This window comes from Salmo salar, chromosome ssa24, assembly GCF_905237065.1.
Source record: "Salmo salar chromosome ssa24, Ssal_v3.1, whole genome shotgun sequence".
NCBI classification, from domain to species: Eukaryota; Metazoa; Chordata; class Actinopteri; order Salmoniformes; family Salmonidae; genus Salmo; species Salmo salar.
The window spans coordinates 2,867,571-2,969,315 of NC_059465.1; the positions used below are offsets into that span (position 1 = coordinate 2,867,571).

Below are 101,745 nucleotides of genomic sequence, written 5' to 3' on the forward strand. Positions count from 1 at the left end.
CCCACAAGAAGAACCACCGCAACACCTTCCTGTTCATGTGAGCACAGCACAACAAGGTATGTCCAAAATTGTCTTGTATGCTGCTGCATAAATTATGTAATATACCATGGAGATACTGTAGCTAAGAAAGTAACACTAAGTGTATGTTGTGTAGTAAGCTGGTCCCGTTCCCCCTCATAACTTAGCCTACTGTTCTGACTTGGTGGTGCACATGTAACCTATAGCCTGTATTAGAGAAATGTAATCATCTAATATTGTAAGAGCTTTCATTGTCTGCTTATAGGCCCCCTTTATTTATCCTACGGTTCTGACTTGGTGTACAGGGAGAATACTGTAAGAACGGCCCATGTTCTGAATTTTGTCGCTGTACATTTCAAAAGTGCTGAACAAATAGTTATATTGACTACGTCCATCCTAGCTCACTTATTGTCTTAATCGAAATTACGGATTGCCTCTTCTCCGCTCATCATTCCCTTATGCCATAGTTAGTACATCTCAATTGTCAGTAGAAACCACATTTGTTTAAGCAAGTCAGCCATATGAGCAATGTTTTTTGAAAAGGCAGTAAATTAGGCTGAATTAACTGTTTCGCTGCCAGACAAGGCTCCGTTGATAGCCAAGTGTAGCAGTGGTAAGGATTCACTCCATGGTGCTGAAAAGAAAGCTCTGCTGTTGGGACAGCTTTATGTAGGCCCTAACAGTTTGTGGGCACCATTTGTCACCGTTATAGTGCAATTAATGTACAGTCGTGGCCAAAAGTTTTGAGAATGACACAAATATTAATTTCCACAAAGTTTGCTGCTTCAGTGTCTTTAGACATTTTTGTCAGATGTTACTATGGAATACTGAAGTATAATTACAAGTGTCAAAAGCTTTTATTGACAATTACATGAAGTTGATGCAATAAGTCAATATTTGCAGTGTTGACCCTTCTTTTACAAGACCTCTGCAATCCGCCCTGGCATGCTGTCAATTAACTTCTGGGCCACATCCTGACTGATGGCACCCCATTCTTGCATAATCAATGCTTGGAGTTTGTCAGAATTTGTGGGTTTTTGTTTGTCCACCCGCCTCTTGAGGATTGACCACAAGTTCTCAATGGGATTAAGGTCTGGGGAGTTTCCTAGCCATGGACCCAAAATATCGATGTTTTGTTCCCTGAGCCACTTAGTTATCACCTTTCGGCAAGGTGCTCCATCATGCTGGAAAAGGCATTGTTCGTCACCAAACTGTTCCTGGATGGTTGGGAGAAGATGCTCTCGGAGGATGTGTTGGTACCATTCTTTATTCATGGCTGTGTTCTTAGGCAAAATTGTGAGTGAGCCCACTCCCTTGGCTGAGAAGCAACCCCACACATGATTGGTCTCAGGATGCTTTACTGTTGGCATGACACAGGACTGACTGATGGTAGTGCTCACGTTGTCTTCTCCGGACAAACTTTTTTCCGGATGCCCCAAACAATCAGAAAGGGGATTCATCAGAGAAAATGACTTTACCCCAGTCCTCAGCAGTCCAATCCCTGTACCTTTTGCAGAATATCAGTCCAATTTGTAAGTCGGTCTGGATAAGAGCGTCTGCTAAATGACTTAAATGTAAATGTAAAATCAGTCTGTCCCTGATGTTTTTCCTGGAGAGAAGTGGCTTCTTTGCTGCCCTTCTTGACACCAGGCCATCCTCCAAAAGTCTTCGCCTCTCTGTGTGTGCAGATGCACTCACACCTGCCTGCTGCCATTCTTGAGCAAGCTCTGTACTGGTGGTGCCCCGATCCCGGAGCTGAATTAACTTTAGGAGACGGTCCTGGCGCTTGCTGGACTTTCTTGGGCGCCCTGAAGCCTTCTTCACAACAATTGAACCGCTCTCCTTGAAGTTCTTGATGATCCGATAAATGGTTGATTTAAGTGCAATCTTACTGGCAGCAATATCCTTGCCTGTGAAGCCCTTTTTGTGCAAAGCGATGATGACGGCACGTGTTTCCTTGCAGGTAACCATGGTTGACAGAGGAAGAACAATGATTCCAAGCACCACCCTCCTTTTGAAGCTTCCAGTCTGCTATTCAAACTCAATCAGCATGACAGAGTGATCTCCAGCCTTGTCCTCGTCAACACTCACACCTATGTTAATGAGAGAATCACTGACATGATGTCAGCTGGTCCTTTTATGGCAGGGCTGAAATGCAGTAGAAATGTTTTTGGGGGATTCAGTTCATTTGCATGGCAAAGAGGGACTTTGCAATTAATTGCAATTCATCTGATCACTCTTTATAACATTCTGGAGTATATGCAAATTGCCATCATACAAACTGAGGCAGCAGACTTTGTGAAACTTAATATTTGTCTCATTCTGAAAACTTTTGGCCACGACTGTAGTGTTGTGTAGAGGCTTTGCTGGCATGCATCAACCCCCCCAAAAATTGGGAGTTTACCCCACCAAGATTTACATGGTAAAATCGGCACTGTCCCTATCCCCCCTCGGGTTTTTGGCAATGGGCACATTTCCGAAGGGAGCTTGCTGATCGGCATCTCGGAGCCCTCGATGAGCCAATGTCTTGAATGCAATAATCAGAAAAACTAACAGTAACATACTGGGCTCCCGAGTGGTGCAGCGGTCTAAGGCACTGCATCTCAGTGCTAGACGCGTCACTACAGACACCCTGGTTTGAATCCAGTCTGTATCACAACCGTCCGTAATTGGGAGTCCCATAGGGCGGCGCATAGCTGGCCCAGAGTCATCCAGGTTTGGCCGGTGTAGGCCGAATTTGTTCTTAACTGACTTGCCTGGTTTAAAAAAATATCATCACACAACTGGGTGAAGTCAAGAGGGGTGTCTGCCATGCCGCCATTAATGGGTTCCCAAATATAAACAGAGCAATAGACAGCATCCACATTGCCATGAAATCATTTTGCTATGGTGATTTTAACTATGCATGTGAACAGAAAAAGCTTCCACTCTTTATGTGCATTTGATAGGTTATGTGATGCTCAAAAGACGCTGCTGAATAAGGTGGCCAGGTGGAACGCACGACTCGTTAATTCTGCAGAACAGCAATGTTGGCCTATACGTCTACAAGATGGATGGCTAATTGACGAGTGTTGTTTACTCATTTGTAGTATTTTTGCCATTGCTAAAGCAACTTGAATTGTCCTAATGGTCCTCTTTTTGTAGCTATGCTTTTATTTTTACTGGTTAAGCCACAACTGAATGAGCGAAATACAACATTTTGGTTGAACTCAATCGCAGACATTAGCACCTCTATTTCAGTCTCAGAATTTTTTTAATATATTTTTTTTGTAGCTTTTTTGGTTTCGCCGTTGTATTTCATGGTAGGGTGTGAGCACTGAGACGTTGAGAACAATATTGGTATTTATCTATGGTTATCTCCTACCAGTGTGTGCATGACGCTCGTAGGATTGTTTGATAAATCACACCTTTTCTATGCTAACACACATTCTAAATTCTGTTCCTAAGTAGTATTTTCAAATCAAATTTTATTTGTCACATTCCGAATACAACAGGTATACAACCTTACCATGAAATACTTACTTACAAGCCCTTGACCAACAATGCAGTTCAAGAAAGAGTTAAGAAAATATTGCCTAACTAAACTAAAGTAAGAAATAAAAAGTAACACAAAATAATAACAAGTCTATATACAGGTTAGTCGAGGTAATTTGTACATGTAGGTAGGGGTAAAGTGACTATGCATCGATAATAATCAGCAAGTAGCAGCAGTGTAAAAACAAAGGGGGTCAATGTAAATAGACCGGGTGGCCATTTGATTAATTGTTCAGCAGTCTTTTGGCTTGGAGGTAGAAGCTGTTAAGGAGCCTTTTGGACCTAGACTTGGCACTCCGGTACCGCTTGCCATACGGTAGCAGAGAGAACAGCCTATGGCTTGTGTGACTAGAGTCTTGGACAATTTTCTGGGCCTTCCTCTGACACCGCCTAGTATATAGGTCCTGGATGTCAGGAAGCTTGGCCCCAGTAATGTACTGGGCAGTACGCACTACCCTCTTTAGCACCTTACAGTTGGAGGCAGAGCAGTTGCCATACCAGGCAGTGATGCAAACCGTCAGGATGCTCTCGATGGTACAGCTGTAAAACCTGTTGAGCATCTGAGAACCCATGTCAAATCTTTTCAGTCTCCTGAGGGGGAAAAGGTTTTGTCGTGCCCTTTTCACGACTGTCTTGGTATGTTTGGACCATGATAGTTTGTTGGTGATGTGGACACCAAGGAAGATGCAATTCTCGACCTGCTCCATGACAGCCCCGTGGATGTGAATGGGGGCGTGTTCGGCCCTCCTTTTCCTGTAGTCCATGATCAGCTCCTTAGTCTTGCTCACGTTGTGGGAGAGGTTGTTGTCCTGGCACTACACTGCCAGGTCTCTGACCTCCTCCCTATAGGCTGTCTCATCGTTGATCAGGCTTAACACTATTGTGTTGTCAGCAAACTTAATGATGGTGTTGGAGTCATGCTTGGCCACGCAGTCGTGGGTGAACAGGGAGTACAGGAGGGGACCCCGTGTTGAGGATCAGCGTGGCAGATGTGTTGTTGCCTACCCTTACCACCTGGGGGCGGTTCGTCAGGAAGTCCAGGATCCAGTTGCAGATGGAGGTGTTTAGTCCCAGGGTCCTTAGTTTAGTGATGAGCTTTGTGGGCACTGAAGTGTTGAACACTGAGCTGTAGTCAATGAACAGCGTTCTCACATAGGTGTTCCTTTTGTCCAGGTGGGAAAGGGCAGTGTGGAGTGCGATTGAGATTGCATCATCTGTGGATCTGTTGGGGTGGTATGCCAATTGGAGTGGGTCTAGGGTTTCCAGGATTATGGTATTGATGTGAGCCATGACCAGCCTTTGAAAGCACTTCATGGCTACCGACGTGAGTGCTATGGGGCAGTAGTCATTTAGGCAGGTTACCTTTGCTTTCTTGGGAACAGGGACTATGGTGGTCTGCTTATAACATGTAGGTATTACAGACTCAGTCAGGGAGAGGTTTAAAATATTAGTGAAGACACTTGCCAGTTGGTCCGCGCATACTCTGAGTACATGTCCTGGTAATCCGTCTGGCCCCGCGGCCTTGTGAATGTTGACCTGTTTAAAGGTCTTGCTCACACCAGCTACAGAGAGCGTGATCACACAGTCGTCTGGAACAGCTGGTGCTCTCATGCATGCTTCAGTGTTGCTTGCCTTGAAGCGAGCATAAAAGGCATTTAGCTCGTCTGGTCGGCTTTCTTTACTGGGCAGCTCGTGGCTGGGTTTTCCCTTTGTAGTCCGTAATAGTTTGCAAGTCCTGCCATATCCGACGAGCTTCAGAGCCGCTGTAGTAGGATTCAATCTTAGTCCTGTATTGATGATTTGCCTGTTCTATGGTTCGTCTGAGGGCATAGCTTGATTTCTTATAAGCGTCCGGATTAGTGTCCCGCTCCTTGAAAGTGGCTGCTCTAGCCTTTAGCTCGGTGTGGATGTTGCCTGTAATCCATGGATTCTGGTTGGGATACGTACGTTCGGTCACTGTGGGGGATGACGTCGTCGATGCACTTATTGATAAAGCCGGTGACTGAGGTGGTATATTCACCAATGCCACTAGATGAATCCCAGAACATATTCCAGTCTGTGCTAGCAAAACAGCCCTGTAGTGTAGCATCGCGTCATCTGACCACTTCCGTATTGAGTGGGTCACTGGTACTTCCTGCTTTAGTTTTTGCTTATAAGCAGGAATCAGGAGGATACAATTATGGTCAGATTTCCCAAATGGAGGGCGATGGAGAGCTTTGTATGCGTCTCTGTGTGTGGAGTAAAGGTGGTTTAGAATTTTTTTTCCCTCTGGTTGCACGTGACATGCTGCTATAAATTAGGTAAAACAGATTTAAGTTTGCCTGCATTAAAGTCCCCAGCCACTAGGACCGCTGCTTCTGGATGAGCATTTTTCTTGTTTGCTTATGGCCTTATACAGCTCGTTGAGTGCGGCCTTAGTGCCAGCATCAATTTGTGATCCTAAATAGACTGCTCTTGGTAGTTAGTGTGGTCTACAGCTATTCATTAGGTACTCTACCTCAAGCTAGCTATACCTCAAGACTTCCTTAATAATACACATTGCACACCAGCTGTTATTGACAAATAGACACACACCCCCACCCCTCGTCTTACCAGACGTAGCTGTTCTGTCCTGCCGATGCACGGGAAACCCAGCCAACTGTATATTATCTGTGTCGTTGTTCAGCCACAACTCGGTAAAACATAAGATATTACAATTTTAATGTCCCGTTGGTAGGATAGTCTCAACGGAGATCCTCCAGTTTATTCTCCAGTGATTGTACGTTGGCCAATTTTTTAAATATTTTTTTCATATTGCATAGAAACTGAGGCCCCTGGTGTCCAAGCATTGTATTCCAGGGTGTATAGCATTTGCCTGAAGACTCAAACTGAATTATTCCACTGCTCTATGTTCGCTAAATACTTCAGACTGAGACTGCCATCCTTAAAGTCGTTTGTGGTGATGTAAAATCAGGGGGGGTTGTACAAAACAAAGTCATCAGCTATTGGCTCATCACTACCAACCAGCAGAGTGTGAAAAACACTGCTTTACCCATGTGTTCTGGCTATGGCCCAAACCATCAGTTTCTGGGACTGATCCGAACAGTTAGAATGTGTTTGATTCTAGACATCGTCAGGGAGGTACTCAAATCAGATCCAGACTCACTGCAAAGATGAACTTCCATGGGTGTGGCGTAGCATTTGACTGCAGCAAGGACTTTGCGTAGCCAGGAAATTATAGCATAGGCAGGTGGACAGAGCATGGTAAAGCAGATCAAGCTGTCAAACCCATGTCAAAATGATAGGTAACAATAGCACAGCAGAAAGAAAATGTATATTGACAATGAAAAAAAACAATGTTGAAAAAGTTATTTTGTCATATATTCAATCAAAATATGCCAATTCTACATGTTGATACAGCTCTCTGACCCCAGATAAACTATAGGGTCTTTAGTCATCATAATATAGAATTCTTTCATAGTGTAAAATAGATACAATTTCTATACAAAATGCAATACTGATAATTATTCTGAAAGGATCTGAAAAATAGACATTGCAACGTAAACCGTGAGCCGATTACTTTCAGTCACGTTATTAAATAGCCATCAGTCAATATGCATGCACAACTACACACAAGTGATGACACATTCTTTGTAGTATGTTTCTCAACAATGAAGACTTAACCAATACCATCCTTCAGTACATTGATCAGGCTTGAAATAAAAACCTTTATAACATGGGTCATGTTCATTTAGCACCAAATGGAAGAAAACAACTTAAACAGGGAGGGACTTAACCAATAAGAAACCCACATTTTAGTTATGTTGCGAAACGTTTTAAAACACTTTCAGTTGCATGCCCTAATGAACACGCCCATGATGTTAAACAATGGGCAGCATGAGGCGAATCCCAACTGGTGAGTGAATGAGACCTGATGATCATCACTGATGAAGTTATGAAGCTATGCACTTATGAAGTGTAAATAATATAGAAAAATCACAAAGTATTTGTCCATAGTTGTGAGGTTACGATAGTGTTCTTCAGAGCCATATGTAGAGACGATTACTCACATTATTACTTCAAAAGGTTCAACATGGTGTCCGTTATTGTCAGTCAAAGTTTGCCAAACTCCCTCTATACAGTATATTGCTCTGGTGTTCTTGAAGGCACTGTATGGTATCAGACTGTTCAAGGCCAGTATGGGGCACAAGATGAAGCCTGTCTTCTCAAGGAGCATCAAGGTGTGTCCCTTGGCTCTTAGTTGGACTATTATTAGTTTCTTTACAGTCTCATAGGTCCCAGAGGATCGAACAATCAAATAGGCCGGAGTTCAGGTGGATTTTCTCCATAACAGTATTTTGCTTGTGGATTTCTGTAGGTATTTTCATGTTGGACACTCTGCATTAGCAAAATGAGAAGGTAAGCACAACCATTAGAATGTTTTTCTTACCATCTCTGCATGAAAGCATATGGGTAGGGTCAGGGAGGTATGCATTTGTTTCATGTACACAACTCAACATACCTGCGATGAAGTCCGACACTTAGCTAAACACAGCTCAAAGTGGTCCTCCACGGCGGTGAAGAGGTTCTGAAAGCCGTCTGCAGCTCTGTTCAGGAAATGCTCTAGTAGACGTTGCTGAGAGAGAGAGAAAGAGAGAGGGCGAGTGAGTGATGGAGAGAGAGAGAACATCAAAAAGAAAGGGAAAGTTGGGTGAAGAGATCAGAGAGAGGTGTAAAGGTCAGATCAAAATCTGGTATTTCTAACATGGGTTAGTTATAACTCAACCACTGCAAAAGGTTAAGATGAAAACAATGTAGAGTTGAAGGGTCAAAGGTAAGATAGAGATATAATACCATTGACTGAAAAGTCATGCATCCAACAGATGTGCATACAAAAGTAGCAAATTCTCATTTGGAACAAAAAAAAATAGCTATTGGGTGCAGCACAACAAGAGTGTCACAGTTTGAATACCTTATCAGGCTGGAGGCAGCAGGACACACAGTACTCGTAGATGTTACAGCAGCCGTTGGCCAGACAACTTTTACAGATGTACCGTCTGGAGCTCAGAGCGTTGACATTACAGCAACCGTTCACCAGCAGATCCTTCCTCTCACACACATAACCTGGTGGACCATTACATACAATGGATTAGTCAGTGACTTGAATATTGAAGTGGTCTTTCATAATACCTCAATGATAGGGGCTTTTCTTAATTCATCTTTCCTTGAATCCTCTCTCATCAAAACACATTGGAGAAGAAGGTCCGGTGGGAGGAGACAGGATGTAAGGAATCGTGGAAACACAGATTGAGATAAAGCCATTATTTCCTAAGGGATTACAAGTGAGTGAATGAGTCCAGTTAGGTTAATAACTTACCCAGTTCATCTGTGAGCAGCGTCTTGCCCTGAATGGAGTTCCGGCACTGAGTGATCGGCCTGCTACTGTTGCCCAGGTTAAACCTGACCTTCCATGGGATCCGGTGGTCCGGGTCCCTGGCCTCCAACAGGGTGCGATCCCTTAGGGTTCTCTCCTCCTGCATAACAGAACACAATTCATCTCACACGTCTTGTATAGCCAAAGGGTGGGTATAATTTGTGGAATGTTCCAACAGGAATCTGTTTCAAAAACTTCGTAAATAACATGGTTGTCAACAAACAACGCATACTAAGTTGTATAGCGGCAGAATAAGATACCAGGTAGGGAGCGGGCTATTTAATTAAGTTTTTCACTCACCACGTTTATTCCGTAAAATGTCTGTCCTCACTCTGGTAGCCTATGGACAAACATTAAGAATAAGCTACGTGGTGAGTTGATGCCTATTTGTCAGCTAGCTGAATTGATCATGCTACTTTGTATGCGTTTGTTGGCAACCTTGTACTTTACGAAGTTTTTGCTACAGATTACTGTTAGAACGTTCCACAAATTATACCCACCCGAGCTGGACCTCAGACTCTCTGTCTAGGCTAACGTAGGCCTGTACAGACAAAGATAATATCTGTTTCCCAGTTCTTTGAGCTAGACATAAATCTGAGATGTCAAAAGTTTAAATACCTGTTTCAGGGTGTTGGTTAAGAAGTAGATCAAAGAAAGTCCAAACACCACACCTAGCACCCAACGTTTTCTCAGTAATTTTCGTAGCACCATGGCATGACTTTAGGAGATCCCAGCGACCACCTTGTCCAGCCAGAGGAATTGAATTGCAGGAATGCTCCAATAACAAGCAAGCTGAATAAACTGTTCAGTAGAGACTTGCAGTTCAACTGGGGTGTCTGGCTATGACAGAGTAACTGTTTGGTCAACACCATAACCGCAAACTAACCCATTTTGCTGGCTAGCTAGCAATGCTAGGCTAGAAAACGTGGTCGCTGTAAAAACTATTTACGTAGTGCTAGGTAGCTAGCTACAAAGTAAATATTAGCAAGCCGTTTTGGATAAAGACTGCTTTGTTCGCATGTGAACACGCTAACGACACTGGGCTAGCTATTGTACTCATCCAACTGCTAGAGTTAGCATTAGCTAGCTAACGTTAGTAACCTGCTGTAAGAATTAATCACTAACTGGCTATAACTCTACAAGACACCTGTTGCTGACATTCACTTCAGAGAAATGACAGAGAAAGCCTCGGAAATAAAAAAAATACAAAAATCATTCTGACGTCCACCATCAAAACATTTTCCAAAATCGGATGTGGTGTGGTGGGAAAGTGAACGCTAGTTGGTCGATTTATAATTTCACTTACGACATAGTTGGTGTGTGCAACAAGGGAATTATAATTATAAATAAAACGATGATTCAGGTGAGCTCAACAATTTCCTTCAAAACTATGAATTTAGGAAGCAACCATATAAATCTGAAAAATCAGTAAACCATTTACATGTACAATCTATCTGCGGCTAGCTATAATGTCGCAATAGAAGGCTAGCCAACCATCGATACCACCCCTGCTGCTTTTTACCGTATTCACTCGTTGCCATCTGTGTCTGTCTGCACCCCACCACAGACCTGGATCAAATGGGGATGGACTGGATGTGCCACGCAGAGGAGGCATAGCAGTATCACCGATGGCATGCCCTCAGAAAGGTTCGAGTCTACATTCTAGGACACGGGCCTCTCTGCAGGTTAATTATAACCTGACATTTCCCACTAACGAGGAAGGTAGATAAAACATGTTAACTTCAGGAACCCAAATTCATTGAAAGGCAATGCAGGAAATAGACTAGACAACAGTCTTTGAACCGTCAAAAGATGTAGCTGATCCTCTCTCTGCTCTCCAGGACCCGTAGCCAAACCCTGGGATCATAAAGCAGCCTGGACTAAGGCGTGTTTGACTGCCTGAAGCCTGACTCGCCTACCTCTCCCAGCAGCTCTTCTCCAGCCTGGTTGGGGTCGGGGTTCCCTCTGGGTCCGGCGTGCCCTCAGCTAACTTCCAGGCGGTTGGTCTGGTTCTGGGGACTACCCAAGACGTCTTCATCCAGATGACCGTCTCCTCCAGGGAGGAAAAGGGTCCTAACCACACTGAGGGTGGGCTCTACCACCCCCGCCCGCGCTACTTCATCACCACCAGTCACTCCAGCACCGTACCTCCCTCCTGCACTCGGTAGGGCCCAGGTAGGGTGGGCCCTACCTCCCTCCTGCACTCGGCTGCATGGGAACAGGAAGGTGGTCTCGGAGGAGCCCTCTACACTAGCACCAGCCATATCAGAGCTGAAGTCCATAGTCACCTGGCTGCAGAGGGAATTCCCATTCCTCCTGATCCTCCTAGATAAAGTTTGTTTTCAGCACAAGCTGGGTAAGACTGGTTTTAGATTACAAATAAATTAAAGGGACTCTTATACCAATGTAGAAACACAAATTACTACTCTGATTTATAATGTTTTTGTTGCCTAGTCACAGAGTTTTCATACTAAACCATCTTCTTGGCCTAATACTTTAGTAGTTGCTTTGTAATTGTAAAGTAATGGAGTTGGTTGTTTTGTGGAATAAGGAACATTTGGGAACTTGGGAAGTGTCAGATAGTGTGTGTGACTGACTGATAACTCTTTTGTATCTCTCTGGTAGGTATTGCTGTGTGCTGGGACGGCCAGCACGTTTCCTTCGCCAATTCAACATTCAAGCACCTGGTGTCGCTATGGGTAATCCTCACATTTTATACAACTTCGATCTGAGACCATAATTCTTATAGTTTTTAGGTTTTTACATTTATAAACATTTGAGCATATTTCTTGAGTGTTATCTAGTCTACATAAATAGCTAGCTTGAGAATTGGTTCTGGCTCAGCTCGTGAGAATATATGTACATTACTGATTAATAATGCATTTGATTATTTACTAATTGTCTGCCTGCATATCAGGATTCTGTGGTTGTAGCACTGTGGATGATCATGCTCCTATCTAGAAAAATATTGTATCTCTACTACACATTCAGTGCTGCGGAGTTGTACAACAGGTATGGTAAAACCATGTTTCTTTGGTTGTCTCTTCATATGGCACTATAAAAATGTGACATTGTCAACCACTGAATGTTTAGGCCTATACATTAGGTTAACCGTTTGCTTTTGTTTGACATTGTTGTCTTTGATTTGGTTTTCTTTCTTATCTGTGTGTGTACAGAATGCGTGTGGTAATTTATTCATTCATTTTTGTCCTTTATGCTCTGTTATTTTCATTGTCTTTAGGCATATGTCACCATGTGACTACGTGTCCTGTGAGTATTGATTTTGTTTATTTATAATTTCACCTGTTATCACATTTAGTTTTGTTTTATGAAATGTGTGTTACGTTGTTCATTTTTGTTACTAAATCTTCTGTTGATCAATGTGAAAGTTTCCCTTGTAACCAATAGAGACTAGACATAATGTATCACGTCTATCCATGATCAAACCTCAACCTGTACAGAACTGAAGTTTCATGTCTCATCGCTGCTGTTTTTTTCCCACCTCAGCCTGATGTTTGCAAAGCCCAACATCAACAGCTTTGACTTCTTTGATCTGGGCGATGGGGATCACTGACTTTGTTCTCAAGTACTTCACCATGGGCCTGAAAGACTTCACCCTGTTTCTGCCCAAGATCCTCCGGGCCTTTACATCCATGGTAAGAGCCTGTGTGTGAGTGTGTTATATTCATAATGTATTTTCTGGTGTCCTGAGGGTCACAGCTTGTGTGTGTTTTATATTCATTAAAGTTTCACTTATGTCCTGGGGGTCACAATGTGGGAGCGTGTGCGTATGCGTGTGTGTGTGTTGATTTTGGTGTCTTATCCACGCGAAGGTGTTGTTTATAACAAGGTGTGGTGACAGAAAGAGTGTGTATTTGTCAGTGTCTGTCTATCTGTTGGTGTTCTATCTGCGTGCAGGTTTTGCCTGTTGGGGTCACAGAGTGTATTTTGACTCGGCTGATAAACAGGCCAATCAGAGAGTGAGGCTGCTGCCACTGAGCTCATTTCTCCCTGGGGGGGGGTGCAGAGGTGAGGTCATCCTTCCCTGGGACTGAACCATTACTGCTGTGTGTGCTCCCACTCCTCCTCGGCTGCTGGGGTACCCGCGCCACGCTACCACTAAACCAACCGACCAACCAACCCCCACCTTTCCTACCACCCTCTGCCCCAACCAAACCTTGTCCTGAAACAGGCCCAAGTGGCCCACTTTCAGCCGATGAAGTCATGGCCACACATCAGCCAATCATTCTGCTTCGTGCTTTTTCTTCCATCCACGGAAGGACTGATTTAATGATCTCACAAGCACAAACAGGCAAGTCGGCACAAGTGGAGGCCTACAGAAAAAGACAGGCCAGACTCTTGTGCATTGATTAACTGTATACTGTGGTGGGTTGTAAATGTATTTGATTTACTTTGCTCTACTGTTATTTTAACATGGCTTGTTGGCTACATTTTTGGCACTGTCGGTGCACTCCCACTTCAGGGAAATGTATTTTCTAATTACCATGCAGCCACCTGAAGCAAGATTGAATGAAACATGCTTTTAGCAGCTGATAGGAATTACTTATAACGGTGGCGTACCCAACTGCTGGGTAGGCTTTGATTGGTAGGTTGAGAGGTCAGCATCACTAATGAAACAAAACAAGCTGGAGTCCAGTTTTAGTTTGACATATCAAGTGGTTGTGTGTGTGTGTGTGTGTGTGTGTGTGTGTGTGTGTGTGTGTGTGTGTGTGTGTGTGTGTGTGTGTGTGTGTGTGTGTGTGTGTGTGTGTGTGTGTGTGTGTGTGTGTGTGTGTGTGTGTGTGTGTGTGTGTGTGTGTGTGTAGTCAGGACTAGGGGCAGGAAGGGACAATGGGGAAAGAAGCTGTGGCCTGTGAAGCCTAGGCCAGGGGCCATGCTTAGTCTGGAGCGTGCTGCTTTAAAACTCTTACAGTGTGCTGCTCTTAACCCATAAAAGTCTAAGCCCTGTCAAAGCTGGGGGATGATCATTTAGCTATTTGATTTTGAATTTTAAGACCCCTTGAAGTATCAAAAAAAATATATTTAAAAAAATGAATTGAATAACAAATTCACTACATGGAATAACAGATTTGATATGTATTTAACCCTTTATTTTTGCTGCTGTGTGCAAAAACATCCTAGTAAATGGGTGCGTGCAGCTGTCAAAGTATTATGGATTGAGATCATGAGAACTTGGAGAAATTGAGTCAGAGCTGTTCACAGAGGTGTGTCCTCGGAATATTGCAAAATGGGACAGGACACTGCCCATCACTGAGTGGTTAAAGAATAGAACATTTGAGAAAGTGGGGGTGGGTTTGAGTCATTAAGTCGAGCAGAAAGGGAATCATAAAAAAGGAATCACTAGGGCACTGTATTCGGAGAAGAATTTGTAATGTTTCAGAGTGAGAATTTGTCATGTTTTAAGGATATTATACAGTGGTCACCAACCTGGTCCGGAGGCAGGCTTTTGTTCCAGGGCTGCACTAATGCACCCGATTCTAGTGCCTTGACTGTGTAATGTGATAATCTTTCAGTCGTTTGACCTCTGTGTTAACGAGTATCAGCCATATGCAAGGCCATGGAAATTCTCTGCAGTTCTCAGGTGAGAAATGATTACTTTCTGTAAAGAAAAGTATCAGGGCCAAATACCAGCCCACATCACTGCCCTATAACATTACTAGCTACAGTTGTAAACCTTCAACTGTCAATTGGTTTTGCTTGATCTTGCACTCTGAATCATCTTACTACATATAGCGTATTAAAGTGCAACATCAGAATGAAGATATTGTATACAGTGAGTTGACCCTGTATGGCATGGTTCCCCAACTGGTGGCCTGAGGGTGTTTTATTTGGCCCCCCAAGTTTTCAGAGCAAAACAAATTGAGAATTATTATTATTATTACATTTTGGGGGGCATAAAAAACGGTAAAAACACCAGGAAATCAGCTCCCAGTTATTTTAATTTGGAACTCTGTTCCCAAGTATTTCCATAATAAGGAGACACGTGATCATAAACAAATGATCGCAAGGTTTGAAATGATTATGTTTTAGTCAAATATTATATCTGTTTGGGCTTCTTGTGGTCAATTTGCAGTCTTCAAATTATTTGTATTTACTGTATGTTCCGGTGCCCCGACCATCCGCTCAAGAAATATTTGGGCCGCGGCTGAATCTAGTTGATAATCCCTGCTGTATGGTATGGGAATGTAAACACAAGCTTTGTCTCTTTGTGACCGCCTACCTGATGCTCTATCACCCATAGAGTTATGGTGTGAGGGCCAGCAGTGCAGTGAGGCCGGAGATGTGCGTGCTATTTGTCAGGGTGACTTCAGAAACCCCATAGCTCTTCTCTGGCATGTGAGAGTACATACATCAAACCATAAGCTCTGCTACTACATACTTTACTCTAACACCATTCGCTGGTGTTAACCATGGTAACCACAAGCCGACTGTAACAGTATGGGATGTATCACAACCGGCCATGATCGGGTGTCCCATAGGGTGGCACACAATTGGCCCAGCGTCCGAGTTAGGGGAGGGTTTGGCCAGGGTAGGCCGTCATTGTAAATAAGAATTTGTTCTTAACTGACTTGCCTAGTTAAATAAAGGTGAAATAAATAAAAAAATGATGACCCTTAGTGTGGTGTAGCTTGATGCTAAAGTCAATGTCAATGACTCTTTTGTTTCTTTCTGTGGCCTTACTGATCAATACTGTATTGAATAACTGACCAATACTCAATGCATACTCCTTGTGGTAAACCAAAGTGAATGTGAGGGTAAAGCCCATGTGTTTGTCTCTCCCCCCTAGCATGTGTTCTGTGAGGAGTGCCTGTATTTCTGGTTAGACCGTGAGCAAACATGCCCACCCTGTGGTCATAGGCCCCACCTCTGCCCACTTCCAGATGTACTAGCTGGGATTGACAGCCATTGGCCTCCAGGAGACTGGAGGACATTACAGAGGAATAAGTCATTTTAGTATGCCCTTACTGTGTTGCCCGTTAGACTCCACACTGAGTCTAAACTCTACAGTCTATACAGTTGTCTCATCCATCCTTGCAAAGAAATAGAATGTGAACGTATCTCCGTGCAGCACAGCACAGTGTGGTATTGGTCAGTATTCTTGTACAGGGTAGCTTATGTCAGCACATCAATTGCTCATTTGCTGATGTATTTCGTAGATCTTTCACTAATGTTACCATTCTTGCAACAATTTACATGTTATACATTTCACCTGATTTCTAGTAAAGATACAGCTTATGTTTGATGAAATCAGACCTACCAAAACATTTTTGAGAAACTCGAACACAAGTGTGTTTTCAGTATGTATCAAATTTTTCAATGAAACCATGATTGAAGCAGTATTGTTCAGCATTTGTTGAATGTTTTATGTTGTCATTACTTTTTGCATAACAATGAAAGCATTTTTACTTTGAAACTTTTATTATCCAGAGTGAGCACAGAATTCACAATGTAATACAAATTTAAATAGCATGTAAAGAACACATTCTTTATAAAAGACACAGATTCAGCACTGCAATTGAAAACTACAGTTTTTGCGATATATAAAAACAGCTTATGTACTGTAAACATGAATAGCATGCCCTTATTTTTGCACACAAGATTTCTTGCATGGTTTCATAAACATTATCTGCCTTAACAATGCTGAGCCCCCAGCCAATTTCAAAAGTTCAAAAAATAGAACAGTTGATTTTACTTATTTTTTTAGTTATCAATATTTGATACAACTAACATCATTATTCACCTAATAAAAATTACTGCAGAAAAAAACCTTTACAAATTGATTTTCATATTTAGTAAGCATAGAATCCAGACTTTGCATGGTCTCTAAATTACAGAACCTTATGTAAAAAGTACAGTGCTATTTCTCCACAGAGCACCATTTCAAGATTGCTCAAAGGGGACGGGGCGCCTAAAAAGTAGAAACATGTATTTTTTTTTAATACAAATAAGCTTTTTCAGTTAGGTAATTGACATCGTATATTAGTGCATCGATAATTCAAGTTTAAGGTCGTCCACGTATGACAGTCGCGTGGGCAATTATAGTACGTTTTTCCTTTGGTAACGGCCAAGGGAGGATGACGTCACCGTTCTATTCTCGGAAAAACCGCCAGAAAGTGAGTGATGATACTAACACAATTTATGTCTGTTAAATCCTACTGAATTCCAAGCAGTGAGTCAAACAATAAAATAAACTGGGAAATGACGTAATTAAAAATAATTTAAAAAAAACACACAGTACTACATCTTATATCCATAAAACAAGAACTGAAAATGTTACTTAATCTCTGTGACATAATTCACATGAATTCCGAAGCACAACATTTTCCTTAGCCAACAAAGTACAAAAAATGTACCCTGTTCCTAACTGTCTCGCCGATTTTGGGGCATGGTCATTACACTAGCGGTTCTGGGGGGGGTGGGCAGTGCCCCTGTGACAACAATTTTGGACCCCCTAAATGTGGAGTATGAAATAATTTTTACATAACTAATTTTTGCTATCGTTCTTTTTACACCCGTTAATAGACAGTGGCAACGCGGAACACTAATTTAACCCACACATATTCTAGAGGGGCGGCTTTAGGCGGAACACAACAGTATCGTACCATATGCAAAACGTTATGACAACAATAACGTCTAATGTAACTGGCCCCTCTAACAGTACAACTGGCCCCAGCTTGGCCCCCCCAGTTGAAATGGTCTAGAACCGCCACTGGGTCATTATGACCTCGGTGCACACTGAACCTCGGCTGGCTGTGGCTGGCTGGCATCCTTTTTCTCAGTGCAAATATTCTGACAGCTCTCTCTCCTCAGGATCCTGAAGGCACCATCTACAGTGGATAAATATGAATTGTTTTGAGCGTATAATAAAACATTTAGATCATATTTAGAAGAAGTTAATAGCCCAGCACAGTTGTTCTTATGAATAACTCCATGATACACACTCATTGAGATACATACCCAATTGTATAAATAAATTATCAGCAATGATAAATACTCAATTGTAAATAAACTAAATCTCACACCAACTATAATTAAATATCTATAACCACAATCATATGCTGAACATTGTTGGGAAGGTCGACAATAAAGCGTCTTTACTCGCAACCAAGTTTGTTTGCATTACTCATAGCCAAACCAACATATGATGTGTACCTGTGAAGCTTACCTGTTGCTGGTTTTGCCGTTGCAGTGACTTACATCTACAGGTGTCGCTTTCTAAGAAAGAGTATGAGGACGGTGATTTGTATTGCTGTGCATACAAAGCCTTTAAAGTGGGCTTCTCTTTTCAACCCAAGTTTCTCATTATATCTGTTATCTCGAGATCCAACCGTCCAGTTTTTATCCATCTCATCCCCGATCCACCTGAGGCGAGAGGCGAGTGACTGGGTCCCGGAGCATTGTGAGGTTCCTTGGGCACAGACCATCACGTCGCCGGGTAGAGGCAGAGGCTCGTCTATCGGGAGCCAGCACATCTTCTCTAAAAATCGCTCAATCTTCTTTATATGTCCCCTCCTCTGATCCGCTCTTATATAAAATTATCCTCTTTACTGTCCGGATCAGATCTGGAATGTGTCTCTCTCTCTCTCTCTCTCTCTCTCTCTCTCTCTCTCTCTCTCTCCCCTCGCGTTATTCATGATTAAAGAGTCACATGGTGTGAGGGGTTTACATCATCTTTTCCCAAAAGAGAGAGGTAATCATTAACTCTTAAAAAACGTCGTCTCATCTTATCTGACGAGCCTTTTGTTTGATAGGATGGACGAATAGCGATGTCTAATTGGATAATCATAGGATTGAAAATAATAAGTACAATACAGGCTACTGCCCCTAGAAATTTTACACAATCGGAATTTTATGCTATTTGATAATTATGTATTTTCATGTCAATCTTATTAATTGTACCAGTTATCCTATTTTTAAATGAAATATTGTAATAATCCACCACAGTTCGCAACGCCTAAAATAAACAATGAGGAATTAAACATCGCGGAACTCTAAGACCGCAAAGTCTCTCTAGTCGGACAGTTTTTGTTCCAGGACTTCAGTGTTTGTTTTAGTTTTAGCCTAAGTTACCTAGCCAGCTACTAACAATTTAACCCTACCAATTTGTAATTTTGTCTAAAAATAACAAGTCAACTATATGTATGTTGTTGTAACTATGTTAGAAAAACATGGCAGAAGACGAGCTTCTGGCGTTCAGAGAGCATTGGAAGCAAGAACTGACGATTAAAAACGAGGCGCATTCGAACTGTAACGTTACTCTTCAACCAAGTCGGGAAGACTCTAAATTAAAACGGTATTTTGAAGATTTTGGTCAGGACAGAAGTGAACCAGAAAAAAGACAGGATTCAACATCACAGGGGAGCAGTAAGGGAGGACAGGATGCATTTTTGTCTGCAGCAAAAACGCCAAAGGAGGACCAACCCGAGTATGTGTCGATAGCCGAGGGCTTGCTAGATGGAAGGACCAGTCCCTTGTTGGAGAGGATTCAGGAAGAGAGGACTCGAAGGAAGAGACAATACTACAGTCTGACAAGCGCCTGTAACACCTCCTCCCAACAACAACCCCAGAGGAAAATTAACAAGAGTCACAAATTAGTGGATCAATTCATTCAAGACCTGGTAAGATGAGGGTGATAGTCTTTGTGAGGTAGCCTACCACTAGACATTGTGTGGATCTCGATTTCATTGGTATTTTCCTATTTTTGCAGAATGAGACAAATGACATTCCCTTCTTTGACATTGAGTTGCCCTACGAGTTAGCTCTGAAGATCTTCCAGTACCTCAGTCAGACAGAGCTGGGGCGATGTGCTCAGGTAAACTATGATTATCAATCACATACAAATCATAATGACTCTGTTGTCACTTGAAACATAGGTCTGAATATTGACTTTACATTGTTTTGTTCAATCTACTCTTATGTACAGTATATGATGATCAATGAGTATTCATTATACCCTCTCCGATACTTTCACAGGTGAGCAAGGCGTGGGGGGTCCTGGCAGAGGATGAGGTGCTGTGGTTTAGGATGTGTCAGACAGAGGGTTATCACCACGGGGCCTCTGTCTCTGACTCCCCCTGCTGGAAGAGCATGTTACGAGACTGCAAGAACTCTGAAAACACTGTGCGCTCCAACTGGAAGGTAGGGGTTCAGTTAACTAAATGCTTTTCTGAGATGACACTTTGGCAACACTTCACCTGAAGTTGCCCTTACACCCATCAAACTGTAAAATATTAACTATAGTAACAACATTGTAATTACATAGGGATGTCTAGAAATAACATGTTTTGTGTCTCTCTTCCTACTCCTAGAATCGTGTTGGATCAATCAGCCAACTGCAGTACGAGCTGGGAAAAGTGTTGTGTGATGTCAGTTCCTGTGACAGCTATGTTGTTGCTGGGTAAGATATAAAATAACCTGTTTTTAGTAGGGATGGGCACGGTTAATCAAATATCTGGATATCCGAATGGACGTTAGTATTCCAACACTTTTTTTTAATGCTTATTTTAACAATGAAAAGCTTTGTCTGAATTAAATTGCCCATGTTAATTTGTTACACACAAGGATATATCATAAACACTTTAGAATGTAGTATTTATGTATGGCACATTGAGCTACTACGGCTTCAGACGTCACATGGCTTTGACAGAACATTGTTTACAGTTGCACACAGTAAATGTAGATTACAGTTCAGAGGACATACAATGGGATTGTTTTCTTTTCAAGCTAATTTTCTCTCATGCTCTATGGGTTGCATTTTACATGAAAGGGCATTTTACTATCATAGCACATTTATCCCTCCGGTCAGCCCTGACAACCGTATGGTATTTTTCCCACTTCAAATAACGATTAGCCTACAGGCACGCACCAACGCAGGGTCCACAAGACCTGACACAGATCAATGCAAAATACTCACCAGAAAACACAACATTATATGATGGAGAACATCAGACTTCTCTTTCACTGTTGCTATTAGCCTAGGCTACTGTTAGCCAAAAACTAGCGATATAGTACCCTGAAAACAATTGCGCACTGTCTGCTGTTGTGGCATGTTGCATCATTCTGATTGATCAAGAGAGTAGAGCAAAATATGTATTTTCTTATTTAGACTATCCGGATTCCGAAAAAAAACATTATATTATTTGAATAGTGAAATCATTTAAAATGCCCATCCTTAGTTTTTAATGTCAGGAGGGGCAAGCAGCTGTGGTGATCAGCACGGTTTCAGCCCAATAAACAGTGATCGATAGAAATTGAGCTGCTGCACTGACTTTGTACTAAAATAGACCCACCACTTGTCTTTGAACTGTTTTTTTCTCAAACTCTTTTAATTCAACCTGTTGTAAAAAAATGTTTGCTGCAAGTAAGCTACTTAAACTGACTGGGCCCATTACTGTAGGATGATAGCGTGACTTGAGTACTCAGCTGCTGAAATGAATCTGGTAAACGTTGTATCAGGAGGCTAGTGCCCAGGGGGTGGTCTGATTAAATTCTCCCCTGGCCCCGGTGAACTCTCAGCCTGTGTCCCAAATGGCATCCTATTCCCTACATAGATATTACACTGCTTTTGACCAGAGCCCCTACGGGCCCTAGTCAAAACTAGTGAACTATATAGGGAATAGGGTTCCATTTTGAGACACAGCCTCAGAGTACACAGACTCAGAGTACACAGACAATAGAGGCCTGCCTGCTGCTGCTGCAATTTTTTTTTTTTTACCTACATCTATTCACATCTAGAGATTTGGATGACTGATTTTTTAAAGATACTCATTGTAGATTTGAGCAATCCTTTGAAATTAGGATCCTTGTTTAACCAAGGTCGTGTTTTTGTGGACATTTTGTAATGACACATAAGGTAATATTTCTCTCACTTTTATGTAGTATCTTGTAGATGCACTGATGAAGCAGAACTGTAGGTTGTTATCTTCCTTGGAATTGATATGTCAGAAGTTTCCAGAGATTATTTGGATGAAGAAAAGTGCCAGCTGAGGCATACATTTCTCCTGTTGATTCTTGGCTGAAAGATAATGCAGTAATTATGTAGAGTGTGTGCCTGTTGTTACCTTCCTTACAAACCCCGAGATGTCAGATGGAGTGTTTTAGCCCCCTTTCCCCCTCTCTGTCTCTCTCTGTCTCTTGTTTCCTCATGTTGGGATACGGATGCTGATTGAAGTAGGTGGTACAGTAGCTAGCTGATGTGGTTTAAGTTAATGAGGGGATGGAAGCTAGCTATCATACCGTGTTGTTTGTGCCACAGTGTTGTTAGTAGCTAAATAGCTGAAAGGTTTTATCCAGCAGCCCTTTGGTGCCACTCTCTGTGGTTGTCAGCCTGCAGCTTTCTCCAGCTGCCCAGCTCAGCACGAATCCTGAACCACTTCCAGGCTCCAGCACCAGAGAGGGGCTCTGTCTGTCTGAGGCAGCCCAGGGCAGCTGGTGCTGGGGTATATGGCTGGGCCTGGGGTGGCGTGGCTCGTCCCAGGCCGTCTGTGAAGGACTCAGCTGCCACCATACCCACCCCCTGGAAAGGCTGTGTTATCTCTGCCATGCCTCCAATTGACTGATACTCTCAGATACTCACACATTTCAACCACATCACCACCCACCCATTTACTGTCATGTCGCCCATAAGCACACAGACATCCACTCATATTCACATAATAATGCACGGATGGTTACCATGGTTCACAGTTAGCATATCTAATGGGAAAAATGAGGATGCATCCTCATGCTTTTTAGGTTGTGTTTAGACATGCACCTCAGTTCTTATCTTTTTTCCACTAATTGGTCTTTTGACCAATTACATAAGATATTTTAACATCCAATGTTTTTCAGAAGACCAATTAGTGAAAAAAAATATCAGAATTGGTCTGCTTGTTTAAACTGAGCCTTAGACATGCTGGTCATTTCAAAATAAAATTTTGCATCCCTTACATTGTTTTTTGTCTCCTCAGGTACACATCAGGGGACGTGAGACTGTGGGACACCCTCCACTGGGACTCTGCAGCCTCCTTCCTAAAGCCAAGCCCCCTGACGGCAGACGTCACCCCCAGACCTCACGTCAGTCACATCCGGGTCAACAACACTGTGGCTGTGGCTGCCTATGACGATGGTGAGTGAAGGTCCTCAACTCTGCAGTCAACTTAGTGGCTATTCTACTGGTTTGCCTTCCAGTTTAGGGCATTGAAAAGGAGCGCCACCTGTTGGTTGGTGGTCTTCGAAAGAAGTGCCGGTTTTGATAGGTATAACCACCCTGGTGCCTCTGGTAGAAGGCATGATAATGACTGGCAGGAGGCAGATGTACAGTTCACACTTTATTACCAAGTTCCACTAAGGTGTATGGACACATGGATGGCCACACTGAGAAGTCTTTGGGTACATGTTAACTGTATATTCTTCTCCTGTGTAGGATGTGTGGATGTGTGGAGCACAGAGACGGGACAGGAGCCCGTCCACCACTTCCAGATCCCTGGGAGGGTCCACGCCCTGGCTCTGAGCCAGGAGAGCCCCACCTTGGCTACTGCTGCTGGGCTAGACGTCCGGCTGGACCAGCCTGATGAGAGGGGCTACTGGAGGACCCTCTGCCAGGCCACGCTACCCAAACCTGTGAGTCTACCTCACTCTCTTTCTCTCTGTCTGTTTGTCTGTCTGTCTGTCTGTCTCTGTTTTGTCTGGAAAAGCACCATCAGCTTCATAATTTTAATGAGGATTATGATACAATTCCCTGTAGCAATGATGGGGTGTCTACATTGATCCAGTGTGCTGTTGTGATTTCAATTTCAACCTTATGTCACAGTCAATCCATTATACCATAATAGTTTGTTCATTAACAGTGCAACTGGACTTTTCATATGGGAGCTACTTTAGACGTCTCACTCCCTGTGACAGTAGTCAGCAGGCTGAATACATTTGTTATAATTTGTTCTAACAGAGGCTCTGGTCCCAGGTGGAGTCTATAGTTGTGGTGCCAGGGGCCGGGGGGCGAGGAGGGGACAATGTCCCCCTGGTGGCCCTGTCTGCTGGGGAGACGGTGTACCTTCTGGCCCCTGAGGACTTGGAACCGCGGGTGCTCCACACCGTCTACGGCCACCCCATCACCTGTCTGGATGCCTCGGCCTCTCACGCTGCCCTGGGGGTCAAGAGCTGTGGCTGGGCCATGAACGATGGAGGCAACAAGGTGGGTGCATCAACAGTGTACTAAAGTAGTCTTTTTACATGGTCCTATTCATCAGGGCACAACTTTGTTCCAGGCCGTTTTCCACAATTTTTATTTTGATGCCTAATAAATACAACCCAGCTGTGGCTTTTGTTCTACTGTCCTTGGAGTTGGGAACAGGGTTAAATTGAGGTAGGTATGCCAAAGCTATGCGCAAAGCCAAAACTGAAGCCCACACCATTATGTTTCTAAGCACTCAACACATTTGGACGGCTACAAATTGGCCAACCTTGAATTAGGCTTTTATTGATGTTAGTATAGGGTTGAATTTAAGCCCTAAATGAATTGCAACCCTATTATGTCACCCCAAACCTGCGTCTCTCTGAGTCTGAGTAGCAATGCACCAATCTGAGTGTATTTAGTCTCTGGAACCCCAATGGGGTGGTGCACCCCAACTTGGGGAACCTGGGACAGAAATGGGGCCACCCGCTGGGGATTGTGGGCATAGAAATAGCTGAACTACTCCTACTGGGTATTGTTCCTAATTACTGTAGTATTTAGTTTACTCTCTTAACGCACAAACTCTCTCACACACACGCACACTAAACAAGTTTAGTCTCTTGTTCCCAAAGAAGTTGCTGTTTGCGTCTATTAATGTCTTGTATCTAAGGACCCTGCTCCTAACGGAGGCTCATACCTTTATTTATCCCTCTGCAGATTACATACCCAGGAGACAAAAGAGTTGCTCAGGGATCAGGTTTGGGTTTCAATACGAAATCATTGTCATGCTTTCCAGTGTATTTCAAGACAAATCTTTGCAAGGAGATATTTTTTTCTGTGTTTTGTGACAAAAATAAATATCTCACTGTTTCAAAAACCCACTTAGATAAAAACCTCAGTCTGTCTCTCTCCTCTTAAAAGTTGTATGTTTTGTTTAGGCACCGATACTGGTACTTAAGTAATTAGTCAAGTGACTAGGGACCGGTCCCAAATGGAGCCTCTCTCTGTTGGTTCGACAGGTCTTTGGCAGACTCTCCCCCTGACATCATTACAATGTTCTCATTGCTGATGTTGTTATATTAGCCCGACAGCACCACATAGTGGACCTTAGAGAAAGTTTGAGGGATAACTTTACTCCTTCCTCTCAAGGTTACAGCTAAACTGATCTCCCGTGGGCAGATTCTGCATGTAGACCAAAGAATCTACCGGGACTGAATGGAATGCGTGAGATAACGAAGGGCATTCGTTCCATTTTTTGGGGTATCGTCACTGGTTATTTGGACGTATCAGGATTGGGCGAAGGCGGTGCTTCTACTGCTTTGCCTCGAGTGCTTTGCATGTGTGCCCACACAGATCGGAAGGGGGGGGACTTTTGCCTGAGCTATCAATTTCTAACTTCTCGATTTCTAAGTATGAACACAGAAGTTGATCATGCATCGGACCAAATTTCACTCGATTTTACTGCTGGGTTAACAAGAGATTACAGCTAAACTAAATCATATTATGAACTGGAGTTCTGCTTCTACAATCAAGAGAGAAGTCATATAGGCTGCCAGCTCCATAGATCTTGGTACACTTTTTGTTGGTGTGTCTTTCCGTCCACAATTGTGTCGGCTACTTGAATAGTTTCACTATCCAATCAAATATTCTAAGGCAACATCTCTAAGTTTGTATATTTGATATGGTATTGGTCATGTATTAGATTGAGCATTGAGTTTCTTTTGTTTTCTTTCTCCACTATAGACCTAGCTAGCTCATCTTCACAAAATTATGCCAATTCATGATTGTCACATTTTCCCTTCACTAATTAAACTTAAAAATTACAACTTTTAATCCGCTTTAACAAGTCTATCGGTTTCATAGTGTTTCTGACAGCATTTTCCTACTGCGAAGAGGGAAGTAAGAATTGCCAACAGACTCTGGCGAGGCAGAATGTGTTATATGCTATTTAATGAGAAGACATATGCCTAATTAAAAGCTGTCAAAGAAATGGTGGTAGCATCCAGACATGTTATCTCTCTCTTTTCACACTGAAAAGTGAGTCATCACTATGATTGGTTGCTTTTCTACTAGCTAAATGTTTTGGATGTATTATGACATGAATTATCTTTGTTATCCAGGTCAAACGATGTGCCACTCTTCTCTTGTCTGTCTGTCCGTTTGCCTTTCCTGTCTCTTACATGTGTCTGTCTGTGTCTTATGTCGATATCTGTGTCTTGTTCATGACTGTGTCTATTGGCCGGTCTATGTCTGTCTGGTGTCTGCGAGAGTCAGCCAGTCAGCTAGCAGTCAGTCTCCAGGTCCTCATTACTACTCCCTCTCCCCTGCCAGGGGACCTACACCCCCAACTCCCCAATCCTTCCCTTTCTAGTGGACCTGGGGGTCTGGACATCTGCTCAGCTGCTCTCTACTGGGCTCCTGTTACCCTGTACCCTCCGGCCACCCAGAATAGAGCTGGTAAAACCACAGGCTTGTAGACCTAACACAGAACACAACCATTACATAGATTACACAGAACAGAACCATTTGGTACGGAGTGTACATAACCTTCCTAATATTGAGTTTCACCACCTTTTGCCCTCAGAACAGCCTCAGTTAATCTGGGCATGGACTCTACAAGGTGTCGAAAGTGTTCGACAGGGATGCTAGCACATGTCGACTCCAATGCTTCCCACAGTTGTGTGAAGTTGGCTGGATGTCCTTCGGGTGGTGGAGCATTCGTGATACATAGGGAGAAACTGTTGTTTGTGAAAAACCCAGCAGCGTTGTAGTTCTTGACCCACTCAAACCGTTGCGCCTGGCACCTACTACCATATCCCGTTCAAAGGCACTTACTGTAAATCTTTGTCTTGCCCATTCAGCCTCTGAATGGCACGCATACACAATCCATGTCTCAATTGTCTCGAGGTTTCAACATCCTCCTTTAACCTGTTAAATATAAAGGAGAGATTACAAATTCAACAAATTCTCATCTATACTGATTGAAGTGGATTTAACAGGTGACATCAATAAGGGATCATAGCTTTCATCAGGATTTACCTTGTCAGTCTATATCATGGAAAAAGCAGGTGTTCCTACTGTTTTGTACACTCAGTGTATATTTGTTCAGGGGAAAGTGTGACCTGTTCCGTTTTGTCCTTTAGATAAATGCTCTTGATTCACTTCTGACCGGTTGCTTTGTAGGCATATCTTCAAACTCTTTGAGCGTAATTTATGTCCATGTCAGTCTATGTTCTGTAGATCAACTTGTTTAAAAGCATTAGCTTAAAGCCCCCATGCAGTCTTTGTAATTATGTTTTTAAATCACCAATGTTTGTCTAACAAATCACTGTGTGTGTTTATTTCATGAAACTAACTCCAGAATATATTTGTAGTAATTTATTTCCCTGAGCCTCCTTTGGCCCTTGAAATGCTCAGTCTGTGTGGGCGTTCGGAAAGAAATGTGAAGATATTTACATATACAGCCCTGATTGGCTGATAGCATGGTCCAGGGCCCACCCCCTTACCCAGATGAACAGTCATTGGTCTATTATAATCAGATCACCTTGTGACGTCATGATGTGGGCCAAAAGTTCCATCCCATCTGATAAGGCTGAAATTCCAGGATTTTTTTTTCTTCTAACAGCTCTTAATCAAAAAGGCATTTATTGTAATTTTCACAATTTCAGAGTGTTATTTCGACCTCATAGTGTGGAAATATGAGGAAAAAAACAGCAAAATCACATTTAACTGCACTGCCTTTTTAAACAATGCACCTGAAAGTCTAATGCAACATGAACTCATCAACTCATTGCATTATTTGACAATAGATAAGGGACATATGTGTTTGTTTACCAAACAAAGGGACTGGTGAAGGGAGTGAGTTAGGACAAATTATAGATTAGAGGTTCCTTTTTCCCCCCTAACTATCCCACTAGGAATCTATCAGGCACGTTAACCCGATGACTGCTGTAGCCAAGCCATGATTCCTTTCATCAACACATGCTGAAGTGCCCACTTAACTGGTTGGACATTAGCTTTTAAACTGCCCTGATGGCTCCTCCACATAATAGCTGGTTTGGGATGCTTTTTAATCAAACCTCCTCCCCAAAAAGGTGATGATTAATCGAAAGAAAGACATGCAGGCAGACAGCCCCCTTACCTCTCCTTCCCTTTCATCCTACCCCCCAGTCCAAGCTGTCATTTCAAAGTCTTGTGTGTGTGTCTGTACGTCCGTCTGTGTGTGATTTTGGCATGCTCCGCTCAGGGCCATCTCACAATTAAGGCTATGTGGCCAAAATAGGAAACACAAAACAGCTGGCACTTTCTCAAGCCTTACATCATGCTGCCTGCTCTCTTTCATCTCTATCTCTCTCCCTCTTTTGGTTCCTCTGCCTTTCTCTTACATACTCTCTTTCCTCTCCCCACTCTCTTTCCTCTCCCCACTCTCTCTCTTATCCACCTTTCTCTCTCTCTGACTGGAGGGAACACAATTAATTGTATCTGTTACAAAGCATCGTCTTCTGCCTGGTAACAGCACAGAGATGAATTCCTTTGTAAATGTGAGTCGAAGGAAAGGGTTGTGAGAAGTCTATTAGCTCAGACAGACAGACAAGTGTGAGTGATTCTCAGTGGGCTTTTAACTCGGCACACTTCTGAAAGGCATCTTGGGAGATTCAGATGCATAATTCAGTAGCTCTCAGACTTTGCCAATAGTGCTGTGTGTGTATTAGGGCGTGTTGGTGATAGAGCTGGGACGATAAACCGAAAATGAGCGACACCGACTGAACCAACCACCTATCGTGGACATTTTGCTGATATTGTTCCTTACGATAAGAAGCCTATACTGGAGAAATGTGAAGTTTGAAATGAAATAAGTCTCCTAATATGGGTGATTGTTAATGGGACAATTGATAGCCACAACATTCAAAGTAATAATAGTAGCCTAGTTTTAAGGTGATATAAAAAAAAGAATGTAGAACTGGTTCACATTAATGTTATAAACATATCTTGCTATTTATCGTTATTGTGATAATTCAGTCAATTTATCGTGATATGGATTTTGTCCATATCGTCCAGTCCAGTGTGTGCATGACTAGAAAGTTGTCTTTACTGCCTTAAGTCTGACGCTGTTGCTGGATTTAGAGTACATTGTGACTATTTACTCTGCTGTATCCACTACTGAATGACTCCCTCAACAGCATTTTATCTGCTCATATGCAGGTGCTGTCTAATTCTTGCTGCAGTGTTCAGGGATGAATAAATATGTCTGTAGCAACAGAAGCCATTGTCAAATAACCTCTATGTGTTGCCTCTGGTGCTAACTTTTGCAACAGTAGTGAATGAGTCTTAACTGTGTTGGTATGTGTGTTCAGATCCAGGTGTACAGCCTAGAGACAGGCCAGTCGGAGATGTCTGTGGGGAACTCAGCGGGAGACTTCTCCTGTGTCAACCTGAGAGACAGCCCTCCTCACATGCTCGTCTGTGGAAACAAAGATAGGAGGTATGGGACTGCCGTATGTGTCACCACACCAGCTGGGTACACACACACACACACATATAGGCACTATGGTGTTAAAATCTGTCTCACATACTTTTGTCTGACAAGTTTGAACACCACCGTAGTGCCTGTGGCTCCCTTGGGTATACCTTCCAGGTTCAAGTCAGATGCAATAACTGTTTATCACAACACAATATTCCTCAACACACAATTACAACTGATTAGAAATATTGGAACGTGGAGGTGCAAATCACAGCGTACTTCTAGGGAGGGGATCAGGTGTTTGCAAAGTTGTGAAAAGAAAAGCAATTTTTCACACCTCCACTGGCATACCTTGAAAAACAAAGCATCAAAATTGGTTATGAGAGAGAGAGAGAGAGAGAGAGAGAGAGAGAGAGAGGGGACCTAATTAATGATTGGAAGTGAAATACTGGACTCTTTGTGGAGAGGGAGGCAACGAGTGTCGGTCGGGGAGGATGGTGTGCTATCTGCAGCCAGCCCATCACCTGGGGGTATTTGTGAAGGAAACAGCGGGGTGGCAGACGATGGCAGTCTCCACATTGCTGTCCAGTGGCCTCGCCATTCAGCCGCTGTGCACACACACACACACGCCGCATCTGCAACCTGGCTGTCAGTATGGGGAAAGAAAGACACAAAAGAGAGCCATCCTCATCTGCACTTGTCCCTGACAGCGGGACAGGAGTTGGCAGGTGAAAGCATAGCACTTTTGGCAGAATCCTTACAAATCAAACTCCTTCACCAAATTCATCAGGCCTTAAGTAGACAGCCAAAAGCGAGGAAAGCATGTGCAGCACTATGTCTCGTTGGGCACAGCCGTTCTTGTAAGGTACGACCCCCATCTGTAAGAATAACAGACAAAGTAGGAGACTCTTACCTATGTCCCTCTCTGATTAAGTAGTCTTGTATGTAGTCAGTCGGAGGCCAACTTGGCTGTGACCATTTGGCCTTGTCTGATGTGCCAGGGACAAAGGGGCACGAGGGAGATGAAGGCAGGCAGCGGGTCTGCTCTTGCTGTCCATTAGGATGGCCAAAGGCCAGGGCCTAATGCGTCTCTTCCTCCTCTCCATCTCTCTTCTCTCCAAATTAGTAGCTCTCTCACGCTCGTTCTGAAGTTTCTAGGGAGCAAACGAGGGTCCTGATAAGGCCGGGGCTGTCTGGAATATTGCCTTGATCATAATTGCCTGGGCCACATCTGAACAAACAGGAAAGATTTTGGGGACTGGGGAGGGAGAGAGGAAGGGATGAGGGGTGGAATGGATGGCGAGCCATGGTCGTGCCCGGTGGTCCTGTACCCATAGGAAATAACAAACCACAACCCTAAAACAAAGAAAAATATACTGTCTGCTTTGTCTCCTCTATTAGCCTTTCCATTTCATTGAATCAAGTGTAATCTCATGCATTCTGTGGTAAAACGTTCAATAGTTGCCAGTCTAGTTTTAAACGTACCTTTATTGAGCTCAACTGATGTTAAAGGTCCAATGCAGCCATTTTTATCTCAATATCAACTCATTTCTGTGTAACAATGAAGCAACAATGAAGTACCTTACTATTTTCAAATAAAATGTTCAGAAAGAAACAAAAATTGCTTCTTAGCAACGGGCAATTGACCCTTCGCTAAGCCCTGCCCCCTTTGGTTACTGTTGCAACCTCAGACAACATTTTCCTGGGAAGCTCTGTTCCCAATTCAAACTACTGAAGAAAAAAAACCTCACAACGATCTCAAACTGTGTTTTTAATACACAATCAAGTGAACACAGACTACACCTTGCTAGTCAGGAGACTATCAGGTATGTTGTGGTGGAATGTCATTACAATTGCTTCAGGGGAACCTGGTACAGTGGCTAGCCACTGGATGGCTGAATGCACTCAAAGCTACTTTTGGAGCTAACTAGTTCTCTCAAGTCGTATCCTGATGTCGACAGCAGATGATAGTTGGATTCATAATATAGCAAACTTAGCTAGCTAACATACATTTCGAGAAAACCAAGTTACATTAACTGGCTGGCTAGCTAGCGTTAACGTTTGGTGGTCAAAGAGACTGATAGCTAACTAACCAGCTGAGCTAGCAAACAATGTAACAAAAGTATAATTTCAGATGAGAAAAATACTCCAATAGGCTTTGCATTTCAGGAATCACATTAGCAAGTACCCCAGGTGCACTGTTTAAACAATTTAGCAATTTTTTTTATTAACTCAGTTTTGCCATAGCTCTCATTGGCTTTCATGCATTTGAAACGTGAGCTTGTCCGAGGTGTCGGACTCGACGACAGTTGCTATCCATTGGTTGGCCAAAATTCTGGGGCAGGGCTTAGAGAAGGGTCTATTTCTCAAGCAATCATTTTGTTAGGACTGTCTGGAAGTGGTCTGAGTGGAGAGGGAAAACCGAAAATGTGTTATTGTCAGAGAGGCTATTAACTAATTTACCGCCTGGTGATGTCACCATGGAAGGCCAAAACTCTGACTCTTTTTAAACAGCTCTTACACTAAAAGGATATAATCATTTTCACAGTATTATTCCAACCTCAAAGTGTGGAAATATATGTAAAACACTGGAAAATCATGTTTTTGACTGCACTGGGCCTTTAAGATGACAGACACTCAAATACTTCAATGTCATTCCTAATCTGGTTTACAGCTCCACTCTCACATTACTGTGTTGTCTAGCCTCTTAGATGTTACGTCCCCTATTTGGGGGACTTTGAGCAGTTTTGGACCGGTTGCAACTGACATTTATGTGTACAAAGTGCTCTGTGAACCAATGGAGGCTGCTGAGGGGAGGACGGCTCATAATAATGGCTGGAATGGAGTCAATGGAATGCTATCAAACATATGGTTTCCATATGGTTGTATTCAGCGCACGTGACAAATAAACTTTGATTTGATTTGACTGGGGTTGGAGTCATTAAAACTCGGTTTTCAACCACTCCACAAATTTATTGATGACAAACTATAGTTTTGGCAATTCGGTTAGGACATCTACTTTGTGCATGACACAAGTAATTTTTCCAACAATTGTTTACAGACAGATTATTTCACTTATAATTCACTGTATCACAATTCCAGTGGGTCAGAAGTTTACATACACGGAGTTGACTGTGCCTTTAAACAGCTTGGAAAATTCCAGAAAATGATGTCATGGCTTTAGAAGCTTCTGATTTATTTTACCTTTATTTATTTAACTAGGCAAGTCAGTTAAGAACAAATTCTTATTTTCAATGACGGCCTAGGAACAGTGGGTTAACTGCCTTGTTCAGGGGCAGAACGACAGATTTGTACCTTGTCAGCTCGGGGATTCGATCTTGCAACCTTTTGGTTACTAGTCCAACGCTCTAACCACTAGGCTACGCTGCCGCTGATAGGCTAATTGACATCATTTGAGTCAATTGGAGGTGTACCTGTGGATGTATTTCAAGGCCTACCTTCAAACTCAGTGTCTCTTTGCTTGATATCATGGGAAAATCAAAATAAATCAGCCAAGACCTCAGAAAAACGATTGTAGACCTCCACATGTCTGGTTCATCCTTAGGAGCAATTTCCAAATGCATGAAGGTACCACGTTCATCAGTACAAACAATAGTATGCAAGTATAAACACCATGGGACCACGCAGCCGTCATACCACTCGGGAAGGAGATGCGTTCTGTCTCCTAGAGATGAACGTACTTTGGTGCGAAAACTGCAAATCAATCCCAGAACAACAGCAAAGGACCTTGCGAAGATGCTGGAGGAAACAGGTAGAAAGGTATCTATATTTACAGTAAAACGAGTCCTATATCGACATAACCTGAAAGGCCACTCAGCAAGGAAGAAGCCACTGCTCCAAAACCACCATTAAAAAAAACATACTACGGTTTGCAACTGCACATGGGGACAAATATCGTACTTTTTAATTCATTTTATAAATCATTCTTTCATTTGAAGCTGTTTCTGCCAAGGCCACATACCATTCCTTATAATACGGATAGTCCTTCTCCCTCCAGTATCTCTGTATGACTCTTTTGGCTGTGGTTAGAGCTACTTTTAGCCAGTTTAAACATGAGCTTCTCAGTCCATCAATATCCTTAGTGATATTCAGTAATAGCAAAGCAGGATTTACAAGTATTGTGGTACCCAGAATATCCTCAATCTTTTCCATTACCTTCCGCCAAAAGGTATGTAAGCTTGGACAGTCACATAACATATGGATCATGTCACCTTTACTTAACTGACATCTTCAGCATAGTCTGGATTCTATCAAACCTATTCTGTTCAACCTCAGAGGAGTCCAATAAATCCTATTGAACACTTTAAATTGAATCAGCTTGGACCGGGCATCTCTCATAGGGAGGAGCATCTGTTGTACTATTATATTCCATTCCTCCTCTCCAAATGTTACCTCCAGGTCTTTTTCCCATACATCCTTTAGACCCTTACAAGTTCCATTTAATGCACCTATAAGGTGGCTGTATATAAGCCCTGCGGTATGTGGTAATTTGCATAGGATTTCTATCTTAACGCTTATATCGTAATGTACTAGGAATTTGTTGTTTTGTCCTACCTAAGCTGGAGATCCCTCCAAAAGTCCTGTTTCTGTATTATACTTGGACCTCAGCTCTTCAAAAGAGGTGAAAGTGTTTTCTTGATACAGACAACAAATGTTCTTTATCCCCTTTCTATACCAACCTTTCCAAATAACCATGTGTCCCCTATTTTCAATTTAGGGTTGTTCCATAACGAAGCATAGCTTATCAAGAAAGGTGAAGATCTCTCTCTCTCTTATGAATCTGGCTCCATATAATTTTAGTATGGGACAGTATTGGATTCTGGAGTCCCACCTTTTGTTGACTCAAATAATCTGATGCTCCAAATGGGGCATTAAATTCTTCCTCCATGTCCACCCAGATTGGCCTAGTCGAGTTCTCAATAAAGAGAGAGCCTATTTGGGAAGCTACAAAGACTTCTTAATACAATTGCATGTTAGGGAGCTTTATTCCTCCCTTCTCAGTCTTTGCCTATAATCGCGCTAGTTTCATCCTGGCCTTTTTACCGGCCCAAACAAACTCAGTAATAATTTTGTCCATGGATTTAAAAGTATAGACAGGTATGGATAGTGGTAACATGCTGATGACGTAGTTCAGTGTAGGAGCTATGACCATCTTTATAACCTGTATCCTACCCCATAATGAGATTTATACATTATCCCAGCTCTTAAACTGGAGTTGAATTTTGTTCAATAGTGGGTCAAGATTTTCAGAAATCTTGTTCTCTAGACCAGGAATTAACACGATCCCCAGGTACCTCAAGTTTTTAGGGACCCATTGAAACCTCCAGCTGAGGAGGTCATTTCTCAGACAATGTTTTGATAGAGGCATTACTTCGGATTTGGTCCAGTTTTACTTTATAGCCCGATATCTCTGAGAATGCATTTACAAGGTCCAGTAAAGGCAGTATGGAGAGTTGGGGGTCTGATATTAATAGTAATATGTCGTCTGCATAAAGCAGTAGTTTATTCTCCCTACCTCCCATATTAGTCCTTTTTGATTGACTGATGCAGCCTAATAGCTTTTGCTAATGGTTCTAATGCTATAATAAATAGGATGGGCGAGAGACAGTCACCTTGTTTCGTGCCTCGTCCTACAGAAAGTGCTTGTCTTATAGTTTCGGTCAATTCCTCCAAAGTAATAGAGCGGTCGTGCCAATTCCTGTCTTCCTCTGTTAATTTAGGAAGGTTCAGATTCTGAAAGAATGCCTCTGCTTTCTGCATATCTAAAGGACCGTCTGAGGTATAAAGTTCCTGAAAGAAGTCTTGAAATATTGTTTATTTCTTTATGATTGGTAATCAGCTTGCCTGTCTTATTTCTGATTCCACCTATTTGCCGAGCTGTTTCTCTAGATTTCAATTGACTGGCCAACAGTTTTCCTGCCTTTTCACTAGATTCGTACCATCTCTGTTTCAGCCTGTACAGGGAATATTCCGCTTTTTTACTGAATAAAATATTCAGCTCGTATTTGGTGTTTGTCAGATTTACCAGAGAAATGTTGCTAGGATTGGAGAAATATTCCCTCTCCAGCATTTTAAGCTCTGTTTCAAGTTTATCAATTTTCTGTTTATCTAATTTCTTAATCGTAGCTGATCTTTGTATCATTACTCCACGTATGTAAGCTTTAAAAGCTTCCCAGACATGTACCAGTTTCGCACTATTGTTGTTTGTTTCAAAGAATATCGTAAAGTGTGTTTTAAGGTAAAGTGTGCTTCCCCGTAGCTCAGTTGGTAGAGCATGGTGTTTGCAACGCCAGGGTTGTGGGTTCGATTCCCACGGGGGGCCAAGTACAAAAATAAGAAAAAAATAAAAATAAAAAAATTGTATGAAATGAAAATGAAATGTATGCATTCACTACTGTAAGTCGCTCTGGATAAGAGCGTCTGCTAAATGACTAAAATGTAAAAATGTAAATGTAAGGAATTCACAAAACGCCTTGTCCTGTAAGAGGCTGGTGTTCATCCGCCAATATTTAAAATGTTATCTTTCTTCTCCTATTCCAACAGTCAGATCAATGGGTGCATGATCTGTCATAGCTACCGTGCCCACATTGTAAGCACCCACTTTATCTATGAGAGTGTGTGAGATCAGAAATTAGTCGATGCATGAATAAACAGTGTGCCTATTTGAAAAGAATGTGTAATTGCGAGCGGTTGGATTGATCAATCTCCGTATATCATAAAGACCAACATCTTTACACAGTATTTTAATTGCTTCTTGAGTTTGAGGTCCTGGTTAGACCAGTTTTGGATCTATCTAAAAAAGCATCAGGGACCTGATTTTTATAATCCCCCCCAGTACCAGAGGAAAACCACCTAAATCCAGCATTATTTTGTTAAGTTGAAGGAAGAAGTCTGGGTCCTCTTCATTTGGAGCATAAATATTTCCCAATATTATATTTTGTCCTGAAATCTTTACAAGTAAAATCAAGATTCATCCCTCTTTGTCCTTAAACTCTTTTTCCACTTGAACATGTATACCTTTGGAAAATAGAATAGAGACACCTCTTTTTTTTGTTGGTTGAATGTATTATGGTAAGCACTCCCCACCCATCTGTCACCCACCCTAGGAGCATCCTTTTCCAGTAGGTGGGTCTCTTGGAGCATAATCGCGTCTGAGTGTTTTCGTTTAAGATAATTCAATATGAACCTTGTCCGTTCCCATTCCAAGACGTAACTTGAATCACATTGGTCATTATCTGAAAGGTTGTAAATATATTATTACCACAACATGACGAGTGTTAGAATATTTTAAATCGATGCGTTTCTGGTAGCCACTGCTTAGCGAATCAATGAAAGTGAAGAACTGGTAGTATAGTACCTCCCACCTAGAACACTAAACTTTCCATAGAACAAATATGTCATAAACATCCCCCAACCCCACAAGGTTCAAAAAAAGGAACATACAAAATAAAAATCTCCCTCCCCCCTAAACCAGGCCTTCATTCGTGTGAAGTGTCCTGAGGTCTTCCGAGCGCTGATGCTCCAACTAGAATTAGCACGTTTTACCAACGCCAAATATAGGCATGACCATATACATTTTGAAATGACAAATATGACATGTCATAGAGATGACATAAATCAATAAAAACATCAAACATAAAGACAGGCTGATCGTTATTCTCGCAAAGAGAAGAGATTACCTTTCTCGTGGAGACTGATACATGAACTGTATAGATCCAAAAGACAGGAATGTAAACTGAGGTCAGCCACAAAAGAGAAACCGGTATAAGTCATAATAATGATAAAATAAAATAAGCTGACTAACACTTTGGCTTGTGCCCATCACTCATGGCACGAACACACCTGTTGTGGTCTATATTGACCCACTATTGCTGTTATTAGACCCACTATAGCCATAATACAGAATGATATGCTTGGACTATAGTCCTGCTTAATCTAGTACTATAATGATGTCAGCTGTAAACCAGAAAGATAAATAAATTATAGGCAGCATTCGTAGAATAAACACTCGATGAGACTGTTACTCACAACATGGGAAGTTATATCGCCTTAGAGAAAAATGTTAGTCCATCCGTGATGAACCATTGCCACCATGCGGAACTTCCATAGCCTCCCACGCTACTCAATTTGTTTGGCCTCATTGACGTCCATGACACAATTCTTTGCCTCTTGGGTCTGTGAAACGACGTAATGATCCTCTCAAAGTAACCCAGAACACGGCGGGATATTGCAACGAGTATTTCAGTCACCATTTCATGCACATATGCCTCAAAAAGTCAGGGAAAAACTCCACTTTTGTCTCCTTCCATTGAAAGTCCTACGCTCTTTGGCTCTGAGCCGGAACTTCTCCCTGTCAGTGTATCGTAAGAATTTCACCAGGATAGGCAGGGGGTTGCGTGGGGCTGGTCCTAGGCGCAGTGTCGTCGGTTTCCGATGTGTTCTCTCGATGGGCATGTTGTTAACTTAACATCCTCCGGTGTGTTATCAAATAGGTTGCGTAAAATGTCTTTCACACAATCAATCACAATCGACTTTTGAATCAAGGGTACCTATGGTAACAGCTAAACACGAATTTAAAAAAGGAGCGCAAGCCTTTATCGTTCGTTGACCTAATTTATGGATTTCTCATGACTGGGCAAGGGCCCACCCACCTCATGACTGGGCCTTGGAGGGTATAGGCCCACCCACTTGGCAGCCAGGCCCACCCAGTAGGGAACCCAGCCAATCAGAATGATTTCCCCCACTAAACAGGCTTTTTTACAGACAGAAATACTCCTCAACACCCCACGGTGTTGAGGTCCTGGGCTGGCAGGGTACACGTGGTCTGTGGTTGTGAGGCCGGTTGAACGTACTGCCAAATTCGCTAAAACGATGTTGGAGGTGGCTTATGGTAGAGACATGAACATAAAATTATCTGGCAACAGCTGGTGGACATTCCTGCATGCCAATTGCATGCTCCCTCAAAGCTTGAGGCATCTGTGACATTGTGTTGTGTGACACAACTGCACATTTTAATGGCCTTTTATTGTCCCCAGCACAAGGTGCACCTATGTAATGATCATTAATCAGCTTCTTGATATGCCACACCTGTCAGGTGGATGGATTATTTTGGCAAAGGAGAAATGCTCACTAACAGTGATGTAAACATTTTAGAGAAATAAGCTTTTTGTGCGTATGGAAAGTTTCTGGGATTTTTTATTTCAGCTCATGAAACATGGGACCAACACTTTACATGTTGCGTTTATATTTTTGTTCATTGTAGTTTCATCTCAATGTCATATTGTCAGCCGGATTTAGCTCTCTCAACATTAAAAAAATACTAAATCATTTCATAGAATTGAAATGACCATTCTTATATGATTTTCATATTCTCATAATATCTGTACCATATACTAGAGTTTGTCCTCAAAAGTGAGTATTATTATTTTTTTATTACCAGAAGGGTGAGTTCCTGACCTTCCTAAAACTATGCAACGTTACCAGTTATTGGTTATGGCCATCTCATGGGGGAAAAAATGTGTTTGGGTATGTTTATTTCGGTGGAATATATATATATATATATATATATATCTCCCTATCATTCAACTGGCTAGTAGAAAACAAGGATCATGCTGATTAATGTGAAATAGCTTGTCCACTGGCAGCTCAGTGAAGACCAGGGCTCGCTCCAAACATTAGATTTATGACTGTCGGAGACTGCCAGACAGTAACTTTTAAACCCCTTTGCTGAAGCGTGAGCGCCCATGAAATAACACTACTCAGCAGCCATGTCAGTGTCTCAAATGTCACCCTATCCCCTATATAGTGCACTACTTTTGACCAGGACCCATAGGGCTCTGGTCAGATGTAGTGCACTATATAGGGTGCCATTTGGGATGCAACCCCTGTCTTACCATACGTCTTAGTTACAATGCTAATGCCCATTTAGCTATGCAACCCTGATTCGTTTAATTTATTGAAGCGGAAATTAAATCTGCTCACCCCCAAATAAATTAAATTTGGGTAATGAACTTTTGGAAAGCTTTTTGCATGAAGTCATCCTCTGGCTGCTGTGCGGTGGGACCCAATAAACTAAAGCATTGATGGCAACAGATGGAGCTGGAGGTCCGTGGGGCATGTTTGGCTCGTCAAACCAGACCCAAGAATCCTCCTCTTAGTTCTATTAATGCTACAACAGCACCGTGTTTAATCAGTTCAAAACATCTTCAATATTTGTAGCTTTGGTTCTGTGAGTGAATGAGTGTTATTGGTGGCTAAAGTAATTAAACATATGTTTATAAGTGGTCTAAAGTAGATGAAGCAGATGAAATCCCCCCCAATGTCACCTGGTGGTGGTGTTTATTCCTGTCTTTGTTGGCCTGTCTTTTCTGATCATCGCTTATAGGTTTTCTGTTGTTGTTTTTGTAATGCATTGTTCTGAGGCACCAAGTTTCCTCTGGTAACCTAGTTAAGATGTGGCCTGAGTGCCGGTCTGTTGGTTCTATAATGGCAACTCCTTGTTGGCACTCATTGTCATGCCATGGCTTGAAAATAACAGCAATAGAGGTGGCAAGAGCACAAACAGATCTGGGACCAGCCTAGTAAAGATGCATCCTTTCATATCTTCAGTAGTGGAGTGAATCGACCACCTTTGTCTGATCTACTTCCTGCAACATCACTTCTTGAGATGAAATGACTACTTGATTTTGCTGTGTTCTGTTTCAGGGTGAGGGTGTTTGACCTGCGCACCGGCTCCTCTGTGACATCACTTTATGCCCACCACATGGGCGTGACCTCCGTGCAGGCAGACGATTGGAAGATTGTGAGCGGCGGAGGTGAGGGATTGGTCTGCGTCTGGGAGATGAGGATGGGAGCTAAACTGTGGGAGATGCACAACAGGTGGGACAGCAGAGTTCTTTCTATTGGTTGCTCATACATCTATTTGTTTGTGCCACAAAAGGCAGGTAGAATTCTTACATGTGCTATTCAGTACTTGAAATATAAAAATGTAAGTCTTGCCATTTCTGTCGCTTGCAAGTATGCATTGCTAAAATATTCAGCAATACGCAACATTTACCTATCAGGCTGACATTGGCAGCAAACCAAACAGCAGGCGCATCAGTATTGATTGATCCCCTTTCAGCTCGTTAGTGAATGTGTGTGTGTGAAATCAAATTGTTAATAATAAAAAATGGTGTTTGTTGTTTCTCCCTTCTGTCTGTTTGCAGGCACCCAGTCAGACACTTGAGATTCAACACTAGCACTCTGGTGACCGCCAACATCCCAGACGAGAAGTCTCCACGAGGGGCCTGCATCACAGATGACGACCTCACAGCCCACCGCAGGTCCCTAATAACACCACCCAAAATTCTAATTTATACATTTAGATTTGACTAAGATACTTGTTTATTCTACTGAAGATTCCATATTACACAGAGATCAGTGTCTGCATAGATGTGCCTTCAGAAAGTATTCGCACCCCTTTACTTTTTCCACATTTGTGTTACAAGGTGGAATTAAACTGTTTGCATTTTTTTTAAATGGTCAACAATCTACACAAAATACTCTGTCAACATTTGTAAAACAATGAAAAATAAAATACTAATATATCTTGACTACATAAGTATTCAACCCATTCAATACATGTTAGAATCACCTTTGACATCGATTACAACTGTAAGTCTTTCTGGGTACGTCTCTAAGAGCTTTGCACACCTGGATTGTACAGTATTTGCACATTATTCTTTTTAAAATTCTTCAAGCTCTGTCAAGTTGGTTGTTGATCATTGCTAGACAGCCATTTTCAAGTCTTGCCATACATTTAATGCCGATTTAAGTCAAAACTTTAACTAGGCCACTCAGGAACATTCAATGCCGATTTGGTAAGACACTCCTGTGTATATTTGGCCTTGTGTTTTAGGTTATTGTCCTGCTGAAAGGTGAATTTGTCTCCCAGTGTCTGTTGAAAAGCAGACTGAACCAGGTTTTCCTCTAGGATTTTGCCTGTGCTGAGCTCTATTCTGTTTATTTTTATCCCAAAAAACTCCCTAGTTCTTGCCGATAACAAACATACCCATGACATGATGCAGCCATCACCAGGCTTGAAAATATGAAGAGTGGTACTCAGTGATATGTTTTGTTGGATTTGTCCCAAACATAAAGCTTTGTATTCAGGATGTAAAGTTAATTTCTTTGCCACATTTTCTGCAGTATTACTTTAGTGCCTAATTGCAAACAGGGTGCATGTTTTGGAATATTTTAATTCTGTACAGGCTTCCTTCTTTACAGGCTTCCTTCATTTAAGTTAGTATTGTGGAGTAACTGCAATGTTGTTGATCCATCCTCCATCACAGTCGTTAAACTCTGTAACTGTTTTAAAGTCACCGTTGGCCTCATGGTGAAATCCCTGAGCGTTTTCCTTTTCTCCGGCAACTGAGTTAGGAAGGACACCTGTATCTTTGTAGTGACTGGGTGTATTGATACACCATCCAAAGTGTAATTAATAGCTTCACCATTGGAAAACCACCCTGGTCTTTGGGGTTGAATCTGTGTTTGAAATTCACTGCTTGACTGAGGGACCTTACAGATAACTGTATGTGTGGGGTACAGAAATTAGGTAGTCATTCAACTCACTTGGGGTCCCGAGTGGCGCAGGGGTCTAAGGCACTCAGTGCTAGAGGCGTCACTACAGACCCTGGTTCGATTCCAGGCTGTATCACAACTTGCCGTGATTGAGAGTCCCATAGGGCGGCGCACAATTGGCCCAGCGTCGTTAGGATTTAGCCGGGGTAGGCCGACATTGTAAATAATATTTGTTTCTTAACTGACTTGCCTAGTTAAATAAAGGTTAAATAAAATGATTAAAAATTAATTATGTGAGTAGTTAACCACATTTTTACTTTAGGCTTACCGTAGGGGTTGAATACTTATTGACTGAAGAAATTTCAGCTTTTCATTTTTAATTCAAACTTTGACATTATGTGGTATTGTGTGTAGGCCAGTGAGACAAAATCTTAATTTAATAAATTTTAAATTCAGGCTGTAACACAACAACATGTGTAAAAAGTCCAGGGATGTGAGTACTTTCTGAAGGCACTGTACATTCAATGAGAGTCTGTTTGTTGTCTTGTTTTGTTATTTAACTGCCCCAATTCTTATGTGTCCACATTATAGACATAGGGGAGTGATTTGCCACTATGACTTCTCAGAGGACTCCACCTCCCAGGACCATGTTCTGCCCATCTGCAGGTCTAACTATGTGGAGTCATCTGGCTACAACTACAACATTGGCCTGGCCGTGCCCTATGACATCCTGTCTGGCTCTCACTCCTCCCACTGACTCCTACCATCAGCCCTTTAGACCCCTACTACTAGTACCATCAGCCCTGCACTCCTTCCACCAGCCCTTCAGACCCCTACCACCAGCCCTTCAGACCTTTACAACCAGCCCTTCAGACCCCTACCACCAGCCCTGCATACCCCTACCACCACCAGCCCTGTAGACAGTATGTACAAAGCAAATCAGCTTTTATTTGATTTTTCAAACTGAATCTAATTTTTAATTAGTAGCTGTCCTTATTTTTAGAAGAAGCTCATGTTTCCTTGGACTGTTAAGGAGTTTGTTTTAATCTTGCTAATTCTTTCTAGAGCAATAAATTCTGAATGGATTTCATCTTATGATGGGATCATGTTTTGTTAGAGATCCAGTGCAGTCAAACACGTTATTTCTATGTGTTTTATATGTATTTCCGCATTGAGGTTGTGAAATTTGAACATGATGATATTGCCCTTTTAGTGTAAGAGCTGTTTGATTAGCCTGTTTTGGTGGCATAGATGTTTGGCCTTCCATGGTGAAATCACCATGCTGTAAATTAGTTAATAGAGCAATGAGAAAGATGGTTTCAAACCCCTGCCAATAATAGCTAATTATTCAGGTTTCTCCTTACCACTCCCAGATATTCCTAGCAAAATTCTTGCTTGAGAAATTGCTCTTTGCTAAGAAGCTACTTTTGTTTTACCGTTAAATGGTAAAAGATTAACAATCACAGTAAGGTACTTAATTTTTACCCAGAAATGATTTGGTGTTGAGATAGAAACTGCTGCATTGGACCTTTAACTAGACATTTAAGTTGATACTGACATCCTCCATAAATTGATGGGCAACAACAGTCACATGGTCCTTTCACTTAATTTACTTCAGTGGAATTGCAGATGGCAGTCTTATCTATCTTCACAAGAAGATGGAAGCAAAACACAAGTAACTCCAAATTTTTCATCTCATAATTTCTTTATTTTTAATTAATGACTAAAACATGTGTATACATTAGTGCAAAGGCTATTACAGGTTCTTTGGATATAAAGAACAATATTCATCTAATGTATTTAAACATTTATTTTAAGGATCAATATTTTCAGCATGAGTAATACATAAAAGTGGTTATTTGTAAGTGGTCTTTGATTTAGAGGGTAGAATGGTGAGACTCCACTGAAAGGACACAGGAATAATGAAGCTTGGTGAACCTAGATAAATGAGTCTTCCGTGTATTCTGAAGCCCTGTCGGAATGCACTGTGTCCCACAGAGCCAGAATAAAAGTGACCCTGGATGCCAACACCGATCCTCTCAGTGATCCACATGGCGGGTCGTGTGAACCTCTAGGCATTCAAAATGTCTGTACTGTGATGTATACATAACGTTGACATGAGAGAGTGTGGAGGGTGGTATGAAGGGATTCATCTGGAGCACTGGAGGTGTATGTGTTTACTTTTAGCTGAAAGCATGTTAGTATTCAGTCACAGGCAAGCACTAAATACTGCAAGGACATTGCACGGCACTGAAATGGATGCAAATGTATAACCCAAACCTTAAAATATAGTTCAGCGTAGTTTGTCATTTTAAAAATGTACAACATACGGTATGTAGACAATATTGTACACTTACAGTGCCTTCAGAAAGTGTTTACACACCTTGACTTTTTCCATATTTTGTTGTGTTACAGCCTGAATTTAAAACGGATTGTTGACATTTTTGTCACTGGCCTAAACACAATACCCCATAATGTCAAAGTCTAAAGCTTGCCGCCATTGGACTCTGGAGCAGTGGAAAAGTCAAGGGGTATGAATACTTTCTGAAGACACTATATCACAGTGGATTAGGATCTCCCATCAATCATTCATAAGTTAAAAAAGGTATTTGGCTTCATCTCAGAGGAAGCCTGGAGAGATTCATTCTGTAAAAACAGCAGTACCAGATGTATTTTAAAGGAGACAGGGACTCATTTTCCACATCGCATGGTTGCAGTGTCCATGTTTAAAAAGCGAACGTGCATCCTCGTCTCAATATCGAAGGTTTTAAGAATCTGTGGGGAGAAAATGTAGGGGAATATAAGACTGATATGGCAGTATTCAATATATAAAGTATAGCAATATATTAAGACACCAAATGTCACTGTTTTAATAGCATTCTTTTGCATAACTCAAAAGTGAAATGGCACTTCCTTTTTTCAACCAATGTAACAATAGCCAATTTGAATAGCTTGTGAAATGGGGAAGTGGCAAAGAGGTTGTACACAGTGTACAAAACATTAGGAATACCTTCCTAATATTGAGTTGCACCTCCTCCTCCCCCCCCCAACCCCTCCCTTTTTCCCTCAGAACAGGCTCAATTTGTCAGGGCATGAACCCTACTTGGTGTCGAAAGCATTCCACAGGGATGCTGGCCAATGTTGACAATGCTTCCCACAGTTGTGTCAAGTTGGATGGATGTTTTTTGGGTGGTGGACCATTCTTGATACACATGGGAAACTGAGCGTGAAAAACCAAGCAGCGTTACACTTCTGGCACCTACTACCATACCCTTTTCAAAGGCACTTAAATATTTTGTCTCGCCCATTCGCCCTCTGAATGGCACACATACACTATATATACAAGAGTATGTGGACACCCCTTCAAATTAGTGGATTACGATATTTCAGCCACACCCGTTGCTGACAGGTGTATAAAATCGAGCACACTCCATAGACAAACATTGGCATTACAATGGCCTTACTGAAGAGCTCAGTGACTTTCAACATAACACCGTCAACACCGTTATAAATTTCTGCCCTGCTTGAGCTGCCCCTGTCAACTGTAAATGCTGTTGTTGTGAAATGGAAACATCTAGGAGCAACAACAGCTCAGCCGCGAAGTGGTAGGCCACACAAACTCACAGAACGGGACTGCAATGTGTGCCATTCAGAGTGCCGAAGCGCGTAGTGAGCAAAAATCGTCTGTCGTCTGTTGCAACACTCACTACCGAGTTTCAAACTGTCTCTCGAAGCAACGTCCACACAATAATTGTTTGTCGGGAACTTCGTGAAATCGGATTCCATGGCCAGTCATCCGCACAAAAGCCTAAGATTACCATACGCAATGTCAAGCGTCAGCTGGAGTGGTGTAAAGCTCGCCGCCATTGGACTCTGGAGCAGTGGAAAAGCGTTCTCTGGAGTGATGAATCACACTTCACCATCTGGCAGTCTGACGGACTGGGTTTGGCGGATGCCAGGAGAACGCTATCTGCCCCAATGCTTAGTGTCAACTGTAAAGTTTGTTGGAGGAGGAATAGTTAGTTCCAGCGAAGGGAAATCTTAACGCTACAGCATACAATGCCATTCTAGACGATTCTGTGCTTCCAACTTTGTGGCAACAGTTTGGGGAAGGCCCTTTTCAGCAGGACAATGCCCCTGTGCACAAAGCAAGGTCTATACAGACACGGTTTGTCGAGATCGGTGTGGAAGAACTTGACTGGCCTGCACAGAGCCCTGTGCAGCCCTGTGACCTCAACCCCAACCCCATCGAACACCTTTGGGATGAATTAGAACGCTGACTGCGAGCCGGGCCTAATCGCCTAACATCAGTGCCCAACCTCATTAATGCTCTTGTTCCTGAATGGAAGCAAGTCTCTGCAGCAATGTTCCAACATCTAGTGGAAAGCCTTCCCAGAAGAGTAGAGGCTGTTATAGCAGCAAAGGGGGGTACCAACTCCATATTAATGCCCATGATTTTGGAATGAGATGTTCGATGAGCAGGTGTCCACATACTTTTGGTCATGTTGTGTACACAATCCACGTCTCAAGGCTTAAAAATCCTTATTTAACCTGTCTCCTCCCCTTCATCTACACTGATTGAAGCGGATTTATCAAGTGACATCCAATAAGGGATCATACTTTTCACCTGGATTCACCTGGTTAGTCTGTCATGGTAATGTTTTGTACACTCACTGTATACTGTACTGTATACACAACCATACCTGAAGAAAGTTTTCAAAAGTGATTCCTTCATAGAATTCATCAGGTTCCTGAAAAACAAAGTAACCCAATTTAAAGGGGAAATCTACAGTTGCTACATACATTTTTACATAGGGTTACTGGAGCTTTTCAAATGTACCAGTAAACTACCAGAATTTAGGTAACTTTCAAGGTTTCTTTGGAATTGTATAAAATGACATCTAGGGCCTTTTGGGTACTTCAGATTATCACGGGTGTCTAATAATATCTGTCCCTCTGTGTGGCCTTATCACGTGTAAAATATATGAAATAATCAAATTAGATGATTTAAAATAAATATATATATATATTAGTGACAAAGCTGTACAAATTATCCGAAATACAAATCAACTTGGTGAAAATCATTGGTGTTTAATATTAATGTTTCAGCATGAAATATCCTTTTGTATTTTATTGTTCACACGTTATTGTTTGAACTGCAGTTTGCCACTTTAAGCAATAAGGCATGAGGTCCTGTGGACTATCATGAATATCAGACGGCTAAGGGTTGTTCTTAGGCACGGCACAAAGCAGTACAAAGTAGAACAGTTCTTTGCACTTAAAAATAAGGTGTGATTCACTGTAATCAATTGTGTTATCATTTTATCTTACTCGCGCACTTTATTAACACTTTGGTCTTAAGGGTACGAACATTGGTGATTAAGTGATAACCCCGTTACCATTTTGCCCCTTGTGGTGCTTGCAACTTCCAGCATGGCGGCGTCTGCAATTGCCTTTGCGGTCTCCTGCCCGATTGTGCCAGCCTTAGACAGGAGCTCTTCTACCGCCTAGAGGAAGAAAAGAGCACACCGGTCCATTCAACGTCAATGCTAAACAGACCTTCACAAAATGTACCGGGATAGGTGTGCTGACATAGGATCAGTTTTGCCTTTTTGATCATAATGAATAATATTACATGGACAAGGGGGAACCTGATTTTAGTACAGCACTCCTACTCTCAGATGCTTTGTGAATACACGCCCTGGGCCTGGAGGATTATGGTGAGGAGAGAGTAGAAAAGGGAGGCCTTACCCGTCTGTACTCCTCCAGAGTGATGGTGCCGTCACTGTCTGTGTCATGCATGTTGAACACAACTGAAGAGACACAATGAAGACGAACAAGCAAAATAGGGCATTTTTACTAACTATTTTATCCCCAAAGATAGTGTAACAGGTCTCTACTATGATTTCTATTCTATTCATCATTGAATGGGAAGGGTTCCAGGGACAGGATAGGGACCTAATGGCTCATTTCACATCATCAGGGTGGATGAGGAAGTCATGATTATGAGAATGTTTGGCTTTCTGAGCTGCATCCATGATAAGTAGGAGCAAGACAGACTGGCTGGTCTACTCCAGACCCAATCTAGACTCTACACTAGAGTATGATTAGAGAACTGAAACTATGTTATGTTTCTATCTAGAATAGCCCTTATATAAAACATGTTGCCTGCATGACTCAGTCAAGACCACATTAGCCCACTGAGCTAAAGCCTAGGCATTAGCTCTGGGCACAAACACAAGTCTCAGCAAAGTTACTCTACTCATCACCAAACCATACAGCGTAGTTTTTCCCGCCTCAGTTTCTCCCTCTCCTCCTCTGTGATGTGCATAGGTGCCGGGCGAAAGTGAGACATGACCATAAGGAACTCCTCAAAGCCAATCACCTGGACCGTACCCGCCTCATTCTGACGGAGGTTTCTAAATCAAGTAAACACAGAGAGGCATTAGCCTGGTTGAACCAGACTAACCAGTGAGGTTACCAAGGCTAGAGGTATAGAGTTACATGTATATGTGAATTCACTCAGACTGCCCTGCGTTGAACATGCTTCAAAACTAAGGCCTTTACAGCATCACTGATTACCTCATGAACAAAACTGTCCTCTGTGTAAAAACATTGTTTTAACAGTTAATGACAGTAAATACAGTATGTATTAAATGAGAGATTTCAATATTGTACTTTGGCTATATATTCACCTTTTGTCAAAGAAGGCATTAATAATTTGAGCCCGGAGTGGATTGTTATCTAGAGCAGAGATGCTCGCCAAATCCTGTCGACTGCAAAAGAAAACATGACATGAAAATATGTTAGTAACAACTATATTATCATGTGAGATGTTTACCGCCTTTTGCTAAAGGCCAAGGTTACTGTTAACAAGTATTATATTAAGGTTACTGTCAAAAAGTATCAATTACATTGGTACATCCCTCTCACTAACAGGTAGGACAAATATAGCCTCTTACAAGGCACGCCTCATATGTTAATGTACCAGAAACAACAATACCATATTAGAAATACTTGTTTAATTACAAATTTCTCCAGTAGATTCTCCAGTATTCTTATCGTAATGAACGGTATCAAGAAAATGTCCAGGATAAGTGGTCTTTGCAAGCAGGTTGGCTGCTAGGTAATGTGTTTACATATTACAGCATATCAATGACTGCCAATTTTGAAGCCTGTGTTAAGGCCTCCAGAAGTGTAAGTGTTATAAAATACCAAATGTTGCACTTACACTTCTAGAGGCCTTAACAAAGGCTACCATACAGTGACTACAGGGCAAAGGCAAATACTCAACCATTAAAGGTTTAAGACTTACTTCCACTCCACTCTGTCCCCTGTAGACATTTAATTGATGGGGTACTACTACTACATATCAATTAAATTGGTACATCACAAATGTAGCCAGAAACAACAATACCATGCACCCACTAGTGGTCAAAAGGATTTTGGCACTCCAAAAATACAGTACGGTAACGTATTCTTTGGGGTGGAATTACGAGCCATTTGAAATACAACAAAACCTTTTTTACTTTAGAGGATGTGCTTTGATTTTGTTCGACCTTGTACTCTGTGTTATTCTATTTTGTACATTCACAAATACAGTAAGTGAACTGCTACTATATTTTACGTAACATATTTTAAGGTAAATTCCAAAATACATAAAATATTTCCCGAATGCTTTTACAGTATATGAATAGATGAGATGGGTGACAGCCGATGATGTACTGTAAATATATGGTGTTGGTGACACTACCTTAGTGTCTCCTCATTCTTGCTCAGCTGTCTGAATCTCTTGTTGAGGTTGCCAATCTGCTCCAGGGAAACTGAATGGAAACAATCACAGTAGTTTGGAGGAGTAAATTAGCATTAGCAAGTTAAGACTTATTAAAGGCATAATAACTTGAGGGTATTCCATTTCTAGATACCCCACCCTTCTAGACTAGCTGGATATCTTTACCAAATATTTTTTTTTTTTTTTGCCTTTCCTTCTGGTATGTATTGGTTTTGAAACATGTAAATGACCTGTATCAATTATGAACTTAGGATTCCGGTGCAAAAGGGTACAGAACAGATAAACCTCTTCAGAAATGGGCAGAATTGTGACAACAATAGGCCTACAACACAATCAGCATAATGATAAAAAACACAATCGGCCTAATAGAAAAACAAACATACTCTAGTGAGATTATATTTGCTTTCAAAGGAAACTTTGAATTATTGACTTCTTTGTGGGCTAATGTCCGAAATAAAGGATCACAGGGGGTTATATTTCCACAACATTTGAATGTTATGGTTGCAAGATACAGTTAAAGTACCACAGATTGTGATATTTTACTTTGCGTGCAAACTTTGTGTACAATAGTGTTTATTTTGACTTCTCCTCAAAGGTGGAACGTGCTTTGCCCTCACAGTGCTTGTTGAAAGCACATAAGGGTCATTTCATGGTAACAGAATGACGGTGAGACTATTTTTCACTTTAAAAGTATGCCAAACAAAAACCATTGATTGAAAAGTTAAACAAACCATACAACCATATGCACAAGGACTACTTTTATCAATTTCTACTGCCATTTTTACAGAAACACATTTACTCAAATGACAGTGCAGATTTGCTAACATACTTAAGGTAAAATCTCCCTCAGTTTTTTATGTGACCACATTTTCTAAACATTCTGTTAAATATCTACTCCAAATTAAGACTTTTTCTGTTTGCCAAGACCCCTTTTCTATCTGTTTGACCAGAAATCAGTGCCTTATTCTACATTTTTTGTAAAATAGTTAAAATAGTTAAAGAATTTATATATGCCTTAATAAAAATAAAATGTGTGTATATATATATATATAGACTCTTAGCTTTTATTTGACACCAAATTTGATGTGCTACTATAAACTTCACATGTTAGTGCTTATGGGGCTTTTTACATGGAAATGCCCTTAACAAAATGAATGTTTGTAGTAGCAACAACGACTGAAGGTGAATGCTTCAGCAACCACACAAAACAATGCCACACACTAAACTCTTGCACAGGCATGTTTATAGACTTATGTGGGTGGTGTGTGCATGCAGCAATACAGCAATATTGCGTATTGCATTTCAGACTCTTCTGTTTTCCCTCTCAACCCTTTGAGTTGCATCTGTACTCAGCTAACCTTGACTTTGCACCGCAAGCTCATGGCTCAACTCTTAATCCATGTTTGTGAACAGAGGTATCAGTGCAACTGTTGCAACAATGTAATCACAGGAAGGATAACAGATTTGTTAGTCATGTTTTCAAGCAGATAATAGAAATCCCTGAATTGCTAAATCCTCAAGCCTCTCAGACATGGGCTTGTGTGTGGAATGACTTTAGCAAGAGACATGTTGCTATAGTAGTATCAGTATTTATCACACAAGGCCTAGACCTATATCAAATCAAATTTATTTATATAGCCCTTCATACATCAGCTGATATCTCAAAGTGCTGTACAGAAACCCAGCCTAAAACCCCAAACAGCAAGCAATGCATATGAAAGAAGCACGGTGGCTAGGAAAAACTCCCTAGGAAAAACTCCCTAGAAAGGCCAAAAACCTAGTAAGAATCCTAGAGAGCAACCATGCTATGAGGGGTGGCCAGTCCTCTTCTGGCTGTGCCGGGTGGATATTATAACAGAACATGGTCAAGATGTTAAAATGTTCATAAATGACCAGCATGGTCAAATAATACTAATGATAGTAGTTGTCGAGGGTGCAACAAGCACGTCCGGTGAACAGGTCAGGGTTCCATAGCCGCAGGCTTTTGTACATTTGCCCACTTTCAAAGAAATGATCAGTCTATAATTTTAATGGTAGGTTTATTTGAACAGTGAGAGACAGAATAACAACAACAAAAATCCAGAAAAACGCATGTCAAAAATGTTATAAAATTATTTGCATTTTAATGAGGGAAATAAGTATTTGACCCCTCTGCAAAACATGACTTACTACTTGGTGGCAAAACCCTTGTTGGCAATCACAGAGGTCAGACATTTCTTGTAGTTGGCCACCAGGTTTGCACACATCTCAGGAGGGATTTTGTCCCACTCCTCTTTGCAGATCTTCTCCAAGTCATTAAGGTTTCGAGGCTGACGTTTGGCAACTCGAACCTTCAGCTCCCTCCACAGATTTTCTATGGGATTAAGGTCTGGAGACTGGCTAGGCCACTCCAGGACCTTAATGTGCTTCTTCTTGAGCCACTCCTTTGTTGCCTTGGCCGTGTGTTTTGGGTCATTGTCATGCTGGAATACCCATCCACGACCCATTTTCAATGCCCTGGCTGAGGGAAGGAGGTTCTCACCCAAGATTTGACGGTACATGGCCCGCCCATCGTCCCTTTGATGCGGTGAAGTTGTCCTGTCCCCTTAGCAGAAAAACACCCCCAAAGCATAATGTTTCCACCTCCATGTTTGACGGTGGGGATGGTGTTCTTGGGGTCATAGGCAGCATTCCTCCTCCTCCAAACACGGCGAGTTGAGTTGATGCCAAAGAGCTCCATTTTGGTCTCATCTGACCACAACACTTTCACCCAGTTGTCCTCTGAATCATTCAGATGTTCATTGGCAAACTTCAGACGGGCATGTATATGTGCTTTCTTGAGCAGGGGGACCTTGCGGGCGCTGCAGGATTTCAGTCCTTCACGGCATAGTGTGTTACCAATTGTTTTCTTGGTGACTATGGTCCCAGCTGCCTTGAGATCATTGACAAGATCCTCCCGTGTAGTTCTGGGCTGATTCCTCACCGTTCTCATGATCATTGCAACTCCACGAGGTGAGATCTTGCATGGAGCCCCAGGCCGAGGGAGATTGACAGTTCTTTTGTGTTTCTTCCATTTGCGAATAATCGCACCAACTGTTGTCACCTTCTCACCAAGCTGCTTGGCGATGGTCTTGTAGCCCATTCCAGCCTTGTGTAGGTCTACAATCTTGTCCCTGACATCCTTGGAGAGCTCTTTGGTCTTGGCCATGGTGGAGAGTTTGGAATCTGATTGATTGATTGCTTCTGTGGACAGCTGTCTTTTATACAGGTAACAAACTGAGATTAGGAGCACTCCCTTTAAGAGTGTGCTCCTAATCTCAGCTCGTTACCTGTATAAAAGACACCTGGGAGCCAGAAATCTTTCTGATTGAGAGGGGTCAAATACTTATTTCCCTCATTAAAATGCAAATCAATTTATAACATTTTTGACATTTTTGTTGTTATTCTGTCTCTCACTGTTCAAATAAACCTACCATTAAAATTAGACTGATCATTTCTTTGTCAGTGGGCAAATGTACAAAATCAGCAGGGGATCAAATACTTTTTTCCCTCACCGTATGAGACATATGAGTGTGTCGCTCAGGTAGCAGAGAGAAACAGGGTCAGTTATTGCAGAAATTGACCCACTATGCTATTCACTTTCTGCATCTACGTCACACTGCTGAGTCTACCTTTAACGTATCATCTCTGCACTAACATCACAAGAAAGATAACTTTATTTTGATGGGTGTTTGTTTTGTTGAATTGAAAAAAGGAATCATTTAATAGAGTTGAAATGTTTACAAATTTGATGCTCTGAAATGAAAGCAACTTCCAAAAATTAACACTGATTATAGTGATATTATGTCTGATCTCACAAACAATGTGAAGTATGTATAGATAGGTGTAATGTAGCTATTGACACACAGTCATTAATGAAGCAGTTGAGACAGGCCTAGACAGAGCAAGTTTTTGGTGGTTTCAGCCCAGTTCCACTCATTTATGTTAATGTAGAATACAGTGCATTCGGAAAGAATTCAAACCCCTTTAATCATCTACACACAATACCCCATAATGACAAAGCAAAAAAAGGGATTTAGAATTTTTTGCTAACTTATAAAAAACTGAAATATCACATTTACATAAGTATTCAGACCCTTTACTCAATACTTTGTTGAAGAACCTTTGGCAGCGATTACAGCCTCGAGTCTTCTTGGGTATGACGCTACAAGCTTGGCACACCTGTATTTGGGGAGTTTCTCCCGTTCTTCTCTGCAGATCCTCTCAAGCTTTGTCAGGTTGGATGGGGAGCGTCGCTGCACAGCTATTTTCAGGTCTCTCCAGAGATGTTCGATCGGGTTCAAGTCCGAGCTCTGGCTGGGCCACTCAAGGACATTCAGAGACTTGTCCCGATGCTACTCCTGCATTGTCTTGGCTGTGTGCCTAGGGTCGTTGTCCTGTTGGAAGGTGAACCTTCGCCCCAGTCTGCGGTCCTGAGCACTCTGGAGCAGGTTTTCATCAAGGATCTCTCTGTACTTTGCTCCATTCATCTTTACCTCGATCCTGACTGGTCTCCCAGTTCCTGCCACTGAAAAACATCCCCACAGCATGATGCTGCCACCACCATCCAGGTTTCCTCCAGACGTCACGCTTGGCATTCAGGCCAAAGAGTTCAATCTTGTTTCATCAGACCAGAGAATCTTGTTTCTCATGGTCTGAGAGTCCTTTAGGTGCCTTTTGGCAAACTCCAAGAGGGCTGTCATTTGCCTTTTACTGAAGAGTGGCTTCCGTCTGGCCACTCTGCCATAAAGGCCTGATTGGTGGAGTGCTGCAGAGATGGTTGTCCTTCAGGAAGGTTCTCCCATCTCCACAGAGGAACTCTGTCACCTCTCTGACCAAGGCCCTTCTCCTCCGATTGCTCAGTTTGGCCGAGCGGCCAGCTCTAGGAAGAGTTTTGGTGGTTCCGAACTTCTTCCATTTAAGAATGATGGAAGCTACTGTGTTCTTGGGGACCTTCAATGCTGCAGACATTTTGGTACCCTTCCCCAGATCTGTGCCTCGACACAATCATGTCTCAGAGCTCTACGGACAATTCCTTCGACCTCATGGCTTGTTTGTTCTCTTACATGCACTGTCAACTGTGGGACCTTATATAGACAGGTGTGTTCCTTTCTAAATCATTTCCAATCAATTTAATTTACCACAAGTAGACCCCAATCAAGTTGAAAAAACTCAAGGATGATAAATGGAAACCGGATGCACCCTATTTCCCGAGCATTTCGATTCTCATAGCAAGGGGTCTGAATACTTATGTAAATAATAAATACATTTGCAAAAAAATTCTAAAAACCAAATTTTTATTTGTCATTATGAGGTATTGTGTGTCGATTGCTGAGGAAAATGTTTTATTTAATCAATTTTAGAATAAAGCTGTAACGTAACAAAATGTGGGAAAAGGGAAGGGGTTTGACTACTTTCTGAATGAACTGTATATGCGAATACTGTACACCCAGTGTATTTATGCAAATGAGGCACGTATAATTGTATTTATTTTAACAAACAATATTTACAAAATACCTGATTACCATTTGAAAATGTTTATATGAGTTTATTCTAAGAAAGAAAAGGAGACATTTGACAATAAATTGAATACCTGAATTCCCACCAAAATCCTTCAATCCTGATTCATTATTTGTCCGTGCCAGTAAAATGTTTTATGTGCTATAATACAGTCAATATCAAACATTATATTTTGGAGTATCTTCATCCATTGCTCAACTGTTGCATTTATTAAAATTGTTTGTAGAACATTAACAATTTTGATGACCGTTGCTACTGTGCTTGCTCAATCAGCCTAGGTGATTTTGCATTCAACAATTTTACGTTGGCCAGCCGTAGAAAGCAAAACTTAGGTATGAGTTTTTGGTTGTTGAGTCAAATAGACAATACCCATTTCAAGCTTATCTTTCTAAAAAATAAAAAGTTATTTCAGAAAATTTAGTTGGCTAACTTATTGATCCTGCTTTGTAGTATACCCCTCAGAAATTCAATAGTTATTTCTGGTTGTTTATCAAGTTAGCAGGCTAACTAGTTGATCCTGCTTTGTACAGATGTAGGATCTTAATTCGATCACCCTGTTGCAGGATGACTTTCGTGCAATGCAGGACATTTTTAAATTGTTATTGTATTTGAGGTTTAAAAAGGCTGCTGAAGTTAGAAATGTCTAATTGTAAATTACAAAAGTGATTTTCCCTCATGAATGTATATAAAAAAAATGTATCAACCCCTACAAAAATGTCCATTAATTATAATCCACATAATAATTCACATTTCCTTTTGGTGCAGGATTATTTTCCTGCTGTAGCAAACTGGATCAAATTTAAGATCCTACATCTGTAGTATACCCCTCTGGTCTTCATCTTCTGCTTTGGCTAATGAACTGAAGCAATGTCTTAGCTCGATGGTAAAGGCTTTCTTTATCTCAGGCAAGGTGTTGCTTGTTGATGTTGAATATTTTCCACCCTTGTTTTACAGCATGCGTGGCTCACAGCTTCCACCAGGTAGTGGTTGCTGTTGACATCTGCCACATGGTGGACCTTGACATCCTATAGAGACCTTTGGCAAGTCTCGTTGACAATGATGTGGTCGATTTGGTTGACAGTGTTACCATCTGGGGTTCTTCATGTTAATTTATGGATGTATTTGTGAGGGAAGAGTGTGCCACCAATCACACAGCTGTTATTGAGGAAGAAGTCGGCAAGCCTTTCACCGTTGTTATTGACGGTCCCACAGCCGTGTTGCCCCATGGCCTGTTCATAGTCTGTGTTATCGGCTCCAACCTTCGCATTCATATCTCCAGTTATCAGGAATACATTGTAATGTGGGACATTGGATACTGCTTGCAGTAGATGCTCATACCAGTCATCCTTGTCCTCTTCCTCTGTCTCGTTGGTGGGGGCATAGCACTGCAGGATGGTGACCTTGCAGTTGAATATTGCTCTGATAAGCTGGTCACTGATGGGTTCCCATTCCAAGAGAGATTTGGCAGTTGTTTTGCTAACAATGAGAGCTAAACCACTGGAGTGGGCATTGTCCTTTCCTGAGAAGAGAATTGTTGAGCCATCACTTGTCACCTTGCGTCTTTAACCATTCCATCCTTAACCGAAACCACACCTGTATAGCTTTCAGGATCACGGAAAAACACAAGCTTTCCCACAAATGCCAAGAAAACAGCACTCAGGGAAGACACGGTTATAAACTTCAGTTCAAATACTTGCATACCATTCAGCTGCATAATGCGCGTCACGTTTCTTCACCATTATCTTACTTTAGGAGTTATCTCACACTGGATAACCAACCAACCAAGTTATTACAATCTAAACATTTTGTGTTTAACATTGGAAATCAGAGTATTGTTTTATGTCTTGATTGACCTCTCTCACCCTTCTACAGAGGGAGGAGGAAGCACAGTTCTCCCATTTATAACAGAAGCCAGCTGATGAGAATGAACAGATCAATGTTCCAAGCACAACAAATGTTGCTGCAACAGACCAAATCTGCACAATATCATCCTATCACAAAAGACTAATTATCCCACTTTTTAAAAACATATATATTTTTTTTACCCTTGTCACTTCCAAAATAGTGTGATATTAGACTTTCAATGTATTTGAGTTACATAATTTACAGTAATACTGCACCCTGAATCTTCACAAATTCTACTTTTCTTATTTTCCCTATCAATAGGTTATTCACCATACATGGCACCATATTGGCAAGTAGCATGACATTCTATTCAACTTGTTAAATAAACAGTTGTCCATCTGTCCTTTTAAGCTTTTTGGAAGGAGTAGCCTACCACTCTTAGATTTTCAATGGAATGACAGTAGGACAATCCAACTATTGTCTATTCATGTGAAAACAGCTGGTATACAGTGTCTTATTCTATGCTCTTCAGAAGACTCACTACAAAGTAATGTGACAAAGCAATTCTTAATTCCAGTTTGAACTATGAAATTGAGGCATTTATGCTATTTGTCCCTTCATCTAAGGGTAGGCTATTTATTTTCCTGACACAAGATCGAATGAGTTTTTTTGTGTGCATTTGATAATAATCCAATAGAAACAGTGTAATCAATAAGTGCATCGAGGACGTCGTCCCCACTGTGACTGTACAAACATACCCCAACCAGAGGCCATGGATTACAGGCAACATTCGCACTGAGCTAAAAGGTAGAGCTGCCGCTTTCAAGGTGCGGGACTCTAACCCGGAAGCTTATAAGAAATCCTGCTATGCCCTCCGACGAACCATCAAACAGGCAAAGCGCCAATACAGGGCTAAGATTGAATCATACTACACCGGCTCCGACGCTCGTCTTATGTGGCAGGGCTTGCAAACAATTACAGACTACAAAGGGAAGCACAGCCGCGAGCTGCCCAGTGACACGAGCCTACCAGACGAGCTAAATCACTTCTGTGCTCGCTTCGAGGCAAGCAACACTGAGGCATGCATGAGAGCATCAGCTGTTCCGGATGACTGTGTGATCACGTAGCCGATGTGAGTAAGACCTTTAAACAGGTCAACATTTACAAGGCCACAGGGCCAGACAGATTACCAGGACGTGTGCTCCGGGCATGTGCTGACCAACTGGCAGGTGTCTTCACTGACATTTTCAACATGTCCCTGATTGAGTCTGTAATACCAACATGTTTCAAGCAGACCACCATAGTCCCTGTGCCCAAGAACACTAAGGTAACCTGCCTAAATGACTACAGACCCGTAGCACTCACGTCTGTAGCCATGAAGTGCTTTGAAAGGCTGGTAATGGCTCACATCAACACCATTATCCCAGAAGCCCTAGACTCACTCCAATTTGGATAACGCCCAAACAGATCCACAGATGATGCAATCACTATTGCACTCCACACTGCCCTTTCCCACCTGGACAAAAGGAACACCTATGTGAGAATGCTATTCATTGACTAAAGCTCAGCGTTCAACACCATAGTACCCGCAAAGCTCATCACTAAGCTAAGGACCCTGGGATGAAACATCTCCCTCTGCAACTGGATCCTGGACTTCCTGATGGGCCGCCCCCAGGTGGTGAGGGTAGGTAGCAACACATCTGCCACGCTGATCCTCAACACAGGGGCCCCTCAGGGGTGCGTGCTCAGTCCCCTCCTGTACTCCCTATTCACCCACGACTGCGTGGCCAGGTACGACTCCAACACCATCATTAAGTTTGCAAACGACACAACAGTGGTAGGCCTGATCACCGACAAGACAGCCTATAGGGAGGTAGGTCAAAAATAGGTCAGAGACCTGGCTGGGTGGTGCCAGAATAACAACCTATCCCTCAACGTAACGAAGACTAAGGAGATGATAGTGGACTACAGGAAAAGGAGGACCGAGCATGCCCCCATTCTCATCAACAGGGCTGTAGTGGAGCAGGTTCAGAGTTCAAGTTCCTTAGTGTCCACATCACCAACAAACTAGAATGGTCCAAACACACCAAGACAGTCGTAAAGAGGGCATGACAAAGCCTATTCCCCCTCAGGAAACTAAAAAGATTTGGCATGGGTCCTCAGATCCTCAAAAGGTTCTTCAGCTGCAACATCGAGAGCATCCAGACTGGTTGCATCACTGCCTGGTATGGCAACTGCTTGGCCTCTGACCGCAAGGCACTACAAAGAGTAGTGCATACAGCCCAGTAAATCACTGGTGCTAAGCTGCCTGCCACCCTGGACCTCTACACCAGGCGGTGTCAGAGGACCCCACCCACCCCAGTCATAGACTGTTCTCTCTACTACTGCATGGCAAGCGGTACCGGAGCGCCAAGTCTTCGACCAAAAGGCTTCTCAAAAGCTTTTACCCCCAAGCCATAAGACTCCTGAACAGGTAATCAAACGGCTACCTGAACTATCTGCATTGTGTGTCCCCACCAACCCCTCTTTTAGGCTGCTGCTATTCTCTGTTTATCATATATGCATAGTCACTTTAGCCATACCTACATGTACATACTACCTCAATTAGCCCGACTAACCAGTGCTTTTATATAGCCTCGCTAATGTTATTCACTGTCTTTTTACTGCTGTTTTTTTTATTTCCTTCTCTATTGTTCACCTACATCCTATTTCTTACCTAAAAATTGCACTGGTTAGGGCTTGTAAGTAAGCGTTTCACTGTAAGTCTACACCTGTTGTATTCGGCGCACGTGACAAATAAAGTTTGATTTGAATAACACATTATAGTTTGAGCATAATATAGCCCAGGCTACTTACATCCAGTTCGATCAGCCAGATCTTGGAACTCATGTTCAGTGCGCGCAGACTGCGAGGCTCCCATTGCGGTTATTCCCAAAAGAGCGACACTTGCGCATTGAAATTCTTACAAGAGTGTACTACGGTCTTTGCCGCAGGTGAATCTACGAGTTATGTGGACTTTTCGCACTCCTACTGTACTGTGCTCCCTACCAACTAGCGATTCCCTCTGCTGTCATAAAGAAGTTAGTAACACATGCACTCTTTATTATGGTCTGTCGGAAGGGACGCTTTGCTGTTATCCCCAAGGTCCTAATCTCCCGTGGGCAGATTCTGCGTGTAGTTGACCAATAGATTTTACTTCTGGGATTACAAAGGTCCTGAACAAGCTTGATACACGTTTCTCCAGAAGTGAATGCAGAATGAATTCAATGAATTGTCCTTAAAGAAATTTGGAACATACATTTAGAACATGAACCAACAGTCATTAATAGCAACTGCAGCACAATTTGCATTTCATCAGAACGTTACTTTGTCTATTCTTTAGTATGCTCTTGAAGAGACAATACAACAGTTTGTTGTAAATAACATAGTAGAACGACCAAAATACACCTTGAAACATTTTATTTTTTCCTTTCATTTCATCCAGTCTCACCACTCTACTGTTTCAAGTCATTGTAGTCCTAGTGGTTTCCTTTTTACACAGCTCAACACATATGTGAGCCCTTAAAAGTCCTACAATGTTTTACTTGTAAATATACAGAAAAAAAAATGTATAACATGTTCTAGAAATTCAAAAGTCATCCTTTCGTAAGTGCATGAATCATTATTATAATGTAATGTGACGATGGAAAGAGATATTGTAACAGTAATGTTATTTTTCACATTGTTTCATACTGTAAAAGTTCATTTTGATAGTGTTTCATGTGGCGGTAAAAGAGAGAGGGTGATGGCCTAGGGGTCAGGTCTGGGAAGAACTTGACGGAAGGTGAAGAAAGTAGATTGAGATGGAGAGCGAGAGTAAAGGAGACAAGCTTGGTAAATCTTATTGAAGGTGGAGAGAAAAGGGGTTTTGGCTTTTACTGGCGTTGGTTGGCAATCGGTGGTACAGCACATGATCCAGGTACTGAAGCATTCCAGGGCACTCATTCATAAATCGCTTTAGACTAGGAGTGATGATCTAGGATCAGTTTAGCATTTTAGATCATAGTGAACAAGATTATACTGACAGCTATGACCTGATCCTAGATCAGCACTCCCTACTCTGAGATGGTTTGTGAACAGGACGTTGTCAAGTAAAGGAATTGGATGGGGAAGAGAGGGGGCTTCCCATCTAGAAACAACCCCTAGCCCAGGGTTCCCCAACTGGTGGCCCACGGGCCGAATTTGGCCCGCTGGTGGTTTTATTTGGCCCCCCAATTAAAACCTTCTGAGCAACCAAATATATATTTATGTATCTTTTTTTGCATTTTCATTGTTGGACATACAAAACTGTAAAAACACCAGGAAATCAGCTCCAAGTGATTTTAATTTGGGAAATAAGTTCCCAAGTATTCCCACACATAAGAGAGACATATGATCGTATACAAATGTAAGAAAGGGTTTGAAATTATTATGTTTTAGTCAAATATTATCTGTTTGGGCTTCTTGCGGTCAATTTGCAGTTTACAAATTATTTGTAATTGTGTTCCGGCTCCCCGACCATCCACTCCACAAAAAAAGAGAAAAACAATTGTCTCGCGGCTGAATCTATCCCTGCTGTAGGGTCTAGTAGTAGCTCCACTATGCCCTACGATAGGCTAGTTGTAATTCTGACGTATTGTTTATACCCATCCAATCCTTTCAGATCTACACAAGTGCCTAGGTGGTAGGGGCTAGGGGTTGTTTTGGAAAGGGCCGAGAAGTAGTGGACGCTAAGCTACATGGGCATGGCTTCCTTGTTCTCCTGGCTCTTCTGGTCCTGGGAGGAGCCCCCGGGGCCTTTAGGGCTCTCCTGTTGCCCCGAGGCCTGCCCTGAGGAGGGCGTCAGTCTGTGGTAGAGGTCCCGTACGGTGCCCAGGGTCTCTGCCATGTCCTCTGGGTAGCGTGTCTGCAACTCCTCATTGGCAACATAGTGGCTGTCATGGAACTCTGAGAAATAGCGGCCCACCTCCGGATGGGCGATCTCCAGAGGAGCGGAATGAGGCTCCAGGTTTTCTGGGAGATGGGAGAAAGAGGCGGAAAGAGACTTTAAAAAAAACTAAAGTATCGTATCATGTGACATCAAATCTTAAACTGAGTGGAGGCAAGTTACTGTACAACAGTAGTTCCCAAACAGGGGTACTAGGACCCCCGGGGATACTTGGTCTATCCACAGGGGGTACTTGAAGTCTCATAAGACCATAGGCCTACTGGTAAAATGCACATGAGGGGGTACTTCAGGGGTACTCAGAGCAGAGCAAAATTGAGTTGGTGGAACAGTAACCAAAACAGGTTGGGAACCACTGCTGTACAAGACAGCTGCATATTCTGTGTGTTAATGCAAAAACATATAGGCTTACACCTTAGCAGATAGGTATTCTACTCATCCAGCATGTATAACTCTTCAATAAGCATTTCAAGTACTGCATTTGTCAAGATACTTACATCTTAGAGCGCATTCTTAACTAACTACCACTGCCCTGACACATTGAGAATGTATGTTAGTCTGTCTGGAGGAGACGTACCCTGGGCAGCGTATCGACAGGTACCGTCCTGCACTAAGACGTTGTAGAATGGCTGGTTGGCCCCGCTGGACAGCTGGTGGACCCTCATTGTGGTGATCCACTCCTGGCTCATGGTGCACTTGGGGTCCCAGCCGTAGATCACACAGTTATAGCCAGACCTGGCAACGAGAGGGGGGGGGGCAGCCACTCAGTGTCAGAGAGAGATGGGGTACAGCGTAACACATGGGCTTTATCAATACAAAACATCCGAGTCACACTACAGGGCAATACTAGACAAACAAACTCATGGGAATGTAATAAATAGATACTCAACAAAAAAAAAATGTCTGCATTTATCAAAAAGTGGTAGTGGAAAGAAGACCAAAATAATAAAGGAAGTGGATAGAGTGACTGACTGCCTGGTCAGAACTCAGACGCACCTCTTGTGTTTCATGATCAGGCCTACGCTGTACTGCACTTCTACGTGCTCGGCGGCGCTGCGTCTCTTCACCTCTGGCTCCACCGGGTGCTTCTTGTGCTGGATGTGCTCCAGGGTGTGCTGAACCAGGTAACCTACCGCCCCATGCTGGGACGGGTCCAACGCCTGGATGTGCTGCAGGATGTCTAGGACCTGGAGGAGGAAGGAAGAGGGGTGAGACATCAAGCAGACACCAGTCATTATCAGTTGGGGAAAGCTTGTCCTCTGCTCTGTACCGTAGTAAGAAAGTAGAGGCAGCTAGTCCTGGAGGTTAGAGAAGCAGACCAATAGCCAAATGACAGAAGACATTGTTTCTTACAAAAATGGATTGCCCAATAAAATAAACTCTAAATGTGCTGCCTCTTTCAACATGATCAAAGCCAGGGTAAAGGCATATGGTCCAATTACATGTACTTGGGTTCATGATGTGCCATCTTGAGAAATCATGCTAACCTTCTCAGGCCAGATGCCCAGGTGGAAGTAGAGTCTGGCCTGTAGTAGAAGGTATTGAACGTTGTCTGGGTTGATGGTGAGGTAGAGATCCAGAGAGTCTCTCAGCAGCTGGTAGGATTTTTCATTGCCTTCCCTGCATGACACAGCACCGTGATACACAATGTTATTTCATACCAGAGCAGCGACAGTTGAGTGTAGGAATTTATTTTTGACCAACTCTAACCCTAACATTACCTCAAGGATGAGATCCTGAGGACAACATAGAAAATAAGGAAAAATAAGATTTTGGATGTACAGATAGAAGATGTCAGAAAAGTTATTGATGAGTTTAAGAAAAATCTTAGAGTCCACAACTCTTACCCTCGCTTTCCGATGTTGAGCAGATTCCCCACCATCCTTAGCAGCACTTCTGTGGTACTGATGGCACTGTAGTAGTCTGCAGTCACCTGGTGACCGATGAGGTACTCACACTCCTTAGCCGTCAGCTGCTTGCCTTTACCGAAAGCGTCAATGTACACAAAGTCATAGATGTCCCCACTCCTGGAATGAGATGTGTAGCTTTATCAATACAAGTAAAAATAAGTTACTTTGAGGCGATTTTTAGTATGCAACGCAGACGATGCTACATTGAGTATATTGAAACCCAGCAATTTTGGGAGAGCAATGCTGCATTTCACCCAATCATGAACTAGTTCTGAACTAAAGGCTGATCATTAAAGTGTATGCCTTACATTCACTTCCTCTCACACTCTGGCCCTTACCCTCTTTGATGCTGGCACCAGCGAAGCAGGAAGTGATTGGGGAAGTTTACGGGCTCCAGCTGAACCCCCAGTTTCCTGGCCAGGGTCATGTACAGGACAGACAGGCTGATGGGAATGCCTGTCCGGCGGAGCAACACCTAGGTAGAGAATAGAAGACATGGGACTGTAAGGAAGAGCCACTTAGAGTTCAAAGAGCCACTTTGTCCGTTAAAAGGTGAAGATAACAGTATCAATAGACTCACTTTATTTAAATAATAAAGGGCCCATATTCAAAAAGACTCAAAGTAGGAGTGCTGATCTAGGAAGACCAGCACTCCTACTCTGAGCCGCTTACAGGTCGAGGATAACATTATAGCTCTAGCTGGAAGACTCCCTGTATCTCTAGGAAGTATAATTTTTGTCTTAATCTGTTGTTGTCTAGTACTGTCTTCTTGCTAGCTAAGGCCATCTACTTTAATTATGTGCTGCCTGTCTTCCCCTACTTAGTGTGTGCACTGCTGACTGCTCATAATTTGCAGATTGTTGACACATCAACCAGGAGTATCTTACCTAGTTATTTTCAGATGATCTCATTTTGCTCTTTTGTAGCTTTGGCAACTATGTGCTTTTTTCTATCCCAGTTCGCTCCTCTCCGTGTAGGCTTTACAGACGCTCCCCGCCCCTTGGCTGCAATCCTTCTAATTTAGTGTATCCTGCATGCACAACCCAGTGGAATTCCTGGCCTCTGGCAGCGTTTGGACCTGCCGATCTGCAGTCAAGAACGCCGAGTTCATCTCGGTCAAAAACACAGAGTTCATCTCAGCCTATGCTGCCCTTCAGTCCCTAGACTTTTTTTTGCCCTGACAGGGACATGGATCATCCCACACAACACTGCTTTTCCAGCTGCTCTCGCTTCATCTGACTATGTTTTCTCTCATAGTCCGAGAGAATCTAGTCGTCGCGGTGTTGGCACTGGGCTGCTCATTTCTCCTAAGTGGAGATTCTTTTTTCTCCCTCACTACCCTGTCCATCTCCTCATTTGAATTCCATGCTGTCACTGTCACTTGTCCACTCAAACTTAACATTGTTGTCATCTATCACCCACCAGGTGCCCTTAGAGAGTTCCTCAATGAGCTTGACACCTTGATAAGCTAATTTCCTGATGATGTCTCACCGCTCTTCGTACTGGGTGACTTCAACCTCCCTCCTTTCTTTCCCCTCACAAGACAGGCAATACGCTTGACCTAATCTTTACTAAAGGCTGTTCAGGTCCCTGATTACGACTTTGTTTCCTTTTCCGTCTCCCTCTCCTCCAACCCTAGCCACTCAGGCCCTACCCACATGTTCCGTCCCAATCTTCGCTCTGTCTCCTCTTCTATCCTATAATCTCTCCCTTCTGCTAAATCCTTCTCCTTACCGTCTCCTGAATCAGCCTCTTCGACCCTACTATCCTCCCTTTCCGCATCCTATGACTCGCACTATCCCATTTCCTTCTGGCTGGCTCAGCCCTCTCCTCCTACTCCGTGGCTGAGTGACTCATTGCAAACTTACAGAACAGGGCAGCGGTGCAAAAATGGAGGAAAACTAAACTTTCAGAGGACCTATCATCCTTTCACTCCTTTCTGCCTTCTCCTCCCTCCTTAATCCTCCAGCCTCTCCCTCCTTCTATGCGGATTATTTTGTCAACCACTTTAAAAAGAAGGGTGATGACATCCGCTCCTCATTCACTCAGCCTATTGAGTCCCCTGGTCCCACTCACAAAGAACTACCCTACGCCTTGACTTCCCCTCTCTCTCCAGATGAACTCCTGCAACTAATGAGGTCTGGCCGCCCAACAACCTGCCCGCTCGACCCCATCCCCTTCTCCAGAACATCTCTGGAGAACTTCCCCCATTCTTGACCACTGTCCCCGACCCTTTGACTTCAAAATGTCCTGAGTCTCTCCCCTCCACGAGAAACCATCACTTGACCCCTCTGACCGGTATCCCTTCTTTCTTTTCTTTCCAAAACACTTGAGCATGCTGTCTCTGACTAACTCCCTCACTATCGCTCTCAGAATTATGTTCTTGACCCTAACCAGTCAGGCTTCAAGATGGGTGAGACTGCCTTTCTCTGCGTTACGGAGGCTCTCTGCACTGCCAAAGTTGACTCTCTTTCCTCTGATCTCATCCTCCTAAATCTATCTGCTGCCTTTGACACTGAACCATCAGATCCTCCTCTCCACCTTCTCAGCGCTTGGCGTCTCAGGCTCTGTACAGTCATGAATCCTACCTGGCAGGCCACTTCTACCAGGTGACGTGGAGAGGATCTGTGTCTGCACCACGTACTCTCACTACTGGTCTCCCCCAGTGCTCGGTTCTAGGCACTCTCCTCTTCTCCCTATACACCAAGTTACTCAGCTTCATAATATCCTCACATCATTGCTATGCGGATGACACTCAATTACTTTTCTCCTTTCCCCCTTCTGACACCCAGGTGGCAACATGCATCGCTGCGTGCCTGGCCGATATCTCAGCTTGGATGTCAGTCCACCACCTCAAACTCAACAAGACAGAGCTACTCTTACTCACGGGGAAGGTCTGCCTGCTTCAAGACCATAGTTGACAACTCCATGCTGTCCCCATCCCAGAGTGCAAAAAACCTTGGCGTGACCATGGACAACAACCTGTCGTTCTCTACAAACATCAAAGCAGTGACTCGCTCCTGCAGGTTCATGCTCCTTAACAGTGGTCACCAACTGGGCGGTCGACTGGTCGATCTTCAAGGCTTTCCTAGTCGATCACCAAACATTTCTGTAGAAAAGCCAACGATAAAGACCTAAAGATTTGCGCCCCTTTTTTTCGTGTTGCGCTGGTGGCGGTAGGTGCACTTGATTCAAAAGCCATGCGCACCGGGTAGGCAAAGTGTTTTTGAACCATTTAATTTGTCTGAAAATACAAACTCCGCCCGGCAGACAGAGATCTGTGGCTAAATGGAGTGCACCTACTACACTAGCCTATCAGACAGCTTAAATCACTACACCTACCTACAGCTTCCATGACCCTAGCCACAGCAAACGTTTGATACTAGCCAAATTTTACTCAGCACTGTTAACTGTTTTTATTCAATATTATTACAAAAGATAAAACACACTTCTCTACTTCCACTCGTGCTGCAGCTACAATGAATGAGTAGCCAAGTGTATCGATAGCCGTGCATTTTTATTATTACTAGCAGCTCGTGGTGTCTATTTTAATATAGGAGTATTTCACTTTCACTAGGAACAACATGAATTTGTGCCTGAGGCAGATGCGGTGCGACTCGAGTTTCCCCATCAGGTGGAAGACTGTGTCCCCTCTCTCTGGTCAATCTCACCGGAGGAAAGGAAGGAGAGAGAGCAGAGACCGTGAGCGGCGGACCCTCTGCTACTCTCTCCCTACCTCCGCTGAGACTAATGCCGTGTACAAAACAACTGGGAACTCTCCAACTTCAGTGTGTTCAAGACAACTGGGAACTCAGAAAAGATAGAGATCAGACTGGGGAAATAGTTTTGAACGGTCATCCAACTCGGAGAGCTCCGACTTTCCATCCTAAAGTTCACTGACGTCATGATTTGATCTTGTTTTTTCCGAGGTCCCAGTTGTCTTGAAAACACCACGACCAGGTACCATCAGTCCAAAAAAATTAAAAATGCAAATGATTTAAATTTATGCTCAGCTGTGCCTCGCAAGTGCTACTATAACAATGGATCTATTTTGTTATCAAAGCTTGAGTTTTGAAATATAATATGGTCTGAGAGAAGAACAATATTGGCAGGCCAGGCATATAGCAGCCAATATGCTGTGGTAATGTACTAGTACAAACCTCATTCCTACAGAGCAGTTTTTATTTGGCTAATGTTTTTTTTTATTCTGAGATCTCAGCATGCTTTTTGACTGCGAAAGTATCTTGACCGGGGGACTGATGGACTCCCGAGTGGCGCAGCGGTCTAAGGCACTGCAGTGCTTGAGGCGTCACTACAGATCCGGGTTCGATCCCGAGCTGTGTCGCAGCCGGCCACGACTGGGAGACCCAAGAGGCAACGTAGAATTGGCCCAGTGTCGTCCGGGTTAGGGGAGGGTTTGGCCGGCCAGGATGTCCTTGTCCCATTGCGCTCTAGCGACTCCTGTGTGCATGCACGCTGACACGGTCGCCAGTTGTACGGTGTTTCCTCCGACACATTGGTGCGGTTGGCTTCCGGGTTAAGCAAGCAGTGTGTCAAGAAGCAGTGGGGCTTGGCTGGGTCATGTTTCGGAGGACGCATGGCTCTCGACCCTCACCTCTCCCGAGTCCATACGGAAGTCGCAGCGATGGGACAAGACTGTAACTACCAATTGGATATCACGAAATTAGGGAGAAAATGGGGTAAAAAGTAAACAAATTAAAAAAAGGTTGGTGACCACTATTTTACAACCCTACCTCACACAGGAAGCGGCACAGGTCCTAATCCATACATCACATCCCGTCTGGACTACTGCAATTCGCTGTTGGTTGGGCTCCACGCTTGTGCCATCAAACCCCTGCAACTAATCCAGAACGCTGCAGCACCGTCTGGTGTCAACTTTCCCAAATTCTCCCATGTCACCCCACTCCTGTGCACACTGCACTGGTTTCCAATCGAAGCTCGCATCCACTACTAGACCATAGTACTTTCCTACGGAGCAGCAAAAGGAACTTCCCCTCCCTACCTTCAGGCTCTAACCCTACACCCCAACCCAAGTATTCTGTTCTGCCACCTCTGGTCTCTTGGCTCTCCCACCGATATAGGAGGGCAGCTCATGCTCAGCTCAGTCCAAACTCTTCTCTGTCCTGGCACAATAATGGTGGAACCAACATCGCCCCAAAGCTAGGACTGCAGAGTCCCTTCCCATCTTCCGAAAACATCTGAAACCCTACCACTTCAAAGAGTATCTTAAATACTCCCACAGAACCCCCACCCCACGCACCCCCACGCCCCCAAAAAAGAAGCCTTTAGTAAACTAACACTCGTACTTAACTATTTTCCCCCTTACTCTGGCTTTGCTGATAGACACTTCATCGAGGAAGAATTTACTTGCTATAACTGTGATATGGGGTTGTCCCACCTGGTTATCTTAAGATGAATGCACTAACTGTAAGTCGCTCTGGATAAGAGTGTCTGCTAAATGACAAATGTAAATCACCATCCAAGACCTCTATAGCCTCTCTATGAGAGCACCTACCTGGTGTATGTAAGAGTTGAGAGGATTGTAGTAATCACACTCGTTGCCCTTGTACTGAAGCTGCTCGTACAAAACAGCATTGAGGGCAACCACCACCTGCCTCTCGAGCTCAAAGTCCTCCACAGCAAAGCAGTCACCTAGACAGAACACAAAGGATCACATCGTTAAGTATCAGCAAAGAACGCTGCAGAGAATGTACTAAGGTCAAATACAACGGTACAATGTAATACACTCACAAGCTCCTAGGTTAGATAATAGTGAACTTTGATAGTTAACGCCAAAATCAAAATTTGTCGACGTGAAAATTAGACTACTTTTGAGGTCTGACAATGCCTGACTTTGTATTAGCTCTTTGTATTAATTCCTGAGAGACAAACAGAACATTCCAACATGTGTTTCTCTCCAGCTCAGACCAACCTTGTGTGACCCTCAGGCTTGGATGAGAGGAATTCTTCATCCGCAGCATCTTCTTGACCTTGTCAGTGATCTCCTCCAGCTGGGAGGATATACCATCCAACGACACATCTGCCAGGGGGTTACAATACTGGTCCACCAGTACAGCTCCTACAGCAGGAGACGAGACAATAGAAGACTGTAAAAACACATGGTTAAACACTACATTTCTTTATGGCTTTGTTATTAATGGATTATCTATGGATTTTAATGCAAACGGTGGTGCAATCATAGGACTTCAAAAACCACAATGGAGGGAAAAACGGCCATTGTTTTTTTTCTCTCCAAACACTCATTATTATGATTATTATATGTATGGCTAGGCCCATGTTCAGCTGTCTGCCTTACTTAATTTAGGCCTACACCGAATACAAATCATGAGAGTATGATACATATAAATAGGCCCACTCCACATGTACTACAGTAAGTACACCATATCCATGACTCACCCTCTAGTGCTGACTGCTGCTCTGCAGGCTGCTCCAGAAACATCTTTAAACTCCTCAGAATGTTTTGCTGGCGAAGGAAATAAAGGATTTTCTTTGCATAGTACTTCAGTGTCAGGCTTTTCCTATGGGAGTGAGATGAGAGAGAGAAGAGGGATGGAAAGAGATAAGGCACAAGAGAGACAGAAGGCACAAGAAAGAGAAGGAGAGAGTGAGAAGGCGAGAAAGAGAAAGGTGAGAGAGGGCAAGCAAGGTGAAAATGAGAGAGAGTTAAATAGGAAGAGAGAGCGATAGAGAAGACAAGAGAGGGAGAGAAGAGATGGAGAAAAAAAGATTGTAACAATGGACATAAAACAAAGCTCCAGGGAGTATTAACACATAAAACAGAACCAATGACCAAAGATACATTTTTGTGCTGGACTGGAGTGTAGACATGGCTCTTACCTCCTATCTGAGTTCAGTATGGAGAGCAGCTCATCTTCACAGAAGTGCTCAGGGGCCCCGAGGGACTCAATCTCAGCAAAGCTGTCCCCCAGCACCTGGCCAACGCAAGGCTGTGTTACAGATCTCTGGGTTAGTGCTAACCAGGCCAGCCAACCTCACACACACACAAAAACACACAAAAACACTCAAGCATGCATGATCACGTGCGCAGTTGCACACAGCAGCTAAATCACAGACACCATGATGTGGTGGATTAGTATGGCCAAGAGACAACTGTCACTAACTCATTTACAAGTTCATACAATGTTAGTAACACTATTTCAGAATCCACAAACTAGCCTGGCTAAGTCAGAATGACAATAACCATGACAGCTTACTGCCAATGTCATTACTTACAACTTCCGTGAAGAATCTCTTTGAGATGGATACAACTGTTCGTCGTATTTGTAGACCAACAGTGTGTCGCGTTCTGTATTCTTTCAGCCAATCGCAACACTCATTCTGGCGGTAATGCTTCTGCAATCTTGGCCATCTGGGGAGTGTAGGAAAAGAGATTGCAGTCAGATACAGTGAATTTTATTGTACGTGTCAGATTAGTAGGGAGTTGAGTTCGGTGAACAAGTAGTAAGTAGGCTAATGTATGTTGGGTGCAAATTCATAAATAAACTCAGCAAAAAAAGAAACGTCCCTTTTTCAGGACCCTGTCTTTCAAAGATAATTAGTAAAAATCCAAATAACTTCACAGATCTTCATTTTAAAGGGTTTAAACACTGTTTCCAATGCTTGTTCAATGAACCATAAACAATTAATGAACATGCACCTTTGGAACGGTCGTTAAGACATTAACAGCTTACAGACGGTAGGCAATTAAGGTCACAGTTATGAAAACTTAGGACACTAAAGAGGCCTTTCTACTGACTCTGGAAAACACCAAAAGAAAGATGCCCAGGGTCCCTGCTCATCTGCGTGAACGTGCCTTAGACATGCTGCAAGGAGGACAGCAGATGTGGCCAGGGCAATAAATTGCAATGTCCGTACTATGAGACGCCTAAGACAGCGCTACAGGGAGACATGACGGACAGCGGATTGTCCTCGCAGTAGCAGACCACGTGTAACAACACCTGCACAGGATCGGTACATCTGAACGTCACACCTGTGGGACAGGTACAGAATGGCAACAACAACTGCCCGAGTTACACCAGGAACGCACAATCCCTCCATCAGTGGTCAGACTGTCCACAATAGGCTAAGAAAGGCTGGACTGAGGGCTTGTAGGCCTGTTGTAAGTCAGGTCCTCACCAGACATCACCGGCAACAACGTCGCATATGGGCACAAACCCACCGTCGTTGTACCAGACAGGACTGGCAAAAAGTGCTCTTCACTGACGAGTTGCGGTTTTGTCTCACCAGGGGTGATGGTTGGATTCGCGTTTATTGTCGAAGGAATGAGCGTTACACCGAGGCCTGTACTCTGGAGAGGGATCGATTTGGAGGTGGGACGGTGTGTCACAGCATCATCGAACTGAGCTTGTTGTCATTGCTGGCAATCTCAACGCTGTGCGTTACAGAGACATCCTCCTCCCTCATGTGGTACCCTTCCTGCAGGCTCATCCTGACATGACCCTCCAGCATGACAATGCCACCAGCCATACTGTTTGTTCTGTGCGTGATTTCCTGCAAGACAGGAATGTCAGTGTTCTGCCATGGCCAGCAAAGAGCCCGGATCTCAATCCCATTGAGCACGTCTGGGACCTGTTGGATCGGAGGGTGAGGGCTAGGGCCATTCCCCCCAGAAATGTCCGGGAACTTGCAGGTGCCTTGGTGGAAGAGTGGGGTAACATCTCACAGCAAGAACTGGCAAATCTGGTGCAGTCCATGAGGAGGAGATGCACTGCAGTACTTAATGCAGCTGGTGGCCACAACAGATACTGATTGTTACTTTTGATTTTGAACCCCCATTTGTTCAAGGACACATTATTCCATTTCTGTTAGTCACATGTCTGTGGAACTTGTTCAGTTTGTCTCCTTTGTTGAATCTGGTTATGTTCATACAAATATTTACACATCTTAAGTTTGCTGAAAATAAACGCAGTTAACAGTGAGAGGACATTTCTTTTTTTGATGAGTTTATTATTAGCACATCACTTGCATGGTACAGAATGACATTAAACATTTCTGTAAGGCCTAATTACTATGTAGTAACATGTGGCTGGTTTACAAATAATTATTACAATAGATTCAAAATCAGCAGTGGTTTGCCATAACTTTAACCATACAGGGGACTCAGTCTGAGAAAAAAAATTACCAGCAAGCCAACTGATTTTTGAAGAACTGCACAAGACCTCAATCACAATTTCCAAGCATTCAAGGTCACACAACTTTAATGTCTGTCCTCAGATGCACGATAATGTGCAAGGCAAGAATTGTGAAATGCCTAGTTGTGACCTAGATATTTTAGTAGCTTCTTATATAAGCCCTGGACATTGTAAAGTGGTTGTTCCACTGGATATCATAAGGTGAATGCACCAATTTGTAACTCGCTCTGGATAAGAGCGTCTGCTAAATGACGTAAATGTAGCTACCTAGCTAGGCTGGATACATAACGTTAGTTGGCTAGCTAGCTATTAACGTTACTTTGCGTGATGTGGAATTTGGTGCATCAGCAGAATGTCTACGGCCGTTTGACAGCTCCCTTGCGACAGTAGCTCGCTATGACGGATATGTGCTGACTGTACTGCCAGAAAGAATTTCGTATTTTAGAGGGGCTATCTAATGCCATTTAGCATTAGATAGCTACGTCTCTAGCTAGCTAGTGGGATTATGCAAGCAAGCTAATGTCAGTTCACCTGAGTTTGTACTGGTGTCCCCAGACCTTCCCCCTGCCGTGGCAAACGTCGTGTAACCGCTTGCAGCTGCAGGAAACGTTGCAAATGTCGACATGCTTGAGGACAGGGAAGCATAAGATGTACTCGAGTAACTCGGCTGGTAGATCTGTCATTATTTTGTGTTCTGTCTCGGAAACGAACCCATTCAGGCCGGAGTACCCCTCTCCTACTGCTCCAGACGTCGCCATTTTTACTGTTTACTCCGATTACCTCATTGTTCAAGCCACGCCCCTTTCTGGCGCAGGGGGCTGAACTTCGAGATAACCCAAAACCGAGGGGAGGGGCATGACTGAATAAAAAAAACTAATTTGGAAATATATTTATATTATACAGTAAATTAGTATTTTATAAAATAAAATACATGTTGTTACTAGCAGGACAAGTATATGATACATACAGTAGTGATTAGTAGTTGATCATAGGCTTGTATTTCACGGTAACATCTACAGTTGAAGTCAGAAGTTCACATACACAGGTTGGAGTCATTAAAACTCGTTTTTCAACCACTCCAGAAATGTCTTGTTAACAAACTATAGTTTTGGCAAGTCGATTAGGACATCTACTTTGTGCATGAAACAAGTAATTTTTCCAACAATTGTTTACAGACAGATATTTTCACTTATAATTCACTGTATCACAATTCCAGTGGGTCAGAAATGTACATGCACTAAGTTGACTGTCCTTTTAAACAGCTTGGAAAATTCCAGAAAATGATGTCATGGCTTTAGAAGCTTCTGATAGGCTTATTGACATTACTTGAGTCAACTGGAGGTGTACCTGTGGATGTATTTCAAGGCCTACCTTCAAACTCAGTGCCTCGTTGCTTGACATCATGGGAAAATCAAAAGAAATCAGCCAAGACCTCAGAAAGAAAATTGTAGACCACAAGTCTGGTTCATCCTTGGGAGCAATTTCCAAACGCCTGAGGGTACCACGTCCATCTGTACAAACAATAGTGCACAAGTATAAACACAAATGGACAACACGCAGCCGTCATACTGCTCAGAAGGAGATGTGTTCTGTCTCCTAGAGATGAACGTACTTTGGTGCGAAAAGTGCAAATCAATCCCAGAACAACAGCAAACGACCTTGTCAAGATGCTGGAGGAAACAGGTACAAAAGTACCTATATCCACAGTAAAACGAGTCCTATATCAACATAACCTGAAAGGCTGCTCAGCAAGGAAGAAGCCACTGCTCCAAAACCGCCATAAAAAAAGCCAGACTACAGTTTGCAACTGCACATGGGGACAAAGATCGTACTTTTTGGAGAAATGTCCTCTGGTCTGATGAAACAAAAATAGAACCTTTTTGGCCATGATGACCATCGTCATGTTTGGAGGAAAAAGGGGGAGGCTTGCAAGCCGAAAAACAACCGTGAAGCACCGGGGTGGCCGCATCATGTTGTGAGAATGCTTTGCTGCAGGAGGGACTGGTGCACTTCACAAAATAGATGGCATCATGAGGTAGGAAAATTATGTAAATATATTGAAGCAACATCTCAAGACCTCAGTCAGGAAGTTAAAGCTTGGTCGCAAATGGGTCTTCCAAATGGACAATGACCCCAAGCATACTTCCAAAGTTGTGGCAAAATGGCTTAAGGACAACAAAGTCAAGGTATTGGAGTGGCCATCACAAAGCCCTGACCTCAATCCTATAGAAAATTTGTGGGAAGAACTGAAAAAGCATGTGCGAGCAAGGAGGCCGACAAACCTGACTCAGTTACATCAGCTCTGTCAGGAGGAATGGGCCAAAATACACCCAACTTATTGTGGGAAGCTTGTGGAAGACTACCTGAAACGTTTGACCCAAGTTAAACAATTTAAATGCTACCAAATACTAATTGAGTGCATGTAAACTTATGACCCACTGGGAATGTGATGAAAGAAATCAATCATCCTATTATTCTGACATTTCACATTCTTAAAATAAAGTGGTGATCCTAACTGACCTAAGACAGGGATTTTTAGTCTGATTAAATGTCAGGAATTGTAAAAAAAAAAAACGTGTAAAAAAAACGGAGTTTAAATGTATTTGGCTAAGGTGTATGTAAACTTCTGACTTCAACTGTACACCTGTTGTATTCAGCGCATTGGACATTTTATTTATTGATTTGATGTATGAATATGGTATGGTTCATGTTAGGAATACAATTGTGTAAAAGTGACAAGCACTGAATTTGATCCCAGGCTTCCTGCACATCACAAGACTGTGTAAACCTGAAAGTTAAAACACAAGCATAGCTCACATTACCTCAGTTACCAAGGCATGTAACAAAGTGTTAAGAGTGGCAGGAGTACACACACAGTACATAGTAACAGCACTTCAGACACAAACAGTATCGTGCAGAGACGTATCTCTTAGCTCACAATAGCCTAGGCCTACATGTATGAGTTAACAACGGATGTTTTCAGCAGTCATACTCCACCACAATGTGTTTCAGATAACCAGTGGTTACCTGAAGAGTAGTCTCGGTCATGAAAATGTATGTTAACAGATACTACTACCAGGTAAAACACACACGCTGGGTGTGCACACAGACACACACTCTACATACACTGAGTATACCTAACATTAGGAACACCTTCCTAAGATTGAGTGGTTGAGTGGGGGGGGTTACTCAATCTTAGGAAAGTGTTAGGTATAGGTAGGTATACTCAGTGTATGTAGAGTGCGTGTCTGTGTGCGCACCTAGCGTGTGTGTTTTACCTGGTAGTAGTATCTGCAGTGTGATGAGAAGTCCAGATGCCCAAAGCTTCAGACTATTCATGATCAGAGCAGATTCATCAGGTCACTTTGTACTTCAGACCCTACATCCCTTTCTCTGACATCAAATGTCACATCACAGCTACACACAGTGGTCAAGTTGGCTTGATGTCCTTTGGGTGGTGGACCACTCTTGACACAGGAAACAATTGAGTGCGAAAAACCCAGCATCATTGCAGTTCTTGACACAAACCGGTGCGCCTGGCACCTACTACCATATACCGTTCAAAGAGAGTCGCCCTACAGTCCGGAACCGGCGCAGCCAGAGTCGCCCTACAGTCTGGAACCGGCGCAGCCAGAGTCGCCCTACAGTCCGGAGCTCCAAGAGTCGCCCTACAGTCCGAGGTCTCCAGCGACGCGCATCAGCCCGAGGTCTCCAGCGACGCGCATCAGCCCGAGGTCTCCAGCGACGCGCCTCAGCCCGAGGTCTCCAGCGACGCGCCTTAGCCCTGAGCCTTCAGCGGGGGTGGACAGGTTAGGTTGGGGACTAAGGCCGGAGCCTGAGCCACCTCCATAGTGGAGGACTGGGGAGGGGGGTGTAGCACAAGAACCGTCGGTGACGGTGGCCACCCTCCCTTCCCTCCCTTTAGTTTGGGATTATTTTTGTTTTGGGGTTTATTTTTTTTATTTTTTTTTTTGGGGGGGGGTGCTGTCACGTCCTGACCAGTAAAGGGGTTATTTGTTATTGCAGTTTAGTCAGGACGTGGCAGGGGGTGTTTGTTTTATGTGTTTCGGGTTTTTATGGTTAATGTTCTATGTTAGTATAATTCTATCTTCGTTCAAGGATTTGTGGGTAGTTGTTCCGTGTGTAGCTGTGTGCCTTACAGGACTGTTTTTTGTCGTTGTTTTTGAGTAAGTGCTTATTTTGGTTTTCTTCGTAATAAGAAGATGAGTATACACATTCCCGCTGCGTTTTGGTCTACTCCTTACGACGAACGTGACAGACCTACACTACCATAGAAAATAACATCTTACTATGGTCAGGACGTGACACTTCAACCTGTCTCCTCCCCTTCATCTACACTGATTGAAGTGTATTTAACAACTGACATCAATAAGGGATCATAGATTTCACCAGAATTCACCTGGTCAGTGTATGTCATGGAAAGAGCAGGTGTTCCTAATGTTTTGTGTATACAGTGCAGTCCTAAATTATTGATAAAGCAATAATGACTGTATAAAATAAATAATTCACATACTGCGTTACCATATTGTATGCTTAAAAAAAGTGGAAATAATATAATTTTATATTAATACAAATAGATTAGAAATAGATAGACAAATATAAATATATTGTTTTTAACAAGTAATACTTTTTTTTCTCTCAAGAAGGTAGGGGTGTGCATGTCCAATGAGATCTATTTTCATTTTCATCCAACAAATGTAAACACCTGGAGTTTGCTAAATGGCATTGGCATTTGGATTGGAACCGGTGCTTTGGTCAAATGACATGAAAATAGAGCTCTTTGGCCACGAACACCAGTGGTGGGTTTGGTATCGAAATGAGAGTAAAAGGTTTTGGGGCGGGGCGCCACCTGGTGTCCTACCTGTGCGCATACCGGGTTGACCGGGGTGCCGGCGTTGGAACTCAGCGACGAGGCCTGGGTCCAGGATGTCCCTAGTGGGGACCCAGCACCTCTCCTCTGGGCCATAACCCTCCCAGTCAACCAGGTACTGGAATCCCCGGTGGACAAACATCTGGGCAGAGGGTTTGCCGACCTCTTCCTCTTGCTCCGGGAAGAGCGGGGGCTGATAACCCAGGGAACACTCGAAAGGCTGTTGTGGGTGTATTCAACCCACACGAGTTGCTGGCTCCAGGTGGTGGGGTTGGCGGAGATGAGGTAGCGAAGAGTCGTCTCCATGTCTTGATTGGCTCACTCCGACTGGCCGTTGGACTGAGGGTGGAACCCAGAGGACAGGCTGGCCAACGACCCAATGAGTGTGCAGAACACCTTCCAGAACCAGGGCGAGAACTGAGGACCCCGGGCAGAGACCGGGGTCAGCACCCAACCATGCTCTGGGCCATCTTTTTGGCAGAGGGTAGGTTGGGGAGAGGAATGAAGTGGGCGGCTTTGGAAAACCGGTCCACTACTGTCAGGATGGTGGTGTTACCATCAGATGGGGGAAGACTTGTTATGAAGTCCAGGCATATGTGAGACCAGGGACCGTGAGGGACAGGCAGTGGTTGAAGGAGACCACCCGGAGCTTGCCGAGGAGTCTTGTTCTGCACACAGACCATGCAGGCGGCGACGAACGCGGAGACATCCAGCCCATGATGGCATCAGCAATCCAGTCTATGAGGAGATTGTTTCACTGGAGCCAAAATAATCCCAATACCACGGGAACCTTAGGAGACTGAATTAGCAGAAATTGGATTGCCTCACTTTGGTTTCCTGACACTCGTAGGTTGATGGGAGTGGTATTGTGGGTGACCCGGCCTATAGAGCGCCCATCCAGCGCTCTAATGTCCATGGGAATGGAGAGGGGCTGACCGGGGATGAAGAGCTCGGAGGCCAGGGTGGCGTCCAAAAAATTCTCAGCAGCCCCAGAGTTGATGAGAACCCGGAGAGATTTCGACTGGTTCCCCCACAGCAGGATGGCATGGAAAGGGGTGCGAGTAAGGGGAGAGGAAAAGTTATCCATATGGCCCACCAGAGTACTCGCCCCTACTGGTGAGCCTGGTCTTTTAGTGGACAGGAGGACATGAAATGACCAGTAGTACCGCAATATCTTCGTGTGAAGCTGGTGTAGACGTTCGGCTGGGGACAGCCTAGCTCTGCCTAGTTGCATCGGCTCGGGAAGAGGGGAATCATCAGACTTCGGAGACACTCGGTGGAACTCGAGTAACCTCGGGTCCTCTTGGAAACTGAGACGTCGGGGACTTCCGGGATGCCTCGGAGGCGAGATGGAATCCTTTGGCAGGCGAGTGGAATCGGACCTACTCTCCTTCCTACGTTCCCGTAGCCGCCCATTGATCCAGAGGGTCAAGGCAATGAGTGAGTCAAGATCTGTCGGTAGTTCTAGAGACTGCTAATTTGTCCTTAACTTCCTCCGATAATCCGTGCAGGAATGTGTCAAACAGCGATTCCAGGTTCCAGTCACTTTCAGCTGCCAACGTGTGTAAATCCACTGCATAGTCTGCTATACTGCGGGAGCCAAAGCTGGAGAAACTTCCGGGCAGCCTCTCTCCCGGACAAATGGAGAGTCAAAAACTTTCTTCATCTCTGCCACAAACTCCTCCAGACTGAAGCATACGGCCGACTGTTGTCCCAACATGGCCGTAGCCCATGCGAGTGCCCTTCCGGATATCAGCATGATGAGGTACATTATCTTCAAACGGTCCAAGGGGAAGGAGGAGGGCTGCAGCTCGATGATTAGAGAACACTGCACGAGAAACGCCCAACCGGTTACCGACTCACCAGCGAAGCGTTTCGGGGGAGGTAAGTGGGGTTATTGGAAAACCGGGGTGGCCGGGGAGGCCGTGCTGCTAACAGCTGGGTTACTAAGGGGCTGTGAGGTTACCGTCGTGGTAGGCTGCCTGACAGACAACCCGCGGAATTGCTCCAGCAATGTGTTCAACGTGCGTTCATAGCATTCGGCCAATGTCTAGAACCCTTCCATAAGATCACGAAGCAACTCCTTGTGCCTTCTAATGGTGGTTCCTTGGGTCCGAGTCTGCTGTGTCCATCATGGCCAGTTCGTACTATCAAAGCTCAGGAGAAGACCCAGAGGCAGACAGTTTTGAAGTAACAAAAGTTTATTACAGAAACAGGGGGCAGGCAAAGGACAGGTCAAGGGCAGGAAGAGATCAGTAGTCCAGAGCAAAGTCTGAAAGGTATAGAACGGCAGGCAGGCTCAGGGTCAGGTCAGGCAGAATGGTCAAAACCTGGGAAAGCTAGAAAACAGGAACAAGAGAAAGACAGGAGCACCGGAAAAACGCTGGTATGCTTGACGAAACAAAACTAACTGGCAACAGACAAACAGAGAACACAGGTATAAGTACAGTGGGGATAATGGGGAAGATGGGCAACACCTGGAGGGGGTAGAGACAAGCACAAAGGCAGGTGAAAAAAATCAGGTTGTGACAGCTTTCTTGGGCACAGGGACTATGGTGATCTGTTTGAAACATGTAGGTATTACAGACTCGGCCAGAGAGAGGTTGAAAATGTCCGTAAAGACACTTGCCAGTTGGTCCTTGCATGCTTTGAGTACACGTCCTGGTAATCCGTCTTGCCCCACTGCTTTCTGAATGTTGACCTGTTTAAAGGTCTTGCTCACATCTGCTACAGAGAGTGTGATCAGACAGAGTCATCCGGAACAGCTGGCCCTCTCATGCATGCTTCAGTGTTGCTTGCCTCAAAGCGAGCATAAAAGGTATTTAGCTCGTCTGGTAGGCTCGGGTCACTGGGCAGCTCGCAGCTGGATTTCCCGTTGTAGTCCGTAATAGTTTTCAATCCCTGCTACATCTGACGAGCGTCAGAGCCGCTGTAGTAGGATTCAATCTTAGTCCTGTATTGACGCTTTGCCTGTTTAATGGTTCGTCTGAGGTTATAGCGGGATTTCTTATAAGCGTCCGAATTAGTGTCCCGCTCCTTGAAAGCGACTGCTCTAGCCTTTAGCTCAGTGTGGACGTTGCCTGTAATCCATGGCTTCTGGTTGGGAAATGTATGTACTGTCACTGTGGTGACTGAGGTGGTATACTCCTCAATGCCATTGGATGAATCTCGGAATACATTCCATTCTGTGCTAGCAAAACAGTCCTGTAGCGTAGCATCCACTTCATCTGACCATTTCCGTATTGAGTGGGTCACTGGTACTACCTGCTTTAGTTTTTGCTAGTAAGCAGGAATCAGGAGCATAGAATTATGGTCAGATTTGCCAAATGGTGGGCGAGGGAGTGCTTTGTATGTGTCTCTGTGTGTGGAGTAAAGGTGGTCTAGAGTTTTTTTCCCTCTGGTTGCACATATGACATGCTGGTAGAAATGAGCTTAAACTGATTTAAGTTTGCCCGCATTAAAGTCCCTGGCCACTACGAGGGATACTTCTGGATGAGCATTTTCTTGTTTGCTTATGGCCTTATACAGCTTGTTGAGTGCGGTTTTAGTGCCAGGTTCGGTTTGTGGTGGTAAATAGACAGCTAAGAATAATATAGATGAGAACTGTTTTGGTAGATAGTGAGGTCTACAGCTTATCATGAGGTTTTCTACCTCGGGCGAGCAATACCCCAAGACTTCTTTAATATTTGACATCGCGCACCAGCAGTTATTGACAAATAGACACACACTCCCACCCCTCATCTTACCAGACGTAACGGCTCTGTCCTGCCGAAACACTGAGAAGCCAGCCACCTCTACATTATCCATGTCATCGTTCATCCAAGTCTCGGTGAAACATAAGATATTACAGTTTTTAATGTCCCGTTGGTAGGATAGTCTTAATCGTAGATCGTCCAGTTTGTTTTCCAATGATTGCACGTTGACCAATAATACCGCGGGTAGTGGTGATTTATCTACTCGTCGGCTAATTCTTACAAGGCATCCCGTCCTCCTCCCCTTTTTTCTCTGTCTTTTCTTCACGTTGATGACAGGAATTTGGGCCTTGTCTCCACAAAGCAGTATATCCTTCACGTCGGACTCATTAAAGAAAAAAGTCTTCGTCTCAGTTCGAGGTGAGTAATCGCTGTTCTGATGTCTAGAAGCTCTTTTCGTTCATAAGAGATGGTAGCAGTAACATTATTTACAAAATTACTTACAAAACAAACAAAACAGCACAGTTGGTTAGGAGCCCGTAAAACGGCAGCCCTCCCCATTATTATTTTGGAGCTCTACGGACAATTCCTTCGACCTAATGGTTTGGTTTTTGCTCTGACATGCACTATCAACTTTGGGACCTTATATAGACAGGTGTGTTCCTTTCCATATCATGTCCAATCAATTGAATTTAACACAGGTGGACTTCAATCAAGTTGTAGAAACATCTCAAGGATGATCAATGGAAACAGGATGCACTTGAGCTCAATTTCGAGTCTCGTAGCAAAGGGTCTGAATACTTTTGTAAATAAAGTACTTCTGTTTTTTATTTGTTATACATTTGTAAATATTTGTCATTATGGGTCACACCCTGTCTTGTGCTTGCCTCCGCCCGGTTTTGACCATTCTGCCTGCCATGCCCCTGAGCCTGTCTGCCGTTCTATACCTTACTGACTCTGCCCTGGATTACTGACCTCTGCCTGCCCTTGACCTGTCGTTTGCCTGCCCCCTGTTTTGTCAATAAACATCTGTGATTCAAACTGTCTGCATCTGCAATATTATGTGGTATTGTGTGTAGACTGTTGAAGGAAAACATTTTTTAAACACATTTTATAATCAGGCTGTAATGTAACAACATTTGGAAAAAGTCAAGGGGTCTGAATACTTTACAAATGCACATGAGTGAGTGTGACTAACAAAATCCGTGCCCTGCTAGCCCAGTCAGCAATTTGGCTATACATTTAGATAGCTGGCTTGACTAATTTACCAATTTACTGACATACACTGAGTGTACAAAACATGAAGGACACTTGTTCTTTCCATGATATAGACTGACCAGGTGAATCCAGGTGAAAGCTATGATCCCTTATTGATGTCACTTGTTAAATTCACTTCAACCATTGTAGATGAAGGGGAGGAGACAGGTTAAAGGATTTTAAAACCTTTAAGACCAGTGGTTCCCAAACTTTTTATTGTCCCGTACCTCTTCAAACATTCAACCTCCAGCTGTGTACCCCCTCTAACACCAGGTTCAGCGCACTCTCAAATGTTGTATTTTGCCATCATTGTAAGCCTGCCACACACACACTATACGATACATTTATTAAATATAAGAATGAGTGTGAGTTTTTGTCACAATCTGGCTGACATGTGTGCTTCCTCTTCGGCCTCTAGGTCACCAGGCTGTTTGTGATGGCACACACCTGTCACCATCGTTACGCGCACCTGAGCCTCATCACGCAACAGGACTCCATCACTTCCCTGATTACCTTCCCTATATATGTCACTCCCTTTGGTTCCTTCCCCAGGCGTTATTGTTTCTGTTTCTGTGTCATGTCTGTGCGTTGTCCGTATTTCTTATTTTGTATTATGTTGTGTTTATTTATTAAAACACTCACTCCCTGAAGTTGCTTCCTGACTCTCAGCGCACATCGTTACACCGGCTCGTGGGAAGTGATAAAGAGCTCTTATAGGACCAGGGCACAAATAATATAATAATTAAAATCAATAATTTTGCTCTTCAATTAACCATCTTACATATAAAACCTTATTTGTTAATCGAAAAATTGTGAATAACTCATCACAGAATGGAGAAGGGTGTTCTTGAAAGGATGCACATAACTCTGCATCCTAGATTCCCTGTAATCCTAGATTCAGATCATTCAGGCGAGAAAAAACATCACCCACATAGTCGAGTCGTGTGAGAAACTCGTCTTCATGCAAGCGGTCAGACAAGTGAAAATTATGGTCAGTAAAGAAAACTTTAAGTTCGTCTCTCAATTAAAAAAAACTTGTCAATATTTTGCCCCTTGATAACCAGGGCACTTCTGTATGTTGTACAAGCGTTACATGGTCACTACCCATATCAGTGCATAGTGCAGAAAATACACAAGAGTTCAGGGGTCTTGCTTTAACAAAGTTAACCATTTTCACTGTAGTGTCCAAAACGTCTTTCAAGCTGTCAGGCATTCCCTTGGAAGCAAGAGCCTCTCGGGGGATGCTGCAGTGTACCGAAGTGGCGTCAGGAGCAACTGCTTGCACGCGCATTACCACTCCACTATGTCTCCCTGTCATGGCTTTACGCCATCAGTATAGATACCAACCAACACATCTTGACCACCAAAGTCCTTTCGATGTCACAAAGCCGTACAGTACTTTAAAAAATATAATCTCCTGTTGTCCTAGTTTCCAGTGGTTTGCAGAAGAGGATGACTTCCTTAATTGACCCCCATAAAAGTAACAGACATACACCAGGAGCTGTGCCAGGCCCGCCACGTCTGTTGACTCATCCAGCTGTAACGCATAAAATTCACTGGCTTGTATGTGAAGCAGTAATTGTTTCAAAACATCTCCTGCCATGTCACTGATGCCTCGTGAAACAGTGTTGTTTAATGAAGGCACTGTCTGTATAGTTTTTTTGGCCTTTTGCCCCAGCATTGTCCCAGGCATATCCATGGCAGCAGGAAGAATTCGGTAGAACTTGGTAGCTCACCATATAAGACGCTTCTAGCCCCTTCTTATTAATGGTATCTGTTGCTTTTATACAAGTCTTACTACTCAAAAGTCATCTAAATTCTCACTCAAAACAATCCCGTGGCTTATATTTCAAATTGGCATGTTTTGTTTCTAAATGTTTGCGCAAGAGCAAAGGTTTCATCGAGTTGTGAGATTGTACTTTTGCACATATAACACACTGTGGCTGAGGAAAGGCACTACTCCCTATATAAGTGAACTCCAAATCAATGTAGTTCTCATCATATATACCAGTAGAGCTGGTATGTGTCTCTATGGACGTGGGCCTTACTTTTTAAATCAATTTTCGAGCAAACGGAATGAGCAGCAACTATGTTTGGCTACATTTGGACCATTAGTGGAATTCCCGCGAGAGAGTAACGGTTAATGTGATTGCATGTTAATTTTTTGACTAGGCTACCTGTATTTGACATTGTGTTGTTATTCCGCTGAACGCTAGATGGTTTAATTTTATTTTTGGCAGTGAAACGAGGCTACTCAGGCGAGAAAAAAAACCTCACCCAAATGTATAGCACCGTTGGAAAATATAAATCGGCTGTTTGAAAATGTGAAACAATTCTTATTATATATGTATATATATATATAAAAAATGTGAATCACATTTTTATTTGATGTTTGGCGTACCCCGACGGCATTGCGCCTACCCCAGTTTGGGAATACCTGCTTTAGACAATTGAGACATGGATTATGTGTGTGCCATTCAGAGAGTGAATGGAGACAAAATATTGAAGTGACTTTGAACAGTGTATAGTTGTAGGTGCCAGGCGCACCAGTTTGTGTCAAGAACTGCAATGCTGCTGGGTTTTTCACGCTCAACAGTTTCCTGTGTGTATCAAGAATGGTCCACCACCAAAATAACATCCAGTCAACTTGTCGCAACCGTGGGAAGCATTGGAGTCAATACGGGCCAGCATCCCTGTGGAACATTTTCGAGACCTTGTAAAGTCCATGCCCCAATTAATTGAGGCTGTTCTGAGGGGAAAATAGGTGGTGCAACTCAATAATAGGTAGTGGTGGAAAAAGTACCCAATTTTCATACTTGAGTAAAATTAAAGATACCTTAATTTAAAATGACTCAAGTAAAAGTGAAAGTCACCCAGTGAAACACTACTTGAGTAAAAGTCTAAAAGTATTTGCTTTTAAATATACTTAAGTATCAAAAGTAAATGTAATTGCTCAAATATATGTGAGTATCAAGCATAATACTCTAAATAAAAATCCCTGACCCCATTTAAACCAATGAGGGTTCAGAACTTTAAAGCCATTATCTCAGAATCATCTTTTGCAGATAGGACCTTATAGTCCCTAACTCTCAATGGGACAAGTCTTTGACAATTTGTAGGGCCTTCTGACACTGCCTGGTATTGAGGTCCTGGATGGCAGGAAGCTTGGCCCCAGTGATATACTGGGCCGTACGCACTACCCTCTGTAGTGCCTTGCGGTTGGAGACCGAGCAGTTGCCATAGCAGGCAGTGATAAAACCAGTCAGCATGTCCTTGATGGTGCAGCTGCAGAACTTTTTGAGGATCTGACGACCCATGCCAAATCTTTTCAGTCTCCTGAGTGGGAATAGGTTTTGTCATGCCCTCTTCACGACTGTCTTGGTGTGCCTGGACCTTGTTAGTTTGTTGGTGATGTGGACACCAAGGATCTTGAAGCTTTCAACTGGCTCTACTACAGTCACGTAGATGAGAATGGGGGCGGGCTCGGTCCTCCTTTTCCTGTAGTCCACAATCATCTCCTTTGTCTTGATCACGTTGAGGGAGAGGTTGTGGCTACCTGGACTATTTGCATTGTGTCAACCCAACCCCTCTTTTACGCTGCTGTCACGATTTCCACCGAAGTCGGTCCCTCTCCTTGTTCGGTTCACATGTATGTGTTAATTACATTTCCTGAGTTTTCCCCGCATTCCAAGCATAAGGCGCTCGTAGATTCAGGTGCAGCTGGGAATTTTATTGACTGTTCATTTGCTCATAGTTTAGGGATCCCCCTTGTTCCTGTAGATTTGCCCTTCCCTGTGCATGCCCTAGATAGTCGACCATTAGGGTCAGGGCTGATTAGGGAAGCCACCGCTCCACTAAGCATGGTTACGCAGGAGGGTCACAAGGACAGAATCAGTCTCTTCCTTATTGATTCTTCTGCGTTTCCCATGGTGCTGGGCCAACCATGGTTGGCCTGTCACGACCCCACTACTTCGTGGCAACAGAGGGCTCTCAAGGGGTTGTCACGAGAGTGCTCAGGGAGGTGTGTTGGAGTTTCCATCGATACGACTACGGTGGAAAGTCCAGACCAGGTCTCCACCGTGCGCATCCCCTCAGAATATGCCGATTTGGCTCTCACCTTCTGTAAGAAGAAGGCGACTCAATTACCACCCCATCGATGGGGGGATTGTGCGATAAATCTCCTGGTAGAAGCAGCACTTCCCATTTGTCTATTTTGAGTAAATCACGTTAATTTACTCATATCTGCTGTCCTGCATCTGACTCCTCTACACAAGCTACACACAGACCACATTACAGCTGCTGCTACTCTCTGTTTATCATATACAGTGGGGGGAAGTATTTGATCCCCTGCTGATTTTGTACGTTTGCCCACTGACAAAGAAAGGATCAGTCTATAATTTTAATGGTAGGTTTATTTGAACAGTGAGAGACAGAATAACAACAAAAATATCCAGAAAAACATGTCAGAAATGTTATAAATTGATTTGCATTTTAATGAGGGAAATAAGTATTTGACCCCCTCTCAATCAGAAAGATTTCTGGCTCCTAGGTGTCTTTTATACAGGTAACGAGCTGAGATTAGGAGCACACTCTTAAAGGGAGTGCTCCTAACCGCAGCTTGTTACCTGTATAAAAGACACCTGTCCACAGAAGCAATCAATCAATCAGATTCCAAACTCTCCACCATGGCCAAGACCAAAAAGCTCTCCAAGGATGTCAAGGACAAGATTGTAGACCTACACAAGGCTGGAATGGGCTACAAGACCATCGCCAAGCAGCTTGGTGAGAAGGTGACAACATTTGGTGCGATTATTCGCAAATGGAAGAAACACAAAAGAAAACTGTCAATATCCCTCGGCCTGGGGCTCCATGCAAGATCTCACCTCGTGGAGTTGCAATGATCATGAGAACAGTGAGGAATCAGCCCAGAACTACATGGGAGGATCTTGTCAATGATCTCAAGGCAGCTGGGACCATAGTCACCAAGAAAACAATTGGTAACACACTACGCCGTGAAGGACTGAAATCCTGTAAACCTCGCAAGGTCCCCCTGCTCAAGAATACATATACATGCTCGTCTGAAGTTTGCCAATGAACATCTGAATGACTCAGAGGACAACTGGTGAAAGTGTTGTGGTCAGATGAGACCAAAAGGGAGCTCTTTGACATCAACTCAACTCGCCGTGTTTGGAGGAGGAGGAATGCTGCCTATGACCCCAAGAACACCATCTCCACCATCAAACATGGAGGTGGAAACATTATGCTTTGGGGGTGTTTTTCTGCTAAGGGGACAGGACAACTTCACCGCATCAAAGGACGGGGCCATGTACCGTCAAATCTTGGGTGAGAACCTCCTTCCCTCAGCCAGGGCATTGAAAATGGGTCGTGGATGGGTATTCCAGCATGACAATGACCCAAAACACACGGCCAAGGCAACAAAGGAGTGGCTCAAGAAGAAGCACATTAAGGTCCTGGAGTGGCCTAGCCAGTCTCCAGACCTTAATCCCATAGAAAATCTGTGGAGGGAGCTGAAGGTTCGAGTTGCCAAACGTCAGCCTCGAAACCTTAATGACTTGGAGAAGATCTGCAAAGAGGAGTGGGACAAAATCCCTCCTGAGATGTGTGCAATTGGGGATGGATTTTTTTGTTGTTATTCTGTCTCTCACTGTTCAAATAAACCTACCATTAAAATTATAGACTGATCATTTCTTTGTAAGTGGGCAAACGTACAAAATCAGCAAGGGATCAAATACTTTTTTCCCTCACTGTAACAAGCTGAGATTAGGAGCACTCCCTTTAAGAGTTTGCTCCTTATCTCAAATAAAATAAAATCAAATGTATTTATATAGCCCTTCTTACATCAGTTGATATCTCAAAGTGCTGTACAGAAACCCAGCCTAAAACCCCAAACAGCAAGCAATGCAGGTGTAGAAGCACGGTGGCTAGGAAAAACTCCCTAGAAAGGCCAAAACCTAGGAAGAAACCTAGAGAGGAACCAGGCTATGAGGGGTGGCCAGTCCTCTTCTGGCTGTGCCAGGTGGAGATTATAACAGAACATGGCCAAGATGTTCAAATGTTCATAAATGACCAGCATTGTCAAATAATAATAATCATAGTAGTTGTCGAGGGTGCAACAAGTCAGTAACACAAGAGTAAGTGTCAGTTGGCTTTTTCATAGCCGATCTTTGAGAGTATCTCTACCGCTCCTGCTGTCTCTAGAGAGTTGAAAACAGTAGGTCTGGGACAGGTAGCACGTCCGGGTGAATAGGTCAGGGTTCCAGCAGGTCTGGGACAGGTAGCACGACCGGTGAACAGGTCAGGGTTCCATAGCTGCAGGCAGAACAGTTGGAACTGGAGCAGCATCACGGCCAGGTGAACTGGGGACAGCAAGGAGTCATCAAGCCAGGTAGTCCTGAGGCATGGTCCTAGGGCTCAGGTCCTCCGAGAGAGAGAAAGAAAGAAAGAGAAAGAGAGAATTAGAGAGAGCATATTTAAATTCACACAGGACACCGGAAAAGACAAGAGAAATACTTCAGATGTGACAGACTGACCCTAACCCCCCGACACATAAACTACTGCAGCATAAATACTGGAGGCTGAGACAGGAGGGGTCAGGAGACACTGTGGCCCCATCCGATGAAACCCCCGGACAGGGCCAAACAGGTAGGATATAACCCCACCCACTTTGCCAAAGCACAGCCTACACACCACTGCAGGGATATCTCCAACCACCAACATACCATCCCGGGACAAGGCCGAGTATAGCCCACAAAGATCTCCGCCACGGCACAGCCCAAGGGGGGGCACTAACCCAGACAGGAAGACCACGTCAGTGACTCAACCCACTCAAGTGACGCACCCCTCCCAGGGACGGCATGGAAGAACACCAGTAAGCCAGTGACTCAGCCCCCGTAATAGGGGTAGAGGCAGAGAATCCCAGTGGAAAGAGGGGAAACCGGCCAGGCAGAGACAGCAAGGGCGGTTAACCTGTTTAAAGGTCTTACTCACATCGGCTACGGAGAGCGTGATCACATAGTCGTCCGGAACAGCTGATGCTCTCATGCATGTTTCTTGCCTCAAAGCGAGCATAGAAGTAATTTAGCTCATCTGGAATTCTCTTGTCACTGGGCAGCTCGCGGCTGTGCTTCCATTTGTAGTCTGTAATAGTTTCCAAGCCATGCCACATCCGACGAGCATCGGCACCGGTGTAGTACGAATCGATCTTAGTCCTGTATTAAAGTAGCAAAATCTTAAGTATTTGGTCTCATATTCATAGGATGCAATGATAACATCAGGCTTGTAACTTTACAAATTTGTTGGATGTGTTTGCTGTTTGTTTAGGTTGTGTTCCAGATTATTTTGTGCCCAATAAAAATGAATGGTAAATCAAATCAAATCAAATTTTATTGGTCACATACACATGCTTAGCAGATGTTAATGCGAGTGTAGCGAAATGCTTGTGCTTCTAGTTCTGACCGTGCAGTAATATCTAACAAGTAATCTAACAATTTCACAACAACTACCATATACACACAAGTGTAAAGGAATGAATAAGAATATGTACAAATATAAATATATAAATATATGGGTGTGCGATGGCCGTGCGGCATAGGCAAGATGCAGTAGATGGTATAGAGTACAGTATATACATATGAGATGAGTAATGTAGGGTATGTGTCACAGTATCTAACGAAGGTGGCGCCCCTCCTCGGTCGGGCGGCGCTCGGCAGTCGTCGCCGGCCTATTAGCTGCCACCGATCGTTGTTTCTGTGTCTTTTGGTTTTGTCTGTATCTCGCAGCTGTTTTGTGTTTGTCATTAGTGGGGGGTTATTTAGTGTGTATTTTCAGTTGGGGTTCTCATGCGGGATTGTTTATTGTCCACTCAGGACAGTTGCGATTGGAAAACTGTTATTATCTATTATATTGCCGGGCTGCGCCCCGTGCGCTTTTTCCTTTTCAGTGCGCTTATTTTGGGAAGGTGTTTTCCCCTGGCGGACTTCGCCACGCGCCCTGTGCCCTACGGCTATTGCGTGTTATTATTATTATTAAAACACTATTGCTCCGGCCCTCTGTCTCCTGCTCCTGATTCCACATCTCCACTGGTCCTAGACAGCCGTGACAGTATGTAAACATGTTATAAAGTGGCATTGTTTAAAGTGACTAGTTATACATTTATTACATTGTCACGTCCTGGCCAGTATATAAGGTTAATTGTTTTGTAGTTTGGTCAGGGCGTGGCAGGGGGTATTTGTTTTATGTGGTTCGGGGTGGTGTGTTTGTGTAAAGGGTGTTTGATTTAGTAATTCCGGGTTTTGGTTTATGTTTAGTTAATTCTATGGTTAGTCTAGGTTGTGTGTTTCTATGTTTGGTTGATTGGGGTTGGGACTCTCAGTTGAAGGCAGGTGTTGTCTATCTGCCTTTGATTGAGAGTCCCATATATTAGGGTGTGTTTGTATGTGTGATTTGTGGGTGATTATTCTGTGTATAGCCTTGTGCCTTACCAGACTGTTTATTTGTCGAGTGTTCGTTTTTGTGTTTTGTTATTTTGTATGTTCATTTTTTAGATTAATTAAAAATCAAGATGAGCATTCACGTACCTGCTGCGATTTGGTCCTCATTCACCGACAACAACTGTGACAGAATCACCCACCACCAAAGGACCAAGCAGCAGAGGAAGGAGCAGACGGAGTTCGAGTTGGACTGGCGGGAGAAGTGGACTTGGGAGGAAGTTCTGGACGGGGCCGGACCTTGGCACCAGGCTGGGGATTATCGACGCCCGCAGTGGGAAATTGAGGCAGCCAAGGCAGAGAGGCGGTGGTACGAGGCCAAGTACGCGCTGAAGGAGAAGCACGAGAGGCACCCCCAAGAAAATTTTGGGGGGGGGCACACGGGTAGTTTGGCTAGGCATAAGAAGAGCCGGAAGCCAGCTACTCGTGGTTATATGGAGGAGCGTATGGGGTGGAGAGCGCTATGTTTCGCTGAGGAGCGCACTATCTCACCCATACGCACGCACAGTCCGGTGCGCGTTATTCCAGCCCCTCGCAGGTGCCGTGCTAGAGCGGGCATCCAGCCTGGTAGGAGGATGCCTGCGCAGCGCATCTGGTCGCCGGTACGCCTCCGAGGACCAGGCTACCCAACTCCCGCTCTACGCACGGCTACCATCAGGCCCCTGCACAGCCCAGTCTGCCCTGTACGAGCACCCCGCTCGTACAGGGCTACTAGTTCCATCCAGCCAAGGCGGGTTGTGCAGGAGGTAAGATCTAGACCGGCTGTGCGCCTCCATAGCCCTGGGTTTCCAGCTCCTGTCTCTCGTGCGGACCCGGAAGTGCGTCAACCCAGTCCGACTCGTCCTGTTCCCGCTCCCCGCACTAGCCTGGAGGTGCGTGTACATAATCTGGTAAGCCCAGTACCAGCACCACGCACCAGGCTACAAGTGCGTCAACCCAGCCTCGCCAGTCAACAGTCTTCATCAGAGCTGCCCGCCAGTCAACAGTCATCATCAGAGCTGCCCGCCAGTCAACAGTCATCATCAGAGCTGCCCGCCAGTCAACAGTCATCGTCAGAGCTGCCCGCCAGTCAACAGTCATCGTCAGAGCTGCCCGCCAGTCAACAGTCATCGTCAGAGCTGCCCGCCAGTCAACAGTCATCGTCAGAGCTGCCCGCCAGTCAACAGTCATCGTCAGAGCTGCCCGCCAGTCAACAGTCATCGTCAGAGCTGCCCGCCAGTCAACAGTCATCGTCAGAGCTGGCCGCCAGTCAACAGTCGTCAGAGCTGCCCGCCAGTCAACAGTCGCCAGAGAGGTCAGACTGCGCTGAACTGCCGGAGTGGCCAGACTGCGCTGAACTGCCGGAGTGGCCAGACTGCGCTGAACTGCCGGAGTGGCCAGACTGCGCTGAACTGCCGGAGTGGCCAGACTGCGCTGAACTGCCGGAGTGGCCAGACTGCGCTGAACTGCCGGAGTGGCCAGACTGCGCTGAACTGCCGGAGTGGCCAGACTGCCCTGAACTGCCGGAGTGGCCAGACTGCCCTGAACTGCCGGAGTGGCCAGACTGCCCAGACTGTCCCGAATTGCCAGACTGCCCAGACTGTCCCGAATTGCCAGACTGCCCAGACTGTCCCGAATTGCCAGACTGCCCAGACTGTCCCGAATTGCCAGACTGCCCAGACTCTCCCGAATTGCCAGACTGCCCAGACTGCCCCCCGGCGATGCCAGACTGGCCCGACTGCCCCTCGGCGATGCCAGAGTGGCCCGACAGCCTGGAACGGCCGGAACCAGAGCCACCTCCAGAAATAGGTGGGTTGGGGAGGGGGTGTAGCACAGTGCCGTCGTTGACGGCAGCCACCCTCCCTTCCCTCCCTTTAGAAAAGGGGACTTTTTTGTTGGTGTTGCTTGGGGTTATTTTTTGTTAAGGTGCTTCTGGGGTAGCACCTTTAAGGGGGGGGTACTGTCACGTCCTGGCCAGTATATAAGGTTAATTGTTTTGTAGTTTGGTCAGGGCGTGGCAGGGGGTATTTGTTTTATGTGGTTCGGGGTGGTGTGTTTGTGTAAAGGGTGTTTGATTTAGTAATTCCGGGTTTTGGTTTATGTTTAGTTAATTCTATGGTTAGTCTAGGTTGTGTGTTTCTATGTTTGGTTGATTGGGGTTGGGACTCTCAGTTGAAGGCAGGTGTTGTCTATCTGCCTTTGATTGAGAGTCCCATATATTAGGGTGTGTTTGTATGTGTGATTTGTGGGTGATTATTCTGTGTATAGCCTTGTGCCTTACCAGACTGTTTATTTGTCGAGTGTTCGTTTTTGTGTTTTGTTATTTTGTATGTTCATTTTTTAGATTAATTAAAAATCAAGATGAGCATTCACGTACCTGCTGCGATTTGGTCCTCATTCACCGACAACAACTGTGACATACATCCAATTTTTTATTATTAAAGTGGCTAGAGATTTGAGTCAGTATGTTGACAGCAGCCACTCAATGTTAGTGACGGCTGGTTAATTTAACAGTCTGATGGCCTTGAGATAGAAGCTGTTTTTCAGTCTCTCGGTCCCAGCTTTGATGCACCTGTACTGTCCTTGCCTTCTGGATGATAGCGGGGTGAACGGGCAGTGGCTCAGGTGATTGTTGTCCTTGATGATCTTTTTGGCCTTCCTGTGACATCGGGTGGTGTAGGTGTCCTTGGCGTGTAGGTAGTTTGCCCCCGGTGATGCGTTGTGCAGACCTCACTACTCTCTGGAGAGCCTTACGTTTGTGGGCGGAGCAGTTGTCATACCAGGCGGTGATACAGCCCAACAGGATGCTCTCGATTGTGCATCTCTAAAAGTTTGTGAGTGTTTTCGGTGACAAGCCAAATTTCGAGTATACTCGGGAGCGGTAAGAGATGTGCCCGTCTACGGAGCCTGACCAGAAGATTGCTCCGCCTGCCGCTTCTGCGGCGCCGTTGTTTTTGGGTCGCCTACTGGGATCTGATCCATTGTCCTGGGTGGTCCAAACAGAGGATTCGCTTCGGGAAAGCCGTATTCCTGCTCGTAATGTTGGTAAGTTGACGTTGCACTTATATCTAATAGTTCTTCCCGACTTAAGATTTCCTGGGGTATCAGTGTAAGAAATAATACATAAAAAAACAAAATACTGCATAGTTTCCGAAGAACGCGAAGCGAGGCGACCATCTCTGTCGGCGCCATGTTGCATTTGGCTGCTGGCCCAAAATAATAGAATATGTTTCCAGTTTGCATAAAGTCCAGTGAAGTTCCTTGATGGCCGTCTTGGTATCCACTTGTGGGGGGATATGCACGGCTGTGACGATAACCGAGGAGAGTTCTCTTGGGAGATAATATGGTCCATTTGACTGTGAGGAATTTTAGGTCAGGTGAACAAAAGGACTTGAGTTCCAGTACTGTATGTTGTTACAATTACACCACGAGTCGTTAATCATGAAACATACACCCCCGCCCTTCTTTTTACCGGAGAGACGTTTATTCCTGTCGGCGCAATGCACTGAAAATCCCGTTGGCTGTACTGACTCTGACAGCATGTCCCAAGCTAGCCATGTTTCTGTGAAACAGAGTATGTTATAATCCCGGATATCGCTTCGGAAAGCAACTCTTGCCATGATTTTGTCAACTTTGTTAACTAGCGACTGGACATTAGCGTGTAATATACTCAGAAGCGGTGGGGGAGTGTGCGCGCATCCGAAGCCTCACTATAAGATTTCTCCGGCACCCTCTCCTCCGGCAGTGTTGTTTTGGGTCATCCTCTGGAAACAGTTTAAATGCCTTGGGAGGTGCAGGCAAATGATCCGCTTTGGGAAAGTCGTATTCCTGGTCGTAATGCTGGTTCTGCTGGTAAGTTGACGTCTCTCTGATTTCCAATAGTTCTTCCCGGCTGTATGTAATAACACTTAAGGTTTTCTGGGCTAACAATGTAAGAAATAATACATAAAAAACAAAATACTGCACATTTTCCTAAGGACTAGAAGCGGAGCTGCCATCTCTATCGGCGCCATCTTTTCCAAATAGCCTACAGTTATATAAACTAAGGAAAATGTTACTGTGTTCTTTGAAATACATTTTATTTCATATTCTGTTACCTAAGACCTTCATAAACACAACCAAATTATATCTTTTTTTGATAGAATATATTAAATGTATTTATTGTGAGAATGTTGACATTCAAAAGACCATCATTGGCCTGAAGGTGACTGCCCTCCCGAAGCATCTTAAAAGTCGGCGCCAACGGTAGGTTAACAATTCGGCGGTGCAAGTAGCAACACTTCAGGCTGAGGAGTACGTTTCACACACCCCATGTGCTCATGTGCTACATTAATAACAAGACAGAAAAATGGTCCAATTCACACACTTACAGTGTTTTCATAAAGTATTCATACCACTTGACTTATTCCGTATTTTTATGTGTTACTGCCTGAATTCAAAATTGATTAAATCTATTTTTTTTCTCATCCATCGACACACTATAGCCCCATAATCACAAAGTGAAAACATGTTTTTACAAATGTTTACAAATTTCTTGAAAATTAGATAGAGAAATATCTAATTTATATAAGTATTCACACCCCTGAGAATCACCTTTGGCAGCGATTACAGCTTTGAGTCTTTCTGGGTAAGGTTCTAAGATTGCACACCTGGATTGTACAATATTTGCCCATTATTCTTTTCAAAATTGTTCAAGCTCTGTCAAATTGGTTGTTGATCATTGCTAGACAACCATTTTCAAGGATTGCCATAGATGTTCAAGCAGATTTAAGTTAAAACGGTAACTTGGCCACTCAGGAACATTCACCGTCTTCTTGGTAATCAACTCCAGTGTAGATTTGGCCTGCTGAAAGGGGAATTAATCTACTAGTGTCTGTTGGAAAGCAGATTGAACCAGGTTTTCCTATATGAGTTTGCCTGGGCTCCATTCTGTTTATTACTTATTTTGAAAAACTCCCCAGCCACTACTATGCTTGAAAATATGGAGAGTGGTACTCAGTAATGTGTTGTATTGGATTTGCCCCAAACATAACACTTTGTTTTCAGGACAAAAAGTTAATTGCTTTGCCAAATGTTTTGCAGTATTACTTTAGTGCCTTGTTGCAAACATGATACATGTTTTTGAATATTTTATTCTGTACAAACTTCCTTCTTTTCACTCTGTCAATTCGGTTAGTATTGTGGAGTAACTGCAATGTTGTTGATCTATCCTCAGATTTCTCCTATCACAGTCTTTAAACTCTGTAACTGTTTTGAAGTCACAATTGGCCTCATGGTGAAAACCCTGAGTGGTTTCCTTCCTCTCCGGTAACTGAGTTAGGAAGGATGCCTGTATCTTTGTATTGATAGACCATCCAAAGTGTCTTTACCAATCTACCAATAGGTGCGTGCTGGTCTTTGTGGTTGAATATGTGTTTGAAATGTAATGCTCGAGTGAGGGACTTTATAGATAAATGTATGTGTCATAGTCCGTGTATGTAGGTGGCAGGGAAGTCAGGCGCAGGAGGGTTTGGAGCGGGTAGTCGCACTTCGCTTCGCTCCACAGGTAATATTACATTTCATTACATTACAACGGTTTGATTTGTTTGATCTGAGCAATTTTTTCTTAGCTAGCTACATAGCCGTCTTTGTATCAAAGATAATTGTGTAGTTTAGAGTAATTATCGAGGTTAGCTAGCCAGCCAGCTGTTTTCGTCCTCCTAACTTAGTCAACACTGCTAGCTAGCCAACTAGCCAACTTCTACCGACTAGCAGCACTTTAGAAACTATTACATTACAACGGAACGACTTGATTAGTGTAGTGCTAGCTAGCTACATAGCTGTCTTTGCTGTCTTTGCATCTAAGATAATTGTGTAGTTTAGAGTAATTATCGAGGTTAGCTAGCCAGCCGCGACGCGACGCCGTTGTCCAGACTCCAGACTTAGTCAACACACCTAGTCATCATCAAACCCACTGCTAGCTAGCCAACCTTTACTGACTAGCAGCACTGTAGAAACTATTACATTACAACGGAACGACTTGATTAGTGTAGTGCTAGCTAGCTACATAGCTGTCTTTGCTGTCTTTGTATCTAAGATAATTGTGTAGTTTAGAGTAATTATCGAGGTTAGCTAGCCAGCCGCGACGCGACGCCGTTGTCCAGACTCCAGACTTAGTCAACACACCTAGTCATCATCAAACCCACTGCTAGCTAGCCAACCTTTACTGACTAGCAGCACTGTAGAAACTATTACATTACAACAGAACGACTTGATTAGTGTAGTGCTAGTTGACTTTGTCATAGTTTGATAATTGTGTAGTTTGGAGTAATTATCGAGGTTAGCTAGCCAGCTATTTTCGTCCCCCGCGACGAAAATAGGTTACCTAGCCAGCTACACGTTCAAACAAAGTCAACAACGCAGCCACTGCTAGCTAGCCTACTTCACCAGCCAGCAGTACTGTATCATCTTCGTCATTTTAGTCAATAAAATTTTTGCAACGTAAGCTTAACTTTCTGAACATTCGAGAAGTGTAGTCCACTTGTCATTCCAATCTCCTTTGCATTAGCGTAGCCTCTTCTGTAGCCTGTCAACTATGTGTCTGTCTATCCCTGTTCTCTCCCCTCTGCACAGGCCACACAAACGCTTAACACCGCGTGGCCGCTGCCACGTGGAGTTCCAGGTCTCCGGCAGCCTCTGGAACTGCCGGTCTGCGGCCAACAAGGCAGAGTTCATCTCAGCCTATGCTACCCTCCAGCACCTCGACTTCTTGGCACTGACGGAAACATGGATTACCACAGATAACACTGCTACTCCTACTGCTCTCTCCTCGACTGCCCACGTGTTCTCGCATACTCCGAGAGCATCTGGCCAGCGGGGTGGTGACACTGGAATCCTCATCTCTCCCAAGTGGACATTCTCTCTTTCTCCCCTGACCCATCTGTCTATCTCCTCATTTGAATTCCATGCTGTCACAGTTACCAGCCCTTTCAAGCTTAACATCCTTATCATTTATCGCCCTCCAGGTTCCCTTGGAGAGTTCATCAATGAGCTTGACGTCTTGATAAGTTCCTTTCCTGAGGATGGCTCACCTCTCACAGTTCTGGGTGACTTTAACCTCCCCACGTCTACCTTTGACTCATTCCTCTCTGCCTCCTTCTTTCCACTCCTCTCCTCTTTTGACCTCACCCTCTCACCTTCCCCCCCTACTCACAAGGCAGGCAATACGCTTGACCTCATCTTTACTAGATGCTGTTCGTCCACTAATCTCATTGCAACTCCCCTCCAAGTCTCCGACCACTACCTTGTATCCTTTTCCCTCTCGCTCTCATCCAACACTTCTCACTCTGCCCCTACTCGGATGGTATTGCGCCGTCCCAACCTTCGCTCTCTCTCTCCCGCTACTCTCTCCTCTTCCATCCTATCATCTCTTCCCTCTGCTCAAACCTTCTCCAACCTATCCCCTGATTCTGCCTCCTCAACCCTCCTCTCCTCCCTTTCTGCATCCTTTGATTCTCTATGTCCCCTATCCTCCAGGCCTGCTCGGTCCTCCCCTCCTGCTCCGTGGCTTGACGACTCATTGCGAGCTCACAGAACAGGGCTCCGGGCAGCCGAGCGGAAATGGAGGAAAACTCGCCTCCCTGCAGACCTGGCGTCCTTTCACTCCCTCCTCTCTACATTTTCCTCTTCTGTCTCTGCTGCTAAAGCCACTTTCTACCACTCTAAATTCCAAGCATCTGCCTCTAACCCTAGGAAGCTCTTTGCCACCTTCTCCTCCCTCCTGAATCCTCCTCCCCCTCCCCCCCCTCCTCCCTCTCTGCGGATGACTTCGTCAACCATTTTGAAAAGAAGGTTGACAACATCCGATCCTCGTTTGCTAAGTCAAACGACACCGCTGGTCCTGCTCACACTGCCCTACCCTGTGCTTTGACCTCTTTCTCCCCTCTCTCTCCAGATGAAATCTCGCGTCTTGTGACGGCCGGCCGCCCAACAACCTGCCCGCTTGACCCTATCCCCTCCTCTCTTCTCCAGACCATTTCCGGAGACCTTCTCCCTTACCTCACCTCGCTCATCAACTCATCCTTGACCGCTGGCTACGTCCCTTCCGTCTTCAAGAGAGTGAGAGTTGCACACCTTCTGAAAAAACCTACACTCGATCCCTCCGAAGTCAACAACTACAGACCAGTATCCCTTCTTTCTTTTCTCTCCAAAACTCTTGAACGTGCCGTCCTTGGCCAGCTCTCCTGCTATCTCTCTCAGAATTACCTTCTTGATCCAAATCAGTCAGGTTTCAAGACTGGTCATTCAACTGAGACTGCTCTTCTCTGTGTCACGGAGGCTCTCCGCACTGCTAAAGCTAACTCTCTCTCCTCTGCTCTCATCCTCCTAGACCTATCTGCTGCCTTTGATACGGTGAACCATCAGATCCTCCTCTCCACCCTCTCCGAGTTGGGCATCTCCGGCGCGGCCCACGCTTGGATTGCGTCCTACCTGACAGGTCGCTCCTACCAGGTGGCGTGGCGAGAATCTGTCTCCGCACCACGTGCTCTCACCACTGGTCTCCCCCAGGGCTCTGTTCTAGGCCCTCTCCTATTCTCGCTATACACCAAGTCACTTGGCTCTGTCATATCCTCACATGGTCTCTCCTATCATTGCTATGCAGACGACACACAATTAATCTTCTCCTTTCCCCCTTCTGATAACCAGGTGGCGAATCGCATCTCTGCATGTCTGGCAGACATATCAGTGTGGATGACGGATCACCACCTCAAGCTGAACCTCGGCAAGACGGAGCTGCTCTTCCTCCCGGGGAAGGACTGCCCGTTCCATGATCTCGCCATCACGGTTGACAACTCCATTGTGTCCTCCTCCCAGAGTGCTAAGAACCATGGCGTGACCCTGGACAACACCCTGTCGTTCTCTACTAACATCAAGGCGGTGACCCGATCCTGTAGGTTCATGCTCTACAACATTCGCAGAGTACGACCCTGCCTCACACAGGAAGCGGCGCAGGTCCTAATCCAGGCACTTGTCATCTCCCGTCTGGATTACTGCAACTTGCTGTTGGCTGGGCTCCCTGCCTGTGCCATTAAACCCCTACAACTCATCCAGAACGCCGCAGCCCGTCTGGTGTTCAACCTTCCCAAGTTCTCTCACGTCACCCCGCTCCTCCGCTCTCTCCACTGGCTTCCTGTTGAAGCTCGCATCCGCTACAAGACCATGGTGCTTGCCTACGGAGCTGTGAGGGGAACGGCACCTCCGTACCTTCAGGCTCTGATCAGGCCCTACACCCAAACAAGGGCACTGCGCTCATCCACCTCTGGCCTGCTCGCCTCCCTACCTCTGAGGAAGCACAGTTTCCGCTCAGCCCAGTCAAAACTGTTCGCTGCTCTGGCACCCCAATGGTGGAACAAGCTCCCTCACGACGCCAGGACAGCGGAGTCAATCACCACCTTCCGGAGACACCTGAAACCCCACCTCTTTAAGGAATACCTAGGATAGGATAAAGTAATCCTTCTAACCCCCCCCTTAAAAGATTTAGATGCACTATTGTAAAGTGGTTGTTCCACTGGATATCCACCAATTTGTAAGTCGCTCTGGATAAGAGCGTCTGCTGAATGACTTAAATGTAAAACAGAGTGGTTTAAAAATTGAATATTTCTTTCCAAAACCAACATAGAAAAGAATCCGGGTAAAACAATAACCCGTCGCACACCGATATAGAAACAACACGTACATAACTAACAAACAATCACCGACAGAGAAATGAGGGGAATCAGAGGGTTAAATACACAACATATAATTACTGGGATATGAAACAGGTGTGTAAAGAGACCAGACAAAACCAATGGAAAATGAAAAACTGATCAATGGTGGCTAGAAGGCCGGTGACGTCGACCGCCGAACACCAACCCGAACAAGGAGGGGCATCAACTTCAGTAGAAGTCGTGACAGTATGTGTGGGGTACAGAGATGAGATAGTCATTAAAAAATCATGTTACACTATTATTGCACACAG

The 101,745-nt window shown here is 43.8% G+C and overlaps 4 protein-coding genes and 1 long non-coding RNA gene across 14 annotated transcripts; 1 reads left to right on the plus strand and 4 right to left on the minus strand.

Annotated features, from left to right (window-relative positions):
- Window positions 1–6,846: 6,846 nt before the first annotated feature.
- LOC106585235 (SREBP regulating gene protein) lies at window positions 6,847–10,767 on the minus strand. Of its 3 annotated transcripts, XM_045706883.1 has the most exons (6): window positions 10,488–10,586; window positions 9,584–9,706; window positions 8,909–9,065; window positions 8,504–8,655; window positions 8,054–8,167; window positions 6,847–7,929 (listed from the first exon to the last, which is right to left on the minus strand). In XM_045706883.1, the coding sequence occupies exons 2-6, from the start codon at window positions 9,674–9,676 to the stop codon at window positions 7,846–7,848; spliced, it is 600 nt and encodes a 199-aa protein (XP_045562839.1). In that variant the 5' UTR covers window positions 9,677–9,706; window positions 10,488–10,586; the 3' UTR covers window positions 6,847–7,845. The 3 variants fall into 3 exon arrangements, with proteins under 3 accessions (XP_045562839.1, XP_014026711.2, XP_014026710.2); XM_014171236.2 differs by lacking the exon at window positions 9,584–9,706 and having other exon boundaries at window positions 10,488–10,767; XM_014171235.2 differs by having other exon boundaries at window positions 9,584–10,521.
- On the plus strand, window positions 10,547–70,766 carry LOC106585232 (F-box/WD repeat-containing protein 8). Of its 5 annotated transcripts, XM_014171230.2 has the most exons (16): window positions 10,547–10,687; window positions 10,807–11,321; window positions 11,591–11,664; window positions 11,883–11,977; window positions 12,207–12,235; window positions 12,473–12,621; window positions 19,695–19,799; window positions 19,961–20,125; window positions 20,296–20,384; window positions 22,936–23,093; window positions 23,391–23,587; window positions 23,913–24,158; window positions 29,492–29,619; window positions 40,324–40,497; window positions 40,827–40,943; window positions 42,772–43,302. In XM_014171230.2, exons 6-16 carry the CDS (start codon window positions 12,526–12,528, stop codon window positions 42,935–42,937), a joined length of 1,641 nt encoding a protein of 546 aa, XP_014026705.1. In that variant the 5' UTR covers window positions 10,547–10,687; window positions 10,807–11,321; window positions 11,591–11,664; window positions 11,883–11,977; window positions 12,207–12,235; window positions 12,473–12,525; the 3' UTR covers window positions 42,938–43,302. The 5 variants fall into 5 exon arrangements, 4 of the variants coding, with proteins under 4 accessions (XP_014026705.1, XP_014026704.1, XP_014026701.2 ...); XM_014171229.2 differs by lacking the exon at window positions 11,883–11,977; XR_006761773.1 differs by lacking the exons at window positions 10,547–10,687; window positions 10,807–11,321; window positions 11,591–11,664; ... (1 more) ...; window positions 12,207–12,235; window positions 12,473–12,621 and adding exons at window positions 18,988–19,605; window positions 70,171–70,766 and having other exon boundaries at window positions 42,772–43,103.
- On the minus strand, window positions 29,521–31,170 carry LOC106585237 (uncharacterized). 2 transcript variants are annotated; one of them, XR_001323924.2, is made up of 3 exons: window positions 31,084–31,170; window positions 30,512–30,954; window positions 29,521–29,598 (listed from the first exon to the last, which is right to left on the minus strand). It is a non-coding gene; the product is annotated as an uncharacterized lncRNA (long non-coding RNA). The 2 variants fall into 2 exon arrangements; XR_006761774.1 differs by having other exon boundaries at window positions 30,512–30,752; window positions 31,084–31,169.
- On the minus strand, window positions 43,867–60,493 carry LOC106585234 (calcineurin B homologous protein 3). The gene is made up of 8 exons (XM_014171234.2): window positions 60,212–60,493; window positions 49,934–50,003; window positions 48,876–48,956; window positions 48,460–48,599; window positions 47,932–47,993; window positions 47,580–47,687; window positions 46,884–46,931; window positions 43,867–44,955 (listed from the first exon to the last, which is right to left on the minus strand). Exons 1-8 carry the CDS (start codon window positions 60,273–60,275, stop codon window positions 44,872–44,874), a joined length of 657 nt encoding a protein of 218 aa, XP_014026709.1. The 5' UTR covers window positions 60,276–60,493; the 3' UTR covers window positions 43,867–44,871.
- Window positions 60,800–74,211, minus strand: LOC106585233 (F-box only protein 21). 3 transcript variants are annotated; one of them, XM_014171233.2, is made up of 13 exons: window positions 73,954–74,211; window positions 71,504–71,639; window positions 71,108–71,202; window positions 70,667–70,788; window positions 70,182–70,328; window positions 69,765–69,901; window positions 64,567–64,703; window positions 64,166–64,345; window positions 64,040–64,054; window positions 63,806–63,938; window positions 63,315–63,505; window positions 62,896–63,053; window positions 60,800–62,386 (listed from the first exon to the last, which is right to left on the minus strand). In XM_014171233.2, exons 1-13 carry the CDS (start codon window positions 74,178–74,180, stop codon window positions 62,109–62,111), a joined length of 1,956 nt encoding a protein of 651 aa, XP_014026708.1. In that variant the 5' UTR covers window positions 74,181–74,211; the 3' UTR covers window positions 60,800–62,108. The 3 variants fall into 3 exon arrangements, with proteins under 3 accessions (XP_014026708.1, XP_014026706.1, XP_014026707.1); XM_014171231.2 differs by having other exon boundaries at window positions 71,108–71,217; XM_014171232.2 differs by lacking the exon at window positions 64,040–64,054 and having other exon boundaries at window positions 71,108–71,217.
- Window positions 74,212–101,745: the final 27,534 nt, after the last annotated feature.

What these genes read in the sequence shown, in the direction of transcription:
- LOC106585232 (XM_014171226.2), top strand. Translation starts at nt 19,156, where the DNA reads ATGGCAGAAGACGAGCTTCTGGCGTTCAGAGAGCATTGGAAGCAAGAA. An exon ending in AGCTGGGGCGATGTGCTCAG is followed by an intron (nt 19,800 to 19,960) that starts GTAAACTATGAT and finishes ATACTTTCACAG; the next exon opens with GTGAGCAAGGCGTGGGGGGT. An exon ending in GACCTCACAGCCCACCGCAG is followed by an intron (nt 40,944 to 42,771) that starts GTCCCTAATAAC and finishes TCCACATTATAG; the next exon opens with ACATAGGGGAGTGATTTGCC.
- LOC106585233 (XM_014171231.2), bottom strand. Translation starts at nt 74,180, where the DNA reads ATGGCGACGTCTGGAGCAGTAGGAGAGGGGTACTCCGGCCTGAATGGG. An exon ending in TGGGCATCTGGCCTGAGAAG is followed by an intron (nt 63,506 to 63,805) that starts GTTAGCATGATT and finishes TTCCTCCTCCAG; the next exon opens with GTCCTAGACATCCTGCAGCA. An exon ending in CTGATCATGAAACACAAGAG is followed by an intron (nt 63,054 to 63,314) that starts GTGCGTCTGAGT and finishes TCTCGTTGCCAG; the next exon opens with GTCTGGCTATAACTGTGTGA.
- LOC106585234 (XM_014171234.2), bottom strand. Translation starts at nt 60,275, where the DNA reads ATGGGAGCCTCGCAGTCTGCGCGCACTGAACATGAGTTCCAAGATCTG. An exon ending in AATGCCTTCTTTGACAAAAG is followed by an intron (nt 48,600 to 48,875) that starts GTGAATATATAG and finishes TACTTGATTTAG; the next exon opens with AAACCTCCGTCAGAATGAGG. An exon ending in CTTTTGAAAACTTTCTTCAG is followed by an intron (nt 44,956 to 46,883) that starts GTATGGTTGTGT and finishes TTCTCCCCACAG; the next exon opens with ATTCTTAAAACCTTCGATAT.
- LOC106585235 (XM_014171236.2), bottom strand. Translation starts at nt 10,580, where the DNA reads ATGCCTCCTCTGCGTGGCACATCCAGTCCATCCCCATTTGATCCAGGT. An exon ending in GATGGCAACGAGTGAATACG is followed by an intron (nt 9,066 to 10,487) that starts GTAAAAAGCAGC and finishes TCTGTTATGCAG; the next exon opens with GAGGAGAGAACCCTAAGGGA. An exon ending in AGTGTCGGACTTCATCGCAG is followed by an intron (nt 7,930 to 8,053) that starts GTATGTTGAGTT and finishes TTGCTAATGCAG; the next exon opens with AGTGTCCAACATGAAAATAC.